The sequence below is a fragment of the Cnephaeus nilssonii genome, assembly GCF_951640355.1.
Source record: "Cnephaeus nilssonii genome assembly, chromosome: 4".
NCBI classification, from domain to species: Eukaryota; Metazoa; Chordata; class Mammalia; order Chiroptera; family Vespertilionidae; genus Cnephaeus; species Cnephaeus nilssonii.
Genome location: NC_137075.1, coordinates 32,321,940 through 32,456,663, shown reverse-complemented (window position 1 = coordinate 32,456,663; position 134,724 = coordinate 32,321,940). Strand labels below are relative to the sequence as shown.

The window sequence follows — 134,724 nt, the reverse complement described above, 5'->3', positions numbered from 1 at the left end:
CAAGTTGAATGCATTCTCCCTTAGGTTACCTTAGTGCTGAAAATTCTTTAGTGAGATTTCTGATTGATTATAATAGTATTTGTAATTAGGAGTTTGATTGGGTTTCTACTCATTCCACCATCTTGTCGGATAATTTTCCTACTGTGTCAGTTCTTTCTAGCCTCTGTTTCAATGGAGTCCAGAAAGTTCCAAAGACCAAAGATGGGATTAGAACCAGAGAACCAAACATTTTCAATAGCAAACTGAAAAATGCCTTTTTGCGTCTTGTTGCAGCTTTTAAGGTTCAGGCTGGGCCTCAGACAGGAGGAGAAAGGATGGAATACCGAAATAAAATCTTATCAGAAACCCCTTAATAACCCTACTTATTAACTGCATTCCTAAAATTTCTGAACTTCCAGGCATCTTGCAAGCAATAAAGGCTACATTGGTTTCCTTAGCTATAAGTGAGGGGGATGCTAAATTATTTCCAAGGTCTTTTCCCAGCTCTGAATTTCTACATTAAATAATCTTTAAACTGCAGGTATGAATTGATGCGACCAGAATGTCCCCACTTCCTGCCACCGCACCTTCAAAATGCATATGTATGCTCTCTCTCTCTCTCTCTCTCTCTCTCTCTCTCTCTCTCCCTCTCTCTCTCCCTCTCTCTCTCCCCTCTCCCTCTCCCTCTCTCCTACTTGATTTCCCCATCTATAAATTTTTGAAATCGACTCTTATTAAACGTAAAATGAACCAGTGAAGGGGAAAAGAGAGCACTGAATAGGAAATGCCTCCCTCCGGGATCAGTGCAGCCTCTACTTCCCAGATATGCTCCAACACGTGAGGTACCTAAGAGGAGACCCCACCGGCAGCCAAGGCTTGGTTGGGACACTATGTCTCAGCTTAGTCTGGACTCTGGGGAGGTTGCGGGGAGGTGTAGAGGGGGCGGTGGGCAGAGGAGGGCTGGGGGGGAGCGGAGGGGGGGAATGTGTTGTGGCCATCTGGTGGACACGCTGTAGAATTGCAGCCTTCTCTGCATGGGAAAATGCACCAGAGCCCATCTGGAATGGCAGCCTCAGATGGTTCCACCAGTGACATGAAACCCTAACCAAGGGCCTGCCTATGAGGGACAGCCTAGGTCTTTGCCTCAGAAGTGGTACCTTGTGTCATTCTGAGGCACATTATCCCTGCAGCTGTTAGATTCGAGGCTCACGAAAACTAGGCTTGATTTCAAACTGGGCAATGTTAAATGGCCTACATCTTTACTAGTATTTTGGGTACTCCTAGCAGGAGAAAAAAAAAAATTGAATTCAAGTGTTTCAGAATAAAGCTATTCAGAATGAAGTTGCCAGATCTGGAGCTTTTGTCTCTCCTTTGAGCTTCAGTTACGCTTGGTTTACACTGTCCAAACGTACGTCTGAAGAAGACATCTGTGGCAACTAGCGGCAGAGGAGTGAGGGATGGAATTGTTCTGACAGGCTGTGAATGGGGGGGTTGTGGCTACTTTAAATTATTGAGCAGCCAATATTTGATGCATATCTCTACATCTATTCATTTATGCAAGCAACAAACATTTATTAGTTCATTCTGTACCAGTCATTGCCTGTTTGCTCTTAGGTCTCTTTCCCAACCTTCTCCTGAGAACCCAGCTTCCTGTTTATCTTTGCCAACTATCTCCCAACTACAGTGGCCAAGGGGAGGCATTAGCAAGATATTGATTTGGGAAGTAAGGAGAAGCCAGATTATTTTCCCCATCCCTCTCTCTCTGTTTTGGGCATCATGTTTCTGTGTGGTTCCAGCTTCCCACTAGACAGCCCCTCCATCCAGCATCATTGGCAGCCCCAGCCATGGGAGAGCCTCAGCCTCTGATTCTTGTGGCACCATCCTTTTCCTGTGTCCTTTGGGCCCTGGTGGTGGCAGGAGCTTCCTGCTGTCACTCCTGTCTGGTTATTTCATCATCCCATTCAGCTTCTCACCTCTTCCCATCTCCTGTGTAATCAATTCCCTGTTTTAAATTCCCTCTTTGAAATGCCCAGGAGGGTTTCGTGTGGTACATGTTGATACGAATATGGCAGTGGACAAGACAAGCTCAGTCCAGGATCCCACAAAGCTCACAGTCTATTGGGAAAAACAAATATTAAATAACCCATCTTTAGTATGATAAGTATTTCAAAGGAAAGTACATAAGAACACAGAGCAGAGAGATCTAACCCTAGAATAAGAATAAATTTTGTTTTTCCACAGGTAACACTAGAAATTCTAAGGAAGTGGGTCTTTACACAGAGACACAGCCCCACAAACGAGGGTTGCAGTTCGGCAAGTTTTCATGCTACCTCTCATCCTCCCTGAGTCCAGCAGGGGAGAAAGGAAAGGACGCTAGAGAAGTTAAGGGTTTCAAGCAGGATTCAATGCCTGGTATGGCAGAGAAGAAGGGGTGGAGTTATTTCGGCAGCCTGCTGGTCCAGTCAGGGGAGAAACCAGAATCATGGAGGAATGTATTATCTCCCTGGCAACCTCTAAAACACAGGTGTCAGGCAATGTGCAGGCCAATCCTGACTCAGAGAAAATGCTTTCCTAAACATGTAAGCTCCAACATTACAGCATTTCCCAGGTCTCTTCCCAGCACAGCACCATATGGGGAGTAAGGAAGAGAGAGACCCTAGGCTACTGTGCTGCTTTGTCCCAACGGGTGTCCATCCTTGTCTTGATGAGCTCAAGGCACCGCACCCTTATCTTCTCTATCTACTCCTCAAAACTGACAAATTTCAGACTTACTCAACACCTTGACTCCTCTTGCCAAATCATAAAATCACTAAATTCATATATCAAATGGGGCAGGCATACTTTCTTCACCTTTGCCATTTGAATCACTGTTTACAAGACCTAGGTTAATATAAGACCTTTGTATGTCTAATAACTTTATAACTCACCATACTACCACCCACAGGGCACTAGTCTCTCCTTTGAACTCTCAAAGTAAACACTGTCAAAGCTCATGATTCAAGAAGTCATTATGGGTCAGTTGTGGCAGGCCGTGAAAAGGAGGGTGCTCAGGTGTTGCTTGAGAGCCATGGACTAGAGTCCAGAGCAGTCCTTCTCAATCTCTAGGTATATACCAACCAGCCTTGGGAAAACTGAGAAAATAGTCACTCAAATAATATTTTGTAGACCTTAATTCTCTCCAGGAACTCCTGTTAAGAAAAACTGGCCTGACCTAGCCGGTTTGGCTCAGTGGATAGAGCAGGGGTCCTCAAACTTTTTAAACAGGGGGCCAGTTCACTGTCCCCCAGACCGTTGGAGGGCCGGACTGTAGTTTTAAAAAAACTATGAACAAATTCCTATGCACACTGCACATATCTTATTTTGAAATAAAAAAACAAAACGGCAAAAACACCCGCATGTGGCCCGCGGGCCGTAGTTTGAGGACACCTGGGATAGAGCATCAGCCTGCGAACTGAAAGGTCCCAGGTTCGATTCCAGTCAAGGTCACATGCCCGGGTTGTGGGCTCGATCCCCAGTGGGGGGCTTGCAGGAGGCAGCCAATCCATGATTCTCTCTCATCATGGATGTTTCTGTCTCTCTCTCCCTCTTCCTTCCTCTCTGAAATCAATAAAAATATATTTTAAAAAAAGAAAAGGAAAAGAAAAACTGGCCCAATAGCAGAAGTAGTTCCAGTAATACTTTTGTCACTCTCTTGAACCTGTTTAGTTCAAAGAATCACACACAAACTATTATACTTACACAAGCATTAGCACAAGGTGGAGGGAAATGTTTATTTCAAGAATATGGGTATAAAGGCAGAGTGAAGAACACGGAAAAGCAACCAGAGGAGTCCCAAGAAGTCTACACCAGGTCTCCTGATGGTCTTTCCTCTTCCTTCTGCATGTCTGAACCTAGCAGATGCTTATCGATTTAACAAGGTACATCAGACCCATTCAACTCACCGACCCCATGCAATTTTAATATAAGATGATCAGAGAAATTAAGCCTATTTTTATCTAAGCGCCATCAGCTTTGCAGGATCCATTTTCTACATATCTTCACATAAAACCCTACTCCCATTCACCCCTACTGAGCCCTAAGGTAAGGCTGCGGACAGAGGGGTGTGAAGAACTGGGACTAAGTCCCATGGAATGAGGATTGGGTGGGGCAAAGGAGGGAAGATTCATTTATCTACCCAGTGCCTCCAGAGTCCTGCCAACTGGGGCAGGATTGAGCCTCACTGTGGGGAGATGTAATGGAAGGGTGGGAAGGAGGTGGGTAGGTAGATAATTTAGCAGTTTTTAGCAGTTGTCTTCTAGGTGTTCCTTTTTCTTTTTAATCTTTATTGTTGAAAGTATTATATATGTCCTTTTTCCCCCCCCCCATTAACCTCTCCCAGCCCACCCCTACCCTCACCCGCTAACTTCTAGGTGTTTCTTGACATGTCTTATCTCCTCAGCTCAGTTGTAAATTCTTTGAGCGCAAAGACTAGGTTTATGTTGTAAATCTTTAATATCCTAGAGTACTTAGCACAGTGCTTCTCCTACAGATGCTTAATCAGCATACTGTTGACTAATTAGAATCTGCTTTAGGGGGGAAATGGTATATCCTTACAACAATTACAGTATAAAGTTTATGTGAAAGTACTATATGAATATAATAAAGTGTAAAATAGTTAATGCTTGTACATTATGAGCCAAAGATCTCCCCACAGCCTAACCCACCATGCTTCACAGGGGCCACTCCACCCCACCCTGTCAGAGAGAGAGAATCCAGAGTGAGGGAGCCTCTTATCATTGCTAGGATTCCCCTGGAGACACCTAACTTTCCAGCAACAACAAAACAGAAACTGGGGACAAAACTGACCCCCTATCTCCCTTTCATCCCTGCTCTGCTCCCTAGAATCAAAGGTTTCTCTTACCCCACCCCCATGGGGACACCCCCTCTATTGCTGAACTCTACAGTCTCACCAACAGTTAAAGCTTGCTACTCCGTCAGGAATCCGCTTGTGCTGCCTACTCCCAGGGTTCCAGCTCAGCCTCAGGATCTTCCCTGGTGTGATCCTGGCACTCCTCTGTGGTTCACAGCATGAGGTCTGACTGCCCATTTCAGGCTGGGCCCCACAGGGTCCTGACCCCTGGTGTGGCCCTCAGACTGCTCAGCCAGAAACCTGGGTGGTCAACATTTCAGAGGGAGCATGGTACTGACTCTCACAACGCAATCTCACAGGAAATTGGTTTAGTCTCATATGCAAATGGATTAAGTTTCATTGTGGAACATTCCCTTCCAGTCACTAGAAAAGATGTCCATGACCCACACCTCCTTCCTGGAGAACAGTCAGGAGGCAGAGGAGTCAATCTGGAATCAGGAAACAGGGAGTTGTCTGTTTCTAAAGAATCCTTCAACCAGACCTTCATGGTGCTGATAAGCACCCACTCCCACACTGCAGCACACCTTCAGGGTGACCAGGATGTCCATGGCTAGCAGAAAGCCTAGCTCTTCCCTGGGACAATAGTAGAGACCTTATAAATTCTTAACTCACAGCCGTCTTCATCCTAAATTTGATGGGCTAAACCTCCTTCCTTTTTTCTTAATCATTCCACCAGATTTTCAACTTTTATTTTTCTTTTCTAAATGTGGAGCCAATCTTACATCATGTCCTGACCAATAAGGATCTTCAACTTACACCTTGATGGCAGGGCCCCCAAGGCCTCCCTAGGAAGATGGGCGTCTTCCCCTCTCCTTGGCACTGCCTTCCAGATTTCATCACCACTGTACTTTGGGAATTGGTGCTCTCTGCCCTCCAGTCATGGCCTCCAGTGGCTTCTGATAGCCAGGCGTGCCCTGGGATCCCCACAGCTTTGACTGACAGAGACCGGCCTGACCTTTGCTAGGTCTCACTGGTCGTTAGTGAGTATGCAGCGTATTATCTTTCTTTAACTGCACTGTCTTTGGGGTTAAATGAAGAACAATTCTGAAGACCTCACTCCCTCCCTCTAAGCCAAGCCTAAGGCCAGAGCTCTGGATGATGACCCTGCCTGTGGGCAGTCATACCCGCTGGCTTTTCAGCAAGGCAAACTTGGTCTTCCTGTTCTGATAGTCTGCAAAAAATTAACAACCACCGTGACCTTTATACCACATTTATCAATCTTGGCAAAAGGAAATCTGGATTCTGAAAGCTATTTGGCAGGCTTGTAAGTTATATAAATGTCTAACCACTATGCTGTACACCTGAACTAATAAAAATACTGAGTGTCAACTGTAGTTGAAAATTTTTTAAAATCTTTTTTTAAAATAGTAACTTCTTGGTGCCCCTCTGAGTTGTGGGGGGCAGGGGTCAGGGAGGGGAGGAGAGAGAAAGAAAGAAAGCTAGCTATTTGTCATGCTTGACTGCCCAAAGAATTTCAAAGAACTGTCTAGCCAATTGTGTCAAAGATGATGGGGTTCTCTAGACCTATGAATACACATTTTTATTCAATATATTTAAGTCACTGTACTAACACTTGGAATCTGATCCGCAGTTCTGATTCTGGGGCATCCAGGAAACAGTCCAGCTCACTGAACTGCACATGGTATATAAGACAGCAGCTTTCAAACTTTTTGGCTCCACAGTAAGAAATGCATGTTAAATGGCACCACAATATACAAACACACACACACCTACATAACTGAAACACATTTCTTGAAACAATATTGGCTTATAGAAAGATGCATGTGAAAATGATTTATTGGGAAATATTTCCAGGGAAAAGAATTAGAGGAGTGAGGAAGCTGGACCAGGAAGGGGCCCAGTAAGGCTGCAATATCAAGCTAAGTCACATAGAGGGTAATTTTGACTCATTCCCACAGAGGGCTTGGGGGCATTGTAGGTCACACCTCAAAATCACCCCAATGAGAGGGAAAAGAGCTGGAGTACGTCTATCCCTGTGCCTAGTAGTCGTTGATTATGGGCTACAGAGGGAGGGGGGGGACACAGATTCCCTGGCCCCTCTGGCTCTCCTGCACTTTCCCACAACATGCTGGTTTTGAGAAAAGAACACACACTGGTGTGACAGAGAAGGTAAAGGGACTCCAGGTGACAAGAGCAGAGCAGGGACATCACGGACTGTGATGTTTTCTATTCTGGTGTTTGTTCACTGTCTTGGATTTGAATCTCAGTGTAGCCACTTACAAGCTGTTACTTAACCTGCTTGACACTTTTCTACATTCCTAAAATGGGAATACCGTATTTTCCGGCGTATAAGACGACTGGGCGTATAGAAGATTTTCCTGGGTTAAAAAGTCGTCTTATACGCCGGAAAATACGGGTAATAATATCAATTTGGCTCATTGTTGTGGAAATCAGAATTGACATAGCAAATAGGAGGTGCTCAACTTGTAGCTATTCTGATTAATAAATGTCTGCTCAAAATGCCTCAAAAGAGTAATACAGTCATTTCTGTTTGCTCTTGACTATATTCAAGACATGACTCCATGCCTTTGCTCTTTATTCCCTTTGGCTAATGTTGCCATCATTCAAGCTTTGTCTTAAATGCCGCTCTTTCCATCAAGTTTTTCCTAACCACCCCAACTAAAAATCTCTCTCCCATCTCTGAATTGCCATGCCATTCTATTTGAAAATATTTTATGGTACTTTTCCACTTTCCTTTTTCCTTTTTGCAGTGTCTATTAAAATCCTGACTTGGGAACAGACAAATCAATGGAATGAAATGGAATCCAGACACAGGTTCAAATACAAGTGGGAATAATAAAGAAATCAAGGCATGGGGGTAACTCAAACAGTGCTGAGATAACTCATTAACCATTTTCGGGGGAAATTAACTTGGAACTCTCTCATTTCCCATATAACAACAAATGTCAAATGGCCCAAAGATTTAAATACACACACACATAAACACAGCATTGAATAACTACACGAAAACATGAATTTTTTATACTCTTGGAGTAGAAAGACCTTTCTAATCATGACATGAAATTTGGAAGCCTTTAAAAATAAGATAAATTTGAATCCATAAAAATTTTAAAGCATTTACATGATATTAAAAAGACATGCATTCAAAAGTCAAACTAAGAAAAAATATTCACAACACATAAGTCAAGTGGTTAATTTCCTTTCATAAAGAATGTATAAGAATAAATAAGAAAAATGTAAACAACCCAATAAGAGTGGACAATGGACATGAAAAAAAAAAGCAGTTTATACAATAAGAAATACAAATACCTGTAAACATTTTAAAAATACACAAGAATCTTAATAAAAAATGTAAATTAAAAAAATTTTTTTCACCCAGATGGCAAAAATTAAAATGTTTGCTGAAACTGAGTGCTATGAGGGTGTGATGAAATGGAAAGTGCTCGAAGACTGGAAAAGGGCACAGCTTTTCTGGAGGGCAGCTGGCAATTTCTATCAAAATGTCAAAGGCACATACCCTTTGCCCCATCACTTCAACTATTTACCTGGGCTTAGTACAAGTTCTCCTAGCTATGTGTACAAAAATTTATTGCAACATCATATGTAGTAGAGAAAAGACATAAACAACTAAAGTTGACTTCAATGGGGGACTGATAAGTGATCATCCATCCAGACAATGAAAGAAGGAATAAGAAAGAAGTAGTTCTGCTCTGTATGGCCTACTAGTCAGAGATCTCCAAGATATACCAACAAGTTAAGGAGCCTGAGGTGTGCGCTCACACACACACACACATACACGCTGACACACACAAATGGGTGCACATAAAAAATGATGAACACTGAATAAGGGCTTTAGTCCAGTTTAGTAGTACTGTACCGATGTCAATGTCCTGGTCTTGATATTGTACTACATATGTCATCACTGGGGGAAGGTGAAGGAAGGGGACATGGGGTCTCTATGTACTACCTTTGAGGCTATAATTACTTCAAAATAAAGGTGTGCTTTTTAAGTTTAGAAAGTGTATATGGTATGGTGCCTTGTTTTTTTATGAAGTATCAATAGGTAAGAACAATCCCTGTATCAATAAATTCAAAACCGCTGAAACCGGTTTGGCTCAGTGGATAGAGCGTCGGCCTGCGGACTCAAGGGTCCCTGGTTCGATTCCGGTCAAGGGCATGTACCTTGGTTGCGGGCACATCCCCAGTAGGGGGTGTGCAAGAGGCAGCTGATCGATGTTTCTCTCTCATCGATGTTTCTGACTCTCTATCCCTCTCTCTTCCTCTCTGTAAAAAAATCAATAAAATATATTTTTTAAAAAAATAATAAATTCAAAACCAAGGGAGCAGAGAACTTATAACCAGGACCAACCCACCCATTCATTCCCTTCACTCCTGAGGGCTTGCTAGAGGCAGAAGGATAATAAATTCTTAAACCACCCCCACTTCCTTTGCAGAGATGAAAACAAATGCAATTCTGCTCGAGAATTTGATCTAGCCTAACAAAGAGAGAGCCCTCCGAAGTATGGCTCTGTCCTTTGGCAAGGCTTGTGATGGGTCTTATTCATTCCATACCACCTGCCTCTTACACTGATCTCAGAGCGGGACCTGAGAGCTGAAACTGCTTTGCATAACAATGTCAAACGTTATCTCGGGAGCGGGCAGGCTGGCACCTCTAGGGAAACGGTTTTCTTTCTTAACGTGGATTTAAATTGCATACTCCCTAAAAATTGATGTTGGTTCTTGGGTGCGTGCGCACAGTTGATCTGGAAATTCCTCACAGGAAAATGGAATGCCTCAGGAGGGGTGAGGGGACTTTTCATCACCTCATACGAGCAGAGAAATCTTGAAGGAAAACACGAGGAGCTACAGAGCCGGCCTTGCACTGTTGTGTGGGCCTTAGACTGCCAATGCCCACCCTGCAATTTTCTACGGTAGCCTCCCCTCCAATAACCCAAACTGTAGCGGCAAGATTCTTGCTTCAGAATGCCCTGAAGCTCTGAATGAGGAGCAAGATTGATCCTCAATCCTCTGGGAGAACACCCCTGTGTGCTGAGGAGGGGGGCGGGGGGGGGGCGGGTCATGCATTGGAAAGATTCTGAAGAAAGGAGACTGTCAGTGAGCCCTCAACAAGGCAGATGCCTGGTTGGAGTTAGGAGTCCAAAGGTTTAGTTAGAGTAACACCCGTGAAAGGAAAAAGGAGCAGGCAGGCCTGAGGAAGAGGAACTGTTACACCACACGATGCAAATCTGACAAACAACTGGAAGCTCCAAAGCAAAGGTGGCCATTAGAGGATCCCCCAGTTAGACAGAAAGGACAAGGTCCTTGTACCACTATCTGCTCAGTCACTGGCTGGGGCCACCATGAGAAGGAGTTAACTGTCAGCTGGAGGCTGACAGCGAATCAGAGTCCCAGCAGCCAGCAAGTCCTTTCTAGAAAGAGGATCTGAGCTGTTATCTGCACCTGCAGTCTGCCACAGGGACTGGCACTGAGGGCGGTAAGGGGGGAAAGCACCGTTTTGAAATCAGGGCTAAGAATTTGGTTGTGCCCAGGAAGGAGTCAATGGGAAGCCTTATTAGGCAGCCTGTCTGGGGGATTTGTCCCTCTATGTGGTATTTCACTCCACCCCAAAATCTTCCGTGAATTTCTTCTGCAATGACATTATGAGGACTTAAAAAGAGCCCAGCCGGCGTGGCTCAATGGTTGAGTGTCGACCTATGAACCAGGAGGTCACGGTTCCATTCCTAGTTAGGGCACATGCCCGGGTTGCTGGCTGGATCCCCAGTAGGGGGTGTGCAGGAGGCAGGTGATCAAGGATTCTTTCTCATCATTGATGTTTCTATCTCTCCCTCTCCCTCTCCCTCTCCCTCTCCCTCTCCCTCTCCCTCTCCCTCTCCCTCTCCCTCTCCCTCTCCCTCTCCCTCTCCCTCTCCCTCTCCCTCTCTGAAATCAATAAAAATATATTAAATTTTTTAAAAAGAATATGGCAGCTGGGAAAGTATGGCCTTTCCCATCTTGTCCCTGAATCTCAGCCTCCATTTGGAGACCACACCAGGATTATAATCCTGGAGTTCCCAGAAGTGACCGGCGGCAGAGAGCCATGAGACCCAAATGGAGCCAACTGCTACTTTAAAACAGACTGAGGGACACCCGCACCCCCACCACCCCTTCCCAAACACAACGGTTGAAAGCAATCCTGGTTCAGGGAGAGAGAAGCCTGTCTCTAAGAACCTTTTGCCTGCTGCTATACCGAGTTCCTGTAAAAGACTTAAACAAACACTGGGTGGGTGATTTCTAAACAGTGTTCACAAACAACTGCCTAAATACAGGGCAATCTGGGGAAGGGTGTTGAAAAACCTGAAATTGAATAAGCTATGCAACAGAATTATGAGATTCTAGATAGAGCAATATTTCACAAAATTAGTAATCCGTTACATTTAAATAGGCAGAGACTGTGTCAGCCTCTGGCACCTACAGATCCATTCACTGGTGTGTGTGTGTGTGTGTGTGTGTGTGTGTGTGTGTGTGTGTGTGTGTGTTTTAAATAAATTATTTGTCAACAGTTAAATATCAAACATCTCATATTAAAATCCAGATTTCTACCTTCTGTTTAAAAATCGCAAGATCTGGCAATGCTGGGCTGGCATTCTCAGTGACAAACGTGAGAACGTGAGAATGAGTATGCCTCGTTCTGTGAGCTGCAGGTCAGTGGGACGCCTTTCCTCATGGCCTCCAGCCACTGAGGCCAGGGTATGTCAACACTTATTCCTGAGTTTACGCCATCAACCAAAGTTGAAACCCTTCTACGTCAATATTTAAGAGGGCAGGGCAGAGTGTAAATTTACTGTAGAAAAACAAATCCATCAGAACCTCTTTTTAAGGTAATTTTACCATAGTCATTCATTTAAAACATTTGGCTCAAGGTACAAACAGATTTGCACCAAACACACAATATGTATACGTCCAAGGTTGTTCATTGTAGCATTGTTTGAAATAGCAAAACACTGGAAGCTACTTAAATGTTCATCAGTAGGAGACTGGCTAAATAAATTATGGAATACCCACACAATGGAATACTGCACAGCTATTTTTAAAGGGAGAGAGAATAGAATAGATCTATTGTGTACCACTCAGAACAGTCTCTACTTTAAGAAACAAAAGAACGAAGGGGGATAGAAAGAAAGAAGAGAAACCAGTGATTTTTTTAAAAAATATATTTTATTGATTTTTTTTTTACAGAGAGGAAGAGAGAGGGATAGACAGCTAGAAACATCGATGAGAGAGAAACATCAATCAGCTGCCTCCTGCACACCCCCCACTGGGGATGTGCCCGCAACCAAGGCACATGCCCTTGACCAGAATCGAACCCGGGACCCCTCAGTCCGCAGGCCGACGCTCTATCCACTGAGCCAAACCGGTTTCGGCAAGAAACCAGTGATTTGAAGGGACCAATAATGTATAGTGTCAGACCATTCATGGGAACATATTTAAGGGGACAATGCACGTAAATGCATAGGAAGTTTCTGGAAGGATACACAAGGCCAAGTGCTACGTGGGTATAGGTAAAAGAAGCATAGGGAAGAGTTACTTTTTCACTTCTCTTTTTAAAATCATGAACATGTGTTACTTATATGATTTTTAAAATATATATTTTAATGATTAAAATAAAAACACATTGATGATGAAAGTAAAATTCCAGTTCAGAGAAAATTAATTTTTAAGAAAACTGTTATTCTCCAACAGTGTCAGGAAAAGCATGTGTAGCTATTTGACACTGACAGAGGGTCAGATTGCCATGAGTCACTATGATTTCACATATGAAAATAAAAACGCCCACCTCACTAGATTGGAAATATTCAATAAAATTTCTAGAAAGCACCAACCTTTGCCGACTCTTAAAAAGTTGCTCTCCCCAGCTCTCCCACGCTGCCCATCCCTGACTTGTGTCAAATGATAGCACATGAGCCAAAAACCAGTCTGGGATGGTTATCGCAAAACCCAAGATTTAAATTCCATTCCAGGTGAATTTCCTTCTGGATCACAGTCGGCCCTTGAAGAAGATGGGAGTATAGTCCTCAATCACAGAGCATTTCTTCAACTCTGCAGATGGTACCATCTCCATACAAGAACAATCCATTGTCTATTAAAGTTCCCATTTCAAAGAGACTCCAACACACCCATGTATTTTCCCCAAAAATGTCCTACCCCCTCTCCAACAACCCAGCGTGATGAGGAGTAGGAGCTAGAGATCCCACACGTCTACCCTTTTCTTTTCAGATCCCCTCCCTAGTGTCCCCTGTGAGCTCCCAAATGGTGCTGGAGGCCAAATATCCACCCTGCCCAGATGAGGAGAAGCCAATGTTCACGGAGCTCCCAGGCCAGAATTCTCTTCCCAGAACCCTTTGCTCTTTGGAGTATGGTCTCCCTCCATCTCCCTCACAACCTCAGCTCCTGGATCTGGCTACCCACCTCTGGGCAGGAGGTGATGAGAGATTAAATTTGCCCTTCAAGCTCGTCCCTTTGAACCGAAAGCCCTGGGAACCCCTACCCCCGTCCTCCTACACCCGCTCTCCCCAGGCCCACATACAGGTGGAGAGCACTGGGAAGCGTTCCCACAGTGCATTAGCTCCGAGCAGGGGAGGGGGAAGAGCGGTGTCACACTATCCAGCCTGTCAATAATTCATGAGTTTCAGACTGAGGGGCACCAGTCAGAGAGTCAGTTTTCCCCGATATGGGGAAAATTGGACGTAAGCTCTCTTATCTCATCGGGATGTGCTGAGGACCAAAACTGAGTACCACAGCTGTAACTTATTGGTTGAGGAATATACTATAAATCCATTGTGTGTTGTTATATTACTTGCTACCCACACACACCCTTTTGACTGCTGAAATCCCCTTTTTAGCTGATCAGCTAACCTATACATACACTAAATGAATCTTTAGCAAGTATAAATTCTATTAAACAGCAATCTCCCAAACTGAATTTCACAGACCAGCATTCTCTCTCCTCCAATTGTAGGGACTGACATAGGGTTCCCAAACTGGTGATTTCACCAACTCACAACATTTTCCTCAACCTACCCATCTGCTTTCATCAGCTTTTCTTAACAAAAAGACTAATACACACACGTACACACACAAAAGCAAAAGCCTATCCCAGAATAAAGGAATATCTGTTAAGTCAAATAAGCTTAGCTTTATGATACTCACTACATTTTCTTTATATTCTCATTTTGCCTTGAACTAGTGAAAACTTTGCCATGGATCAGTACCACTTCTCAGTCTGGCTTTTAGAGACCACTGGATTAAACCAATTCGGGCACTAGCACTTGGGTCTGCCAGGGCCTTTGTACAGTGTACCATAAGCCATCCAGATTTATTAATTCTCCCAGAAACTCTGCAGAGAGATCATTTCAGCCCACTTGGCAGAAGTGGAGGCTGAAGTCTTGGACACAATTTATAGTGGAGAGGACTTTATTCATCATCTACTCCAGCATTCTTAGTTTACAGATGAAGAGTCTGGCCTATGGCAGCAATAATAATTACTTTATGGTGGCAATAATTACTATGTTTAGTAGTTTACAGTTTATAAAGTGCTTTTACATTCAACAAATATTTATTGGAGGCTAGGACCTGGGGACTTGGTGGTTGTGAAGAAGAGAATGCTCCCGAGTTCTCTGTATTCCCACTGGTTGGGGGGCCCTCTAGCCTCCTTGTTACCACTTGGGCCCTGTATAATGGGGAAGTCCCCTTGTGGTAAAGGGTATCAGAGTCCTGTCCAGCCAGGATCTTTATCCCTGCACACTGGTTACCACACTGATCAGAGCCTGCCCTCCAGGCCTGTCAAGATGGAGGTGACCTTGAGCTAGAATGAAGGGCAGTGTCAGGCAGGCAGTGTCAGGCCTGGCCCAGCTGTCTCTCTCCCAGGCGCCTCCATCCTCACCTGAGACCCTCATGTAGTGCACACAGGCCTCATCTCTTTGGGCAATGGCAGAATAATTGTCCCCTTATGGGCTGTCATATATTTAGACCCAAACTTTTTCAGAGAAGGTCCATCCTGAAGTTCTGGGAAGCAAAAGCAACCAACTCAAAGCTGCACCCCCTCGCCCCCCAAAAAATGACGTGGGCAAGCAGATGTGGAAGGAGGGGTGCGAGGGGTTCCAGCAGTGGGGTGGGCTCTTCAGGAAATCTGGACGCACAGCACTGTCTGTCCCACACCCGCCAGAGCAGGGCAGGGGCTGCGGGGCGCGGCGGCCAAGCGCCGGCAGGGGGCGCCCGCAACCACAGCCTGTTCCCCGCGCGAAGTTGCCGGCGCAGAGCGGGAGGAGCGGTCCAGTCCCAGGGCGGGCCGGAGCCGGGAACGCGCGGGGAGGAGGCCCGCCCCTCGCACCGCCCCACCAGGGGGTGCGGGACCTTGCACCGCCGGTCGGCGCCATGCATAAGGCGGGGCTGCTGCTGGGCGGCTGTGTCCGGTCCTGGAAGTCGGTGCGGATGGCCAGCTCCAGGGTGGCGCGCCGGGACCCGCTCGCGAATAAGGTGGCCCTAGTAACGGCCTCCACCGAAGGGTGAGTGCCCGGCCCGGCGTCTTTGAGGCCCCCGTTGTCTGGAAACAGGCGGTAACTCCCGTCCTTTGCCTCCCGGGTCGCGTCCTCAGCCGCACACGCGGCCCAGGAAGTCAGGAACCACGTGGTTGGCCTGCAGCCTCCCCGTCTCCGGCCGCTGCCTCTGCGCCATGGCGCCAGCTCCGTGCTGCCCCCTCCAACCCAGGGCCTCCGTGCTCCGCGCTGCTCCAGTCCGCGGGCCCTGAGTCTAGGAAGACCAGATGCCAGAAGTTCAAGACAGCCCAGATTTTTAAAATACTATAAATAAATTATATATATATATATATATATATATATATATATATATATATATATATATATTTATTTATTTATTTATTTATAGTATTTACTATCCCACTGCCTCCATGGACTATGGAAGTGTTCCAGACACCCCATTTGGGCGCCTCGACAAGCCTCCCAGAACCGCGCCCCTTACCTAGACAGGACACAGACTCACGTATCCAAATTTTTGTTTGGCTGAGTCCATTCTGGCCTCCATTGCACAGCCTATCTCTGCACCCACCACGCTTGTCTATACTGCTTCTCATTACAGGACTTTGCTAGACACCAACTCTGCACGAATCTAAAATACAAATGTACTGGAAACGCCAATAGCTAACAATTGCAAAATGTATAACCCTCACTCCCAGGAGAGTAAAATTTAAAAAAAAAAAAATACATTTTTGACCAGAGACCCACCCTTTCATATGCACCCCAAACATAACTAACGATGGAATTTTGAGATGATGCAGACTAATAAGGTCGGTATTTGGGGGCAGGGCTCTTCCAGTCATGGAAGTGGCTGCTGCTGCCCCCCTAGCTCATTTCTTTCCCCTCAGTTCCTGCAGGGTATGGGGCCCGTACCCCATGGCGGTGGGGCCTGTGGAAAGTGATGTCACTTTCTGGGAACCTAGTCTGAGGCCAAAACCATAAGAAAATTAAGTAAACGAGCGTCCAAAAGGAGAGCTAGAATTCACACCAGGGCAGTCTGACTCCGGAGCCCGTGCTCTCGACCTCTTCCCCGTGCTCGCCTTGACCGTCCATATCTCTCTCTGCCCACAGGATCGGCTTGGCCATCGCCCGGCGGCTGGCCCAGGATGGGGCCCACGTGGTGGTCAGCAGCCGGAAGCAGCAGAACGTGGACCGGGCAGTGGCGGCGCTGCATGGGGAGGGGCTGAGCGTGACGGGCACCGTGTGCCACGTGGGGAAGGCTGAGGACCGGGAGCGGCTGGTGACCACGGTGAGCAGCAAGGATATGGGCACGCAGCCAGGAGGTGGCAGAAGGGAACCAGCCTCAGCCTCCTTCCCAGCTTTCCTGGACCACATGGGTGTGATCCAAGCCAGCACTATTAACTAAAACATAAGAGTGTGTTCTGCATACCCACACCCGTCCACCGGCACACTTTTATTGTGTGCCTTTCTGTTATGTCTCTAAGAATCATCCATCATCCCAGTCAGAGAATCAAAAACCACTCTAATGCTTCAGCCCTGCAGCAGCCCTTGGGGGCACCAAAAAAAAAACAAAAAAAAAAACACACACAAAAACAGCTGGTCCTGGTTCTCCGGTAGTTTGCAATCTAATTGGGCAGATGAGAAGGTTAGATACAATCACAAAATAGATGTTCCCCCCTGTGAGCAAATCAGCCATCAATCCCCAGTTCCTCAGCATAGAGGCAGTCCCTGGAAACCTGCAGGAGGAAGCCCATCATGTTTCAGCCACCTACTGTGTGCCATTCACTTTGTTCAGGGTGTTACACGGGTCATCTCTAAACCTGACAACAACCCAAACAAGGCAAAGACTCTTCTCCTTGTTTACACTCTGCTCAGAAAGGTGGAGCCACATCCCAAGGTCCAACAGCCAGTAAGAAAGGAGCTGAGAGTCATCCAGACCTGCCAAGCTGCCTGCCGACTGCCAGGCATTTCCCCATTGTCGTCAGGTCAGGCCTTTGTGCCCACTTGGACTTTACTCTCAAACGCAGGTCTAAGCCAGTGGCAGAGTTGGTACTTGGCACCAGCCTTCCAGCTACACAGGAAAATACGAACATCTGGCAAAGAGGCTCCCCTTCTCTCGGGCTCAGGGCCCACACTTTATTCCCTGGAGTGGAAGAGAGAATCTACCCAAGAATGGAAAGTGCGGGATTGTACTAACCAAATGACAGAAATAATTTGGGTAATATTAGAAGAGGAAGAAGAGGGGGAGGTTAAACAATGGTCGATGGCATAAGGTTATTCCATTTTGAAAGAACTGTTTGGGAATGCTCAAGTGAGCATTGGAGCCAGGCTTATGTGCCTCGGTTGGTTGAGCATGGTCCCATGCACCAAGAGGTCACCAGTTCCATTCCCAGTCAGGGCACATGCTAGGGTTATGGGTTTGACCCCCAGGAGGGGGCATGCAGGAGGCAGCCAGTCAGTGTTTCATCAATGTTTCTATCCCTCTCCCTTCCTCTCTCTCTAAAAAAACAACAAAAACATATCCTATATAATAAAAGGGTAATATGCAAATTAACCATCACTCCATCACAAAGATGGTGGTGCCCATAGCCACAAGATGGCGGCACCCAGTCCTCTCAGCCCCGCCGGAGTCCCCCAGTCCCGGGGGAGCAGCCGCTGAGAGCGGGCAGTGTGAACGGCCTGGTGGAATGCCTCGTCGCCGCGGCGACAAGGCAAGCATTCTGCGCCCCACTGTGGATGGGCCTCTGGGCCGCAAAGAGCCTCTGGACAGCGGGCACGGAGCGGCCAGGCCCCGCAGAGAGCTACTGGCGCAGGGATTCATGGTCAGGGCTACTAGTTTAAATATATGTACCTGTGTGTTTTTTTTAAACGTGGTTGGAGAAAGCCAAATGTAAGTTGAAGAAAGTGGCCTCGTCTGGCATAGGCTGCTGGACAAAGCCCGAGATTGGGACCTTGATCCTGAGGCTGAAGGGAGCCATCTGGGATGCTGGGCCAATTAGTGACTAGCCGTATGAAAGTATGTAGAAACTTAATGTCAAAATCCTGGAGCCCTGGCCCAGTGGTGAAGCTTGAGAACTAGGTGGGATGGGCATGGAGTAGGACAGGATTCCAGATGACCCTGCAAAATGAGCAGGCGGCCCAGGGGGGACTGAGGGAAGAGGAGAGCACCGTCAGCCCCACAGCAGAGGGCACAGGGTCAGGGGTGCGGTGTCGTGGGCTGGTGGGAAGGAGGGGGCACTGGGGCCTCCACAGCCTCCCAGAGGAGTTTCGACATCCTTGTCCGAAATAAGAGGCCACGTGAGGTTTTGAGCAAGATGAAGATGTTATTAAAGAAAGAGAATCTGGCACTGGTAGGAAGGATGTACTGGAATAGAGGAAACTGAGCCAAGGAGATCAGTGAAGACGCTGTTGCAGTCACTCCGGCCTGGAGCAGTGGTGGTGGGACCAATGGGTATGCCCAAGAGACGCTTAGTGGAACCAGCCAAGACTCTTTTCTAACCCGGTGTCCAGAAATGGGAAACAGAAGAGAGGAGCAGAATGACCCTTCGCGCAATGCCAGGTGGAGAATAATAGGATACTTGTTAGCAACTGGAGATGTGTGCTACCCATTGCCAGCTGTCAGCCTGTGATGAGGAAAGCTGTGCTCTGAGGATAGTGACTACCCAGTAACCTCCTAACCTGCACCTTGAAGCTTCTCAAAGGTGTGGTGAGTGGAAACCAGATCAGCCGCTGCTCCACTTGATTATATTTTTCTAAAAAATATACCTATCACACCCTAGCCGGCATGCTCAGTGGTTAGAGTGTCAGCCTTCACACCAAAGGGTCTCGGGCACATACCTGGGCTACGGGCTTGCTCCCCGCCCCGTGAGGGCTCATGCGAGAGGCAACCAATCAATGTGTCTCTCTTCCATCAATGTCTCTCTCTCTCTCTCCCTCCTCCCTCCTTCCACTCTCTCTGAAAAAGCAATGGAAAAAATATCCTCAGGACACAGAGCAAACAATGCTTAACTACTTTTGTTTAGTGATCGCACAATTTAGAGAAAGACTTAGGAGACACCAGCTGGATAGCCAGAATACCTTTCTCATTAATCTTCTATGGTCCTCTTATCTCTGTTCAATCAAAACCCAGCCTCCTCCCCTGTCCATGCTGATAGGCCTAGAAGGGGAGGGATGCACAGCAGAAGTAGAAAAGCGTTCCAGGTGCAATCCACCACCTTCTCCCCACCCCCAAAGACACATGCACAGGCCGCAGCACACAACACTTGCTAACGTATTCTGCTCTTTGTGAGTCACAAGTCCCTAGGCTAGGCTTACACGGAGCCAAGGCAAATGACCGGGGCTTTGTGCCTGGACACTAAAATTTAGAGAGCGCAAGAAAGTATTGATACCGGTTTTAAAAGATTATGTGGTTTTACATTTTTGTGAAATTTACATGTTGACAGCTCAGGCGTTCAAAACATCTGAGCTTAGCACCTAGTTAGCAAGAATAATTAGTTAAAACGGGAGCTAGCAGATGGTACACATTGTTAATAACACCCCTCCCTGCGCCAAATCGTGAAGCACAGAGTCAACGGAGAGCCCATTTAATGCCGCTTGCCCCAGGCATCAGAATTGCTGGCTCTGGCCCCGACTAGTGTGGCTTGGTTGGACCATCATCCTGTACATCTAAAGGTTACAGGCTCAATTCCTGATCAGGGCACATACCTAAGTTGCGGTTCAATCCCCAGTCGGGGTATGTATGGGAGGCAACAGATCAATGATTCTCTCTCACATCGATGATATTCTCTCTCTCTCTCTCTCTCTCTCTCTCTCTCTCTCTCTCTCCCTCCCTCCCTCCCTCCCTCTCTCTAAAAATCAAAAACAGCCCTAGCCAGTTTTTCTCAGTGGTGAGAGCATCAGCCCTTGGACCAAGGGGCGGAGGGTTTGATTCCCAGTCAAGGGCATGTGCCTTGGTTCCTGGTTCACTCCCCACCCCCAGTCAGGGCACATGCAGGAGGCAACTGGTCCATGTGTCTCTCTCACATTGATGTGTGTCTGTCTGTCTGTCTGTCTGTCTGTCTGTCTGTCTCTCTCTCTCTCCCCTCCTCCCTCCCTTTCACTTTCTGAAAATTAATGGAAAAAATACCCTCATGTGAGGATTTAAAAAGCAACAACAATAAAAGCATATCCTCGGATGAGGATAGCAAAAAATTGCCAGTACTGGGCAAATGCAAAGTCTGATTTCAGGGTGGTATGTTGGCAGATTCTGTTTGGCCAATCATTATTCCAGCACATTCCTGCTACCACATACTTACTACTTAGTAAGGAGGTGAGATGTTACCCTTGGTTTCCCCAGTTTCAATCTCAGCTCTGCCTTGAATCTTCCATGCCTCCAAGCCATTAAAGGGAGGTGGAGGGATGCCATGATCACCAAGTACAGAACTGCTTTAATCCCAGGACCGATTTCAGTTCTGCCACCACTAACTAGCTTTGTGCCCTGAGCAAATCACTCTGCCTCTCCCAAAGACCAAAATGAATAGGCCTCCTGTGCTTAGCTGACCCTAATATGTCATTCCTGACTTAGAGGGTCTTGAGAAATTAACTTACCTGGACCTTAGAGTTATCACCTTCACCATGAGGACATGAGGCTAACCGATCTAAAGGCCCCTCCCAGTGGTAACTTTCTATGAGTCCATTTAAACCAGTTCCTCCATTCAGGGAGGTGTGGAAAGGTTGAGTTTGAGATAATGGTAACTCATATCAAGGAGAACTGGACAGTAAGCACTTGGAGAAATGGGACTGGGATTCCGTGTGAAAAGAAGAGGGTCTAGAAATAGATTTTGAGGTGACAGCGATGCCATGAGAATAAAGGAGCACCCCAAAGAGAAGGTGTAATGAGCAAAGGGTCAGCGATAGCCTTAGAAGAAGTGGGGGCAGGAAGAAAAGGTGTCAAAGAAGTAAGACGACCTTAAGTGTTTAGCAGCAGAGGTGAGGGTAGTTTTAGAGAAAAATGCTTCAAGAAACAGATGTCATTCTGACATCATTTTGTTCCTAACAAGGAATTCTCTGTCACCATTAGTCAACGTGCATCCCCAACTGACCCGAAGCCCTGATTCAGACCTTACTCCCTCCAGGCCGTGAAGCTTCACGGGGGCATCGACATCCTGGTCTCCAACGCTGCCGTCAACCCTTTCTTCGGAAACCTCATGGACGTCACCGAGGAGGTGTGGGACAAGGTAAGAAGGAATAAAGCAGCCAGGGGCGGGCCTCAGAGAACAGCACAAACTCGGTCTGCTCTTACATACATTTGTCAGGTGCCACGTACTAGTACATGTGAGCAATGCTTGGGATTTGCACCTGGGGTGCACCTGGGAAAGGGCTGGTGGGGCGTGGCTTCCTCTCTCCCTGCCCATCTCTTTCACTGCTGCTTCTCCCAGTTTTGTCTTCTTCCATTCGCTCCTTCCTAGCGACCTCCTTCCCTGCGCCCCAGCCTTCACTGTGCCCTTATCCAGGTGTTCTTCCTGGTTTATTTCCAGCAGGCATGGCAGCTAATCTGCCAATAACTGATACATTTAAATTTGCGCACCATCTGTCCCCTTGTTCAGCTGCCAAAAAAAAAGAGTATTTCTTGTGAGTTGGAAAACTTTAATAGCTGCTAGTTCCGTGAAATACCAATTCTGGTGAAATGGCCTGAGTTGCTGCTTTATAACATGCAGCCTTTGGAAAAGACCTGCGCTCTTTTCTTCTTCACTGCAACCAGTAAATTGGAGATCCCGCTGTCCAAATTCAAGTGTGGAATTTTGGGTTTTCTGTGAATGTGTATAATTACACTACATTTATAATATATTTCACTCACCTACATCCTTTAATTGTAAAGCCTCAATTAAAAGACCTGTGTTTATTAAGGTTAATATTCCCACATGATTTGGAAATGCCAGGTTTTTTATAGTTGCCCCTAGTTTTGCTTTTCTTCTGATGTCATCAATATCTCAACACTGAAGTTTAAGAATCCAAAAATATTGTACTTTATCGGTGTTTCACAGACATAGAGACCAAAGTGCCCAATGTTCTTCAGTGAGTCGGTTCCTGATTGATATTCTTTAAAGTAGGAAAACATCTTTCATGAGCAGTCTGAATGGAGACCACAGGAAAATAATTTTACACCAAGTAATTTTTCTTTTCAGTTTGCATTTAAAAGAAATATCACAGAACATCAAATCTAAATGCCAGGGTTGATTCTTGATTAAACCTTGGATTTTTCAAATAAGGACAAATGGGAGCACCGCCAATGTTGCTCAGGGGTTGAGCATCAGCCTATGAACCAGGAGGTCACGGTTCGATTCCGTGGTCAGGGTACATGCCCAGGTTAGGGCCTCTATCCCCAGTAGGGGGCGCGCAGGAGGCAGCCGATTGATGATCTCATCATTGATGTTTCTATCTCTCTCTCCCTCTCCCTTCCTCTCTCTGAAATCAATAAAAACTTTTTTTTTTAAATAAAAGAACATATGGGAGACAATTGGGGAAATTTTATTATGGACAGCACATTAGGTAAAGTCATTATTATCAGTGTTAAATTTCTTGGGTGTGATCATGGATTATAATCTCTTAGAGAATATCCATAAGTATTAGTGTTAGAGCATTATGACACCTGCAACTTAACCTTCAGTGGTTCCGGAAAAAACATAGGGCAAGTGGGACAAAATGTGAACAGTTGATGAATCTAGGTAAAAGATATCCATTGCACTTCTTTTTAAACTTTTCCATACGATTGAAATTTTTCAAAATAAGAGTTTGCCAGGGGCCGTGGGAGGGGACGATCTCAGCGCAGTGGTGATGTGTTTGTTTTAAATTGTGGGCGTGAGGTTTTTATTCCAGCCCATGCCCCAGCTTCCCCAAAATGATCCCACTCCTCCTCATAATCCCACTTTCCAACAAATGTTCAGCCAGACAGTCCATCCTGGAGGGCCAGGAGCATCCCAGTCCCTGAGCTCAGGAGCCAGAGGAGTGTGGGAATGCCCCAGGGGCCAAGGTCAGGCCACATTTTCCCGGGGAAGCACAGCCCACTCCATGGCAGACCCCAGGAGGCCAACCTAATTCCAGGCTCTCCCTGATTAGAAGAAACAGAGAAAATCCAGCTCAAATCCAACATAGCCCTGAGAGTCTAGGTCCATTCGAGGCCAAATCACACTTGGCTAGTTAGGAAACAAGATGAACCAGGCTCCATGCTTTCTCACCCAAGCCTAATGTTCATCCTCTCACTGAATGCGCTGGTGAAAGACACTTCTTTCTCCCTGGACCTTGGTTTCTTCACTTGTAAGGTCCCAGAAATCATCTCTAAGATCTCCACCAGCCCCATCAGGCAGATCTGAGAGAACCTATTATGGCTGCTCATACCCTGCCCTCTCTAGCTCTCCCCTCATGCTGTTCCCCTTCTTCTCTCGGTTTCAGATTCTGGACATTAATGTGAAGGCCACAGCCCTGATGACTAAGGCAGTGGTGCCAGAGATGGAGAAACGAGGGTACAGAGAAGGAGAGGGAGCTGGGGTGTGACGGCCCCACGTGGTCTGAGGGCGGGGGGTCTCTGCTGGGAAGAGGGTCATTCTCTTCTTTTTCCAGAGGCGGCTCAGTGGTGATTGTGGCCTCCATAGCAGCCTACACCCCGTTTCCTGTAAGAGCCCCTTCCTCTGCTACTTCCATCCCTTCCTCCATCTTGCACCTTCCTACCCTCCCGTCACCCTAAGAAGTTTGTGTCCCCTTTTGCAATCACACCATAAAACAGATGCCCGGTCTCCACGAACCCCAGCATTGGGGAGGGTTCACCTCAAGACCATTTTCTAACTGGGACCCTCCATTACAGGAGATGCCCTGTTATCTGCTGCCCTTTATGTCTTCCAATAAGAACCAAGAATGAACCAGGAACAAAGAGACTAACCCATGTTTCCTTTCCCCCAGGGCCTGGGCCCTTACAACGTTAGTAAGACAGCCTTGCTGGGCCTCGGCAAGAACCTGGCCATAGAACTGGCCCAAAGTAACATAAGGGTGAACTGCCTGGCGCCCGGAATCATCAAGACTAACTTCAGCCAAGTGGTGAGGAGGGGCTGTCCTGCATCCTGCTGGGAAAGCTGGCGCCGGGGTCCTGAGCTCCCCATCACTCCTGCTCCCCTCCCCAGCTTTTCTGTCGCCCCCCTCCGTGCCAGCCACCTGGCCAGACCAGACCCGTTCTTCCTTCCTCCGGGTGTTCGGTGGACACTGAGAAGTTCAGACTCTGCTCACGCCGTTCCATATCCCCTTAAGTGGGTGGGAATGGGGAGAGCCAGTGAAATGCCTCACTGGGATCTGAAAAGAATGAAACGGAAGAGGGCAGTGGGGAGAGGCTGGGGGCTAGGCAGAACTAGGAAGTGGAAGAGAGCGTCTCTCCACCCTTCCTCTCCAGCGATGTGCGGGTGGGCAGTTCCCCCCTGCTGGTCCCCCCTTTCTTCTTTCACATAGAGATTCCCCTTTTCCTGCAGCTATGGATGGACAAGGCAAGAGAGGAGAGCTTAAAAGAAGCCCTACGGATAAGAAGGTGAGGTGTCACACAGAGTTAAGAGGGATAAAGATGGGAGATATGGCCCCTCGCACAGCCCACATCTCACGTCTCCTGGTCCCACAGACAACGGGGGCACGCTCTCCTCTGCCTCAAACGCACACACTTCACAAGCTGGTGAACGCTGCGTCACCACAGTGAGGGCGGGAGACAGGCGTCTGCTTCCATTGCCAAAAACAAACACAGATGAGTCCAGGCTTCGGCAGGGAAGAGCTCTGGAAGAGGCCCTGACTCCTCCCTCCAGCTGGCTGCTTGCCTCCACCTCTAGGCATCCCTAGCTGGTAGGGACCAAAACCAAAACACGCTTTTTTAGTTCTCTTTGAATAAAAAGCCATGTGTGTTTTTTAAAGTCATGTTTTCAAAGCTCAGGTTGATGATCCTACAACCCAAATAAAAGGACTGGAGAGCTTTTACTCTGTCCCAAAACTCCCCTTGCCTAAGAAAACTAGCCTGTTCCCCAAGGGGCTGGACGCACTGTTGGAGCACCTTCACCTGGCTCCCTGTCCTCCAAGTTCCCTGCCTCTCTCCAACTTGTGGCTTCTGGGAACTCTGGTCTTCAGCTTCTCCATCTTGTCCCTCAAGGACTACTTGTGCAAACGGGCCTACTTAAGGAAGAAGATCCCCTCCAGTGCTCCCAAAGCCAGCTGATGTCAGGCATGAGCTGCAGGCCTAGTTCACAACTCGCTAATAAGTCAGGGTGTTGTCTTTCTAGAGCCCCAGTGATTCACTGGCCCCACGCTTCTCAATCATGGGTGCCTATTCCATTCAGCTAGGGAGCTTACGAAACTACAGATGGTCAGGCCCCACTCCCAAAGATTTTTTATTATTATTATTGCTTAAAGCGAGAGGGAGAGAGAAACTTCAATTTGTTGTTCCACTTATGTATGCATTCATTGGTTGTTTCTTGTATGTGCCCTGACTGGGGATTGAACCCACAGCCTTGGTGTATTGGGTCGATGCTCTAATCAACTGAGCTACCCAGCCAGGGCCCAAAGATTCTTTCTTATTGGTCCAAGGCAGGTCCTGGGCATCTTTTGGGCGGGGAGGGGGGCGAGAAGGGGGGCGAGGCGGGGGAGGGAGGAGGTGTTAAGCCTTCCTGATGATTACAATGTGCAGCTAGGATGAAGAACCACTAACCTAGGTTTGAGATACGCACTCTGCCCCACCTCTAGAGAAGTCTGGCAGTTATGTTAAAATGTTCCCAACTAAGCAATCACTGATACAAACACTGAGAATTAGCACATTCTCACAAAATGAACCTGACTCTAAGGGACAAAAATAGATTCCTGAAAATGTTATCTGTGAATTAAAGCTGTGCAAATGGAGTCATTTTAAATAAACCATTTACTACCTCACAGACTCCCTGACACTTGACTAGTATACACACATGTGAAACAAATTATTTGAAGTATAAAATAGCTGCTCACAAGTTTATCTATAAAATTTTGAATTTTGGTGTCCTCGGTTCTCTGAAGAACAAAGTATCTCTATTATTTGACTATAACTTGTAGTGGTTTTTTTCAGAGCACAGTATTTATGCTCATACTAAATTATAACAGCTTATCATCATGATAACCCAATTTGATGGACTTGTACACTGGTCCTGAAAAATCAACTGATACTTATTGATTAAGCAAATTTCATTCTCTGTGGGGGCCTGGCCTGTTTGATTTTTACCCCCTTCTTCGTTTTCCCTATACCCCAGGTTAGGCGAGCCAGAAGACTGTGCAGGCATCGTGTCTTTCCTGTGCTCTGAAGATGCCAGCTACATCACTGGGGAAACAGTGACAGTGGCTGGAGGAGCCCCCTCCCGCCTCTGAGTACCTGGAGAGAGTCTACCAGGGCAGAGACTGGGCTTCCACCCCCATCGGGTTCCAGCACTAATCTACCAGCCTTCACCACCTCTGCCTATCATACTGCTCACCTTTCCCCACCCCCAGAAATCACTTACGCCCTGTGACAAGATCCAGCCTTCCCTGCCATCAGGGTTTGGTCTTATGAGGATTCCTGTTGTTGCTGTAGCCTTGGATAAAGACTTCCCCTGAGGACACAGGATAGGCCTGCTGAGTAGGCTGAGTCTACCTTGGCAAAAAAAAAATTAAAAAAATTGCTTTTATTTCCTGGCATGGGGCAATTTGAGGGAGATGGGAGAGAAGGACCTGGAGTTGAAGGAGGAGCTGGGAAGGTTGGAAATTAATTTACAAATCAGGTGCCAATAAAATGCAGATGATCGTGTTGCTTTAACTCAATGTGTTCATTTTTTTAGTGTGGGGTGCACAGGTGTGGTAGCTGAGCAGAGAGCATAAGTCTGAGTGAACTGGATCTCTGGATCCCCTAACCTTCCTCCCTGGCTCCAGGACCTGAGCGTGTTGCCTGGGGTGGAGGTGTCTGCAGAGCTGCCAGCTGGAAGGAGGCGGCATGGGAACTCCCAGAGCGCCACAGGGATCCCCAAGGCTGGGCAGCGGGAGAGGAAGGACGAACTCCCCCCAGATCTGGCCAGGTCCTCTCCTGGCATTGCCGTGGGCCCCGAGTTCCCTCGCAGGTCAGCGAGGACGAGCTGGACCGGCCGCCCGAACGAACGGGAAAAGGAAGGGGCCTTGCCAGGATGATCCGGGGTACCCAGGTCCACAAACAAAAGAAATGGGTTTTGCTCGTGATGCTCGAGGAGTGTGTGGCACGCAAAGCGGGGACGCTGTCCCCGGCTTAGGAGATGGCCCGGGCTCCTGGCAACACGCACCAGGCGTCGCACGCGGGAGCCGGCGGGAGGGGTGGGCGCGAGCGCGCGGGGTCTCACGCAGCTGGGAGGCGCGGCACGCATGCTCAGTCCCGCACTTCCCCGGGCGGGCGGGGGACCCGGCGCCGGGAGGCGGGGGCAGGAGCGCTCACGCAGCCGCCCCGACTGGAGCGGGCTCGCCGGCTGCAGCATCGCTCAGCGCCGGGGCCCTGCCGGAGCCGGGTCTAGCATGTGCCGCGGCTCCCCGGCGGCGGCGGTAGCTCCTCTGCAGCAGCGGCAGCAACAGCAGCCGCCATGGCCAAGTCCAGCACGGAGCTCACCCGCGAGCTGCAAGGTACGAGGCTGCGGTGGTCTCCGGGACGCCAGGTCTGGAAGCGTTCGAGACCCAGTGCGCTCCTCCCCGCGGTGCACCCCAGCCCCGGTGCCTCCCGCCCCCGCCCCCTCCCCATGCATCCCGCTTGCAAGGCAACCCCCTCCCCTGCCCCTGCATCCCAGCTGCGGGCATCTGTCCCCGGAGCATCCTCCGCTGCCCCCCCTCGCCTCACCCTGTCAGGACCTTCTTGTCCCAGAGCCTCCCGTGCAGATCTTTGGTGACAGGTGTAGTCCCCTCGCGGTCCCTAGGGCTGACTCTCAGGCCCACCCCTAAGCGAGGCGGCTCGTCTCCTCTCCGGAGAGTCCCTGTTTCCCCGTCGGGCGGAGCCAGGCCCACCCCGGGCTGCACGATGGGAGCTGCCCCTGGTCCTGACCGCCTCTTGTCTCTACACCCTCCCTCTCCCGGCCCCGCCCCGGAACTGGCCCCGGAGAGCCCCCTACAGCCTAGCAGCGCCCAGACCAGTGGGGCAAAGAAGGGGATCAGGGCAGAGGGCCTGCGTTGGAGCTAAAAGCTAGAGCAAGATCTCTGCAGCTCACCTCCCACAGTGCCCCCCGTCCCAGCCAGCCCCCTCCTCGCTACCTTACACCCACACCTCAAGGCCTCTCCTGTTTGCATGGCCCTCAGACTCGGCTCAAACCAAGGCCTGGCCCCCCAGCACTGCCACAACCCTGACCCCCAGAGGCAGCAGCCCAGGCAGAGATCAGGAGCTCAAGGATACTCAGAGGCATGCGCGCCTTGGCAATTTCCCACACCTACACACACACACACACAAGCACAATCCTGAGATGTGTGTACAAACATCTTTATAGTGCCTGAACCCCCACCTCTCTCTCTCTCTCTTTCTCTCTCTCTCTCTCTCTCTCTCTCTCTCTCTCTCTCTCTCTCTCTCGATGGTCTGCCAGCAGTTGGGTAGGGTCTCATTTAAACACTAAATCCTTTCCACCTGCCACACACACCGGAACCTTCTGGCTCTGTGCCCCTTTCACAACTGCAAGCACAGCATACTCATTCACACTCCCCATCCCCACCAATGGCGTCTTCAGAAGGCACGCACACACGCGTTGTAAAAGGCAGACCCCCTCACACCGGAGACCACCTAGGATATAGTTAAAGGGACCCGCCCACACCCCTACACACTGACTCACTGTGTATGGGCTGACAGTTGCTGGAGTGAACAGGCTGGAAAAAACCCTTCACACCCTCAGAAGTGTAAGACACGCCCTCCCACAGACAGGGTCACTCAGCGGCTGTCCCTTGATTCAGAAACATCGGGAACCAGCGTTTTCTCCACACCCCCTCCCTCTCTAATAGGAAGAGAAACGTCACCCAAGAAGGAAAGCTGTGTGTCCCTGTCCTTCTTTGTCTCTCTTTTTCTCTCTCCTCCCATCTGACTCTGCCCCTGGAGAGCCCTGAGGAGGTGGGTGGCCAGGGTAAGGGGAGCTCTGAGCAGGCCCCTGTCCACCTGCAGACAGCATCCGGAGGTGCCTGAGCCAAGGGGCTGTGCTCCAGCAACATCGTGTGAAGCTGGAGACGAAGCCCAAGAAGTTTGAGGACCGAGTGCTGGTGAGGGCCCTGGGCTTGGGAGCAGAGGGAGGCGCCCAGGGCAGCGGGGCTGCTGAGGACAGAGAGCCTGGGAGGCAGGGAAGACAGCGGTGGGGAAGAGCTGAGGAGACGTGGTCTGGGAGAGGGGTTAGGCTGGACTGGGTCACCGTCCAGGAGATTAGAATGGGCATGAGGGAGAGCGAGGACCCCCAGAACGGAGGGCCGCTGCTGGCCAGGTTGCACACAGGCTGAGGGGGCTAGAGGAGGGCAGGAATCTAAGGCCCAGGGAATGGCCATTTGCTGCTGATTCCTTTTCCTTTCTCTGAAGGCCCTGACCTCCTGGCGCCTCCACCTCTTCCCCCTTAAAGTCCCAGCTAAGGTAAGTCGGGCTGAGGAGCGGAGAGCACCTGGCATGCCCCCTCCTGAGCGTGGCGGCCAGACCCTGACCACGAGCTGAGCATCCTCCCGCCCCCAGGTGGAGAGCTCCTTCAATGTCCTGGAGATCCGGGCCTTCAACACACTCAGTCAGAACCAGGTGAGCACCAGGGCCTGGGCCCCACTACTGGGCCAGCAGGAGGAGGGAGTCAATATGTGAGGCCCTGCTGCTCCCTCGCCCCCAGATCCTAGTGGAGACAGAACGAGGCATGGTGAGCATGCGGCTGCCATCAGCTGAGAGTGTGGACCAAGTGACGCGACACGTGAGCTCAGCCCTCTCCAAGGTCTGCCCTGGCCCTGGGTGAGTGGCACAGGAGGAATCTCTCCAGGGGTTGGACATCAAGGAAACTTCTCCCTCCTTCCCTCCTTCCCTCCTTCCCCTGGACCTGAGCTCCTTGGACAGCAAGGAGAAGAGCAAGCATGTTCCTGCTCCTGTTTTATTCTGGGGATCCAGAAGCCATAAGACATTGAGAGCCGCTTTTCACCTCTCTCTGGGATGGATTTGTTCATCTTCCAGGTGTCTAATCCGGCGTGGAAATGCAGACACTCCGGAAGGGCCCCGAGACACATCCCCCAACTCTGAGACTTCCACGTCTACCACTCACAGTGTGTGTGGTGAGCTGGGGCAGACTTGACGAAAGGGGGACCTAAACCACCCTGCTCCTTGTCCAGAGTCCTTTCTATATGGGGTGTCACCTGCCCCGGGGACCCCACAGCTCCCGGACCTCAGGGGTTCATGGTGTAGCAGGAACCCAGGACACTAGCACATAAAATGACCTTGACCTTTCCTTGACCCCCAAACCTGTTCCTCACTCCCTTGCCCCTCGTGGAGCCAGCCCATATTGTGCCCCACAGGTGGCTTCTCCGAGACCTACGCTGCCCTGTGTGACTACAATGGGCTGCACTGCCGTGAGGAGGTGCAATGGGTGCGTTGGGCAGGGACCCACTATTTGGGCAGCTGGGACCTGGAGGGAGGGGGCAGAGGAGGAGGAGGAGGGGAGCAGGGGTGAGCCAGTTCTACCTCTCCAAGGACGTGGACACCATCTATCATGCCGAGGATAACCGGGAGTTCAATCTTTTAGATTTCAGCCACTTGGAGAGCCGGTAAGCTGTTGGGATAGACTCCCCACCCCCCACCACAGAAGCCCTTCTGATCCCACCCACAGTCCCAGCTCTCTCTCCCCAACCCCCCTCCACTGCCTTCTACCCATCCAGGCTTTCCCCAGCCCAACCACTCTATGCCTAGTCTCTTCTTCCCTGCCCACCTGCTCACCACTTTCCTACCCACTTCAATCTCCCCACAGAGACTTGGCCCTGATGGTGGCAGCCCTGGCCTACAACCAGTGGTTCACCAAACTCTACTGCAAGGACCTGCGGCTGGTAGGGACGAGGAGGGGTGGTGGAAGTGGGAGAGAGAAGTGTCCTCTCTGGTCCCTGATCACAGCGCCCACTCTGTCCTCAGGGCTCTGAAGTGCTGGAACAGGTGCTACATACCCTGAGCAAGTCGGGGAGCCTCGAAGAGCTGGTGCTGGACAATGCGGGACTTAAGACGTGAGCCAGCCTCCTCGTTGGCCAGTGGTGCCCCCGTCATGTAGCCTTAGGGCGACAGAACCTCAGAGCATGATAGGGGCCTCTGAGCTAGCTCATCCTGCTCCTCACTTTACAGAAGAAGATACTGAGGCCCAAAGAGGGCAGAAAACAAGTCACTGGTCACACTGGACTCAGACCTAAGCCCCCTGGCCCCCAGCTCCATGGCCTTCCCCAGCGTGGCCTTTCCCAGCATGCTCCATCAACCACCAGGCGGGTGGGCTTCTCTAACTCGAGGGCCCGAAGCTGGGCTTTGTCTCAGCACAACTTCTCTTGTGCTCCAGAGTGGTGACAAGTTCCATGGCAGACCCTGAGCTGCCCCCCACCGTGGGGGCCTCTGTCCTTTGCAGTCCCAGCCAGGCGGGCAGGTGGAGGAGGAGGGGAAGCCCAGGGGCTGGGACAAACAAATCCTTCCTCCCCTTGCCTGAAGGGACTTTGTCCAGAAGCTGGCCTGCGTGTTTGGGGAGAACGGGAGCTGCGTGCTACATGCCCTCACTCTGTCCCACAATCCCATCGAGGACAAGGGTGAGCCCCAGCCCGGAGTCCTACCCCCACCGCAGTGCAGACCCCTGTCCTAGCCCAGAGCCCAACCCGGGTCTGAACAGCGGCTCTCCAACCGGATACCAGCCCCTGCCCCAACACCTCCATCCTTGACCCCAGGCCTGTACCCCACTCACGCCCCTACCCTGACTGTACCACCTGCTCCCACTGCCCAGCCTCTCACGGGGTGCATTTCTCTCCCCGCTCCCCAGGTTTCCTCAGTCTGAGCCAGCAGCTCCTCTGCTTCCCCACTGGCCTCACCAAACTGTGCCTGGCCAAGACTGCCATTTCCCCTCGAGGTATTTGCACTGGGAACCCTGACGTCTGACCATTAACCTCCCCAGAGCTGCCTAGGCTGTGGAGCCCCGTCCGGAGGCATATCCACACACTCACCCAGCCTCCCAGGGATCAGGGGAAGGGAAGGAGCCACATTGTGGGAGTGGGGAAGCCTTGTACACCGGGAGAAGAGGGGGAGACGGGGGCCAACCCAGCCCAGTGCCCGCTGTGCTCAGGGCTCCAGGCGCTGGGCCAGACCTTCGGGGCCAACCCGGCCTTTGCCAGCTCCCTTCGGTACCTGGACCTGAGCAAGAACCCTGGGCTGCTTGCCACAGATGAGTCCAACGTGAGTCCACGGAACACAGCCCAAGCCCCTGCCGAAGCGCGCTCAGGCCGCAGGGCCCGGGTCTCTATCACCCCTTCCCCCTGCAACCCCGCTGCCCCCCTTCCCAGGCCCTCTACAGCTTCCTGGCCCAGCCCAACGCTCTGGTGCACCTGGACCTGGCGGGGACTGACTGCGCCGTTGACTTGGTGAGGGGTTGGTTGTGATGGTGGACCAGCCTGAGGTGATCTGGGGAGGCCAGGGTGGTCTGTGCCTCGCCAGCTTCCTTGAGTAGGAAGGTGGGCAGAGCTGGCAGGGTGGCCTCAGGTTCAGCTGAATGTAAAGCGGCACCCGCGGCTGCCACCTGTGCCGCACTTCATCTCGGTCCCGGCCAAGGCTGTGCTGGCTCCGTGAAAGCCAGCCCTCGCCCACCCCCTGGCCCGAGGCTGCGTCCACCAGGAGGCCATGTGAGCAAGGCACCTTGTGAGCCTGTGGTGACCCTGGCTTTGTGCATCCATTGTCTGTGAGCCTCTCTACCACCCCTGGGGACCCACTTTCCACAGAGGGGAAACCGAGGCAATATGAGGGGAAGTGAGAATCCATAGCTGGGCTCACATAGACTGACCACGGGGTGCGGGGGTAAGAGCAGGACTTTGATGGGGAGGGGATACCCCTCCCAGTACCCCTCCCAGCCCCTGTGAGACCCACCACGTCTCTCCCCACAGCTTCTGGGTGCCCTGCTCCATGGCTGCTGCTCCCACCTAACCTACCTCAACCTGGCGCGTAACAGCTGCTCTCACAGGTGGGAGCATGAGGGGTGCAGGAAGGGAGGGGGCAAGTGGTGGGTGTCCCGCTCCCTTGCTGACCCCAGGGGTCTCTGCAGGAAGGGCCGGGAGGCCCCACCAGCCTTCAAGCAGTTCTTCAGCAGCGCCTACACACTGAGCCACGTCAACCTGTCTGCCACAAAGCTGCCCCTGGAGGCCCTCAGGTCGGGTGGGTGCAGGGTTGGGGGAGCGTCCAAGGGGGAGCCATCAGAGAAGCGGCGAGAGGTAACAGTGGGCCTGCTGGCCTTCCTCCCACAGGGCGCTGCTCCAGGGCCTCTCCCTCAACAGCCACCTCAGCGACCTGCACCTGGACCTCAGCGGCTGTGAGGTGAGCCCTCAGTCCCCCGATCCCACTGTTTGCCCCCCACCCACTGTTCATTTCTCTGACCTCAGTCAAACCCCGGCAATATCTTGCCTCTGCACTACTCCTCTGTGACCCCCCCCCCCAACCTGATCACACCTCCACTTTCCCGTCTCAGTCTGTGGTCTGCGTCCCTCTTTCCAGAGGTCATTTTCAGTCTCCAGTATCTCCCCCCTTAAAGCTTTGCGGACGGAGATACCAGGCTTTCCCACCAGAGGGCAGGAGCGAGCTATCTCCGGTGCAGCGGCCTGGAGACTTTTCTGACTGAAAGGGAGAGAGCCCTGGGGAAGAATCTGGTGTGGAGAAGGGGCCTCCTGATTTTACACCCCAGACCTGATATGACCTTGAGTCCTGGCGTAACTACTTTGGTCTCTGAACATTAAAGGTGCCCTCCCCCCGCCCTTACCCTGCCTCCCTGCCCCACCCCTACCCTGTTCCTGCAGCTCCGCTCAGCAGGAGCCCAGGCTTTGCAAGAGCAATTGGGGGCTGTCACCTGTGTGGGCAGCCTGGATCTGTCAGACAATGGTGAGTGGAGGCGTTTGCTTCCTGGGAGCCAGGTGGGGACAGGGCCGGGAGCGTGGGGGAGAAGCGTTAAGGAGACTCCTGTGAGCCTCGGCCTCAAGGCCAGGCCTCTCCCATCTACTGGCCAGGGTTTGACTCGGACCTCCTGACACTGGTGCCCGCACTTGGCAAGAACAAGTCCCTCAAGCACCTGTTCCTGGGCAAGAACTTCAATGTCAAGGCCAAGTAAGGCCCCTCCCCATACCACAGACCCTCACTCTGTCAGCCCCCTCCCCTTTTGGCTCACTGTATTGCCTCTGATCCCTCCCTACTCCCCCAAGAGCATGACCCCGGCCCTCTCCCCTCAGGACCCTGGAGGAGATCCTCCACAAGCTGGTGCAGATGATCCAGGAGGAGGACTGTGTGAGTGGCTGGGCCGGGGCGGGGGGGGGGGGTTCCTGCTGTGGCGGGAGCCTTGGAAACTGGGCCCAACCCCTACTTGCCCACACAGTCCCTGCAGTCACTGTCTGTGGCAGACTCCCGGCTGAAGCTGCGCACCAGCATCCTCATCAATGCCCTGGGCAGCAACACCTGCCTGGCCAAGGTGGATCTGAGCGGCAATGGCATGGAGGACATTGGGGCCAAGATGCTGTCTAAGGCCCTGCAGATAAACTCCTCCCTCAGGTGGGTCCCCACTTGAACCCTCTGACCCCCTGCACACACACACACACACACACACACACACACACACACACTCGCCCTTCCTGCTTGCCTTGCTCTGCCCCAGCTTCCAGGAAACCCTCAGTCCCAAACCATCTCTGAGTCTGCCTCATTACCCAGGAAAGGAGGGGGCTGTGGCCTGCCCCTTAACAGGGACTCAGAGGGAAGGTAACAAGCTGTGCTCAACCTCTCCCCAGAACTATCCTATGGGACCGGAACAATACATCTGCCCTGGGCTTTCTGGACATTGCGAGGGCCCTGGAGAGGTGAGTGGACCAGCCCCTTCCCTGACCCAGGCCCCCAGCTTCCTGGGCCTGGACCAAGCCTGAACTAACTCAGCCTCACACCAGCCCTCTTGACCTCTTTGCCCAGAAATGTTAGAAAGGGCCATGGACGAGGGAAGAGGTCAGCAAGAGGTGGGTCTAGCCGAAACCGGTTTGGCTCAGTGGATAGAGCGTCTGTCTGCGGACTGAGGGGTCCGGGGTTCGGTTCTGGTCGGGGGCGTGTGCCTTGGTTGCGGGCACGTCCCCGGTGGGGGGGGGGGGTGCAGGAGGCGGCTGGTCGATGTTTCTCTCTCATCGATGTTTCTGGCTCTCTATCCCTCTCCCTTCCTCTCTGTAGAAAATCAATAAAATAGATAAATAAAAAAATAAAAAAGAGGTGGGTCTGGGGGAGCAGGGGCCTCTCCTCACCTCCTCCTCTGTGCTCCTATGTCCACAGCAACCACACGCTGCGCTTCATGTCCTTCCCCGTGAGCGACATCTCCCAAGCCTACCGCAGCGCCCCCGAGCGCACTGAGGACGTCTGGCAGAAGGTGGTGGCCTGGGCAGGGTGGAACAGAGAGGGCAGGGGACAGCCCACATCCCCAGGCCCTGACACGCTCACCCCGTCGTCTCCAGATCCAGTGGTGCTTGGTGAGGAACAACCACTCCCAGACGTGTCCCCAGGAGCAGGCCTTCCGGCTGCAGCAGGGCCTGGTGACCAGCAGCGCCGAGCAAGTAAACGTTTCCCTCTGGGACACATGGGGCATGCATGGGGCATGCAAGGCACAGGTGTGATGTGACGGGGGGCGGGGAGCATGAAGGAGGCATCACATGATGCCCATAACTGGGCTCAAGTATGGGGAAGAATAGGGGCCCCAAAAATGAGAGAACATTTTGTGGGCAAACAGTGGGGGCCCCAGACAAGGGGTGCAAGGACTGTGGGAGCTCCACTGGGCATTCAAGAAGGGCTTCCCCAGAAGAAGTAAGAGCAGACCATCCCTGACCCCAGTAGTGCTGACACCAATACATTGCCCAAGGAGACATAGAAACGGGGTGCCTGGGGTCCTACCTGGGAGGGTGTTGTGCGAGGTCCCCCTAACACTCCGGCTGTGCTGCAGATGCTGCAGCGGCTGTGTGGACGCGTGCAGGAGGAGGTCCGGGCCCTGAGGTTGTGCCCCCTGGAACCCGTGCAGGATGAGCTGCTCTACGCTCGGGACCTCATCAAGGACGCCAAGAACTCCCGGGCGGTGAGCCCTGCACAGCACCCCACACACTCTCCCCGGCAATCCAGAACCCAGGAAGGCCAGCCATGCTCTCCCAGAAGTGCCTGGGCCCTGCCTGTGCATCCGCCCTCCAGGCACAAAGGCCTGCTTCTGGCCTGACCGTAACCCCTTCCTTACACAGCTGTTTCCCAGCCTCTATGAGCTGGGGCACGTGCTGGCCAACGACGGGCCTGTGCGGCAGAGGCTGGAGTCGGTAGCCAGTGAGGTGTCCAAGGCTGTGGACAAGGAGCTGCAGGCAAGTCCCGGGGAAAGAGTCTAGTGTTGACCCAGGCTCTAAGCCGAGGGCTCGGTCTGCCCGGTCTGCCCGGGGAGATTACTGGGGCAAGAAGGAAATGCGGAGCTGAGACCACCCACATTCCCGCTGTGCAAAGACATTACTAGAAAACGGGGCTGCATTGTTCCTGCTAGCTTCAGTCTTGGCCCCTGGCCTCTTACCTCTCTCTCCCCCTGGACTGACTTCCCTGTCCATATGGTAGGGTGGACGCCTGAGGGGCTGGAATAGACAGGCTATTGTCTCTCAGCTGGGAAACCACACCTGACCCTGCCCCCCTTTGGGCTCTGGCCTCCCTTCCCCCATACTAGGTGATCCTGGAGTCCATGGTCAGCCTAACGCAAGAGTTATGTCCCGTGGCCATGCGGGTAGCTGAGGGGCACAACAAGATGCTGAGCAATGTGGCCGAGCGCGTCACTGTGCCCCGAAACTTCATCCGCGGGGCGCTGCTGGAGCAGGCCGGGCAGGACATTCAGAACAAGCTGGAGTGAGAGGCAGACGGGTTGGGCAGGGCTGGATTGGGCCCAGAACACTTAGGGACTTGGGGCCCAGCTCTCAACCATGAATAATGAATGGCACAATCTCCATTACCAGGGATAAATCTTTAACCAACTGCAACCTTGCCATTCAGGGTCGGACTGGTCTTTGCCCTAGAAATCTAAGTGCTGAGCTGGGGTTCAGGAGCCGGGCAGTGCACACACAGAGGTGCGCACACACACAGGCACACACGCACACCGGAGTCACCTCCTGCAGAGGCGTGGCCAAAGAGAACTGATGTGATTGGAGAGTGTGGGCTACACGCTGTCCCTCCCAGGTCTCACCCTGGGTCTGGGTCTGGGTGCCACCACTCTCCAAAGCAAAGGAAAAGAAACATTATTACAAGGAGAACTGGTTCCTGCTCTTACAGCGGAGACCAGAAGAGCTCTCTCGGCACCCCACTCACCCAGCTCTGTTCCACTGAGCTCCAGGGCCTCAGTCCTCTTTGCCCACCCTCCTAACCCACACACCCCTGGGCGGGAGGTCGGTGGGTGGGACTGAGGATGCCGTTATGGAGATTTGAGTGTGGCCCTCGGGAGCCTCCTACAGCATGTTAGGGCCTCCTTGGGTGGCCGGGCTAGCCGGCCCTCCCCCTCGGGCACCTGGGGAGGGCAGGGCTGAGGCCCAGGCCCGGGGAGCGGTGGCTGAGCAGCCCCACCTGTGCCCACAGTGAAGTGAAGCTCTCCGTCGTCACCTACTTAACCAACTCCATAGTGGATGAAATCCTGCAGGAGCTGTACCACTCACACAAGAGCCTGGTAAGCCGTTCAGACACGCCCTGTACGTGGGCATCATACTACCGCCCCAGCCCCCTCCCCTCAAGGCTCTGGGAGGTAGACCACTTCCTCAGGATCCTGTCCTTCCCCAGGCCCGGCACCTGGCCCAGCTAAGGACACTATCAGATCCATCAGGGGGGCCAGGCCAAGGGCAGGATCTGTCCTCCCGGGGCCGGGGCCGGGGCCGTAACCATGACCACGAGGAGACCACAGATGATGAACTTGGGACTAACATCGTGAGCACCCCACCCCCACGCCCCTCCCTAACCTAGGTCCTGCCCCTGAACCTGCAAAACACTGTCCCCTTCCACTTCTCTGGACTCCACTCCCCCCTATGGAGCTGGTCTCACCAGCCCAACCAGCCCAGCCTCTTCCCTAATCCCCATGCCCAGACCCCTGAGGAGAGGGAGGCAGGAGGGACTCTAAAAAGAAGGTTTCATGAGGAACGGAGGCTCCAGATGAGGTCCTGCCATGTGCCCCACTCTTCACCTCCATCTCTGCAGGACACCATGGCCATCAAAAAGCAAAAACGCTGCCGCAAGATCCGGCCAGTGTCCGCCTTCATCAGTGAGTCCCCAGCTTCGATTCCAATGGCCCTGTTTCCCCTTCTTTTTCCTCTGTCTCCCCAGCCTGCTTTCTCCCTGTCCCTCCTGCTAGTCCCTCTAACGCCGCTGTCCCCACAGGTGGGAGCCCTCAGGACATGGAAAGCCAGCTGGGGAGTCTGGGGATCCCTCCTGGTTGGTTCTCAGGACTCGGGAACAGCCAGCCCACTGCTAGTGGCTCCTGGGAAGGTCTATCCGAGCTTCCCACTCACGGCTATAAACTAAGGCATCAAACACAAGGCAGGCCCCGACCCCCCAGGACCACCCCTCCAGGACCTGGTCGGCCCAGTGTGAGTCCCTAAGGCCTCTCAAGAGGATCGACTTCACAGGCCAGGCGCAGAGCACCAGCCTTGGGGGATGTGGCAGGGGCCCCGGCAGGCCACCACAAGAGGGACTATCCAGTTTGGATGGGAGCTAGACCTTGTCACAGAGAGGAAATCTGTCTGCCAGACAGTAGCAGTCATTGTGGTGAGAGCTGCCAAGCTTAGTATATTTCCAGGTGGACTGAAGTCTACACTTCCATGGGGCCAGGAGAAGCCAGTCCACGTCCGAAGGGGGCGGCCCTGAGTGGATGGGAGGGCCCTCCTGGCCCCGATGAGATTCCCTACAGGACTTTCCTCCCAGCAGGTGCCCGTGCCTGGGACGCGTCAGGAGAACGGGATGGCCACCCGCTTGGATGAGGGGCTGGAGGACTTCTTCAGCCGAAGGGTCATGGATGAGAGTCCCAGGTGTGGCACCTAGACACACTCCCATTTCACCAGCCCTGAGGCCGGGAAGGACTCATGCCTGCCCAGCTCCCACGGAGACAGAGCCCTGGGGCAGAGCCGGTCTCTCTGGGACGTTTCCTCATTCTCGTCCTTCCACACCTAGCCCTTGTCTCCCATGTTTTCTTAATCTCAGGACAGCTAGCTAGAAAGGATGGGCCAGAGGGGTGGTGGGGATGGGCCTGGGGCAGGTTGGGGCTGGCTGCAGGCCCTGGGGGGTATGACCATTAGGGTAAGAGGCCTGAGGGCCTGTTCTCAGTCACTGTCCTGCCCTGAGGAACTGGGTCGCTTGCAGAGACAGAGGGGAGGGCAGGAGGCGTGCCTGGGAGAAGAGTTGATCTGATCTGCTAGAGGATTATGACAGGGAAGGTGAGGACACCGTCTCCCCTGAGATAAGTGGTAAGGGCTGCAGAGCAGCAGCAGAACTAGAGGAGAGGAAACTGGGAGGTTTGTGAGACCTGAGATAGACTACCAGCACCACCCTGAGCTACCTCTGCACCTGGCATTTACATCTGCCCACGCCCTGCCGTTAACTCCCCCTGACCCTGCTCAGCTGCCCTCGGACCCTGCGGCCCCTGCGGCCAGGCCTCCCAGACCCTCCGCTGCCTCCGCTGCAGAAGAAGAGGCGCCGAGGCCTGTTCCACTTTCGTCGGCCCCGGAGCTTCAAGGGGGACAGGGGACCAGGGTCCCCCACCACCGGACTCCTCCTCCCTCCGCCCCCACCCCCACCCCCAACTCAGGAGAGCCCCCCCAGCCCAGACCCGCCCAGCCTCGGCAACAACTCTTCCCCCTGCTGGAGCCCAGAGGAGGAGAGCGGCCTGCTCCCTGGACTGGGGGGGAACCGGGGGCCTTCCTTCCGCAGGAAGATGGTAAGTGAGGCAGGAGGTCCTGGGTCCTCCCCGTCTGCTGTCCCACACGCAGCCCACCTGCCCACCCCACCCAGACAATTACGGGGAGGATGCCAGGGACTCTGGGGAACTTTGGTCATCCCAACTCCCTGCTCCTTGAGAGAGGGCTAGGCCTGTGGGCTAGCATGCTGGGCGTGCTGCGTGCATGTTTGGGCAGTGGAAAGACTTCCAAGGGTGTGGGCAGGGCTCCCCTGGGCTGGGGGCTCCGAGGGGCAGGGGCCCTCCCCACTCCCTTGCTGCCTGTGGAACTGCTTGTAAACCTGAGAACTTGTTTCAGGGTTCTGAGGGGTCAGAGCCAGCGGAGGGGGGCCAGGCCCCTGGGACAGCACAACAGCCAAGAGTCCAGGGTGTCGCCCTTCCTGGGTTGGGAAGAACCAAAGGTTGGAGCTTCGATGGGAAACAAGAGGTGAGGGGAGCCCACGCGGTGAAGTGAGGGTCCTGTGGGTCCCTGTCTACCACCCTCTCCTTCCTGCTCCCCTCTCCCTGGTGGGTCAGTGGGAAAACCATGCATTGGCGGTAGAGGTGTTCGCTGCAGCTCTGCCCATACCAGACACCTGCCGTGGAACCCTGGGCAGCTCCCCTGCCCGCTGGAGCCTCTGCTTCCTTGTAAAACGGGCGGCCACAGAAATACTTACCTCCAGGGCTGGTTCCCCAACTGTGGTGACCTGATTACCACTTTAGGACGGATTTTTATCTTCTCCACATTCCACCTGTGTTATTATTTACATATTGTTTTCATTTAAATCAACTCGCCTTTTTTAACTTCATCTGGACCTGTGCATTATTATCTTTAAAACCAAAGTCATGTTTTCTTTTACTGCACATAAAATAAACATGTAAATATTAACATAGCGGTCTTTTCATTCATGCGAGCCATTTCATATACCCCTAGGGTGGTCTGGGTGCCACTCTTCGGGTCTAGGGACTGATGACATAAGTTGCTAGAGCGGAAGCCCCTTGCTAACTGCAGTCCCCGCCTGGAGAGGGCGTTTCTCACACACACACACACACACACACACACACTCTCTCTCACACACACTCTCACACACACACACACACTCACACACACACACACACTCACACACACTCTCACACACACACTCACACACACTCTCTCTCACACACACACACACTCACACACACACACACTCACACACACTCGCACACACACACTCACACACACACTCACACACTCATATACACACTCTCACACACACTCACACACACTCACACACACACACACTCACACACACTCACACACACACTCACACACTCACACACACACACTCACTCACACACACACTCACACACACTCACACACACTCACACACACACTCACACACACACTCTCACACACACACTCACACACACTCTCACACACTCACACACACTCACACACACACACTCACACACACACTCACACACACACTCACACACACACACACTCACACACACACTCACACACACACACTCACACACACACACACTCACACATACACTCACACACACACACACACACACACACACACACACACACTCGGCTCTCCTTTCAGGGCACAAGCCCAGACCTGGAGGGCGGTGTCCAGGCGTGGCAGAAACGGCGCTCTTCGGATGATGCAGGTGAGCACGGTCGCCCTCCCTTCCTTCTTTTGACCCCTCTCTCAGGGACCCCTCCTAATTTGCCTTTCCCGGTCCCCTTTTCCATCCCCCCTCCGCCCCAGGGCCTGGAGCCTGGAAGCCGCCACCACCCCCTCAGAGCACCAAGCCGAGCTTCAGCGCCATGCGCCGTGCAGAGGCCACCTGGCACATAGGTACGGACCCCTCCCTCAGGCAGCAGCCCTGAGGCCCAGGCCGCGCCCTGCATCCGGGAGTCCAAGGTGGGGCGGTGAAGAGTCCACACGGGGGAAATGTCTAAGGCTATTTACAAAGCGAAGGCCCAAAGGGACAGCCCAACCCAAAGAAAGGCCCGGCAGACAGAAGTGGCTTTGCCGGGCCGGGCAGACGAGAACACAGGTTGTGGGAGATTCCAGGTAGTTCTCCAGGCAGGGCCACCTGTGGTCCCTGTCGGCAGAGCGGCACCCTCGACAGACAGGTCCTCTCTCTGACCCTCAGCTGGGAAGAGTGGGCAAGTACTCGTCATGCCAGGCCCCCCTCAGACATGCCAGGCTCCTCCAAGAACAGCTGCCAAGCCAGCCCCGGCTCATGCAGCAGGTGCCACAGGGCAGGGGCCAGAGCCCGTCCTGCCCCGGAGGTCAGAAACCCTGGTTGTTAGGCCCAGCTCAGCCACCGCCAGCTGGGTTGACCTTATACAAGCTATTTACCTTCTGGCTTTGGAACTCTGAAGGCTTAAAAAGGAGGGGTTCGTGGTATGACATTCGCGTCTGCTGGGTTCCGAGCACCTTGCACCCACGGAACCTCCGAAGGAAAGCTGGTCAGCTCAGCGTCAACCTACGTTCCCACGGGCCTGGCATCTGACCCTTCAGCAGCACTGACAGGGACACATCTCACTGTACACACAGACACTCCATCGCCCTCCTCCTCTCCACCAGACGCCAGGGCACCAGGCATGTGCAGAGCCAGGCTGGCCCTTGACTTGGGAATGCCTCCCCTGCCCGTCCTCCAAGGCCCAGCCAGTTCTGGGGGCATCTCTGCTGGTTTCCCATCCCCCCCCCCAACACACACACACAACGTGGTTAAATAGGCAAAGTGGGGCTCCACCCTTCATTTAGACCACGGGAGTTGGATGCACACCCGCCCCAGCACCCTTCAGGCTTCTCTTACCCCTCCCCCCCCCCCCCCCCCCCCCACACACACACACGGACAACACCTTCCAGGTGGGGTACCCTCAGGCTCAATTTGCATAAAGCCACAGAGGCAGGAGGTGGGAGTGCCAGGGGGCCCCTCCTTGAGGCTCTCGCCATCTAAGTCAGACTGGAGACAAAGTCCTGGGAGAGCCAGGCTGCAGCCTTGGCAGGACCCGGGCACTGCAGCCCTGGCTGAGCAGCCCCGCCTGTGGGCCAGACGGCCCCAGGCTCTGGCTCTATGCCAGCAGGGGAGAGCTCAGGCCCTGCTCTTCACGAGGGGCAGCCTGAGCCCACTCCCGAGGTGACGGGCTCAGGACCATGCTGGGGGCCAAGGTCTAAGGAAATGTGAGAGCAGAAGGGAACATTAAGGCAGAGGCACAGGAGCAAATGGGGAAGTCCAGGCCCCCAGGGCTTCGTAGGGGAGGGAGGGCTATGCAAGAATGCCTGTTCCTGCAGTTTCTCTTCTCTCCCCATCCCCTAGCTGAGGAGCGTGCCCCCAACCACAGCTGCCAGAGCCCCAGCCCCTCCTCCCAGGATGGGGAGGAGGAGAAGGAGGGGGCCCTGTTCCCGGAGAGGACGGTTCCCGCTAGGAATGCCAAGGTGAGGGCTGGCCAGGCGAGTGGGGGAGGCAGTTTGATGAGGCAAAGGGCGAACTAATGACCCAGCATCTTCCTTCTTCTGTCAGCTGCAGGACCCCCCTTTAGCTCCACGGCCCCCCAAGCCAGTGGCTGTGCCCAGGGGCCGCCGTCCCCCCCAGGAGCCAGGGGGCAGGGAAGAGGCTGAGGCTGGGGGTGCAGCCCCAGGAATGAACAAACCCCGGCTGAGGCTGGGCTCACAGCAGGACCAAGAGGAGTCCGAGGCCCAAGGTCTGCCACCTGGCTGGAGGGGCCTCGGGATGCCTCTAGGACCCTGCTGCCCACACCGGGTCCCCATCCCAAGCACCAGCTCTGAGCCCCACTTGGATGCCGGACCTGCCTTGACTATCATTTCAGGGCTCCTGGATCCAGGCCGCCGGTCTGCCCCCCTGAAGCCCAAGAGGACACGGCGGGCACAGTCCTGTGACAAGCTGGAGCCTGATAGAAGACGGCCCCCTGACTCCACAGGTGCCGGTGGGTGGGCCACAGGGCAGTCCCCCTTCCCACCCTCCTGTCCAACATGGCGCGCCCAACACGGGCGGCTGGCTCTCCCTGCCCAGGAAACAGGGCTCCCTGGATTTGTCCCCAGCAGGAACCAGTGAGCCAGGAACAGACTGACAGCCGCTGCTGCACCCTCCCCAGCCCTCCTCTCGACATGTGCCTCACAAGGACTGACCCCCCCCCCCGGCCCCCTCCCCTGCACCTCCAGGTCCCTCTGCCAGCCCATCTCACAGGGGCTGGATGGCAGGATGAGGTGTGGGGGACAGGAGGGGGGATAGGAGGGGAGGGAGCAACCTGGAAAGAGGGAGACTCTGAATGCCTGCTCCCTCAGCAGAGTCGGGGTGGGGGGCTTCTCCCTCCCTGGAGGGCAGATCTATCCCTCTACCCGCAGGGGCTCTCTCCCCACTTGTATAGAATAAATAAAAAAAAATCACTGCCTGCCTTGAGTCTTTGCTGCCTTCCCCATTCACCGCCCCACACCCCACCATCTGTTCCCCTTCAGTGCTTGTTCTCAGTGGGGAAGAGTGAGGAACACCTCACAGGGTTGGGGCTGGGGCTCTGAGCAGGGAGGGAAAGGCCAGAGAAGTGATGGACAGGTTGAACAGGACTGAGGTCCCCAAGCCCCAGTAAGTGTCACGTGTAGGATCTGGGCTGAGCTGGCTGGAGAAGAGACCAAAATGATAGAAACCAGCACCAGTGTGTGTCCCGCTTTGGGGCGTGTGGTGGGATTGGAAGACCCCAGTGTGCCAGGAGGAGACTTGGGAGCAGGGTGCTGTGTGTGTGTGTGTGTGTGTGTGTGTATGTGTGTATGTGTGTGTGTGTGTGTGTGTGTGTGTGTGTGTGTGTGTGTGTTACACCCAGGCAGGCTCACTAATGGTGGAATTAGATGGTGTGCCATCCTACGGGCACCGTCAATAGTCAGAAATCTCAGCAGTAAAGCGGCCTGAAGGTGAACAGAAGCGTCTATGGTGTGAGAAGATTGATGATTAAATTAATTTTTCCCATTGGTGTGCTGCCAAATACCGGCTTAGCATTCAAGACTCCAGCTCAAGAGCCTCGCCCTCTGTGAAGCCCTTCCCGCTGCCCTCCCCCGACTCATCCCGTGGAACCCTCCCTCTTTGCGGCCCACTGCATCCTGGCCAGATCCATACCTTTGCACCTGACACACTTAATGGCACTTGTGCATTGGCTTATCATCTCTGTCTGTGAGGTTGTCTGTTCTACACACACACCGCCCCCAGGGCCAGGAGCTGTGTCCCAGTCGCCTTACAGCCCAGCCCCTGGCACAGTGCCGGGCACCCACGAGCTGTCAGTGAATGGCTGCCCGCTTAGGGGCTGAAGGTGAAGGTGTTCGGGGGAACCTCCTTGCCCACTCATCCCAGATCACCATCACCATGGACCCAGATGTCTTCACGTGGGGCAGGCAGCTCCCAGGCAACTGCTCACTTCCCCTGGTCTCACTGGGGAATGACTAATCTCTCCTCAAGATCTGTGCATGGTTTGGCCCCTCCCACGAGGAATCTCGGGTTGGGGGACTGTGAATGGTGGGCACTGGGAAGATGCCTTTGGCATCAGCCCTTCAGCACATCCCACTGGCAGCCCCGTCTTCAGGGGGTTGGTTGTGTGACCAGAATGTGAGACTGCGTGCCCTTAAGCAATTGTGTCCATGACCTTGTGCCTCCCTGTTAAAGGTGGCCGGGACACTGAATCCCATGCTCAGAGCTCCGAGGTTCAGAGTGGTTTTTAAGGAGCCCGTGAAGATCTCCATTCTGCTGTATTCGGGCTGGTATGAGTGAGTGTGTGTGAGTGACGAGGATAGCCAGCGTTCTTTCATATGCGCAAATATCCTTAACGAGTATGATGTGGAGAGTGTCGTGAGACTGGGTGTGTTTCCCTGTGTGTGTCTGTGGGGCTATAACTGTCGTGGTGTCACAGAGAGTTTACGTGCTGGCGTCTGTGCGTGTCAAGATATGTGTGAGCCTGTGGGTTGTGGGTGCGTGTCTCCATCACTTCCCGGTGTGAATGTGTGAGCATCTCTGTGATGCTGGGTGTGGGCGTGGTGTGAAGGAGAAGATGTGTGTCATTGTGTCTGTGGAGGTCCTGCCTCTGAGCCACCTCCAGCCCACCCTCTCCTCCCCGAGATCTGTGGCTCCTTCCCAGGCAGTGTCCCTGCCCCTCTCCTCTTCTCCCTCCCAACTGGAGGGAGGGTGAGGGGGGAGCTGGTGCTGCCACCTCCCCTCCCCATCCCGGCCCCATAAATAGCAGCAGAGCCAGAGCCGGAGCTGGCGCCAGCGGCTGGAGAAGAAAAGGAGTCAAGGCCGGGGCCAGAGCCGGAGAGAGGAACCCCCAGCTAGAGCCCAGGTGAGCCTCCCCTTCCTCCCTAGCCTAGCCCAGCCCTGCCCGGCCCTGCCCGGCCCAGTCTCTGTGATAGCATCTCCCCCAGCCCCCAGAGAAGTCTCCGGTTCTGCCGGATCCCCTCACTATCACATGCCCTTGCCCTTCTCAGGGGACCTGCAAGAACCGGGAGACTGGTGGCTAGAAGGCAGAGACCCCTGCAATCCAGACCCTCCCTCACAGATCCGGAAAGCACAGGCTGTGGGGAGGGGGTACCCAGCCAGAGAAGGGTCCCGTTCTGAGGGAGGTGCCTGCAGGAACTGTCACACCCTCCTGGAGACAGACACAGGACCAGGGGACAGACACACACGGTGGGAGCATTCAGACACACCAATGCACACTCGCTGGCAGAACCACGACATGAGATCAGACAGCCTCACCCTGAGACGTGGACAGATACAGATAGATGAACTGACCGGCCATGAACTTGGGCCAGCGTACCCCTGCCTGCTGCTGCCCGAGGCTTGGTACCACTGCTAGGGGAAGGTGGCGTGCGTGCATCCCACGGGCAGCATGGAGGGGGCCGCAGCTCCCCAAAAACCGCGTCGCTAAGAGACACTGCGGGCGCTGCCAAGAAGTGTGAGAACAGGGGAGGGGGGAGGAAAGTGAGAGTTGTCATAGTGGGAGCCCCTGCCAGGAGCCTGGAGGCGCTCTCAGCCGGCTCAGGGCTCTGCCTCTAGCTCCCAAGCCCACCACCCTCCCTTCCCACCAGCCAACTACGAAGTGAGTGGGGGGAGATAAATAGGGACAGCCCAGGGCACCTTTCACCCTGCCCCCGCCCGCCCACTGCAGCTCCATTCCTGAGGCCCATCCTCTTCAGACTTCCAGGGGCCCATCCACCCCTTCCCCGCCCCCCTTGCCCCAGTTTATCTCCCTGGGGCCAAGACTGAGTGCTGCGCTGGCTCAGACATCAGTTGGGAAACAGCAGAAGGTGCTGAGGCAGCAAAAAGTGTGGATCAATCGATGGCCTAGGAACCAAGACTGCCAGGAACCCCCCCAACCTTTAGCCCTGTCCAGCCCCTTCCGTACGTACCAGGCCAGAAGGGGTGACAGAAGCACAGGGCTGTGCAGGTGTGGGAGGCTCAGGTACCCCGCCCTCCTCTGCTCAGAGCTCCAAGGGAAGCCGAGCCCAGAGAAGGCAGGGCAAACAGGAGGTCCAGAGGGTCCAGGGGGTCCCGGGCCTCGGGAAACAGGGCAAGGGCTCCCAGAAGATAGACCCCCTCCCATGGCAGGTGTTCCCTTTCCAGGATCCAGGCCATCGGCTCTGTCCCCACAGTGACATGTCGGACCCTGAGATGGGATGGGTGCCTGAGCCCCCAGCCATGACACTGGGGGCCTCGCGGGTGGAGCTTCGGGTGTCCTGCCATGGCCTCTTGGACCGAGACACGCTCACCAAGCCGCACCCCTGCGTGCTGCTCAAGCTGTACTCCGACGAGCAGTGGGTGGAGGTGAGAGCAACTCAGGCCTGGAAGGAGGGAGGCTGGGTGGAGGCCACAAAGGCCTCACAGGGGAAAGTGAAGACCCTGAGGGGCCTCTTCCAGGCTGGGTGGGTCACCTTGGTGAAGGGTGTGCCGTCGTTACAAACACAAATCACTTATAGTTTCTGAAGCCCAGAGTTACAGAGGGGCCCGAGATGGCCCCATGGGCAGTGGAAGGCCTTAGGAGAGCCCCAGAGGGCTGAAGGTCTAGTGAGCTGGCAGCACCCTGAGCTGGGGCGGGGGGGGGGGGGGGGGGGGGGGGCGGGGTCAACCTAGGGAGGGAAGAGCTAGTCGCTGGGGGGGTGCCAGCCCAAGGAAGGCTGGCAGGGTGGGTGGCCCAGGGGAAGTACCTGGGTTCCCAGAGGGCCCGCACCCCTCCTGCCGCAGGTGGAGCGCACAGAGGTGCTGCGCTCCTGCTCCAGCCCCGTCTTCTCCCGGGTGCTGGCCCTTGAGTACTTTTTTGAAGAAAAGCAGCCCCTGCAGTTCCACGTGTTTGATGCCGAGGACGGAGCCACCGGCCCCAGCAATGACACCTTCCTCGGCTCTACAGAGTGCACCTTGGGCCAGGTCTGCATTCCCACCCCACCCCCACCAGCTTCCGCCTTCCTCTCTGAAATCCAAATTAACAGAGAGCATGAGCTCTAGGGCTAGTTCATTCCAGGCTTGGACCTCCATCTCCGCCATTCACTGGCTGTGCAGCCTTGGGCAAGATACTTAACCTCTCTGAGCCTTAGTTTCCTCATCTAAACAATGGGGGTCACAGTCCAACCTTAGCCCAACTTATTACCCCTGTGCCTTATACCCTGGCCAAGGCAGGTGGGGCCTCACAGCCGGGTCTCCCTCCGCCTCCATCTCCAGATTGTGTCACAAACCAAGGTCACTAAGCCATTGCTGCTGAAGAATGGGAAGACTGCGGGCAAGTCCACCATCACGGTAGGCAAGGTCACCCATACTCACCCTTGGACAGGGCATTCAATGCCCCTGCATGGATGTCCATGATGACATCATGCCCAGGACTGGCCCCCACTTAAAGGAAAGGGCACAGGGTGGCCCTTGTGGGAGGGGGCTGGGGGGAGTCCGGCCACTTGTGTTCCCCTTGCAGATTGTCGCTGAGGAGGTGTCTGGCACCAACGACTATGTGCAGCTCACCTTCAGAGCCCACAAGCTGGACAACAAGGTTAAAATCCCAGAGTCCCGGCACTGTTCCCTTCTCTGTGTTAGCCGCTTCCCCCTGCACCCCTCACCAGGCTCATGGGCCTTTTCCCCTGTGTCCCCAGGATCTGTTCAGCAAATCTGACCCTTTCATAGAGATCTATAAGACCAACGAGGACCAGAGTGAACAGCTGGTCTGGAGGACCGAGGTGGGTGCCTGGGGCTGTGGGGCAGGAGGGAGGAGGAGCAGAGTAGGGAGACCTAGATAGGAGGTGACCGGCGCTCTGGTGCCTCTCCAAGGTGGTGAAGAACAACCTGAACCCCAGCTGGGAGCCGTTCCGCCTGTCCCTGCACTCCCTGTGCAGCTGTGACGTCCACCGGCCTCTCAAGGTGAAGCCCCCACCGAGCAAGGGCAGCTACTGAGGCATCCAGTCTCTGCCCGAGACCTCCCCCCTGCGTGTAGCAAGCTCCCTTCCTCTCCCCACTGTGGGGTACAGAGCCTGTCACAGCTCCGTGTGCCTACATGTGTGCCTACATGTGTGCCTACATGTGTGCCTTTTATCAGAAGCCAAAGGCCCTGCCAGACTGAGCCACAGAATGAAGTTCTCAGCAAATGGCCTCTCTGGGCAGGTTGAGTTCGTCTTTTTGGCCCTAGAGACTGTTAGACCCCTGCCTCCCTGAGTCCCTCCCCCTGGCCCCAGGAACCACTGCAAAGCATCCCTGACGCTGACCCCCCTGCCTTCTCAGTTCCTGGTGTATGACTATGACTCAAGTGGGAAACATGACTTCATTGGAGAGTTCACCAGCACCTTCCAGGAGATGCAGGAAGGAACAGCAAATCCTGGACAAGAGGTGTCACAAAGACCCCTCCCCTAGGACCCCCCCCCCCTCAATACCTCTGGGAAAATCCTGAGGGTGACGGTGAAGAGGCCACCGTGCATCTTCAGCATCATCCTAGGGACTGAGCCATGGAGATCTTGCTCTGGGAGGCTTTGCTGGAAGGGGTCGGGGGCGGGGGGGGGGGGTCACCTGATGGAACTGTGACCTGGGCTTTTGGGGAATGTGGGGTCTAGATGCAGTGGGACTGCATCAACCCCAAGTATCGGGACAAGAAGAAGAACTACAAGAGCTCGGGGACTGTAGTTCTGGCCCAGTGCACGGTAAATCCCAGTGCCAGCCTCAAGCCCTGCCCCAGCCCTGAGCCCCACTGCAACCTCACATTCAACTCTTCCTTCGCCTCTGGGAACTGAAAGCCCTTGCCCCATACCACTGCCAACTTCCATCTCAAACGCTCTGGGTCCTCCACTTCCCCCACAGAAGCCCCACCCGGCTCCCTCCCCAAAGGACTACCCCTCCACCTTACCTCCCCTGCCTCCGCCAGGTGGAAAAGGTACACACATTTCTGGATTACATCATGGGCGGCTGCCAGATCAGCTTCACGGTAAATGCCCAGGGGATGGGGACACGGATAAGAGGGACGGGCTAAGCCTACAGTGAACAGAAAGAACCCAGAATGCCCTCTGCCCTACTTAGGCCTCTCCTGAGCCTAGCATTGTCATCTTGTTCCCCTCACCCCGCTCTATGATGATGCTACCTGTGGGCTCCCCCAGATTCACCTCAGTCCTCCCTACAGACACTAGCACTGGCCTAGCCTCTCTGTTGGCTCTCAAGGTTGTAGCAAGTCCCTTTCCGCACCTCCACCAGGTGGCCATTGACTTCACAGCCTCCAATGGGGACCCGAGGAGCACCCAGTCCCTACACTGCCTCAGCCCTCGCCAGCCCAACCACTACCTGCAGGCCCTGCGTGCAGTGGGAGGCATCTGCCAAGACTATGACAGGTAAAAGAGGTGGGGGTAGGGCCGGAGACAGGCAGGGAGGCTCTGCCCGATGGGCCCTACAGCCTTTTCTTCTCCCCAGTGATAAGCGGTTCCCAGCGTTTGGCTTTGGGGCTCGGATCCCTCCCAACTTCGAGGTAGGCTGGGTGCCAAGAGACGGGAGGAGCTGGTGGGAGAGTGAGACAGGAAGGAATGATGCCCTTGCTGTTCTCATAGGTGTCCCATGACTTTGCTATCAACTTTGACCCGGAAAATCCTGAATGTGAAGGTAAGAGGGGATGCTCCCACCAGCCCCCCCCCCCCCGCCCCCGAATACAGCTTGCTGCACACTCCTGTACACCCCACGACAAAGCACAGACTGCATTCCCATGGGCCCAGCTCCCTGACCCTTTACCCATTCATTGCCTGGGTTCATTTGGTAAGACGTCCAGACCCTGGCCCAGCATCTACCCACCCAACTGCCCCAGTACCTGGACCATCCAACTCGCCTTCTTACTGAGAAACTGGGAGGGGCGGGGAACAGGACACCTCCTTGCTTTAAGGGGTGTCAGGAAGGGCTCCCTGCTAATCTCTGAAAGCCTCACCTCTGCCCACAGAGATCTCGGGGGTCATCACCGCCTACCGCCGCTGCCTGCCCCAGATCCAGCTCTATGGCCCCACCAACGTGGCCCCCATCATCAACCGCGTGGCTGAGCCAGCCCAGCGGGAGCAGAGCACCGGCCAAGCCACGGTGAGGAGAGGAAGCAGGCAACCAGACTCTGCCCGGGTGCTCTGGGGTGGGGCGGGGGCAGGGACTGGGCTTGGGGCATGTGCCAGTGCCGCTGCATACAGAGGCTACCTCCCTCCCCTCCACCGCAGAAGTACTCGGTGCTGCTGGTGCTCACAGACGGTGTGGTAAGCGACATGGCTGAGACCCGCGCCGCCATCGTGCGCGCTTCCCGCCTGCCCATGTCCATCATCATCGTGGGCGTGGGCAATGCTGACTTCTCTGACATGCGGCTGCTGGATGGCGACGAGGGTCCCTTGCGCTGCCCTCGAGGGGTGCCCGCGGCCCGCGACATCGTCCAATTCGTTCCCTTCCGGGACTTCAAGGATGTGAGTGTCCGATGCTCCCTCCCAGCAGGGCTCCACAGCTCCTCACAAACCCAAATCTGGCCTGGCTGTCCCACCAGGCGGATGTCCTGAGAAGGATGCTAGAGCCCAGCTGGTCACTCCGAAGCCCTGCCCACACCTGCCCCCGCCCCTTAGGCTTGGGTTCCTAACAACCACTGCCATGACCCCCACCCGCAGGCCGCACCTTCTGCGCTGGCTAAGTGTGTCCTGGCTGAGGTGCCTCGGCAGGTGGTGGAGTACTACGCCAGCCAGGGCATCAGCCCGGGGCCGCCCAGGCCCTGCACGCCTGCCACGACTCCCAGCCCTAGCCCGTGATTGCCTCCCACCGGACGGACACTCCCTCAGCCTCTCAGTGAGTCCTGGGGGCCCGAAGGAGTGGACTCTAACTAGGGGGTGCAGAGTGGGGCTCGGTGGAGCCCATCTCGGCCAGGTATGGTGTAGAGGAGGGTGCTTATGACGATCCCACTCTCTCTCAGGTGCCTGTCCTGACCCTTGTGACTCGAGTGACCAGTGCCTCTCCCTCTTGGATCAGCTGTGCCCCCGGGGTCCTGGAAGTGAGTGGAGAGCCCTGCCCCCTCTCTCCAGGCCCCATAGTCTTGTGGCCCCTCACTGACGCTCTTCAGTGATCCTGACTTTCTGGCCGTTAATAAAGGGAACCGGTATTAGCACCTCAGCCTCTACCCATCATGTCTCAGATGCCCACTGGGCAGTCTGTAGCACCCACAAATACCATTAAGAACCAGCACCTTTCAAAAACTGGGCCAGAGTTCACCAGGCAGTCACATGTCTCTACACTCTCACCCCAACTATGTACCAAGGAGATCTGAGGAGCCCCTATCCTCACCTCCCAATCCCGGGCGGGGGGCCGGGGGAGGCCAGGCACCATGGGGGTTAATTGTTGGAGATGGGGAAGGTAATAAGGGGCTGTCAAGGGGGCAGGCTAATGCCTTTTTACAGCTGTCTCCAGAGAATCCCAGCTGAGCCCAAGGGGTGGAACTCCAGCCCCCTCACAGCTGTGGGGTGAGGCCCAGAAGGGGTGTGTGGGGAATGAAGGAGGGCAGGAGGTCTGCCAGTGAACTAAGAATACAGAAGGTCTGTGCTGCCTGGTTTTCCTAGTTGTTCGAATGCATGTGTGTGCTCATGACTGCACATCCCTGATTTTTCCATGAGCGTGGCCTTAATGGTTCAGGTAGTCCAGCTGTGTACTCTTAATAACATTCACAATAGCAGGACACATTATTGTTTAGCCAAAGAAGAACCAGGAGCCCTTAAACTTGAGCCCAGGCCTATCTGACTAAAGTGCACATACTACCAACCACTAGTGTGCAATTTCTGTGTGGAATATATCTGAGTGACCCTCATGTGGTGACCCAGAGACACTTGTGGATGGGCGTCTCTGCCCGTGTGTGTGCCTCAGCCAGTAAAGTGTGCAAGAACAGTATTAGGTCTGGACTGCAGCTTCAGAGAGCAGGTAAGACATGTGTGAGATCCAGAATTAAGGAAGAATAGCTGGGCTCCTCTTCCTTCAATGATGTGTGTGGAAGGGGGTGAAGTAGGAGAGGCTAAAGGTGCCATGAGCCAGCCATTGCCAGTAGCCAATAGCCAGTCGTGGGAAAAGAAGAGGAGAAAAGAAAGAAATCCTGGGGGAGATGAAAGAGAGGCCTCCATTGCAGGCTCCTGAGTGGAGGAGGGACAAGCTGGGCTAGAGGAGGGGGGGGGGGGGGGGGGCGGTAACAAGAACTGGGATGGGAAGAGACAGCTGGGGAAGGGATGGTTAGAGGGGGCAGAAAGGAAGAGAGACATATGACAGTTTCTTCCTCGATGCCTGACTGCTTCTCCACATTTATTATGTCACTTAGAGGACCTATGACAGTAGCTGGTGAGGTTGCTGCTCCTAGTTCAATGCCTCTGACCTGCCCCTATCCCCCACCCACTCTCACCATAGGCTGCTGAAGCAGAGGGCTGGATTACCATAGCAACTGTGAGACCTCAGGCTAGTCACTGACGCTCCTGAGCGTCTGTGCAGTAGTGGTGGGAGCGGGAGGCTCCATCTGGCCCAGTCCCCACGCCTCCACCCAATTTTTATTGGGCCTCCAGAACTGAAAAGCGCCACTCAGCCCAGGTGGGGGCTTCCCAGTCTCTGTCTCTCTCTCTCTCCTCTCTCTCTCTCTCTCTCTCTCTCTCTCTCTCTCTCTCACACACACACACACACACACACACACACACACACAGTCTGGAGCAAGGATAAAGAATGAACACTTCTAAATTACAAGAACATTAGCCAATAGCATAGAGTTCTGTCTGGACTTCAAGTTTAATTCACAAAAGCTGCACTCTCAGCTCCTTGTCATGCTGGGGCAAGTCTCACCTCAGCCCTCAGAAAGCAGGGTCATCTTGTGTAGATCTGGAGGTCAAGGCAGCTTGCAGGGAGCAGCAGAGGACCAGTGCATGGGCTCCTCCACTGTGTAGGCTGCAGCCAGGCAGATGGAGCAGGACAGGAAGTCCCTTTGGTGAGGTTGTCTTGGGGAGACCCCTGGCCTCCCACACTAAGGGTGCCGGAACTGGAAAGGTGACAGAAGTCATCCAACCCGAATGAGGGTTAGATGAGGTAACCAAGACCCAGGGAGCAAATGATTTGCTCAAGATTACGGTGGTATCCTTGGCAGAGCTGGAGCACCCGGGTCTCCAGACTCCTGCCCAGGGTTCTCTCCCAGCCCCCAATAACCACCCCCAGAGCGCCTCAGGCCTTTGCAGCTCTGGGCCCTGGAAGCCACTGGGTTGGGTAGGAGGAAAGCCTCTTGGATAATATTCCTAGTCTGTCTTGCTATTGGAAATTAAAATCTTGAAAATGCAATAATCCTAAATGGGGAGGTTACAAGCCCCAGAATGAAAATACAGCCTTGTTGCTAATTACTGCCTAATGCACTATAGATTGAAAACCTTTAATTAAAATATACACCACTCCCTCACCTCCCATGCACTGTCACTCAGCCATCATCCACCCCCTTGCCCTCCCCCCACCCACTCCACCTCCCACACACACTCACACACAGTGCCTGGTACTGGTTCCTGCTGATCTCAGTATCCTGGTCGTGTGGATTTGGGCAAAAGGTAGAGGGTTTCTGTGCATGGCCCGCTTGAAGGGAGGGGACCCCTCTCCCAGAAAATGACCATCATCTAACCTCAGCACATGCCTTAAGGGTCCAGGAAATTTGGGGATATTGCTGTGGTCATACAAAGGAGTGTCTGGCGCCAGAAGGCGCTCAATAACCACCTAGTGAATGGGACAGCTGCCTCCTGGGTGGTGAGCCCACCCCAACCTATTCCACCACTCCGTGGCCCCAAGAGGCTCAGGGGAAGAAGTGAGAGTGGTCCCCGGGCCCGGGGCCGCTGGAGGACAGCCGGTCACAACGAGCCTTGTAGAGGTCGCGCTCCCGGGCCAGGCGGGCCACCTCGGTCCGCAGCGCCTCCAGCTGGGCGGCCAGACGGGCGCGCTCCGCCTCCAGCCCTCGCCGCTGCTGCAGCCTCTTGGAGCGACAGGCCTGCGCATACCCGCGGTTCTTCAGCGTGCGGCGTCTCTGCTTCAGCCGCAGCGCCTCCTCGCGCCCGCAGCCCCGCAGCTGTCGGTTTAACTCCCGCACAGACATCGACACCAGCGCCGCGTCAGAAAAGCGCTCGGCCAGCTGCAGAGGGAGGAGGTAGAGACCTGGTCCGACCGGGACACTCAGTTCCCAACGCCAGGCTGGCCCCGCCTGGCTCTGGACTTGACCTGAATGCTCGCCCTTCCTCTGATTCCACCTCCCGTTCCAGACCCCGCCCCGGGTCCCAACACTTCCGGGCTCCCAGAGGTCCTCGCCCAGGGACTCGAGCCCCGTTAGACCCGCCCGGGGCTGCGGGCCCCGCCCGCCTCCCACTGTCAAGCAAGCCCACCATGCACCTGAGACCAGGACGATCCCTGTTTGGTCCGTAGCATCGGACTCCAGGCCCACGTGTCTCCAGTGGACCCATGCCCAGATAGACCCCACCTTTCCAACGCACCTGGCTCTCCTCTCCTGGAGGCCATAACCCTGTGACCCTCAACGGATTTGGATTACACCTTAATGCCCTCAACACCCCCATCTGTGTCTATAATTAATAGGATGAGTCCCGATCCTTTCTGAGAAGGTTGGGGCTGGGGTAGCACGAAGACTTGAAAAGGCCAACTTCATTCTCGTTCCCATAGTCTTGACTCCACACCCTTCCCTGTTTTCCACGCATGGTTTTTACCTCCCCTTTTTACCTGCCCTAATCGCCTGCTCCTCGACGCCCTTTAATTCTCAACTCTGCCTTTTCTGTCCTCTTCTAACCTTACCTTCTCCCTTTTCCTCCTGGATCAGCCTGTTCATTTCTCTCCATTTGGAAAAAAGGGAGGGGGCGGAACGCTGTTTTCTCTATCTGATTTCTTCAAGGGCCCTTCTTCCCTTCTTCTGCCCTCTGTCTCTTTCCCAGTCCAGGAACTCCTCCTCTTACCCTGCCCCCCCCCCCCTCAAAACAGCTCACTGATCACTCACCTGGGCATGCTGGGCTCCTGTCTCCTCTGAGCTCCCCGGGTAATAGCCATGGGGTCCCTCAACAGGGACTGGGTTCTGACCCTGCAGCAGCTCCACAGCCTCCTCAGGACTCAGCCCCAGTACCTCCCCAGCCCCCAGCTGCTGCTGCAAAGTGGCCAGCCAATACAGCTCTTCCAGGCCTGGCCGGGGGCCCTCAGTGGCCCCCAGCATGCTTGCCTCACTGAAAGTGGGCGAAGGAGGCACTGAGCTGTAAGGTGTAGAGCCCAGTGAGGCTGTGAGGGTGCCAGATCGCCCCTCGGAAGGTTCCCGTTTTACTTCAAACTTCATCAAGTCAAAGTCATTGACATATTCCATGGCCAGGGGGCTGGGAGGCAGTGCCATTCTGGGGCTGGATTGGGGGGGCACACCTGCAAAACAGAGGAGACATCTGGAGCACCTGGAGGCTGCCTGTCAGTCTCCTTCACCAAAACCTGCTCCCCCAAAGCCCAAGTGCCCTGGAGCCTGAATTCTGGAAAGCCAGGGTGATGGTGCAGCCCTGTTCCCTGCACAGTCACCTCTGGGCGGGGGGCCAGTTTTTCAGGTGGCAGGTTCCTGACCAGGGACCAGCAGCTTACATGAGGAAGAGGACAGCACAGCTCTGGCCCCACTGGTGCCTCTGGGATTTATGAAAAACAAGAAGAATATGGCAGTGCTCCAACCCTACTGCTGGAACATGCGGAGATGCTCTGTCATCTCAAGGGGCATCATTCCATTTCCAAGCAATTAAAAATGTTGCTTAATTAACTGTGAGAGTAGGTATATATTTTAAGACAAAGGGAAACATGTACGCTGTGAATTTCAATGCATGAATAAGGATAAAATGCTATTATTATACCTCGCTATCTCTCAGAGCACCCAAGCCAATGCCTTGCATATAGAAGACCCTTACTGCACATCTGTTCTATGAGTTAATCAACCCCTTTTATAGGGGTGAGAGACTTTCCAAGGGGAAAAAAAATTCTAGAATCAGTTTTAGAAAGATCAGGACTGGGTGGCAACCATCTTTCCCCAAGGCCACTCTCTCCCAGGGGAACCAAGCAAGACTGGTTTTCCTTCTTCCATTCAGAACCCCCTGTGTTGTGTGAACTTGAGCAGATCATCTTCCCCATTCTGACCCCAGTTTCCCCCTAGCTCAGGTCCCTATTTCAGCAGCCACAACCACAGTTCCAGAAGGGGCAAAGCAGGGAGTGCTCACCCACAAGGCTTAGAGTTTGGCTTAATTTTGATGCCCCAAACCTAGGAATCCCTCTTTCCAACCACATCTCAGACCCTAGGCTCTGCCCAAAGAGGTGGGAGGAAGGACAAGGCCTCTCTTCCTATCCCAGGGAAGGGCTGTTTCCCTATCTATTGAGCTCCTCACCCTTGAGAGGACAGAGAAGACAGGAACAAAAACACAGATTGAAGGAACTGGTTCTGGGCAGGGAGAAGGTGGTGAGACACTGAGAGAAGCGTCCAGAGAGAATCAGGTGAAAGAATAAGTGAGAAGACTTGTTTATGTTTCTGATGTGATAGCAGTGAGGGATACAGAGCCAGTTAGGGTAGGAGTGAGGCAGGGGACAGAAATGTGAAGATTCCTGAAAATAGACAACGGAGAGCAGACAGCAGGTATCAGAGGAGGGGGCTCTAGGCTCTAGGTTAGAGGCCCAGCACCCAGGAAGGCCCAGGGCATACTCACTTAAGGGATGGCAGAGGTGATGTGATCAGTGTCAGAGCCAGGCAAGCACAGCTTCCCCAGAGACTGGAGGCACCATTGAGCAAGGCCCGGTGCCTCTATGCTCAGAACAAGGGGCTGTGGGCACAGAGCCCACAGGGCACTCTTAAAGGGATAGCTCTCTGAGGTCATTTGTGGTCCTTAGGTCTGTAGCCAATGAGGTAAGGGGATCATTTGACTATCTCATTGGCCTTGGGGGTGGGGGGGACAAGAGGAGAGAACAAGTATGCCTGTTTTCAAGGAAGGAAAGAGGGCATCTTCCCCAACAAAGCTCCTCACTGACTTACATGTTCTCAGCTCCCTGGCACAGACCACCACCCTCATGTGAACACAACCCTCAGCCCTCGGTGACTGAAAGTATGGGATTAGAAAAGACAGCTCCCAGTGCCCTCGCCCTCCAAGGCTCTGCAGCCCCTGGTCATTGTTTTGGGGGAGTTCAAGCTCTCTGGAACCCACTCTCACCTGGACTGTTGGGTGCTCCTATTTTCAGGAAACCTCACATTTCTGCCCCCTGCCTCATTCCCACTATGTCTAGCCTCATGACCCTCATAGGTATCAAATCAGAAAGAGAAGCCATCTTCTTCATGATGAATCTCCAGGACTTGACCATCCAATCCTCAGTCTTTCTCACTCTTGCTGACCCAGCCCCAGGACAGGCAGTCCATCTTCAGAGAAGAAACAGGAGAAGGAAAAATGGGAAATTCTGCTCCTTCCTTCCAGGCCAATGTTGGACACTGAAATCTAATCACCACCAATCCATCTGAGACTTTTGTGACTGCCCTCATATGCCCTCTGCTTCTCCTCATCTTTTCTCTGTGTGTATTCTGTCCCTCTCTTTTCCTCTCTCACTCATTCTGGTTCCCAGATGGTTGGTGGGTGACCTACATTTTCAGCCTAATCCCCTAACACCTCTTAGAGCTATCATCCCTGAGTAGAAGTTGGAACAGGGATACTAGGAATTAGCCAAGGAGATGTTAAACCTGTCTGAAGCTGTTTAAATAGGGTCTGTACTGGAATAGAACTCCATGAGTTAAAGGCTATTCCCTACCTTCTGAGGACACCTAAACCCTCCCATAGGGTTAACAGATCCTATTTCCCAACCCAAAGAGAGATGTGGGTGTCCATCAGCCCCAATGATCATAATTTATAAAAATTTATCTAGTCCCAGCCTTAGGTGTTGGTTGAAAAGTTGGGAGATTCATATGATTTAAGACAGTGGTTCTCAAAGTGTGGTCCCCAGATCAGCAGCATCACCTGGGAACTTGTTAAAATGCAAATTATCTGGCCTTACTTCAAATCTACTGAATCAGAAACTCTGGGGATGGAGCCAAAAATATCTATGTTTTAATAAGCTCTCTGGGCAATTTTGATGAACACTAAAGTTTGAGAACTACTGGTCTACAGAATGCCTACAGGGAATTCAGCTTCCCTTTGTGTGTTTTTGTGTGTGGTCTTTCCTGCCATGTTCTCCACACACATATAAGAACACCTAGATCAGATGACATCTCTCTTCACACACCTAGCCTCTATTTTGTGGAGCAGAGACCATTACCATTATTCAAGGAGAAAGGCTTCTCAGTGTGATTGCCTGGATCTAGTGCTATTTTGTCAAAGAACCAAAAAGCTCAAGGCCTGGAAACAAAGCCACAAAATGAGAATGGGGACCACAGAGACAGGGAATCCCTCACCTATGCCCATAGTATGTGGCTCTAAAACAGATAGCCAAGAAAGAGACCCCAGAACTTCCCTGGTTGAAGAAGGAAATGGAAATGTTGCATGCAGCCCCCTTTTTTTATGCCTGGTCTGGCCTGGCCAGACACTTGGCCCCTCTCCCCTCAGCAGCTGTCAGGTCTGCACTGATCCTCTTGTTTACTGGAGGGCTCAAAGGAGAGGTGGGAGGGCTAAGCTGCTAACGGGCTAAAGGAGTCAGACTAAACAAGCTCAGGCAGGTTGAGCTGCTAGGGATTCAGACCAGGCGACACTGAGCAGGAAAAGGAGTCTGAGGGCTGGGCCAGAGGAAAGGACCAAGGACATGGAAAGGAGAGACTGTGGCCCAGGAGGTAGTTAATGGGTCTTCTGTCAGGAGGGGAGGGGACAGGGGATGAATGCTGACACTGATTGGCTCAAGGACATCTGGGGAGGGAAAATGGGGATGAAAAAGATGAAGCCAGGTGGACTCTAGGAATGACAGAACAGAGGAAGAGAGGCAGGAAGACTTAGCTAAGGGGGCAGTGGGTATAGACCTGGGACAGAGAGCAGAAAAAGTCAAGGGCTCCCCAGGGATCTAGACTCGAGGAGACAGAGGGACGTAGGCACATGGAAAGTTGGGCAAAGGGCCATGGAAAGCTTCTGGGAGGAGGTCAAGAAGGGAGTGAGAGTAACAAGAAAGATGATAAGAGCAAATGACTAGAAGAGCAAAAGTGATAGAAGAAAGAAACAAAGGAGCCCTAGCTGGTTTGGCTTAGTGGATAGAGCGTTGGCCTGCAGATTAAGAGGTCCCAGGTTCAATTCGGGTCAAGGGCACGTGCCCTGGTTGTGGGCTCGATCCCCAGTGAGGGGCATGCAGGAGGCAGCTGATCAATGATCTCTCATCATTGATGTTTCTATCTATCCCTATCCCTATCCCTTCCTCTCTGAAATCAATAAAAAAAATATTTATTTTTTAAATATTTATTTTTCTTTAAAATAAAATAAATAAATGGAAAAATGTAGATTAAGAAAAAGAAACAAACAAACAAAGGAAAGGAAAGTTGAGAACCAAGAACTAAAACAAATACAGAGAAGCAGACAGAGAGATGGTCAGGTCACAAAGAAAGAGTAGTTGCCAAAGAACGAAAAAGTAGAAAGATATGGACTGAAGGATGCTGGACCATGTGGAAAGAGGGCCAAGCAGGCAAAGAGCCTAGAGAAGTGGAGTAGGAAACAAGAGAAAGGAGAGGTGAAGAGACAGAGTCAGTAATCCAGGATGCTGTCACTATATCCATTTTTGGAGCTCTGTAAGATTTGTTCTCATTCCTAGTTCTGACTTTTGGTATCTAGATCTTCAGTAATAAATACAAATTCTTAAACCTTTTCCTGGTCTACCTCTTACATTCACTTGACAAATATTCACTTGACACCTACCCCACCCCAGGCACTGTGCTATGCATTAGGTATACCTCAGCAAATCAGACTGACACCAGCCCTGCCTCTGGGGAGCTTACAGATGAAACAGAAACATCATTGTATTGGTGACCCCTGCCCTGGGCGCTGTGCTTTGGAAGGCTCCACTCTGGTGCTCTTCCAGCGATGTGCCATGGAGTGAGGAAGCCAGGCCTCCTCTGTGCACACCCAGTCCCCTTCTGGGCCACACTCCAGAATTCCCTGCCCAAAGGACCCAAAGCCCACTTCTAGGGCCCACATGGACCTCTTCCCTGGGTTGCCCACCCAAGGGTAGACCAAACTACCCGTTCACACATCCCTACACCTAACAGGTGGCCAAGGGGTGGCTGTTTGCAGGAGGCTATGGACAGAATTAGGATGTAGACAGAGAGGTCCACATACATGCACATGAGGCCCCTTGCAGTACGGGACGGTGTCAGGGGTGGGAAAAAAGCTGGACCTGAGGGCCAGTAGCTGGCTCTCCCCACACCACCACATTCTACTGGGGAATCCTGAGGATTCCAAATAAAATCCAAATTTGAATCCATGTTAGGGATGGGCCTACCTAAAAACAAACCATTGTAACGGAGATGAGTGTTATGGAGAAGGGCAGGGTAGGAAAGAGGTGGACATGTTCAGCAAACTGAAAAAGACGAATGGGGCCAGAGAGTGGAACCTAGGAAAGGTAGGAAGAATGGTGGTAGATGAGGGTGGAGAAGCCCACAGGTGCCAGATCACGCAGAGTCTTGGAGGCCAAGTTTAGAATGTGGGCTTTATTCTAAGAGCAGTGAGAAGCTGGGAGCTTGCTCCCCAGCATATGTCGTCAGTATGGCTCAAATAAACTCTTATGAAAATTATCTAAAAATAAACAAATAAATATGAGCAGTGAGAAGCTATTGAAGGGCTTTCAGTGGAGACCTAACATAATCAGATTATTTTTAAAAGATCACTTTGGATCTAGTGTGGAAGAGGGGAAAAACGGAATCAGAGTCAGATAAGGAAGTTAATGGAGCATCCAAGTTGTTTGGGGAAAATCTTAAGCTGGACACAAACTCTGAGATGAAAACTTGTGTACAGGTGGCTTATTAGGGAAGACTTTCAAAGGGAGTGAGAGAAGCAGGACTGGGCAGGGAAAAAGTTGAAATGCATTACAGTTGCAACAGAATAGACTTCAGCTGATTCTATAGGATCTCTGGAGCTGGGATGAACTTTCAGAATTGTTTCAATTTGAGGCCAGGGGACCAGGCCTTTGAACCCGTACATTAACCAGTCATTGGTGACATGTTATCCCAGGAAAGGGGCATTGCATTTGATAAGACAGTTTCCTTCAGTCACAGGTAGTTCTCAGGGAAACATTCAGCTGTGAACCATCAGGAGCCAACACTCAGTGGCTGGGACAATGAGCACCATGATCCTGAAGAGTGATCTAGGCAGCACACCACAACATCCACTACAGGGTGTCTGTGAGCCATCCGATACCCACCCCCCCACCACTCCTGTCCACAGTGCCCTGGGAAGAAGAAAATGCAGACCAGAGTAAGGTTGGTCACACGCTGCCCCCTGGTGGTGCGCCATGGACAGGACACTGGTCAGCTGGTGGGCCAGGCTGCCAGGAGGGCCAGGAAACAAAGTGTGGGCAGACAAGGGGAATCAGCAGTGCAAGGAAATCCTCTGAGGAGCCCCTTGCACAATCTGCCTAAAATTAAGGAAGGAAGAAAAAGGAGGGGAGGATTCAGAAACATGGGTGGGACTTGTTCATTCTTTCATTCAACCAACATTAAGTGCCTATCATAGGCCAGATTCTGTAAGGAGCTAGGATAAAAACAAGACCAATTTTTAAATTATTATTATTTTTAATATACTTTTTATTGTTGATGTATTACAGGTCTCTCCCCTTCTCCCCCCACCCTGGCCCCTTTACCTTTACCTTCTTCCTCCCAGCCCTTTACCTCCTACCCCCCGCCATGTCTTCACTACCTTATTGCCCGTGTCCATGGGCCATGCCTATAAGTATATAAGTTCCTTGGTTTACCTCTTCTCATCCCCCCAACCTCAAATCGAGGTATGTCAGTCTGTTCCATGCCTCCATGCTTCAGGTCTTATTTTGTTGGTCAATTCATTCCATTCATTAGATTCCACAAATAAGTGAGATCATGTTATATTTGTCTTTCTCAGACTGGCTTATTTCACTTAGCATAATACTTGCCAGGTCTATCCATGCTGTCCCAAAGGGTAAGAGATCCATCCTTTTTACAGTTGCATAGTATTCCATTGTGTAAATGTCCCACAGCTTTTTTAATTCATTCATCTACTGATGAGCATTTGGAGGGTAGCTTAATGGGGGGCAGGTAGCATTTGGAGGAGTAGGAGGCCAAGAAGTGGCGTGAAAGCCATCACCTGAAACCAGGTGAGAGATGAGCCCTGAACTAAAACGGTGGCTATGGGGACAGACACAGATTTGAGAGATAATTGTGAAGTATAAACCCAGAGGTCCTGGTGTCTGATTGGCTATAGAGGATAAAAAAGGAGTTGTCTAAACAGACTCAGGTTCTTCTGGGGCAACTGGCTAGATGGTGGAGCCATTTGCTGAGATATGGAACCATGAGAGCAGGTGAGGGTTATGGGAGAAATGATGACCTTTGGTAGGTTGACCAGCCCACCAGTGTGCACACCTTTAGGCCCAAGGGGCGAACAGGCAGCTTTCTGCAGTGGGGAAGGTGTGGACAGAGTTTAAATGTTGGAACTGGAGGGAAGAGTCCCAAATACATACACATGAGGTTGAGTGCATGATGGAGCCCGGGTGGAAGAGAGGAAGACCAGTAGCAAGCCCAAGGCTACAGACCAGCTCTCCTTGTTCCACTATGTTCCAGCACAGAACTCTGAGAAATCTGAGAATCTAGATGGTTTCTGTTGCAAATGACAGAAATGCACTTAAAGTTAGCTTGAACAGCCCTGGACAGTGTGACTCGGTTGGAGCATCGCCCTGTTACACCAAAAGGTGGTAGATTCAATTCCTGGTCAAGGCACATCCCCAGGTTGCAGGTTCTATCCCCAACTGGGGTGCATACAGAAGGCAGCTAATCAATGTTTCTCTCTTACATCAATGTCTCTCTCCCTCCCTCCCCCCCCCCCTCTCAAATCTCCCCTCCCTCTCCGTTCCTCTCTCTTAAGAAAATTAGCTTGAGCAAGAGGAAAAAATTGATTCCTATAACCTAAATCACAAATTTGATTCTCTCCACTCCTCTGCTCTGCTTCCTCTAGGCTGGCTTCCACCTCGGCAGGTTCCTGCTTTGCAGTGCTAAGCTAACACCCAGAAGCTCCAGGCTTATAGTCTACTAGCTCAGCAACCTCAGCAGGACAGGAGCTTATTTTGAAAGTTTACAGAAAAAGCCAAAGAGAGGGACCTCGTGCCCATCCTTGAACTTTTCCAATTGCTGAAGTCAGAGTGAGGAACACAAATTGGCCAAGCTGAGAACCTACCCCCAGGAGACCACATGACCACACAGACTGAAAAGGAGCATCAAGATGCCATTATCAGAAAGGGGGCGTGGATGCTGAGCAGATGCCACCCACGGACATGTTGAATTTGAGGTGCTGTGGAATTTGGGGTGATACCCAGTGGTCTCAAATTGAAGAGAAATGGCTGGATGTAGATATAACTTGAGAAATTACCTGAGGACTTTTATGATGGTGGTTGGGTGGGGCAGATGCTTTCTCCAGGGGAATGTGGAAAGAATGATCATGGCAGAGGCCCAAAAAAGACTGGCGTGAAGACTGTTTCATGGTAAGGCAGCAGGGAGACCTCATCTGGAGGAGAAGAAACAAGGATTTGGGAGTTGGGGATTGAAGAGACCTTAGAATTGAGACCCTGCAAATCAGAAGAGCCTGGGGCTCAGAGTACCCAGTCCCTAGGAAGAATGTAATGCCCAACACCCGCTAATAGACTTCCAGGCCCCGTGGACTCCAGCCCCTGGCTTGTTTGCCACCCAGTGTCTCCAGTCACTATCTACCGGGAGCAAGAGTCCTCAAAGTTACATCATGTGCCGTGGGCAGGGCGGGGCGGAGCCTCGAGGAGAGCAGCCAGTCCCCCAACGGGAGAGATGGGTTTGAGGGCTAGGATGCGGGGGTGGGGTGCAGCTGGGCGGGCCTAGGACTGGGTGCCCCGGACGGACCGAGCGCCGGCCGGCTGGCGTGGCGGAGAGGGTCGCGCTGGCCCGGCTAGGTCCCGCCCCTGCATCCGCCCGCCCGCCCGCTTTTTAAGCGCCTCCCGCCCAGTCTCCGCTCCCTGTCGCTCCGCCGCGCACTCTCTTTCCGCCTTCCATCTCTCCCAGGCTCCGCTACGTTCTCGTGCCACCCCACAGCCCCCGCCCAGGTGCCATGGCCGCTGTGTACCGCCCGGGCCTGCGGTGAGTGACCCCCAGCCCGGGGCCGACCCGCACCTTCCAAGGAGCTCACCCCCGTGGGGCTGCCAGCTGCGCTCTCCTGCTGGTCAGCCTCGTCCTGGCTTCCCATCCAAGGGGGCAGCGGGCAGGGGGCGAGTGTTTCTCGATCCCAAGCTTCTCTGGCCGGACGTCTCGCCTGAGATCAGGGGCTGCCTCAGCAGCTCCGGTCTATCCGTTTCCGCCCCTCCTACCCGCCCTGCTCTGCTGGTCTCTGCCCCGCGGTCTCTATATGACACTCAGAACTTCCTTCCACCTCCTCGCTCGGCCCCGCGAAGCCCCTTTCTCAGTCTGTCCCCTTTCCTTTACAGATGTAACTCTTGTGCTCACGTTGCCACGAAGAGCTGAAAGGCCCTGGGGTCAAGGGTGCATGAGCCCAGGGATCGGGCGCACAGCTCCCTAATGTAAACATCCATTGCCCGGCCTCCACCACTGGGACCTGGCGGGAAGCCGAGGGACCTGGGGCGAGGGAAAGAAGGGAGGAGGAAGGATCCAAGTTGCCTTCAGTTCGTATATGGCTGGCTTTACCCCCAGTTCAGGACAGGGGCCCTTAGGCCCTGCTTGTCTGCCTTCTCCTTTTCACAGCTTCCTGTCTTGCCTCTGTAGCCTCCCTTCTCCCCAGGTTTTGTTCCAGAATTTGAGCTGACCCCATATCTCTCCCCACAGCTGGTTCAGTTGGCCAGCCCACATAGGTGGTCTCTGGAGCAGAGAAAAAGGAGGAAGTCCTAGTTAGAGGACTGGGGGGAGTGGCGGAGCCTCACCAGACTTCCTTGCAGAGGCTCTCTCCAGACTGTGTCCCTTTAAAATTCGTGCTCCAGGGAAACTTCCCTCTGAGGCAAGAACAGACCCAGGTCCCAGGCACCCTCCTCCTTTGCCCCTGGGACCACACTGGGTTTCCATCTCACTCTGCCCAGTGGAAGCCACCCCAGTTCTCACTCCAGCCAGGCTCCAACTCCCACATCTATGGTTTGAGGCTTCTCCCTCCCCCAGGCTTACACCCTCTGAATTTGAGCTTCCTGCAGTCTGCTCTTGCACCCTACCACCAATACCCAAAGCTCTCTAGGCATATGTCCTCTAGGAAAGAGAGCCAGGGGAGGGATAGGATCATGTGCTCCTAGGTGTGTGGGGCATAGGAGGGCAACTTCCCTTTCTTGGCCTTTGGTCTCTCTGGCTCACTCCACTCGGGGTCCAGGCCAATCAGAGCAGACCTTGCTTCTCCCTCTCCCAGGAATGTGAAGGGAGAGACAACAGGGACCCTACACTCCTGGGAATCAGGGCATGCTTAGCCAGTGACATTTCCCAATAGTCAGCCTTTCACATGGTTCAAAAGTAACTACCCAATGGCAGTATTTTTGCAATCCTTTTGGACCAGGTGGGCGGCAGCAGATCTGATGCCTGAAACCCCAACATCTGATCACCTACTCACTGTGCAAGAGTCCTAATCTAGAAACCTGGGACTGTACCATCTCAAAGAACAGGTTCTTTGCATGAGGTTTTTACAGTCTTACAGCATGCACACCAGAAGAAATAAATAAAAATAGCTGGCCCTAACTGGTTTGGCTCAGTGGATAGAGTGTCAGCCTTTCGACTGAAGGGTCCCAGATTCAATTCCAATCAAGGGCATGTACCTTGGTTGCAGGCACACATCCCCAGTAGGGGGTGTGCAGGAGGCAGCTGATCGATGTTTCTCTCTCATCAATGTTTCTAACTCTCTATTCCTCTCTGTAAAAAATCAATAAAATATATTTTAAAAATAAAAATAGCTGCCTTTTTAACTTTTAAAAAAGTAGACTTGAGAATGGAAAGAACAGGGATGAGAGCGTCCATTACCAAACATGAAGCTGTCACCTAGGCACAGTTTCCATACTTGGGCCTTCGGCACCTGTTCATTTCTAAACATTGACCAGATCTAGTTTAACATGGGTATAGACTAAGCCTGCAATAACATTAGCATGACTATACATGTACTTCTACACAGCACAGCCTTTATGGTCATTTGGCAATACCTACCCATTGCTGACCAGGAGACACCCTGACTAAGCCTCATAAAGGCCACAAGATACACATCGCCTGAACCCATCCCACACACCTACTCCAACCTGCTCTTCATGAGACCTGCACCCAGACTTGCTTTAGCATGCTCCCTAGCAGCCCCAGCTTCCTATCCTCTTGACTTGCCTATCCTGGCTCATTACCTGTTTTTTTCTCTCACAGGCTTAGCTGGCATAGGCTGAGCCCCTGTGGCTGGTCATCACAGCGCAGCATCCAGACCCTGCGAGTACTCAATGGAGATCTGGGCCAGCTGCCTACTGGGGTTCGAGACTTTGTGGAGCGTAGTGCACGTCTGTGCCAACCAGAGGGCATCCACATCTGTGATGGGACTGAGGCAGAGAACTCTGCCACACTGACCCTGCTGGAGCAGCAGGGACTCATCCGAAAGCTCCCCAAGTACAATAACTGGTAAGCCCTGAGCCCAGCAATCCAAAAGATGGGGGCAGCTGCTTGGACTGAGGCCACTCACTTTGTCTTTACCAAGACAAAACCATTTAACTAGACCATCTCACTGGAGTGAGCAAGAATAGTAGGAGCTTTAGAGGAAACAAAGTCAGGATTTACTGGGAGTGGTCTGTATTTTTATGTTAAATAAGGAAGCAGATATAAATAAAAGCTTTTTCTTTTCTTTTTCTCACAAGTTCAGGGAGTTTTTGCCAGGAAAAGGGGCCTTTAGAGGGCTGGGGGCCCCGAGAACTACATAATTAAATATGGGCTTGGGCTAAGCCTGCAATAACATCAGCACCTGGCTCCCCTTCATTTGTCCCCTTAAATGGGACACAACCTGGAGGAAGATTGAGGTGCAAATGGATGGGGAAAACAGAAGACCTGGAATCAAAGTTGGACTTGAAAGAGGGTCTGGGGATGAGGGAGACCTGCTGGCCACCATCTTCCTGATAATCCTCTCTCCCCCAGCTGGCTGGCCCGCACAGACCCCAAGGATGTGGCACGAGTAGAGAGCAAGACTGTGATTGTAACTCCTTCTCAACGAGACACGGTGCCCATCCCGACTGGTGGGGCCCGTGGGCAGCTGGGCAACTGGATGTCCCCAGCTGAGTTCCAGCAAGCTGTGGATGAGAGGTTTCCAGGCTGCATGCAGGGTAATCAGGGCAGGGACACAGAGGCTAGGGCACTGGTGGTATTAATAGGTTGGAACCCTTCACCCAGGTGACATTTTCCCCCACAGGCCGAACCATGTATGTGCTTCCATTCAGCATGGGTCCTGTGGGTTCCCCACTGTCCCGCATCGGAGTGCAGCTCACTGACTCGGCCTACGTGGTGGCAAGCATGCGTATTATGACCCGGCTGGGGACGCCTGTGCTTCAGGCCCTCGGAGATGGTGACTTTGTCAAGTGTCTGCACTCTGTGGGCCGGCCCCTCACTGGGCAAGGTGAGCTCCTGCTCTGTCCATGGGAGGACACAAAGGGCTGTTTACACTCAGAGGGAACCCCAAATCCTTCCCATCCTAATTAATGAGACACCTAATTCCCTAGATCAGTCCAGCGGGTCTGGGTTGGGGGTGAGGCTGTCTGTAGAGCAGTTAGCACAAGGTTGAGAAAGTCTCTAAGAATAGAGAGCTGATGGATATTATGAGGTGGGGGACTTCAGCCATCCATTGGCACCGCCATTGCTCTCAAGTGTCTATCCTGCCAACCCCTGATCCCTCTAACCCCAGTTTCTGATGCTCCTGCTAGCAGCCCAATGACCCCATTGTCCCCAGGGGAGCCGGGGAGCCAATGGCCATGCAACCCAGAGAAAACCCTGATTGGCCACGTGCCTGACCAGCGGGAAATCGTCTCCTTCGGCAGCGGCTATGGTGGCAACTCCCTGCTGGGCAAGAAGTGCTTTGCCCTTCGCATCGCCTCTCGGCTGGCCAGGGATGAGGGCTGGCTAGCGGAGCACATGCTGGTGAGGGCCTGGTGAGGACTGGGCAGCTGTGGGGGGCAAGGCAGTGGTGGGGCCTGACCAGTCTTCCTCAGCCTTGCCTCCCCACTGCCAGGTGCCAGACTGGTGGGCAGGGACTCTGCCCAAAGCCCAAAGCTTTGAACCCAAGCTGCTAAATGTTGGGGGGCTTCCCCTTGCTGCCAACCCTGGCCCAGTGGCAAGGCAGTGCACCTGTTAAGTGAATAAACATCAGTCCTCCCTGTTAATCTGTGGCTGCCCTTCCTGTGCAAACCATTCCCTGGCCTTTGGTGACCTCCCCCTTGTTCCCTTTCTCCCCAACATGCAGATCCTGGGTATCACCAGCCCTGCGGGAAAGAAGCGCTATGTGGCAGCCGCCTTTCCCAGTGCCTGTGGCAAAACGAACCTGGCCATGATGCGGCCAGCACTGCCAGGCTGGAAAGTGGAGTGTGTGGGGGATGACATCGCCTGGATGAGGTTTGACAGTGATGGTGAGTGATCCTGGATCATACTCTTGATTCTGGCTCTTACCAGAGCATAGAGGTCTCCCCTCCACTGCTCATGGTGAGCTTTGTCAGTAAGAAACTTTTCCTGAATAGTTGACCTTCCCCTGAAAATCCTGGCAGAGACACAAACCGTTCCTTGTCAGATCTAGGGTCCAGCTTAAGGCAGAGAGGAACAAAGCAGGACCTTCCCTGGCCCACCCTCAGTTTTTCCTGGTTGGTCTTTCCTTTTTTCACTTCTCTTAACAGGTCGACTCCGGGCCATCAACCCTGAGAATGGCTTCTTTGGGGTGGCCCCTGGCACCTCTGCCACCACCAATCCCAATGCCATGGCCACAATCCAGAGTAACACTCTTTTCACCAACGTGGCTGAGACCAGCGATGGTGGCGTGTACTGGGAGGGCATTGACCAGCCTCTTCCACCTGGCGTCACTGTTACCTCCTGGCTGGGCAAGGCCTGGAAACCTGGTATGTGGGGCGAGGAAGTCATGACACGGCTCCCAGGGCTCAGCACTTGGATGATATAAAATCCTTTACAACCCACAGGCATCTTCCAGGACCTCCAGGAGGCACAGGAAGTTATGAATGTTTGAAGTTTCTAACCCCAGGCAAGGTCTCAGTTCATATCCCAGCTCCATCACATACTGGCTTTGTGATTTGGTTAAACTGCCGAACTTCCTGAGTGTCAGTTTCCCCATCAGTTGAATGGGGATAGCACCTATCACAAAGTTGTTGAAGGATTAAATGCATACAAAGGGTTTAGCACAGTACCAAACACATAGTAAATCCACCATAAATATAAACTGGGTATTTTTTAAAAAGGAAAAAGAAGGACTGTTTTGAAAATTATTATAGAAGGAATAGGGTTCACAACATAACTCATAAAGTTTGACCTATTAGTAAGGGAGGAAGCCTTCCCTCCGCCTGCCACTTGGTTCTCACCATCCCCCTATATAATAACCACTGTCTAAAGGTCAGTATTGTTGTCCTAGCCTGTTTGGCTCAGTGGATAGAGCATCAGCCTGCGGACCAAAAGATCCCGGTTTTGATTCTGGTCGAGGGCATGTACCTGGTCAGGATTGTGCAGGAGGCAACTAATCGATGTGTTTCTCTCACTTCGAGGTTTTTCTGTCTTTCCCTCTCTCTTCCACTCACCCTAAAAATCAATGGAAAAATTCCTCAGGTGAGGATTACCAAAATAAATTAAATAAATAAATACAGGTCAGTATTGTAATCCTTACCCTTTCCCTATCCCTCCAACACATACACTCAAATTCTTCTTCCAAATTGAATCAGACTAGTTCTTTAGCCTCTCCTAGAAGTGAGTTTCTCAACCCTGTCAATTCTCCCCATGCCTTGCAACCCTGCACTCTGGCCTTCAGTTTTCTGTGGCCTTCAGCAGTCAGAGAACCCAGAGATCTAGGGATGGGAGCAAAGAAGAGCATGGTGGGGGAAGGTGGCCCTGTGGTCACTGAAGCCTATATTCAAGTTTTCCATGCTGGCCTAGCAGTCACCCTCCTCATCTAATCACCCTTTATTTTCCTCAACATCATCATTAAGCCCTCCTCAGTCTTCCTACCCAACTGAGAAATCCAAGAAAATTTCATATTTCTCTACAGGCTGATTCCCCAACCCTTTCATCATTTCTGGATTCAGGGCTATAACTAGAGCATGTTGTTCCCAGCTTCAGTTCCCAGAATAACACCCTGTGCTAGGGACCTGAATTAGGGGCTGATGAAAATGTAAGAGAGAGGGTAAAAGATAGCTCTTATCCTAGAGTGGAGGCAGGAGCTGGTGGGTGGAATAAGGGCAGGGATAACCAGCTGTTTGACTTCTTTGCCCCCTAGGTCTGACCAGCAACCTCCAGCAGAGAAGGCACCATGTCCATTTGGGGTCCCCATGATAGTGCCCTACATACTAGTATACATTTGCCCCTGATTTGGTCCCAGAGCATCTCTAGGGCACCTGAAGGGGCCAAATACCTGGGCTCCTCGGGTTATGCCTGCCCAGGTTATATCCTTGTCCTGAGTTCTTCAAGCCTTATCACTCCATCAGGGACTGGGCAGTCTCAGGGAAGTCACCAAAATTCTATTAGCTTTAAAATCAATTCCTATTTGCATTTTGATAGCTCAGGGGTGTTGATGAAAAGTCAATTGTCTGAAATACTCACCAGATAGATTCAGTTTTTGCTTTATGTTTGAGTGTTTATTTAAATAATATCCCATAAAGAAAGAAATATTTTTTTGTGGCGGGGTGGGGGGGATTATGCCAACATCTAACTCCATTTCTTTGAACACTGGTCCATGCAACATGGCCATAGTTTGGCATAAACATTAGTGTCCTGCTGAACCCCAATTCCTCTCTCACTCTTTTCTCACACAGCTCAGCTGTCAGTACTATTATGGATAAATAACCTGATCTTTTATGGGAAATGTCCTAACTCCCTACTCACTATCACATGAGGTTGTAGGGAGCTGATGAGGCAAAAAGAAATTGTGCAAGAGTGCATGCATGTGTGTGCTGGGGGTGGATGTGCCCTTGGAAGTGATAGTATTTGTATTTCCTCTGCCAGGTGACAAGGAGCCCTGTGCACATCCCAACTCTCGCTTTTGTGCCCCGGCTCGCCAGTGTCCCATCATGGATCCAGCCTGGGAGGCCCCGGAGGGTGTCCCCATTGATGCCATCATCTTTGGAGGCCGCAGACCCAAAGGTAAACATTGTGTGGGTGCCATGCCGTGTCGGTAAAGGATCTGAGTCTACATCAGGGCCGACCTCCCTCTTGTACTTAAAGCTCAGGTTGCCAACTGTAGTTGTCTGTCTCCAGAGCTCTCCCCTGGAGAATGCAAAATTGGGGGTGGGGGGAAGCATGAGGTTTGAAAATGGGACATTTCCAACCTCTCCTGAGTTCTAGGAGAGAGATTAGGAATCAGAACCACCAGAAAGGATGGCGTGAGTCCAATAAAAAGAGTTGCCTGTGACCCTGTTCATGGTGTTCTAGGGGTGCCCCTGGTATACGAGGCCTTCAACTGGCGCCACGGAGTGTTTGTGGGCAGTGCTATGCGCTCTGAGTCCACTGCTGCAGCTGAACACAAAGGTGAGAACCTTCCATTGCCCCTCTCCCATATGCCCACATTGCCTCTTCTCTCCCTGCCTGAGCCAGACCTTCCTCCTGCCAAGCCCTTTCCCCATCCCTTTTCACCCTGCCCTGAGGAGATTCCAGAACCATGAACATTTTACAACTTCCTCCAGCGGGACGCTGGGTGCCCTTCTCTTTTCCAGTAAGCAGGAAGATTCCTTACCCATCCTTTCCCCTCCCCAGGGAAGGTGATCATGCATGACCCATTTGCCATGCGGCCCTTTTTTGGCTACAACTTTGGGCGCTATCTAGAACACTGGCTGAGCATGGAGGGGCGCAAGGGGGCCCGGCTGCCCCGCATCTTCCATGTCAACTGGTTCCGGCGTGATGAGGCTGGACGCTTCTTGTGGCCAGGCTTCGGAGAGAATGCTCGAGTTCTTGACTGGATCTGCCGGCGGCTAGAGGGGGAGGACAGTGCCCGAGAGACACCCATCGGGCTGGTGCCAAAGGAAGGTGCCTTGAATCTCAGTGGCCTGGGAGCCATAGATACTGCCCAGCTGTTCTCGCTCCCTAAGGACTTCTGGGAACAGGAGGTTCGTGAAATTAGGAGCTACCTGACAGAGCAGGTCAACCAGGATCTGCCCAAGGAGGTATCGACTGAGCTGGAGGCCCTGGAGAAACGTGTGCGCAGAATGTGACCTGAGGCTCCAGTCTAGCCAGAGAGCACAGCATCCCCCTACTCCCCACTGCCATCTAGGACTAGGAGAGCAACTAAGCTTGCAGAAAACATGAGCAATTTGCTATAACAACTTCTGGGTGACTTGAGACCAGGCCAGAGGCCTTTCCCCACATGCTATCCAATAAGAGATGCTCATTTATTTTACACAACACTTGTGTTTTCATTTCCCACTTATCTTCACAGCTTCCCTCTAACACCAATTTCACAATCTTCTTTCAACTCCTCTAAGCAGCTGATGCACCATAGACAGCTCTATCTTCGGGCCATCTAAGTAGGAATTCCTGGGAGTAGGCGCTATCTACTCTGTGTCCTGAGGTCTTAAAAAGGTGGAGTCCTCTGCCAGCTGCTCAGTACAGCCTCCAGGCCTAAAATTCCTGAACTTCCACTCAGACTAGCAGAAGCCTCGATAAGCCCATTCTCCAGTGAAGTGGTTCATTGTCAATTCTCAAAACTGTTCTTCCTCCTGCCTGACCTGAAATTGGGACTCACAAAGTATTCATGAAAGCTTATTCAATATTAGGACAACTAACACTTCTATAGCCTTTTCTGTGTGCCAGGCACTGTCCTAAACACATACAAAACAACCCTTTGAGGCAGGTTACTGATGAAGAAACAAAGGCACAGAGAGGTTAAGTAATTACTCAAGGTCACACAGTAAGCAGTAGAGCCAAAGGTAAATAACTGCAGAGCCATGTCTCTCACAACAGCATAGACTGTAGAACCGTAAGGATCTTAGAAGTCACCTATTTCATGCTTCTCAAACTTAAAAGTGCATATGAATCACCTGGGGATCTTACTAAAATGCAGATTCTCTTTCAGCAAGTCTGGGATGGTCTGGAGATTCTGATTTTCTTACAAGCTCCTGGGTAATGCTGATGCTGCTGGTCCAGGGACCATAGTTTGAGTAGCAAGACCTTGGCCTAAACTCTGAAATCAAATGGAGGGAAACTACAAAGAGAGAGAGAGATGATCCTACATAAATCAGGGGCATCAGCTGAGGATAACTTCATCTGTGATCTGGATCAGGCTGAGTCAGTGTATAAACTGAGGTGGGTAAGATAGAAGTCTGTAAGAACAGAAAAGACTCTAAAGGTCAGAGTGGATCACATGCTAAAATACAGTAAGCAATGGAGTCCATTGCACTTAAAAATATACAGACAAATCCTCAGCTTCATAAATAGCATGTGATGACTAAAACAATATGATCAGAAGCAGCATAACAGATGTTAGGCACATAGTAGACTCAAGCCAGTTTCTTTATCTGTAGAATGCAGATATGCCCACACTTTACAGTATTGTTAAGATTACTAGTAAGAGTCAGTGGTGCCAGACACTCAAAACTATACTTGGCATGGAGTAACCTTTGAATATATGTTAGCTGTCCTGACCTTTCCACTCTATGTTGATTAAATTAGGCTATGTAAGCCTATTATATACTAGAGGCCCGGTGCAGTAAATTCGTGCATGGGGGAGTGTGTCCCTCGGCCCAGCCTGCACCCTCTCTAATCGGGGACCCCTCGAGGGATGTCCAACTGCCCTTTTAGGCCCGATCCTACCATGGGCAGTCAGACATCCCTCTCACAATCCAGGACTGCTGGCTCCAAACTGCTCTCCTGCCTGCCTTCCTGATTGCCCCTAACCGCTTCTGCCTGCCAGCCTGATCACCCCCTAACCACTCCCCTGCTAGCCTGATTGATGCCTAACGGCTCCCCTGCCAGCCCGATTGCCCCTAACTGCCCTCCCCTGCCGATCTGGTCACCCCCAACTGCCCTCCCCTACAGGCCTGGTCCCTCCAACTGCCCTCTCCTGCAGGCCTTGATCTCCCCAAACTGCCCTCCCCTGCAGGCCTGGTCACCCCTAACTGCCCTGTCCTGCAGGCCTGGTCCCCCCCAACTGCTCTCCCCTGCAGGCCTGAGTTCCCCCTCAACTGCCCTTCCCTGCAGGCTTGATCGCCCCCAACTGCCCTCCCTTGCAGGCCTGGTCCCTCCCAACTGCCCTCCCCTGCTGGCCTGATCACCCACAACTGCCCTCCCTTGCAGGCCTGGTCCCTCCCAACTGCCCTCCCCTGCTGGCCACCTTGTGGCAGTCATCTTGTGTCCACATGGGGGCAGCCATCTTTGACCACATGGGGGCAGCCATCTTGTGTGCTGGAGTGACAGTCAATTTGCATATTACTCTTTTATTAGATAGGCTTACTAACTCTGCAGTTTAAGAGTAAAATCAGCAATGTAAATAAAACTTAGAGGAGAAAGAAAATCAGTTTGGAAGTAAGTTCCTTCAGGAAAGAGGCAGGGAATTGGGGTTCCAGGCACCTTTCTGGTATCTAAATGCACAGTGATGTGACTATGTTAGCCTTAAAAATGACTGTGTCAATTAAAATAAAATGGGGTTGTAAGCCTATAGCTCCAGGTGAATGATAAAAGATAAATAACACATATTTATTAACCTTTTAATTTTAAAAGATATATAAAAACAAAGCAAAGGTATAACTTAATAAACTAAAGTGAATACTCTTGAAACTATCACCTAGAAGAAAAAAAAGAGAGAACTTTGCCAGACACCAAAAGTAACCCCCCATTACCACCACCACACACACCTCCTCACCATGTTCATCATCTCCATCACAGTCCCTCCTTCCTGGCATAAATGAATACTATGGTGCACCATAATCACTTCCTTGCTTTATTTGTTTGTCTTCTGTAGTTTTATTACCCAAATGTGAATCCCTAATCATTATAGTTTAGACTTGCTCGTTTTCCAAAAATTTCATAGACTTTTTAAGTCTCTTTCAAACTATAGGTTCCTCCTCCATTTCCTTCTTTTACCTCAATTTAACCATTGAAGAATCCAGGCCTAGATGTTCAATGTTTAGACTCATTAATTTATTAGGGATTTCAAAGCAGCCATATCTAAGCTCGGTAGTTGGAATACTTTTACAAAGGAACACTCCCTTTATCTTTTGCCCATTACACTGGGGTACAGTTTATATATGAACAGCAATATAACTGCTTCTTTTTCTTTATTTACCATCTTCATAATAATGATTTGTTTTCTTATCCTTCAAAAAGATGACCAATTAGCCCAGCCGGCGTGGCTCAGTGGTTGAGCATCGACCTATGAACCAGTTTAATTCCTGGTCAGGGCACATGCCTGGATTGTGGGATCCCCGGTAGGGGACATGCAGGAGGCAGCCAATCAATGATTCTCTCATCATTGATGTTTCTATCTCTCCTTCTCCCTTCCTCTCAGAAATAAATAAAAATATATATATTTTTAAAAAGCAAGATGACCAATTAGTTATACACACACAAACCCCATTATGAACTCATGGTTTAAATGTAATGTTTATTTTTCTAAAAATTTTTTTGTTGATTTTAGAGAAAAAGAGAGGAAGGGGGAGGGGATTGATTTGTTGTTCCACTTATTTATGCATTCATTGGTTGACTCTATGTGTCCTGACTGGGGATAAGCATGCAACCTTGGCTTATCAGGAGGACACTCTAACCAGCTGAGCTGAACTACCCAGCCAGGGCCCCTAAACATAATGTTTATTAAATTATCCTTATTAATGCTCAAACTGTTCCATCTTTGACCCTGAGGACTAGGCTCCTGAGTCCTTCTGGCATTACCCTTAGCTGGCTTCTTTGCTAAGTTATTCCATGATCATCTTGTACACTTCCTGCCCTAAACCTAGAATCAGCCATTTCTCCAAGCTGTGGTTTCTTTCTGTGGGTAATGGTATTTTAAGATATAAGTGGCAGAACAACAACAAAAAGATATAGGTGGCAGGAGTATTCATTGATACTGAATTAATCATTGTTTCTAGACCTTTACAGTGAATAGGGATCGAAAAATAAAACACCTCATACTGATAGTTCCTACTCAAACTCAGGGCTCAAGGGTTTTTAACGTCTTCTGTATCACATGTGTACCTCCTATCTGCCACACAAAAAATTCTGGTTCTCAAGGACACAGGACATGAAAGTATTAGAAAATCCATAATTACGCAATCTATATAATAAAGCGGAAATATGCAAATTGACCGTCACTCTGCCACAAAGATGGTGGCGCCCACAGCGGATGTGGGGGGGTTTTCTGTAACACAAGATGGCTGCGCCCACAGCGGAGGCGGGGTTTCCGTAACACAAGATGGCTGCACCCACAGTGGAGGCTGAGTTCCCTTAACGAGCCTTAACGAGCAATCAGCAGGGACCTGAGGTTGCGCCCCACCACCCCCTGCCCCGTGGGGCTTGACAGGGGACCTCAGGCTGTGCCCCCCACCCTGGCACCAGGCTGGAGGACCTCAGGCCGCGCTTCCCACTCCGGCACTGCACCAGGGGACCTCAGACTGCACCCCCGCCCCAGCACCAGGCCAGGGGACCTCAGGCCATACCCCCCGCCCAGAGTGGCTTGATGGGGAACCTGAGGCTGCGCCCCCCCCCGCCAGTGGGGCTTGACGGAGGGGCCTCAGGCCACTCCCCCCACCCAGCGGGGCCTGGTGTGGGACCTCAAGGCACGCCCCCCGCTCCGGCCTGGGCTGGGGACCTCAGGCTGCGCCCCCCGCCGTGACACTGGGCCAGAGAACCTGAGGCTGAGCCCTCCACCCAGCGGGGCTTGACAAGAATGGGACTGGCCGGTTCTGGATCTAGCCCAATGGGGGGCAGCCGGCCGAGTCTGAGTCTCGTGTGATTTTTGAGGCACATGTGGGTGGGTGGGAAGTTGACTCTGGGTCCTGTGGTGCACCCCAGACTCTGACAGGAGGAAGATTTTCATATACATTTTACTAATTTTCTTTCATCTCTGACACTTCTATTATAGAGAAAGAGCAGATAGCAATATTAAAATATTTCCTCTAATTAATCCCCTTTTAATGTGCACGAATTTCATGCACTGGACCACTAGTTGCTTTATAATCAACATATTTTAAGTCCTGGGTAAATTACCATACTTCCTCCTTTCCTCTATAAAGAGAATGCTGCAAGAAGATAATGTATAAACACATCATCAGTCACTTCAGAATTTTCCCTTGTGTTGCCTGGAGCTGTACAGGTGTCCCAGGAGCTCTGTGCAATCACCAGCTAGGAGCTGGGATGGGGAGAGGGAGGATAGTGCCATCCAGAGAAAGGAAATTTTGCTTTTCTCTCTCCTCTTTAGCCCAGCCTGCCCTCTAGTGGAGATGCTAATGAGCAGGAAACCCCAAGGCAGGTCATGACATTTATTTAGCAATTACCAGAATTGGTTCTAAAATGGGTGCTAAAGGTAGAAAACCTCTCAGTGACTTTAAGTGTAGCCAGGAGAATAGAGCCATCCAAATGAAAAGCACTATAAACTGTCACCAAGAAACACACCAAATTTCAAAATCATGAGAGGAAAGGCCAATAGAGTTTATCAAAACGACTTAATTATAATTATTTTAAAAGAAATGCCATTTTCACAATGGGATAAAGACAGTCTATTCAATAAATGGTGTTGGGAAAGTTGGGCAAATACATGCAAAAAAAAAAAAAAGAAAGAAAGAAAGAAACTGCATCACCTTCTTGCACCATATACAAGAATAAACTAAAAATGGATTAAAGACTGCCCTTGGCCCTACCTGGTTTGGCTCAGTGGATAGAGCGTTAGCCTGCAGACTGAAGGGTCCCAGGTTCGATTCCAGCCAAGGGCACATGCCTGGGTTGCAGGCTTGATCCCCAGTGTGGGGCATGCAGGAGGCAAACAATCAATGATTCTCTCTCATCATTGATGTTTCTATCTCTCCCTCCCCCTTCCTCTCTGAAACTGATGAAGAAATATATTTTTTTTAAAAAAAGAAAACCAAATCATTAAAAAAAAAAAAAGACTGCCCTTGCAGGTGTGGTTCAGTGGTAGAGCATCAGCCAGAGTATTGAAGGGTCACCGGTTCAGTTCCCAGTCAAGGGTTGCAGGTTCCAGGTTCATTCCCAGCCTGGTTGGGGCATCTTGGCATGTTCAGGAGGCAACCAATCAATGTCTCTCTCTCACATGGATGTCTATGTCTCTCTTTCCCATTCCCCTTCACTCTCTTTCAAAATCAATGGGGGGAAAATCAATGGAAAAAACATCCTCAGATGAGAATTAACAAAAAAGAAAAAATGTTAAGCTGTGGTACATATATACAATGGAAGAAAATGTTTCTATCTCTCTCCCCCCCCTCTTCCTCTCTGAAATCCATTAAAAATTCAAAAAAAAGAAAGTACAAATTGGTAGTTACAAAATAGTCACAGGGATATAAAATACAGCATAGGGAATATAGTGAGTAATCCTATCTAATAAAAGAGTAATATTCAAATTGACTGTCACTCCAACACACAAGATGGCCACCCCCATGTGGTCAAAGATGGTCGCCAAAAGATAGACGGCAGGGGAGGGCAGTTGTGGGCAATCAGGCCAGCAGGGGAGGGCAGTTGGGAGGGACCAGGCCTGCAGGGAAGGGCATTTGGGGGCGATCAGGCCTGCAGGGGAGGGCAGTTAGGGGTGACCGGGCTGGCAGAGGAGGGCAGTTGGGGGGGACCAGGCCTGCAGGGGAGGGCAGTTGGGGGCAACCAGGTCAGCAGGGGAGGGCAGTTGCAGGGGACCAGGCCTGCAGGGGAGGGCAGCTGGGGGCAACCAGGCCAGCAGGGGAGGGCAGTTGCGGGGGACCAAGCCTGCAGGGGGGGACAGTTGGGGGGAACCAGGCCAGCAGTGGAGAGCAGTTAGGGAAGACCAGGACTGCAGGGGAGGGCAGTTGGGGGTGACCAGGCCGGCAGGGGAGGGCAGTTGTGGGGGACCAGGCCAGCAGGGGAGAGCAGTTAGGGGCAACCAGGCTGGCAGGGGAGTGGTTAGGGGGTGATCAGGCTGGTAGGCAGAAGTGGTTAGGGGCAATCAGGCAGGCAGGCAGGTGAGCGGTTGGGAGCCCACAGTCCTGGATTGTAAGAGGAATGTCTGACTGCCCGTTAAGGCCTGATCCCACCAGGCCTAAACGGGCAGTCGGACATCCCTCAATGGGTCCCCGATTAGAGAGGGTGCAGGCTGGGCTGAGGGACACACACACACACACACACACACACACACACCGTGCACGAATTGCATGCACCAGGCCTCTAGTATTATAATAACTATATACTAGTATGCTGTCAGATGGATACTAGACTTATCAGGCAGATTACTTCATAAATTATATAAATATTTAACCACTATGCTGTACACCTGAAACTAATCCTATCTAATAAAAGAGTAATATGCAAATTAACCACCACTCCATCACAAAGATGGCGGCGCCCAGTCCCCTCAGCCCCGCCGCTGGAGTGTTTGGGCCTGTCAGCCTGGCCAGGGGTCGCGGGGACCAAGCGGGGAGGGCAGTTGGGGGGGAACCAGGCCTGCAGGGGAGGGCAGTTGGGGGGGAACCAGGCTTGCAAGGGAGGGCAGTTGGGGGGGGAACCAGGCCAGCAGGGGAGGGCAGTTGTGGGGGCGGACCAGGCCTGCAGGCGAGGGCAGTTGGGGGGACCAGGCCTATAGGGGAGGGCAGTTGGGGGGGACCAGGCCTGCAGGGGTAGGGCAGTTGGGGGGGACCAGGCCTGCAGGGCAGGGCAGTTTGAGGGAACCAGGACAGCAGGGGAGGGCAGTTAGGGGTGACCAGGCCTGCAGGGGAGGGCAGTTGAGGGTGACCAGGCCAGCAGGGAGGGCAGTTAGGAGCGACCAGGTTGGCAGGGGAGGGCAGTTAGGGGTTACCAGGCTGGCAGGGGAGGGCAGTTAGGGGCAATCGGGCTGGCAGAGGAGCAATTAGGCGCCGATCAGTCTGGCAGGGGAGTGGTTAGGGGGTGATCAGGCTGGCATGCAGAAGTGGTTAGGGGCAATCAGGCAGGCAGGCAGGCGAGTGGTTGGGAGCCAGCAGTCCTGGATTGTGAGAGGGATCCCTGATTGGAGAGGGTGCAGGCTGGGCTGAGGGACACCCCCTCCCCCCCACCCCCTGTGCACGAATTTTGTGCACTGGGCCTCTAGTACAAAATAATATTGTATGCAAAGTGTGATAATAAAAAAAGAAATGCTGCCCAGCCGTGGTGGCTCAGTGGTTGAGCGTCGACCTATGAACCAGGAGATAGTGGTTCGATTCCCGGTCAGGGCACATGCCTGGGTATCAGGCTCAATCCTCAGTAGGGGGTGTGGAGAAGGTAGCCAATCAATGATTCTCTCTCATCATTGATGTTTTTATCCCTCACTCTGTCTCCCTTCCTCTCTGAAATCAATAAAAAGATACTGAAAAAGAAATGTGATTTTCTTTCAATGGAATACATAGTATACCCTAAGATAAACTGCATATACATTTTTTAAATATTATAAGTCACAAGTGACATAATCATGTTCATAGGCTTAAAAATCTTACAATACAAAAATCAATTAGTGGGTTCGGAGACTCATTTTGCCCTGGCCGATGTGGCTCAGTTGGTTGTGTTGTCCCTTGCAGCAAAAGGTCACTGGTTTGATTGCTGTGAATGGGCAGGTTGCAGGCTCAATCCCCAGTAAGGAGTGTACAGGAGGCAGCGATTGATGTTTCTCTCTCCCTCTCCCTTCCTCTCTCTAAAATCAACAAAAACGTATTTTTTTAAAAAGAAAGGACTGCCCTAGCCGGTTTGGCTAAGTGGATAGAGCGTAGCCTTCGACTGAAGGGTCCCGGATTTGACTCTGGTCAAGGGTGTATCTTGAAACCAATCGATGTGTTTTTCTCACATCAATGTTTCTCTCTGTCTTTTCCTCTCTTTCCCCTATCTCTAAAAATCAATGGAAAAATATTTTCAGGTGAGGATTTAAAAAAGAAAGAAAAGACTCATTTTGGTCATACAACCTCAGATTTTTTTACATTTCCATGACTTTTATATGTTTATTCAATAATGTACAAGTTCCAAAAAATAAAAAATAATAATATACAAGTTTCATATTTCAAAGGCTTGAATTTGGATTTCATTCCGTTTTAAACTGGATTTGTAAGTGCTAAGTAGAAGGGGCCAAGAAGTGGAAAGGGGCCAAAAATGCATTATTGAGTTGAACAGTTATTTGTGTGTTTTTTGTGGACCTCGGTGCTCCAGGTGTATTAATCATAATGTAATGGTCATGATATGCCTTTGTCACTAATTCATGCATTTTGTTACTTGTTTAATGGTATAATGAGCCTGGGCATTTTCATACTTTTTTATGCAAAATTGAAACCATATTGTTTTTGTATCCACCATAATATGCCACCAGGAGAACTAATGCTGTTTTTAAAACCTAACAATGAACAGTTTTCCATAGCATAAAAGTAGAAGACTACAACACCATTTTAATGTCTGTCTGGTATTTCTGTGTCCTATCACATGGACCATAATTTTAACCAATCCGGTCCCATACTGGGGTATATTTGTTTACAGTGCATTGCTATCAGTAGTAAAACAAGTGTGGGTTCGATTGTACAGGTGAAACGCCCTGAAAGCCGGCCCTGGTGACCAGAGATAAACACGGGTCTAGCAGTCTAGAGACCGGGAGCCTGACTCAAAGGACTGACCACACCCTCGCCCTCCCAGGGAGAGTGAGGCCCAGCAGGAAAGGCCGGGGGAATTACTAGCCCTCGCTCCCCCCGCCCCGCCCCGCCATCTTCAGGGAACTCTAAACCCGGGACAGCTCGAAGCACTTTTTTTTTTTGTCTAAAGTTTTACCTATGTGCCCCTTTTCCCTGCTTGACACCGCCCCCGCAACTCGAAGCACTTCTGACGGAGTGTGGGCCGGGGATGCTGAGTGCAGCTTGAACGCCGGACCTTTGCGCCCGGCACAGCCAAGTCACTCGAGCCAGGTCACCCGCCCCCCAGGCTGGGCGACGATCCCGAGACCTGGCAAGTCCGGGCCTCGGACTCAAACGCGTTACTGATAAACCCGGGGGAGAGGGTAGGAGGCGGAGTACTTGCACACCCTAGCCAGGTGGTCGGGGACGGAGAGGCAAGGCAAGGGCAGGTCTAGGGAAAGTTTGCAGATCCTGGAGGGCCAAGGGGGTGTCTAAGGGGAACTGACGGAACCTGACAGCCCGCAGAGAGCTCCCGGTGTGTTAGGGAGCGTCTACCAAGAGCGCGGGGGGAAGCCAGGGCTCATCTAAACAGTTCTCAGAGCGGCTAAGGGGAGGTCTAGACAGGGCGCTCCCCACCAGAACAAGGCTTCCGGAAGCTAACCCCAGAAAGGAGGTATGGAGGCCTGGGTCCCCCACCAGAGATCTAAACACACCCTATAGGGCCCACACCCCTTAGTAGGGCCAACTGAAGCTTCAACCTACGACAAGAGGAAGGCTGGAGCCGGGAGGGGTGAGGGGGCGGGGGAGGGGGAAGAGAGAGGAGGCCCTCAGAGATCATCTGAAAAGTGCGAAGCCACATGAATTTTAGGGACCGACATCAAGTTGTATTCCTTGCTAAGACACCTCTGGGTAGCGAACCACCAACGCCTTTTGTAAGCTCCACCCCTCACCTATTAATTGTGGTTCCGTTGTCTCTGATACAGGAAACAACCGGTTCCCCACTTTACTCCTCCCAACCAGTAGCGAACGCCCTTCCTCCGTCGCGCGCAGTCTCCTCCCCCTCACTCCCCACGCACTTTCTCCCACCCTCCTGTCAATCACCGCGCTCAGCTGTCCAGTTAGCGGGCCAAGGAGGCGGGGCCGTCAGGGGCGTCGCGTGACGTCAACAGTCCGCGGACCGGGAAGCCGGGAGATGAGTGACGAAGGGGGCGCGTGACGGAGGAGCCGTTGGCCAACGCTGTGGCGGCAGTCGGGGTAAACAAGACCTCGAGCCCTGCGGCTCCTGCGACCGCTCCAGGCTGGTGGGTGGTCTCGCGCGAGGCGGTAACCGCCGGCTCCAGTGGGAGGGGCTTCCCAGCCTCTTCCCTGCCTCCTCTCCTCGGCGTACACACCCCCACTCCCACCACCACCACCCCCCGCCCCGCACACACGTGGGCGTGAGACTGGGGAGGGGGGGGTGTTAGGCTGAATTCTAACGTCATTGGTTGTCGCTGCTGCCGACTTTCACAAGGAAGCACTCTGATTGGTCGGTAAGGGGGGCGTCGGGGGTCTCTGAGTCCATAGGCTTCTGATTGGCTAGGTGAGATAAGCTAATGAGGCGCGTTCTTCCGCAAGGGGTTGTGATTGGTCTGCCAGAGAGGTTACCTGGGAATCCACCCCCTCCTGGGACTTTGATAGGTGAGTTTGAGGTAGAAAACTGAGAAATTCCTCTTCACAAGGATTCTCATTGGTGAGCCAGGGGAGTGCCCTAGGCTTCTCTCTTCTTTTTTTGGCTTCACAAGATTGGGGAAGCTTTGCGTTCCTGAAGCGTGGGGAGTTGTCACAGGCTAAAGAAAAAGGGATCTCCTGGGTCCCTAAGAACTGTCGCCCTCCTAGAGATAGCTACCCCTCTCTCAGGAGACCCTAGCATTTCTAGAGCAGGCTTTGCTTTCACCAAACCTAAGGAGGTGACAGGAGGAGTCCCTGCACCGGACTTAAGGATGCTGTGACCGGAAGATGGGATCACGGAACAGCAGCAGCGCAGGATCTGGGTCTGGAGACTCCTCCGAGGGCTTGCCCCGAAGAGGGGCTGGTCTGCGTCGGAGTGAGGAAGAGGAAGAGGAGGATGAAGATGTGGATCTGGCCCAGGTACTGGCCTATCTCCTTCGCAGGTAACTTGCCCTCTGGTGTGTCCCCACCAGGCGCCATCACAGTCCCTTGGTCCCAACTCCAGACAGAGGATAGGGAATGGGATTAGCCCAGTACAGCTGTTCTGTTTGAGCAGAACAGCCTTTTCTGCTGGACACTGAGCACTGAGCTTCATACCCAGGAAGAGTGGTTCTTGCCTCGGGAGGGTCACCAAAAGACCACTCTTGTGTTTTCGGGAATTGTTCAAGGGAGCCTCTCTAGCTATGACTACACTAATGTAATCTATTTTCCAAGTAAATTTTAAAAAATAAAATAAAAGGCCCTGGTGGAAAAGGAGTGATGTGAGGGGTTGAAGAGTTGGGGAGGTGGGTGTTGATTTAGTGAAGTTAATTGCATGTGATATGAGACCATGTGGATTTTCTTGAAAAACAATTTTAAATTAGCCTAGTATAACCCTGCTTTTGAAGAAAGAATGCTTTGAGGGAAGCGGCCACCAGGAATTGACTGGAAAGGGAGTGAAACTGACTTTGTTTCTTAGCTGTGGCTTCTTGAGGAGAAGACATGTTTGGGGATCCCTTCAGAATACTGTGTTCTATACTGGACTACGTGGGCAGAGGCTCAGAAGGAAATGCTCTCAGAATTTTTAACTCTCTGGGAAGTTAACTTAGTAGGTCTGTCAATCTCCATGTAATGTTGGGGTTCTTTACTCCTGCTGAAAGCGTGAGAATTATAGGAGACTGAAAATAACAGCCAAGATCTAGTCAACCTCAGATCTCAAAATGGGGACAGTACAAGGGTTTGAGTACCAGGTAGTCTAAGCACTGGATAGCCCTTGACTGAATTTGGTTGGTTTGGGAAAGGAATCCTTTCCCTTTATCATGGGGGGTGGGATATCTCCACAGGGGCCAAGTGAGGTTGGTGCAGGGAGGAGGTGCAGCAAATTTACAACTCATCCAGGCCCTCTCGGACTCCGAGGAAGAGCATGACAGTGCCTGGGATGGGCGTCTTGGAGACAGATACAACCCACCTGGTAAGAGGAAAGGCAGACTGAGACCCTAACATCAGAAGACTTCCATTAGAAAATCTTTTTCCTTCTTTCTTTCTTTCTTTTTTTTAGAAGTAAGTCTCTCCTTATCAGTACTTTATTTATTTTCATTTTATTTATTTATTTATTTACTTTGGTTAATCCTCAGCTGAGGATATTTTTCCATTGATTTTTAGAAAGAGTGGAAAGGAGAGGGAGAGATGTGAGAGAGACACATTGGTTGCCTCCTGCACACACACCCCGACCAGGGTCAGGGAACCTACAACCGAGGTACGTGCCCTTGACTTGAATTGAACCCAGGACCCTTCAGTCCATGGGCCGATGCTCTATCCACTGAGCCAAACCGGCCGGGGCAGAAAATCTTTTTTCTTTTTAATTTTGACAAAGAATAATAGGTTAAGTCAAAAGAAGATGAGATAATTCAGGGCATGAGGGAGTCCTTTAAGACTCAGTATATGCAGCCACATTGAATGGGCTTGAGTACAGTTCTGCTAACTGTCCTCTGAGGCTGAAAGACCTAGGATGAAATTTCTCCCTGGTCTTCACAGTGGACGCAACCCCTGACACCCGGGAGCTGGAATGCAATGAGATCAAGACGCAAGTGGAATTGGCCACAGGGCGGCTGGGGCTTAGGCGGGCAGCCCGGGAGCACAGTTTCCCTCAAATGCTGTACCAGGTAGGCCTCTCCACCCACCGCCAGCCTAGCAGCAGGCCTATCAAGGTAGCCAGAAGCGCTGCCATCCCCAGAGAAGAGGGAATTAAACTTTCCAAAGAAGCCTCAAGTGCTGGAGCTGGAGAGTTCTTAGCCAGCCTGCTCCAGAGTTTGGTGGGACATCCTGTATGTGGTGTCCTTTTCTGAAACAAGAGCAACAACTTTGGAGGAGGGGGCCTGGTGTGGCCGAAGTGGCCCTGTGTTTCTGCTAGCAATATTCCCAATCCCTTCCTTTAGAGAGAACGGGGCCTCTGCCACCGGGGAAGCTTCTCCCTTGGAGAACAGTCTCGAGTGATGTCTCAGTGAGTATGGGGCTTGGTGGCGACACTCTAAGGGCCAGATAGGTCTTATCTCCTAAATTTTGAAGGTATAAGTGTTAAAGGATCCTCAGGGATATTAAGGTTAGGTTAAGTGGGGTTAATGCTTTGAGAGTAAACAAAGTGGAAAAGTATGGAAATGAGAGAATGATAGAATAAATGAAAGGGGATTTTACCCACGGCCAAAAGGGAAGAATGCCCTTGTATTCACGTCCAGCTCTGTTAGGATTCTGCTAACCGGGATGCTTCTCATCCCGAGCTCCCCTTAACCCTCACTTTCCCTCTGCTTCCCCAGCTTCTTGCCCAATGATCTGGGCTTCACTGATACCTACTCTCAGAAGGCTTTCTGTGGCATCTACAGCAAAGATGGTCAAATCTTCATGTCTGCTTGCCAAGGTACCAGACCCTGCTCCCATGAACGGTCCTAGAACAAGGAGTGCTCCCTACGGCTGAGGCTAGAAAGGCCCAGACCCTGACTTAGGGATGCTTAGTCAGAGCACATTTCTCAGATATGCTGATAGAGGTCTGATAGGAGGATTTGAGGAGGTTGTTCCCTAATTCTGCCTGGTCTCCACTTACACAGACCAGACAATCAGACTGTATGACTGCCGGTATGGCCGCTTTCATAAATTCAAGAGCATCAAGGCCCGGGATGTAGGCTGGAGTGTCCTGGATGTGGCCTTCACCCCTGATGGGAACCATTTCCTATACTCCAGCTGGTCTGATTACAGTGAGTATGCCCCAGACTTCTGTTGTCTCTCCAGCCTGGGACCTGAGATCTCCAAATGCCCACCTCCTCTGTGCCAGGACTCTGCACCTTCTCCTGGAAAGATCACTTCCAGGGTCTGACATCCTGGTCCTTTGTTCCATCTCCTCTCTAGTTTCACTTCTACCTGTCTTCCCCCAGCCCTGAAAGACTCTTGTTTCTCTTCTCTTAGTTCATATCTGCAACATCTACGGGGAGGGAGACACACACACTGCCCTGGACCTAAGGTACTGGCTTCCCTTCCTGGTCAGACTCATCAGAAACTTCTCAAGGAAGGCTCTCCAGGAGCAAATCTCTTGAACTGGAACTCCTGCTTAGAGGGAAAAGTACACTGGTTGCGAGTTTCTCTGTGTGGATTCCTGGGAGGGACCCACCCATCCTGTCAGCAGAGGACCAGGGTAAAATAGATAGTTGCAGGATTATTTCGGGGTTCTCCCTGAGGTGATCCACATTCTGGCTTGTGTTGGCAGGACTTCTTTTCCCCTGAGAAGTGTGCCTTACAACCCCCATCAGATTCTCTGTGGATTAACAAAGGCTGAGGGGAAGTGCACTTAATCAGCTCCTCCTCTGCTCTTTTCAGGCCAGATGAACGTCGCTTTGCTGTCTTCTCCATTGCTGTCTCCTCAGATGGACGAGAAGTGCTAGGAGGGTGAGTATGGGGGATGTTGCCGTCAGTTAATGAGACAGAGTCCTCCCTGAGACCAGCTCTGCTATTACAGAGACTATACTGGATACCCCTACTCAGGCATCTATGGAGAACAACCAGCCCTTCTCCAAGGTCAAGGTTTACGACTCGCTTTACCTCTTGCTCACCATTCACCCAGAATGAGATGGGAGGTCTCAAACCTCCTTGCACACACAGCTAGCACTCCTACCTCCTATATAAGAAGAGACAAGGGTTTTCCCTTTAGCAGGACTTCACAACAGGGACTCTCGGTCCTGTCTCCAGGACCCTCTTTATCCCCTCCTTTTCAGGGCCAATGACGGCTGCCTGTATGTCTTCGATCGAGAACAGAACCGCCGCACCCTTCAGGTACTGCTTCTGAGACTTAGAGTCTCTGCTTCCTCGTCCTTGACTATTAGAAGACGCAGAAAGAAGTCCTAGATTTCCTGTTTTCTTTCTCCCCTAGATTGAGTCCCATGAGGATGATGTGAATGCAGTGGCCTTTGCTGACATAAGCTCCCAAATCCTGTTCTCCGGGGGTGACGATGCTATCTGCAAAGTGTGGGATCGACGCACCATGCGGGAGGATGACCCCAAGCCCGTGGGTGCACTGGCCGGACATCAAGATGGCATCACTTTCATTGACAGCAAGGTAGGCAGGGAGGCAGCACTGTGAAGCCAGGCCCCGCCCTCTCGCAGGGACCACATCTCTCCCTGCTAAGCCCTCAGCCGCCTTCTGAGCTTCCTGGAGAGGCGAGATGCGGGAGGGCGGCTTGCGGTGGGGGTGCGATGTGCTGGGTAGCCGGAAGGGGGCGCCCTCCCAAACTGGGCTCCTACTAAGGTTCCAGGTGTCCAGGAGAGGATGTCAAAGTAGACTGGTGTGGAAACTCGCCCACGGTCCTTATTAGCCAAGTTTGTAAGAGCTGGACTTTAGGGAAGGGGCTTAAGCCAGGAAACATGAGATCCATTGGTACTCAACACTGATGGGCACCAATGGAGCAGGCAGGGCTTTCTGTACAAGAAAAGTAGAAGACAGTTAGTCAAGGATAGAATAGGAGACCCAGCCAGTGCCTCAGTCAGAGAAGCTGAAGCCTAACCAGGGGGTGGGATCTGAGGGAGAAAACTGATGTGAGCCCTCACCTGTTGCTCAGTGGTTAGAGCATCTGCCCGTGGACTGAAGGGCCTCGGGTGCAATTCTAGTCAAGGGCACGTACCTGGGTTGCAGGCTCTATCCCCAGCCCCAGGCAGGACCCATGCAGGAGGCAACCAATTGATGTGTCTCTCTCACATCGATGTTTCTCTCTCTCTGTCTCTCCCTCTCCCTCCTACTCTCTCTAAAAATCAATGGAAAAATATCCTTGGGTGAGGATTAACAACAATAAAAAAGATGTGAGCCCACTTGGATGAGGAAAGAGGCAAGCAAAATCAGAGGACTGGCGTTTTTACTCCTCAACTGGAGAGGGGAGCTGGACTGACAGCACCAACATTTGCAAGATCTGACACTTCATCATCTATTTGGGATTCACAGGGTGATGCCCGCTATCTCATCTCCAACTCCAAAGACCAGACCATCAAGCTCTGGGACATCCGGCGCTTTTCCAGCCGGGAAGGCATGGAAGCCTCACGCCAGGCTGCCACACAGCAAAACTGGGACTACCGCTGGCAGCAGGTGCCCAAAAAAGGTGAGAGGGCCCACTGGTGCCGCTCAGTGGTTGAACGTTGACCCATGAACCAGGAGGTCAAGGTTCAATTTCAGTCAGGGCACATTGCCCGGGTTGTGGGCTTGATCCCCAGTAGGGGGCGTGCAGGAAGCTGATTGATGATTCTCTCATTATTGATGTTTCTCTCTCTCTCTCCCTGTCCCTTTCTCTCTCTGAAATCAGTGAAAACATTTTAAAAATTTTTTAATAAATAAAATATTATTTTTTTTAAAAAAAGGTGAGAGTGGGAGGTAGAGCCTGAGATATGGAGAGTGAAGGGACAGGAGTAGTAGTTAAAATATTTAACCCCTGGAGAGGCCTGTCATGGGCACAGTGAATATGCTCTGGCCTGGAGCATTAACTCTTTGTTTGCTGAACCATGGGGAGAGCCAGGGGTTCCCAGGGTTGGAGGGTGGGGATCACTCAGAACTAACCAATCTGAAAGTATTTCAGTATCTTAACAATCAGCAGGAAGCCCAGCTGACTGTTGGTGAATACCAGTTGACTGTTAGGTGGGGAAAGAGCCACCAGTTGGGGGTTGGAAAAATGATTGTGAGCATCGATCTTTGCTAAGGATTGGTGATTTGGGAGAATCCAGACTCCTAACCTAGGGCTCTCCCTGCACCCCTACCCAGCCTGGCGAAAGCTGAAGCTCCCAGGGGACAGCTCCTTGATGACCTACCGGGGCCATGGGGTGCTGCATACCCTCATCCGATGCCGATTCTCCCCCACCCATAGCACCGGCCAGCAGTTCATCTATAGTGGCTGCTCCACTGGCAAAGTGGTTGGTAAGGATGTGTCAGAACAGGGAGTCTTGGGAAGGGCAGTGATGTTTCTTAGGTTATAACTACAAGTGGAAGTGAATTTAGCTTGGAGCCAGGGAGGCTTAAACAGAAACAGAAAACATTCTATTCATCAGGATTTTAAATTAAGACAAGGAACATAGAATTCTAGTCAGTAAATATAACATTACCAAAAATATACACGGTTGTTTTGTAGCCAGTCAAGAAGAGAGATTGCAGATGAAAGGTAGGAGGGAACAGAGGTAAAAGGAATGACACAAAGACATTCAGCCCCTAGAGCAGGAGAAATGCACAAACACAGCTACAGCTATAAGGAGCCTGAAACCGTGCACTCAGGTGGAGACCCACCAGAATGAGAGAAAGGTGCGCCCCATCCAGACAAGGAACAACAGGTTCTCGTACCTGTGGAGACATTTATTATTAGATCTGGTGCCTTCCAGATCTTGTGGGCTTTTTAGAAAATGGCTGCTGAAAGCTTTAAAGCCACATTGCATTTTAAGTGTAGACCTTGTGAAATGTAGCTGAGGGCCAGAGATATCTAAGCTCTGCTAGACCATACCCTCAATCTGAGGTAGGGAAAAGGGGAAAGAAATTGAGAAACAGCCCCTTCCTCTGCTGGGGGTTTTGTTACTCTATGCAAGTGGGAAGTTGCTGGGAGGTAGGTAAGTGGTGTTGCTCAGAGAGAGATGGGGGGCCAGAAGGTCCTGTGGCAGCCGCTCCACTCTGGCCTTTGTGAACAGTGTATGACCTCCTCAGTGGGCACATCGTGAAGAAGCTGACCAACCACAAGGCCTGTGTGCGTGACGTCAGTTGGCACCCCTTTGAGGAGAAGATTGTCAGCAGTTCGGTGAGGTTGCAAGAGTTAGCGGGGGCTTTGCATGTCTGGGACTTGGACCTGGGAGTGAGCAGCACCCCCTGACTTCTTGCCACCTTCTGCCCTGCAGTGGGACGGGAACCTGCGTTTGTGGCAGTACCGCCAGGCTGAGTACTTCCAGGATGACATGCCAGAGTCTGAGGAACACCCCAGTGCTCCTGCCTCGGTGCCCCACCCCTCTTCGGCCTTTTCCTCGCCCCAGTAGATCTGACCTCCAGCCCTTCGTGGCTGAGCCTCTTGATAAGCTCTCTTCCCTTCCTCCCTTCTGAGGGATCTTTGGGGCGTCATTGGCATTGGATGGGGAGAAACAGAAGCCCAGGCTGTCGGGGCCCCTGAGCCCTGGAAAATCCTCCCCGTGAGTCTCCTCACAATCTCACCCCTCATTCAGCTTGGGTCTCTGTCTTTGGCTAAGGTCTGGCAGGACTGCCTTTATTTTGGGTGTGGCCTTTGTCAGCAAGAGAACTGTCCTGAGTGTTTTTAATCATGTTTGGATGTTAGGTGTTAGCTCCTAGAGTAGATGCCTGGGGCCAGGTCTGACCTGAGCAGTCCGGCAGGCCCATTGCCTGGCCTTCACCTTGAGGATTAGTCTGGCCAATCAGAGGGCCAGGCATCCTGGCCTTTCTCCCAGAGGTCCTGATGGCTAGAGCTGCAGCCCTTTGGGGGAGGGTGGGATGGGTAAGGCATGTCCTCAGCACCCTCCTAGGGTGGGAATTATGTCGTTTCTTTCCTGTGTCCGGGTCTTTGGGGTATGCCGGGTTGTGGTAGGAGAGGCTCCATGTGGCCTCCTCACACAGGGCAGGCCCTCCCTCCCAGAATGGTCCATCTTGCAGAGGCCAGCAGCTTCAAGGAGGGATGTTGAATAGGACTCCGTCCTCTCACTGGCTTTGGCTCCCTCAATAAACTCTCTGTGGGAACCTGGCTCGGTGTCTCTGTCTCTCTTTTTTCTGTCTGAGGCCTTTTATACTCTCACATCAAGAAAATAGCTTCAACGAAGCCTTCAGGTTTGCTTCTCTATGGGAAAAAAACATCTCTTTGATGCCCAAGATGTAAGGAAATACCAAAATAATTTAATTGAGCCTTTCAGTAGGCAGCCCCTCACCAACTTAGAAACTCCCCAGCAAGTAGAAATCAAGAGAGCAGGAAATAAGCACATCTTAGGTCAGCACACTTGCATGAACTGGTCTAGTCTACAAGAAAAAATCGCCCAGAGTCAGAGAACCTGGTGGTCACTGATGCCAGCCCCCATCTGGGCACTTCACCCCCAGAGCCCCCCTTGCACAGTTGAGGAAGTGGAGGCGTGCAGCATGCCCCAGAGCAGCCAATGGTGCAGCCACTGGGAACTAGGGTTCGAATCCAATTCTGATCCATCTTTCCCCACATTTCAAGGCAGTTTTTAAGATTATGTCCTTTATAACTATTTACAATTACAACGAAAACTTCTTTGTCAACTTTATTTTTTTAATATATTTTTATTGATTTCTGAGAGGAAGAGAGAGAAACATTGATGTTTGGCTGCTTCCTGCATGCTCCCCCATTGGGGATTGAGCCCGAAACCTGGGCATGTGCCCTGACTGGGAATTGAACTGTGACCTCCTTGTTTATGGGGAACACTCAACCATTGAGCCACACTGGCTGGGCTGATTAATCCATCTTGATCAGTTTGCAGGTGAGGGTGCTGAGGACCAAGGAGGGTTAGTTGTTTTCCCAAAGTCATACAGTTGGGGCCAGAACCCAGGTGTCCTTGTTTGCTCGTTCATTCCTTTCACTACTTTGCTGGTCTCTACTGTGCTTTGAAGTCCCACCACCAGTTTTGAGGAATGAGGAAGGAAGACAAAAAGGGTCTCAAAACAGTTACTGAATAACAATGATTTTGTTTAGGTAGTTGCTCCCTGCTCTATGGCTCCAGCCTCAGTGGTCAGGTTGGGAAGCTAAGTCTCTTTTTTATTTTTTAATTCTCATCCAAGGATATGTTTTTATTGATTTTTAAAGAGAGAGGGAGTAAGGGAGGGAGAGAGAGAGAAACATTGATGTGAGAGAGAAACATTGATCAGTTGCCTCCCATACTGGTCAAACCTGCAACCTAAGTATGTGCCCTGACTAGGAATCGAACCCACAACCTTTTTGGTGTGTGAGACGACACTCCAGCCAACAGCCACCCAGCCAGGGCGGGAGGCCAAATCTTATGTGTGGCTGAGACCCAGAGTAATTGGTTAGAGGACACAACCTAAGGTTTTGATGGCTGGGGATTTTCCTTCTAGGACTCCTCCCCTCCTTCCCCATCACCTGGGAGTGAACCTGATCTTTGGGTCTTTGAGAGTCCAATCTGGGCCGTCACCATCTCATACAGTATGCCTCTTTCAGGTCACTTGAATTTCATCTGTCGGCCATCATAATAAACATACCAAAGAAGGGTCCCCTTTAGATCTAATGTCTTGTGCATTCACACAGCAGCCCTGGGACCAAACTAGCCCCTCAGAGCCCCTCAGACCAGATGAGCTGGGGCTGAGCCAAGCCCCTGGGGTCATAGTCTCCTAAAGCCGCCTGATTGGACACAGTGCATAGCCACCTGGCTGCATGCTCAGTGGCGGGCTCCTGTGCTCAGACCTGAGGGGAGGGGCTGGACCACACTGATGATGAGGGAGACACAGATTTTTTTTTTAAATATATTTTATTGATTTTTTACAGAGAGGAAGGGAGAGGGATAGAGAGTCAGAAACATCGATGAGAGAGAAACATCGATCAGCTGCCTCCTGCACACTCCCCGCTGGGGATATGCCCGCAACCAAGGTACATGCCCTTGACCGGAATCGAACCTGGGACACTTCGCCCACAGGTCGACGCTCTCTCCACTGAGCCAAACCAGCCAGAGCGAGACACAGATTTTTTAATAAATCCCAAGGTTTGGTTAGTTTTATCTTTCTGACCCCTAATTTCCCTGTGGATCAAACACATAGTAAAGTTGGGATGAAGTGGGGATGACTGGCTGATCAAACAGTAATAGGCAGATCCAAGCAGACTGTGGTCAAAGACAACCCTAAACAGCAGGCCTGGCCCTAAGGCATGAACTAGAACATAGAGCTGGGGACAGACCTAGAGGACCAGGGGGACACGGCCTTAATAGAAAGGACACAGGCTGCAATCCAGACACACCCGAGGCTGGGACCCTGCTGACGTGGCAGCCCTCTGCCCTGGCCCCTTACTGCCCCCCGCCCCTCTCCCCCGCCTGCCAGCTGCCAACAGGGCTCAGGGCTCTGCTCTGTGTCTGCCGCACCTGTCACTGCCTGTCCTTGCCCAGGGGGGGGCCCCATCAGCCCCTCCTCAGCTGCCCAGCAGAGCAAGCAGTTAGTGGGGAGGGGAGGGAACATGGAGCGGGGGCCGGTGGTGGGGGCAGGGCTGGGGGCCAGGGCCCGAATCCGGGCATTGCTGGGCTGCCTGGTCAAGGTGCTGCTCTGGGTGGCCTCTGCCTTGCTATATTTTGGAAGTGAACAGGCTGCCCGCCTCCTGGGCAGCCCCTGCTTACGGCGCCTGTACCATGCCTGGTTGGCAGCAGTGGTCATCTTTGGGCCCCTTCTTCAGTTCCACGTCAACCCTCGGACTATCTTCGCCAGCCACGGAAACTTCTTCAACATGTGAGTCCACTCGAGGCTAGGGGCGCCGGCTCCCTGCACTCTGGGATCCTAGCTCCCTCCAGGCTTCTGTCCTCCTGCCAGGCCAAACACTAAAAATAGGCTAGGAGGTTGAAGAGAAAGTCAGAGAAGGGGGAGGGGGACAGCACGGTGGGGGTACAGGGCAAGTGGGGAGCAGGACTGAAGAGGAAATATGGACCCTCGGAGGCTGAATGGGCCTATAAGTGGGTGGGGTGGGAGGTATAAGACACGGGAAATAGACAGCCAGTGATGAAATGCAGGACTGGGGACAGCCGTGGAGAACACAGACCAGAGTGGGGAGATGGGGCAGAGGGGTTTCAGTAATCTCCCCTCTTGTCTGCCCACAGAAAGTTTGTGAATTCCGCGTGGGGCTGGACATGCACCTTCCTGGGGGGCTTCGTGCTGCTGGTGGTGTTCCTGGCTACACGGCGTGTGGCAGTGACTGCCCGGCACCTGAGCCGGCTGGTGGTGGGGGCAGCCGTGTGGCGGGGGGCTGGCCGGGCCTTCCTGCTCATCGAGGACCTGACCGGCTCCTGCTTCGAGCCTCTGCCCCAGGGCCTGCTGCTCCATGAGCTGCCTGACCGCCGCAGCTGCCTGGCAGCCGGCCACCAGTGGCGGGGCTACACCGTCTCCTCCCACACCTTCCTGCTCACCTTCTGCTGCCTGCTCATGGCTGAGGAAGCGGCAGTGTTTGCCAAGTACCTGGCCCATGGGCTGCCCGCCGGTGCGCCCCTGCGCCTTGTCTTCCTGCTCAACGTGCTGTTACTGGGCCTCTGGAACTTCTTGCTGCTCTGTACTGTCATCTATTTCCACCAGTATACTCACAAGGTGGTGGGCGCTGCAGTGGGCACCTTTGCCTGGTACCTCACCTACGGCAGCTGGTATCATCAGCCCTGGTCTCCAGGGAGCCCTGGTCATGGGCTCTTCCCTCGCCCCCACTCCAGCCGCAAGCGTAACTGAAAGAAATAAAGGCACGTCAGGCCTGGCTCTGGCCCCTCTCATCATTTGGTTGGGGGGACCTGGAAAGGGTGGGAAGGGCAAAAAGAGAGGCTGGAAAATAAATAAATATTTGAAATAAATAAAAGAGAGGCTGGTGGTCACTGAAGTTCCTCAGCCATTCCTTGCTGTTATCAACTTTGAATGTCCTCCCTTATGCTCGATGGCCATTTCTCCTGCTGTCCTTTTATTCTCCTAGTCCTTACAGACTTTGAGCTATTTGAGGCTCTAAGTCAGGGAGTGGCACTGCTAGGGCAGGTAACGGTGCCCTTGGGTATGGGCAGCATTCCTGCTGAGCAGGTGCTCCATCTCCAGCCTGGTTGATTTATTTTTCCTGCCTCTCCCACTGAATCCTACCCCTGCTTTCCGCAGGGGCCTGCCTGTCCAGAGACCCTTTCTACCCTGTCTTCCTCATAGGGGTCAATGTGTGCTCATTTATTTAACGGATGTTTATTGAACCAAGCATAGTTCCATGCCAGGTGAATAAGAAAGACTAGTGTTGTAGTGTAACCCCCATCTTACAAAGGACGCCTCAAAAAGTCAAATTATAGAGTCATTTATTAAAAGCCAGCGGCATACGAGGGGCTAAAAGCTCCAAATCTCGAAGCCCCAAACAGCTTGCCACATCTGGCTTATATTGGCAGAATATCACAAAGGTATTGATTACATCTTTGAGTCTGGAATAAGGAACTTGTTTCGTGAGCAAATTAGTTATCTAAAGTATCTATGAATCACTGAATCAACAGAAACACATTATCTGGGACCACTGGGGCAATTTAGAATAATTGTGCTGTCCAGATTCTGGGACCACTGAGTCAACAGGAATGCACTATCTGTAGCTACTGAGGCAATTTAGGATAATTTGTGCTCTTCTGATTCCAGGACCACTGAGTCAACCGCAACTCAGTTATCTGTAGGTACTGAGACAATTTAGGATAATTGAACTGTCCTGTGTCCCAGAAGAATGTGCTTCGATGACCAGTGAGATCACAATCAATGGGATATTCAAACCATCATCAGTGGAGTATTGGGATAGAATCAAAATAATTTTCTATTGTTTTAACAAACAAATAAGTACAGAACCCAAACAGCAGTTTCTACCTGAGATGATTGCTACCATATTCACTAGGTTTTTGCTGCTTGGGGACTAATGGGTTGGTTACTGGGGAAGGCAGATGATAAGCTCACAAATAACAATAGCTAACACTTGTATTGTGCTTACTCTGTGCCAGGCACCATTCTAAGTGTCTGTAAGTTCTTCATATAAATTAACACATTTAGCCCTGGTGGTGTTCCTGGCTACACGGCATGTGTGTCCATTGTACAGTTGGGAAAACTGAAGCACAGGGTAAGTAACTTGTTCACAGCTAGTAAACATGAGAATCAGGATTATAAATCCAGGCACTATGGGTCTATTATCTGTCTCTAAACCAGGTATAAGCAAATTACAGCCCTCCTGTGGCCACTTTTTGTATTGTCTGATTGCTAAGAAAGGTTCTTAACATTTTTTTAATGGTTGAAAAAAAATTAAGAGTATTTCATGATATGTGAAAATTATGTGAAGTTCAAATTCCAGTGTCCATAAATAAAGTTTTATTGGAACCTAGCCACACTAATTCATTTAAGTATAGCTACTTGCCTGCTACAATGGCAAAGTTGAGTACTGTAGTTGCTATAGACACTATATGGCCCAAAAAGCCTAAAATATTTACTATCTGGCCTTTTACAGAAAATGTTTGTTTGCCAAATCCTCGTCTAAACCACACAAGCCTCAAAAAATAAACTGACTGATATCCTATCTAATAATAGACAAATATGCAAATTGACCATACTTCCGACACACCCACAAGCCACACACCATCCAATCAGAGTGAGTATGCAAAGTAACCCAAACCAAGATGGCTACAGCCACAGAGAGCAAGGTTTCCTAGGTAACAGAGGAAGCCAAGCTTTCCACCTGCCCTTGCCAGGCCTAAGCCTCCACTCAAGCTACAAAGTTTCAATTATAGAAAGTAAACAAATTCAAACAAATGGCGGCAGGATGAGCTTGAGAGAGCAGGCCAGGGTTGCCGCCGGCAACAGGGGAAGCAAAGCTTTCCCCACACCCTGGCCGGGCCCACCCACTTAAGGCAACAAAGTTTCAATTATAACCCCAACACAAATGGCTGCCGGCCTCGGAGGGAGCCCCAGGCTTGGCTCCGCTCCAGGCTACAAAGTTTCAATTGTAGAAGGAAAATAAATTCCAGATACCAGGGCCTCCGCTTGGGTTGCCAGGGGGTGTGGCCGGCCTGCAAACCACCACAGGCCCCTGGCTCAGGCCGCCCCACACCCCAAGGGAACCCCACCCTGATCCGGGACGCCCTTCAGGGCAAACCAGCTGGCCCCCACCCCTGTACCAGGCCTCTATCCTATCTAATAAAAGAGTAATATACAGATTGATTATCACTGCAACACACAATATAGCTGCCCCCATGTGGTCAAAGATCCTGCCCCCATGTGGACACAAGATGGCCACCACAGATGGCCAGCAGGAGAGGGCAGTTGGGAGGCACCCGGCCTGCAAGGGAGGGCAGTTGAAAAGGACCAGGCCTGCAAGGGAGGGCAGTTGAGAGGGACCAGGTCTGCAAGGGAGGGCAGTTGGAGGTGATCAACCCTGCAGGAGAGGGCAATTAGGAGTGACCAGGCTGGCAGAGGAGGGAAGTTGGGGGCAAACAGGCTGGCAGTGGAGTGGTTAGGGGGTGATCAGGCTGGCAGGCAGAAGCGGTTAGGGGCAATCAGGAAGGCAGGCAGGCAAGCAGTTGGGAGCCAGCAGTCCTGGATTGTGAGAGGGATGTCCGACTGCCCTCGAGGGGTCCCAGATTGGAGAGGGTACAGGCTGGGCTGAGGGACAACCCCCCTCCGTGCACGAATTTCATGCACCGGGCCTCTAGTCAGAGATAAGTGCTATGATGGTACTTAAGCAGGATGCTTTGTAAGAGACTTGGCACCCTTGCTGGTTTGGCTCAGTGGATAGAGCGTGGCCCTGCAGATTGAAGGATTTGGGGTTCAGTGCCAGTCAAGGGCACATACCCGGGTTGCAGGCGATGGGTGATTCTCTCTCATCATTGATGTTCCCCTCTCTCCCTTCCTCTCTGAAATCAGTAAAAAAAAATTATATATATATATATATATATATATATATATATATATATAATTTTTTTTTTAATCCAAAGAATTCTAAGCAAGAAAGAGCCAGATCCTGCTGCTGTGTGGAGAGCAGGTTATAGAGGAATGGAGTCCACAACAAGGGTCAGGAGAGAGCTGACTGGAGTCCGGTTTGGGGTCTGAATGTCACTGCATTGGCCAGAGGATGCTCTGGGGGGAATCAGGGACCCAGGCTGGCAGGGCTGGAGGGGAAAAGCCAGGCTTGTTCCACAGCTGAGGAAAGATGGTAGAGCACCAGGTAAGGCTTATCCCTGTCCCAGGGCCAGCAGATGAAAAAGAGAGCCAGTGGGAAGTCAGGAGGCGGGGGGCGGGGGAGGAGGGAGTCCAAAGGCGGGCACTGGCCGGGTAGAGGGAGCACACGGCTCGTGAAGCCGAGAGGCGAGAACCCGAGCGCAGAGCGCACAGGCGTGGAAAGCAGACCGGGGAGGGAGGAGGAGGAGGGAGGAGGAGGAAGGAGGAGGCGGGGCGTCGAGAACAGGGAGGCGGGGCGGGGGGCGGGCGGAGGAGGTCAGTGGAAACGCTCCCCTCGGGCTCTAGGGGGAGCCCGGCCCGAGCCGCCCGGCTGCGCACGCCTCACCCCCCCGCACCCCCATCCCCACCCGGCCCCTCTCTCGGGCTGTCCCCGCCTCCTCCAGCGCCTCCACTCCCCGCTACTCAGGAAGGCCGGCCGGCCGCGCGCGCTGCTTTCGCTTTCCCTTCCCCGAGCCCAGTCCTCGCTCCTCGTGCGGCGCTGGGACCCCCGCCCGCCCCGGCCATGGCCACGCTCAGGGTCCAGCCTGAAGCCCAAGCCAAGGTGAGCGCTACGGGTTCGAGGAAGGACCCACCAGGGAGGCGTGGCGCCGAAAGGCTGAGGGCGTAGGTGACCCGGCCCCCTCTCCCCCGACACTTGGGGTCAGTCTTCGAGCCCTCGTGAGCCTCCAAGCCCGGAGCACCTGAGCCCCGAGGAGCCCCGCGGTGTTCGGCCGCCGGCAGAGGGGAGGCGGGGTGCAGCGGGGTGAGGTGAAGCGGAGAGCTAGCGTGGAGGGGAAGTCCGCTGGCCCAGCGCCGGGCCCACACACAGGCGTGGTGCGGGGCCTGTCTGGCCACCACCTTGCCTTTTCCACGGGGAGGGCCCGGGGCCCACCCCACAGGGCACTCCGCCCCTGCCCCGGCGCAGAAGGCTCTTACCCCTCTCCTTACACAGCCCAGGACACCCGAGGGACCTGTTCTCACTTGAACCACTCACCCTTCGCCGCCCGGAAGGTTCTCATCCCCCAAATCCAGCCCCAAGGGCATCCACTGCACCCTTCCCCAGGCCAGGCCCTACACAACCCTAAGGGAACAGTACTCAGATGAACTGGCCATAAAGCCAGGTGTCTGAAAGGCTGCCCGTGTCCCGCAGGTAGATGTGTTCCGTGAAGACCTGTGTACTAAGGTAAGACCTGCCCCATCAGCGCCCCATCCCTACTCAGTTCCCACTGCTTAGCCCTTCCTTGCTGGGCAGTGTCAGCCCTGCTTTGCTGCCTAGGAAGGACATTTGATTCTGACACCCCCCTCCCCCCAACTTCTCCCCCCTCCACCGCATTCACAGACAGAGAACCTGCTTGGGAGCTATTTCCCCAAGAAGATTTCTGAGTTGGATGCATTTTTAAAGGTACTGAGGCTGAGCAGGGAGCTAAAGAGTAGGGGCTAAGGGGCCACGAGGATGCCCTTGCCTCCAGCCTTCCTCCTACCCTGTGCCAGGAGCCAGATCTCAATGAAGCCAACCTGAGCAATCTGAAGGCCCCATTGGACATTCCTGTGCCTGACCCAGTGAAGGAGAAAGAGAAGGAGGAGCGGAAGAAACAGCAGGAGGCAAGCCAGGAAGAGCTGGGAGGAGGGACCCAACAATGGGGAAAATTAGCCTTACACCTGACTCCCAAGAGCCATTCTTTCCCTGCAGAAGGAAGACAAGGATGAAAAGAAGAAAGAAGATGAAGACAAAGGTACCACTATGGTGGGAAGGATAGTCTTCTCTCCCAGGAGCTCCTCCTACAGGATTCCTCTTCCCCACCCCTCACTCAGTCCCAGCCGTGTGACTGACCTATTGCCCACTCTCCAGGTCCTCCCTGTGGCCCAGTGAGCTGCAACGAGAAGATCGTGATCCTCCTGCAGCGCCTAAAGCCTGAGATCAAGGATGTCATTGAGCAGCTTAACCTGGTGAGCCCTCCTACTTCACTTCCACCTCCAGGTTTTAGGCCAAACCCTTTGTCTTCCTTGGCCCCTGCCATTGAGGGCATGGCACCTGCCAGGTCTTAGCAGGAGAGGGCAATGCCACAAAGTCAGAAGCTTAGGCCCTGGGGCTCAGGATGGTCTTGGCATAGCTCCACCCAAAGTGGGCAGGAAGCAAGGAAGGACAGGAACTCGGGAATTGGGTTGAGGGGTTGATGTGGCTTTGATGCTATTCCCTCCTCCCAGGTCACCACCTGGTTGCAGCTGCAGATACCTCGGATTGAGGATGGAAACAATTTTGGAGTGGCTGTCCAGGTTAGAGCGCTGCCTCATTCCTCTGCCCTCCTTACCTCTCTAGTCCATGCTGTCTTCCACTTTCCCCCTTGAATTCTGTCCCCAGGAGAAGGTGTTTGAGCTGATGACCGCCCTTCACACCAAGCTGGAAGGATTCCACACTCAAATCGCCAAGTGAGTGTCTGCCCGGTTGCACCCATTACACATTCTGCCTTTGGCTTGGATAGAGGCCTCGTCCCTCTCCTTCTCCCACTCCATACCCTTCTGTTTCCCACAGGTATTTCTCTGAACGGGGTGATGCTGTGACCAAAGCAGCCAAGCAGCCCCACGTGGTAGGTGAGACCCAGGTTGGGGTGTATGAAGGGAAGGACACATTTGAAGTCGGCCCTGACCCCGGTCTCCCACAGGGTGACTATAGGCAGCTGGTGCATGAGCTGGATGAAGCAGAGTACCGGGACATCCGGCTCATGGTCATGGAGATCCGAAACGCTTATGTGAGGAGGAGAGGGTGGGGCGGGGGCGGGCAGAGGCAGCTTTCCCAGGCCACCCATCCCCGGACTCTGCAAACTGGGGGGTGAAGGGTGACAAAGCTCCGTGTCTCTACCAGGTTAGAAATGAGGCACAGAGCCACTGGGGCCTTATGGCTGATTCCCACTCCTCCTTGGTCCTATAGGCTGTGTTATATGATATCATCCTGAAGAACTTTGAGAAGCTCAAGAAGCCCAGGGGAGAGACAAAGGGAATGATCTATTGAGAGCTTCCTCTTACACTGTAGTGGGTCCAGCAGAGACCTTCCTGTCTTTGACAGGGAACTTCAGACTTTGTGCCACCTTCTGCCATTTGAGGTTTCTCCCTCACTTGCCTCTTAGGCACAATAAATATAGTCAGAATGGTATCCACTAGCTCAAGTCTCTTTATTGGATCCTGGCGCGCACACACCCCTCTGGCCCTGGCTCAGGCATTTCCATTGGTGGGACCAACCCACTGCGTGATTTTGGTGTTGAGCTGCTGGTTGGTCCAGTCCTGCCGGATGTCATCAAGGTGGCAGTCAAAGTCCACAAGGTGCTGCTGGGCCCGGCTCTCCAGCAGTGCTCCCACCATCTGTCGTGACTCTTCCCAGTCCCTCCACATCACTCTGAAATAATAACCCTCATGGAGGTCAAACTCAGCAGGCAGTGGGGCCAGACATAACAGAGATTAAGTCTAGAGCAGTGGTCACCAACCTTTCGGACCTCACGGACCACCAGTTGGCAACCACTGGTCTAGAGAATGACCCTTGGGACAGGACCAAGGACAGAGGCCCCGGCACTGGATTTCCAAGGAGAGGGAGAGGGAGTGGGGCACTCACAAGTTCTTGTCCTTGGGGACCCAGCAGAGACCTTGGTTCTCCAGAACGATGACTGGGGGCACATGAGGCTGAGACACCAGTTTCTGATTATCCAACTGTGTAGATAAGGAAGGGCGGGTGAGAGCTTCAAGGATCCGCCTTCCCCTACTTTCTTTCCAACCCCCTTCTCCAAACCCAAGCCTCACCATAATAAGTACTGCATCAGGGAAGAATTCTGCAATCCGCCCAGCGATTTTCAAGGCTAGGGGCCCAGGGCTGTGTAGAGGGAAGATCAGAGGAGTGAGGAGCCGACTGGAGAGACCCCGTCCATCTGAGCTGTGCTTCCCAGATTTCGGACATGGATGCAGTGATTGCCTTTCCCTGTAGTTAACCTGGGGGGTTCAGGTCTGCTTGATGCTTCCCGCAGGGCTGCGTGATGCTTGAGTGCTGTGGGAAACAGGTGCTCAGGCACTGCTGGTGAGAGTGGAAATCAAAGGTGGTCTGGGGGGGGGGGGGTAAGCTGGCATAACCATCCAAATGTAAACTGTATGCTATACATATGCTGACCCAGATATTCCACTTCTAAAGAAATTACTGTAATAATAGTAGGGCACTATAATAAAAAATTGGAACAACCTCAATATTCAGTATAGGCATTAAATAAATTAGGGTACATCCTTATTCATAGTACATAGCCTCAGCTTAGGTAGATCCTGGTGTAGAGATGGAAAGATGTCAGATAGTCACTAAATGAGAGAAAAGTACATTACAAAAGCATGTATACTTTGATCCAGATATATAATTAATATGTAAGTAGATACTTTTTTCTACTTCTAGAAAAGAAATGTTGTGGTTTTTATTTAAGTCGCTTGCTGGGCTTCCGGTGTTCTTTTAGCAGTTGGGGGAGGGGCGCCTCGGTTAAAACAAGCGTCAGCCTTTTCTTACACACAGTTATCCTGCCCACCGCCGCCGCAGCTCCTCCAGAGCGTCTCTACATTTCCACTTCCTCCCTCCAGGACCCAACCTCATGCCTGGTGCACAGTCCCTGCTCCTAAGCGTTTGATTAAGGAAAGATGGAAGGAATGACCAAGAGGCATTCTCTTGACACCACCCGCACCCGTACCCCCACCCCCACCCCATAACCCTTAGCCTTCCGCCTCTGGCTACCCGACTCACCTTTGGTCCCCGAGAGCTGCATTGGCATGGTAGTACCCAGCCAGTACCAGACCGGCCTGCGCGCCCCACACATCTACCTGCCATGGGAAAGGGGCCATCAGCAGCCGCCCTGTGGGTGTTCACTGCTGCTGGAGGCCGGGGATGGGCTTGGGCAAGGGGTGTTAGGGGGTTTCACGGTGGTTGGTGGGCGTCCAGCAGCCGCACCTGGTTGAGGGCGACCTCCAGCATGACGGACAGGGCCAGGTGGCTGTGGAACAGCGGCACGCAGTCGGTGAGGCACAGGCATTCCCCCGATTGCGGCGCCGGCGCCAACAACAACCCGTTGACCGCGGCGTGCGGGTACCGGGCGGCGTGCAGGCACATCTTCACGTAGGCCCGGGCCGAGATCTCCACCTCCCCCATGGCAAACCCGGCCCCAGCTCGCGTCTGCGAAGCTTCCTCCAGCGCCCCGACACTCTCCCTGGTCCTTCCTGAGCCCCCCCAACTTAGGTTCGGTGGTAACCCTGATTTGGCTCGAAGGTGCCTCGGCTCTGGAGCCTGGCTCCAACCGAGCCGGGACCGTAGGCGGCCCGATTGCACGCCGCCGTGCCGAGCCCGCGTCCGCCCGCCCCCAGGGGGCGGCCGCAGACCCAGAGCCGCCCGCTCCCAGCCAGACCAGCTTCTAGACCGCCTACATGGTGCTCTTTGATAGGCTTAGAGGTCTCGTTTTGTCCAATCACCGGCCTCATCCAAAACCTGCCCCACCTTTGTCTCCGGCGGAGTGGAAAGAACCCACCACCGTAGAGAGAACGGCCTGCACGCTGACTGGCTAGGCTACCCAACTTCCACTCGTGATTGCAGGACGGCTTCTTCGGTTGCCTGTGCCGCCGGCCAAGGGGCCCGCAGAGGCAGCCCCCGTTAGGTGTCCCGCAGCAGATCTTTGAACTTGGGCGTGTAGCGAATTACCTTGCTCCTACTATCGAATGCGTGGGTTTGTACTCTAGACCGGCTCTTGCATTTAATAATGAGCCAACTACAGGTTATCTGGCCTTTGGTTTCCTTGATGTAATATCTGCAGAAACAAAGACAGCAATTGGCTGAAGGAGGGTAAAAAAAAAAACACAAAAAAAAAACTATACAGACCCATCCTTCCCATAATGTCCTGTGCTGAATTTGCTTTAGCATAATGTCTTGGGAGGTTTTTTTTCCCTCCCAGCCTTTGAGGAGTTCAACCATTAACCTGTAATTCTTCCAGTGAAACTTCATTCTTTCTCCAGGCTTGCTCTGAGCTGATGAAGTGATAAAAGGCTTTTCCTTTCTTCATTCCCTGACCTCAGCCAAAGAGCTTTCCTCTTGTCTGTCCAAACCTTGATTCTTCCTATAAGGGCTCTGCCCAAATGCCACCTCTTCCAAGAAGCACTCATGAAACTCCCAGATGGAAATAATCTTGTGCAAATCCCAAATACAAGTTATCTTCATAGCCTTCGTGGCATGTAACAGTTCCCACCCTGTTCTTTAGGATGACTTCTTAAGAACAGAATGGGCATGTAATTCATCTTAGTCTTCCTGGAACCCCCTACCTTTCCCACCACCACATTCACATTCAGTGTCTGGACAAAGGTGGCACTCGGTAAATGCTTTCTGAATGAATGACACACACCAGAGGTAATCCACACAAAGTATTGGTAATTTATTTCCCTTTTAGCCCTGGGGTCAGTACATAGATGGCTTCTCTTCACCCTTTGGGTTGACAATTTTCTCCAGGTTGCTGCTAATGATATGATAAAGCTCAGCCTGAAAGAAGGCCAGAAGGACAGCAGTCAGGTTCTTGGCTCTCCCTCTGTACCCCCTCATCCAAATCCCTTGGGGGCTTACTCCATACTCACATAGAAGGCCCTTAGGTCCAGCACCATGGCCCTGAGCTCCCTATAGGCTGCCTCATCTCGCTCGTGCACCAAGGCCCGGTAATCCATCTGGGATGTGGAAGGCAAAGCTGAGTCAGGAGGTTGAGACATAGTCTGGTTTCCTCATACAGGGAATAGGTAACTTGAGGATGAGCCCTTAGCACAAGAAACGGGATTCCCACAGTGCCAAACAAAAAAAAGGGGTCAATATTTTTGAAACCCAAATCCGTTTCCTACGCAATGTTTTTACCTTAATATTCCCCATACTGGGAAGGTCACAAACAAGACAAAGAGGACTTCTATCTCCCTTTCCTCACCCTCCCAGCTGCCAGCCTCAGCTGAAAGGCTAGTAGACAATATACTCACTACATGGGTCTCCTTAGAGGCCTTGGCCACAGCATCCCCACGTTCTGAGAAGTACCTGCCAGAAGCAAGGGGAGTAACCATAAGAATGGGCATTCAGAGAGATATATTCCCTCAGACCCTCCCCAAAGCCCCCCATCATCCTAATGGGACTGCCTAGCTTTGGGAGTCCCAAAAATGTCCCCATAGCCGCTCCCCTACTCCCCATCCCCCATGGTGGCCTTCTTGCTGCCCTCACTTGGAAATGGTTGTCTGGAAGGCTTCTACTTTGGTCTTGACTGCATTCACCCTCTCCAGCACCTTCTCCTGTGGTGACAAAAGAGATGGGAGGCAAAGAAAACACTTCATCTCCTCCCGTCTTCACTCATCATCTTCCTCCTCCTCTCAGTTATGTCTAGCTCCTATCCCTTACTCTCCAAGTCTCTCCCAGGTCTTAATGTCTTCATACACCCTTTTCTTACCTGGATTGCTACCCCAAAGTCATTTCCATCCTCAATCTTGGGGATCAGGTGCTGGATCCACGTGATCACCTGCATGAAGAGGTATCATGTCGGAATCATTCAACAAACTTACTGGGTTCTTCCTATTTCTGCTATTTCATAATAATGACTATATTTAATTGAGTATTTATTATGTGCTAAGCACTGTGTTATGTATTATACATCTCATTTAATCTTTCAAGTTATATATTCTTTTTTTAAAAAACTGCTTTATTTATTTATTTATTTATTTATTTATTTTTAATCCTCACCCAAGGATATTTTTCCATTGGTATTTAGAGAGAGTGGAAGAAAGAGGGAAAGACAGAGAGAAATATCGATGTGAGAGAAACACATCGATTGGTTGCCTCCTAAACACACAGTGACCAGGGCTCAGGCCAGGGAGAAGCCTGCAACTGAGGTACGGGCCCTTGACCGGAATCGAACCCAGGACCCTTTGGTCCGCAGTCTGATGCTCTATTCACTGAGCCAAACCGTCGAGGGCTCAAGTTATATATTCTTATTATACCCACTTAACAGATGAAAAAATGGAACCATAGAACATCTAAATGACTTACTTAAGATAACCAGCTAGGTAAGTGATAGAGTCATGATTTGAATCCAGGCAGTTTTCCTCTAGGGCCCAAACTCTTAAATCAACTCACTATATTATAGCATCTGCACTATCCACCTGGTATAGCAGTGAGCTCTGAGGTTATGGAGGTGAATATAGCACGGTCTTTGATTTCAGGGATACCACTGTGATATGAGAGGTCTAGCAGAACAAAAGGTATCTAAACCCATGTCACAGAAGGAAGTTTCCTATTTCAGGAATAGGTTCCTGAAGGAAGGACTTGCATTTCTGAAGGACACCAGGGCCTGGCCTGGCTTGTCTTCTCTATTTCTCTCAGTTCCCAGGCTTACCAGAATACATTTTTCTTTGAGAGTCCAGACTTCTGGCTTAACCAGGGCAAGCAGGGCCAGGAGCTTCTCATTCCCAGGGAGAAAGCCGCACTTAGGGACTGTGAAAAAGAAGGGATTTAGGCCCCTTTTTATCCAGCAGTATTGTGCCATTTCCCTTTCCCTAGCTACCCGTTCTTCTCTTACCTTCTTTCTTCTCCTGCTTATCTGTTTCCATCTAAAGTAGAAAGGGTGAAAGTAGCTTCAGAAAAGTCATGGAGATTAGAGAGCCATCATCTGCACATAGTCTAAACCCTACACCCTGAGTGCCTCACCTCATCATCTTTGGGTGGAGGGTCTGGAATAGGGATGTCCAGTGAGGCTCGGAGAGAGGTCAGGTCAGCCACATTGAGGGAGTCCTCCTGCACAAAGCTTACTGTCAGGGGCTGCCCGACCTTCCCTCCACACATCCCACCTGCCCTCTCCCTCCCAACCTAGGCTCAGGCCTCACACCATCCTAAAGTTCCCAGTCCACCACTCACAACTGTTCTCTACATGCTGAGCCCAGGTTTTAGTTAGAGAGGGTGGGTGGAGAGGGCAGAGGTCATGGGATGGAGCCAAAGGGGTCCATACTACTCACTTGCAAGAGCTGACTCAGGTGTATGATCTTCTGTGGCAAGAATCTGTAGAGGAATTCCTCAGCCTGTGGATTATATTGCAAGGGTGGGGAATCACAGAAAACACTCAATGAGATGTCTGAGAAGTGGGACTGAATCCAAGACCTACAAATGAGGAAACTGAAGTCCTGAAAAGTGAAGGGACTTGCCCAACTGGGAAGTGGCAGATCCAAGGTTAGGGCTGTGGTATTCCAGATCCAAGGTTAGGGCTGTGGTATTCACAGCATCTCCCTCCACACCAAAAGAGGAGAGAGAAGTGGCAGAAATGGGGACAATATTAAAAGACATCAAATTAGAGGTAGAGATCAATTAGGAGCTTATCTTGGGTGAAGGCTCGATAAGGGAAGTAGGGCCCACGTCTAGGGTGGGTTTGGGGGTCACTCTGAAAGGTTGTGATCCTTAAGCATCGACCTAAGATTCTGGGTCAAATAGCTTGAATCCAGAAGACTTACCTCCTGGAAAAGATTTTGCCTGAAGACATCCACCTGCATAGAGAGCAGTACCCGAATGTTGGTTAAGGGTCTCAATTATCAACAGTAAGATCCCATCCCCAATTAAATGCCCTCCAACGTGGCTCTGGCCTTTCCCACCACAAGCCAGATTTCCTTGGAAGTCCTTGCTCAGTGCAGAGACCGGCCAGAGGGCAGGAATCTGGGAATCCCCGGGCAGAAGTGAAAGCACTAAAGAGAGAGGTTGGGGTGGTTCTCCGGCACGGCCTTGGTCCCCTGGAACACCCAGCTTCGCCTCTATCCAGGAGGGCTCCCCGGCCCCCTCCTAGCTTCCCGGTCCACATTACCTGTTTGCGGGCTTCCCCGCTCAGGCGCACCCCACAAGGCTTGGCCATGCTGCTCCAGTTGCTAAATCTCTGGTCTCTGGGCTCGACTCCTGGGCTTTCGCTTTCACTCCCCACGTCCAGGCCCGCCCCCCTTAACCCCACCCCCTTCCTTTTTTCCCCCCTCCCCCTGGCAGGCCGCCAACCGTAGGGAGCCCCTGAGCCATACTCAGCCAGTTGAGACTAGGAGAGGCGGTGCTGACTCGGTTACGAGGCCAGGGGAGGTCCGAGGGAGGAGCTAGGGCGAGCGGAACCGCGAACACCGAACCGGGGCGGTCCCTCCCGAGAAGGGGCGGGGCTTACAGGAAGTCAGTGTTGGAATGACAGGTGGGAAGCGGGTGTTCAGAGGTGCGGCTGCCCCTAGAAGGCGCGACTGTGAGAAGAGACCGGACCGGCATCAGAGCTTTGGAAGAAGTAGGAGGGAGGGCCCGGACCTGGGGCACGCTAGCAGGCTATGAAGGGGAGCAGGCGTGGGGCTCCCTGCCTTCAGCACCGACTGGAGGAGACTCGCTGGAGCCCGGCCCAGGCGCAGAGCGGGACTTCCCCCGTGGAGACCGGAGCCAGGCCTCCTGGTCCGGATAGGGAGGAAGGCTTTGAGGGAAATGAGGTACCCCCGCCCCTTTGGCTGTCCGGAAAGGGGCGGGCCAGCCTGGAGGAAGGCGGGGAATAACGCCAGCGCGGGGTTAAAAGTAGAGACGCCCTAGGGGAGGAGCCAGGGACCATTTACCCTCCTCATTGGCTAGGAGCAAGTCTCCCTTGTTGGCCACGCCCCATCACTTCATGACCCCGCCCTTTCCTAACCTTAACCACCGCCTCTTCCTCTGACACTGGTGACAGTCCCGCCCTCTATTCTAGTGCTTCCTGTTCCCGACTAATCCTGGCTGGGGGCCGGGGGCCCTAGAGTGACCGTGGCCTGAGTGACCCGGGAAGGCTGCGCGGACATCAGGCCGGAGGGGCGGCGCTCGGGCCACGCGCAGCCCGTGCGGGTCCCGGCGGGCCGCGGGGCTGGGACTGACTGCTGTCTCGGGATGCCAGGCGAGGAGGAGGAGCGGGCCTTCCTGGCTGCCCGCGAGGAGCTGGCTAGCGCCTTAAGGAAGGATTCCGGGCAGGCGTTTTCCGTGGAGCAGCTCTGGCCGCTACTGGTCACCTCTCTGCCGCCATCCGCCCGCTACCAGCAGCTGGACGCCGCACGCCTGGTCCGCTGCAATGCTCACGGAGAGGTGAGGCCGGGCACCGCTGGGGCGGGGGACAGAGAATCTGAGCCCGAGCTAGCCGCTCACAGCTCTCTGCTCTATGACTGCTCTCAGCCCCAAACCTACCTCAGCACCCTTTCCACGGCCCTGAACATCCTAGAGAAATATGGCCGCAACCTCCTCAGCCCTCAGAGACCACGGTACTGGCGCGGGGTCAAGTTTAATAACCCGGTCTTTCGAAGTACGGTGGATGCTGTGCAGGTGAAGCCCCTGGAGTCCCTTATAGGAGAAGGGAATTTGGCTTGGGTTCGGGGGGTGGGTGGCTAGAAAGGGCCTGAGCAGAATGGGAAGGGGTGCAGCCCTATTGGGAAGAGGGCCTGCTGGGTGTTGACTGATGGTGAATGTGTGGCAGGGGGGCCGGGATGTTCTGCGATTGTATGGCTACACAAAGGAGCAGCCGGATGGGTTGAGCTTCCCTGAGGGGCAAGAAGATCCAGATGAGCACCAAGTTGCTACCGTCACACTGGAAGTACTGTTACTTCGGACTGAGCTCAGTCTGCTGTTACAGGTGAGGTGTCTCTGGTCTTGAGGGTTTAAGCACCAGGGCGGGGAGGATCTGCCGAACTCCAAAGCCAGCCTAGGGATTCCCAGGCTACTAAGCCCTGGGCATAGTCTCCTCAGCAACGTGGGAGCTCCCCTTACTGTTCTTGGTGTGAATGTTGGGGGACCAGGTCTCAGAGGGAGGGCCTTGTTCTAGGGCTGTAGGTGGGAACTCTTCTTCTCTTGTTTGCAGAATACTCATCCAAGACAGCACGCACTGGAGCAGCTGCTGAACGACCAGGCTGAAGATGATGCAAGGAAGGCAGGAATGGGGCTCTGGGGCCTGGTGAACCAAGTGGACAGGGGTTGGGGACTCTCCAAACCCTTGCCCACTCCCTGCCCTTTTTCCTCAGATGCTACAGCTCTCAGAGTTTGCCCCCCTACTGAGAGAGATTGCTCCTGGCCCCCTCATCACACCCTCTGCCCCAGGTATTATTGGTCCTATCTTGGGAGGGGCAGGGGTAGTAGACCGTATTGATGGAAATTTGGAGCCCTTCAATGTCTACCTTCTTGGTTATCTTTCTTTTTTTAAAAAAGAGATTAAAATGGTTTCCTTAAGTCCAGATATGTTGAAAAGTAGTCTGTGACTGGTCCCCCCTCCAAAGCACATTCAGATGTAACCTGGCCTTTTTCAGAAAGATGTTCTATGCTTTCTCTCCTGTTTTCCAGGCTCCACTCCTGGTCCTTGCTTCCTCTGTGGTTCTGCCCCAGGCACACTGCACTGCTCAGCCTGTAAACAGGCCTTGTGCCCAGCTTGTGATCGCCTGTTCCATGGGCACCCATCCCGTGCCCATCACCTCCGCCAGACCTGGGCCCCGCACGCTGCCCACTTGACCCCTAGGTGAGAGGCCTTCTCTGCCGAGAGGGAGTGAAATTGAGAGAACTTACAATTATTTGAGGATTTCCTACGTACCATATTCTGTGCTAAAGACTGTTTAATAGAGGGCAAGTAGCTAGTAATTGCCCTCCGGGAGATCACAGACATACATATTAAGCAAGTAGCAGTCACAACAAGATAGATTATCATGGTGTGCAAATAAGAAATAGGAGGGTGCAACCCAGTCTGAAGATCAGCTCCATCAGCTGACAGTATTTTAAGCACCTAGAATGGGTCATGCCCTGTGTTAGGGATCTCTATCAGCAAGATGTAAACTTTAAGCTGTCAGTTAAATGTTTAATAGGCTCTGGGTATGGGAGTGTTCCAGATCGAACAAAATGTGCAAAGGCGAGAGCCATGTATCATCATGCAGGGAATAAGGGATGCCCAGGGTGGGGGACCCAAGCACCAGGGGACCCCCCTCCTCAGCAGGCCGTGTCTGCTTTTTCCATTGCAGCTTACCTGCCTCAGTTCCACCACTGCCCCAGCTAACCTCCTTGCTGGCCCTCGGAGACAACTCTCTTTCGTCCCCTGATCCTGCAAGTGCCCGTCTGTCCTGGCACTGTGCCACCTGTTCCATGCTAAATAAACCTTGGGCCGTGCTCTGTGAGGCCTGTGATCGGCCCAGAGGCTGTAAGGGGTTGGGGCTGGAGATCGAAGGTCCCCAAGGAGCTGGAGGCCTAGAACCTGAACTTGCACGGGGTCACTGGGCCTGTCAGAGCTGCACCTTTGAGAATGAGGCGGCGGCTGTGCTGTGTGCCATGTGTGAACGACCTCGGCTGGCTCAGCCTCCTAGCTTGGTGGTGGAGTCTCAGGATGGTGGCATTTGCCTGAAGCCCCTTCAGGTAACCTGTTCCTGGCTTTCCAAGCTCTTCATTTGCACCTGTTACCATAAGCCGTTCTCTACCCCTTCATCCCCGGTTTTCCATCAGTTTCCCCATGTCTTCCAACCCGCTCCCTACATTTCCATCTTGAGCCTCAGCCAACTTTCAATGGGATAATTCTTTCTGCCTTCCCAGCAAAGAGACACTTTGCTCTCCTCTGCCCAGACTGCAACCTGGTACTGTACTCACTGCACCTTCTGCAATTCGGGCCCCGGCTGGGTGTGTGCTATGTGTCACCGGACCAGCAGCCCCATCCCAGCAAAGCACGCCTCCCAGCCCAATGCCAGCTCTTTGGAAGAGCAGCTCCCCAATCCAGAGCCTCTACGCCGCCTCAGTGCCCCTCTGCCCAGTTCCTGTGGGGACCCTGAGAAGCAGCGCCAAGACAGGATGCGGGAGGAAGGTCGTCAGCTGGTGATCAAGATCCGGGTGAGGATTTGGGCCTGGGATGAGGTGGGGCTGAGCTAGTGGGGGAAGGAGAGGCTGCAGTCATATAATATGAATTCTTATAAATCTGGTGATTGTTAGCCACAGCTACTTGTTATTGAACACTTCCCATATGACAGGTGTCATGCTTAGCTCCGCTCACATGATCATAGTCTGAGCTCAACCACTGTCCGCGCTTTGGTGCTGTCTGAGGGTGGATGGAGGGCACCTTCCTGATGGCCCTCTGTCTGGGTGGACTGTGCCTCAGGAAGGAGAAGCCGCAGGCGCCTGTCCAGAGGAGGTCTTCTCAGCTCTGCAGTACTCTGGCACCGAGGTGCCCTTGCAGTGGCTGCGCTCAGAGCTGCCCTACGTGCTGGAGATGGTGGCCGAACTGGCTGGACAACAGGACCCTGGGCTAGGTGCCTTTTCCTGTCAGGAGGCCCAGAAAGCCTGGCTGGATCGTCATGGCAACCTTGATGAAGCTGTGGAAGAGTGTGTGAGAGTCCGGCGCAGGAAGGTACCAGCTGTGCTGGAAGTGGGATAGGGTTGAAGGTTGTGGGTCAGAGCCTCTCATATTCTCTCCTTTGCTTGCTTTTTCCCTCTTTATTCCTCCTCTCCACTCCCAACTCTCAGGTGCAGGAGCTCCGATCCCTGGGCTTTGGGCCTGAGGAGGGGTCTCTTCAAGCATTGTTCCAACACGGGGGTGATGTGACTCGGGCCCTGACTGAGCTACAGCGTCAACGCTTAGAGCCCTTCCATCAGCGCCTCTGGGACAGTGGCCCGGAGCCCACCCCTTCATGGGACAGTTCAGATAAGCAGGTGCTGGGAGGAGGTGAAGAGACACATGGAGGGGGAGAGGGAAGGCTGAAGGATAGGAGCCTTGGGTCTGACGGCCACTTCTTCCCTCTCCACCTGAATCATATTGCAGAGCCTGGTCAGACGACTTTTGGCAGTCTACACACTCCCCAGCTGGGGCCGGGCCGAGCTGGCGCTGGCGCTGCTGCAGGAGACACCCAGGAACTATGAATTAGGGGACGTGGTAGAAGCTGTGAGGCAGAGCCAAGATCGGGCCTTTCTGCGTCGCTTGCTTGCCCAAGAATGTGCTGTGTGTGGTTGGACCCTGCCCCGCAACCGGGTAAGCCTGTCACACTGAACCTGGCCTCAGAATGACTCTTATTCCCTTTAGACCCCCCGCTCTACTCCAGCCTGTCTCTGACCGTCTTTTGCTCTGCAGTTGCCCATGAGCCCCTGAAAGCTTCTGGGAAGGGGAGGGCAAAAATAGGCTGCCTCTCCCAACCCCCGTTTTTTAATGTCCTGTTATGGAAAATTTCAAACATACAATGGTAGAGAAAATTGTATCACAGATTTACTTCTCTCTCTCTTTTTTTTTTTTTTTATAGATTTTTTTAAATGTATTTTATTGATTTTTTACAGAGAGGAAGGGAGAGAGATAGAGTTAGAAACATCGATGAGAGAGAAACATCGATCAGCTGCCTCCTGCACCCCCCCCACTGGGGATGTGCCCGCAACCAAGGTACATGCCCTTGACCGGAATCGAACCCGGGACCTTTCAGTCCGCAGGCCGACGCTCTATCCACTGAGCCAAACCAGTTTCGGCGTATCACAGATTTTCTTCTCCACTCTCCACCATATATATTCATCACTAGGCTTCAGCAATTATAAATGTATAGCCAATGTTTATTTCACCTCCACACACAGAGGATTATTTTGAAGCAAATCTCAGGCATCATATGGTTTATCTGCTAATATTTCAGTATGTATCTCTAAAATATAAAATGCTTTGAAAACATAGCCACAAATACCATGTCACATCCAAAAAGTTTACAGTAATTCTTTGATATCATCATCAAATATCCATTTTGGCCCTGGCCTGTTTTTCTCGGTGGTTAGAGCAGGCGTCCTCAAACTACGGCCCGCAGGCCACATGCGGGTGTTTTTGCCGTTTTGTTTTTTTACTTCAAAATAAGATATGTGCAGTGTGCATAGGAATTTGTTCATAGTTTTTTTTAAACTATAGTCCAGCCCTCCAACGGTCTGAGGGACAGTGAACTGGCCCCCTGTTTAAAAAGTTTGAGAACCCCTGGGTTAGAGCATCGGCCTACAAACCTAGGGGTCACAGGTTTGATTCCCAGTCAGGTCAAGGGCACATACCAGTCAAAGGCACATACCAGTCAAAGGCACAGACCTTGTACCTTGTACCTCAGTTACAGGTTCCATACTGGAGGCATTTGTGGGAGACAACCAATCAATGTGTCCCTCACGTTGATGTTCCTCTCCCCCCCCCCCCCCCTCTCTCCTTCTTTTTCCCTCTCCCTCTCCCTCTGTCCCTCCGTCTTTTCTCCCTTCCACTCTCTCTAGAAATCAATGGAAAAAATATCCTTGGGTGAGGATTAAAAAAACAATTATATATATAAAAGGCTAACATGCTAAGTGTCCATCCGGTAATGACGTCATGTAGCAATGCCCGGCTTCTCCCTAGGGACTGCTTCCTCTCCCTAGCGATGACTAGCCTCCTTGCAGTTTCTTCAGCCCAGGAATACGACTTGCTTTAAGCCAGGTGGACACATTTCTCACTGTAACCAAATGTCTGTGAAGTGTTTTCCCATGCCTCATCTCATTTGATCCTCACAGAAGTCCTGGAGTAGGTAGATAGGAGACTTGGTGGAATCCTATTTTCTTTTCATTAGCCAGAAAACGGAGATTTAGAAAGTTTAGAAACTTGACCGGACTGGAAAGTAAGAAATGGTGGACCTTGGAAATGACTTCAGGTTGTCTCACTGTGCAGAATATAGTCAAACACTGCTGCAGTTAAATATTTTACCCTTTGTTCTCCCTGCGTGATCTACAATAATAATCTGCTTTGTGTTGATATTTACTGCTGTGTTGCTGACAATTACCTGAAAGAGAAGTTAGGGTGCTTCACTGGACTGGAAAAAGTTTAACTAAATCAGAAAGCAGGTCTAATTAAGCAAATTTATTCTATATCTATAAAAGGCTAAGTTGACTTGCACATGCATAATACATATAAAGCTCTCACTGGTGCCAATCGCACGCGTGTGTTTTGATCTGTCATTGTTGATCGTGAATTTGTTTGACACTTCTATTATAGAGAAAGGGCAAATAGTGATATTAAAATATTTCTTCTAATTAATTTCCTTTCAATGTGCACAAATCCGTACACCAGGCCACTAGTAATAAAATAAATTAACAGGAGTAACTTTTAAAAAAAATCCATTTTGTAGAAAAAGGCCCCTTCTCGTCTCCTGAGCCCCCACTTATTTTAGGTGAAAACTGGCAGTTCTTTAGCTAAATACAGTCCAATTTAGTTAGGTTCACTCGGTATATTTGTTGTTTTGTTTTTACTCTATTTTAAAATAACAGTGTATATATAAAATAATTGTAGATTCACAGGAAGTTATAAACATAGTACAGAGTCCTCTGTGCTCTTCACTCACCTTACCCCCATGATGACTTCTGGTGTAATTATAGTACAAGATGAAGTCCAAGAAATAGACATGTATACATTGTTAGCTAGACTGCAGACCTAGTTAGTGTTTTCCATGGATGTGTGTTTGTATGTGGTTCTGTGCTATTTTCACCCATGTCGAGATTCATGTAACCACCACCACCACCACAATTCCAGGTACAGGCTGTTCCATCACCACAAAGAAACTCCCTCATGCTGCCCTTGGGTAGTTGTATGTATACAACTTCTTCCCTTTCTCCTGTTACCTGGCAATCACTGGTCTGTTCTCCATCTCAGTCATTTTGTCATTTCAAGATTATTTGTGTGTTAGCTTTTTTAAAAATGTTTTTGTTAATTATCACCCGAGGATATTTTTCCCTTTGAATTTTTAGGGAGAATGGAAGGGAGGGGGAGAGACAGAGAGAAACATTGACGTGAGAGAGAGACATCTATTGGTTGCCTCCTGCAGCACCCTGACCCAGGGCTGGGGACCAAGCCTGCAACTGAGGTAAATGCCCTTACTGGAATCAAAACGGGGGCCTTTCAGTCCGTGGGCCGACACTCTATCCACTGAGACAAACCAGCTAGGACTAGGGCTTTTTAATGTTTTTATTGACTTAGAGGAAAAGGAAAGGAGAGGGAGAGAGAAATAGAAACATCGATGAGAGAGAAACATCGATCGACTGCCTCCTGCATGCCCACACTGGGAATTAGACTCCAAACCGGGCATATGCCCTGACCTGGAATTGAACCAGCAACCTCTTTGTGCATGGGACGATGCTCAACCAACTTGAGTCACACTGGCTGGGCATATGTGTCAGCTTTTAATTGATGTGACTGCCTTTAGAAGACGTTGGTTAATTTACCTTAGGTTTACCATTGTCTGTTTTCCTCCACCTGACAGTCTTCAGACATTTAGGTTGCCTGCCTGGCACTTGTTGGCATATGAGGTTGCTACCCCTGCTCAGTTGTTAACTAGTGGTTTCTCAGTGAACACCTGGCTACTTCCCCTTCCCCAGGCTGGCAGCTGTGGCTTCTGACCCCTTTCTCTCCCCGCTCACCCTCTAGATGCAGGCTCTGACTTCCTGTGAATGCACCATCTGTCCTGACTGCTTCCGTCAGCACTTCACCATCGCCTTGAAGGAGAAGCACATCACCGACATGGTGTGCCCTGCCTGTGGCCGCCCGGACCTTTCCGATGACACACAGTTGCTCAGCTACTTCTCTACTCTTGACATCCAGGTACTGCAGATTCTGGGACTCAGGGTGCCCTGGGCTCTGAATAGGAACCCTGCCCACCCACCACTTCTGCATTCTGTCCCCAGCTTCGAGAGAGCCTGGAGCCGGATGCCTATGCCCTGTTCCATAAGAAGCTGACGGAGGCTGTGCTCATGCGGGACCCCAAGTTCTTGTGGTGTGCCCAGGCAAGTGGCCTGCCCAGCAGAGCTGACTGGAGGGTCAGGGGTGGTGCCAAGCCAGGCCTCGGATAGCTTTATGCTCTTGCACCCACAGTGCTCCTTTGGCTTCATATACGAGCGTGAGCAGCTGGAGGCAACATGTCCCCAGTGTCGCCAGACCTTCTGTGTACGCTGTAAGCGCCAGGTGAGGCACATCCATCCTTCCAGAAATACTTGCTGAACTGCTGGAGGTACTCTGTTAGGCTCGGGGGATCCTGGAGAACAGAACAGACATGAGCTCTGGGCTCAGAGTGCTTACAGACTAGGAAGGAGGAAGAGTGAGAGAAGGAAGGATGAGGGAGATAGAAGAAGCAGCCTGAGGGGGGAAGAAGGATGAAAGGGGAGGAAAGATGAAGGAGGGAGGAGGGGTGAAAGGTAAGGTAAAGGAGGAAGGGTGGCAATGAGGGAGGGAAGGAAAGAAAATGAAGGAACCCCCTGGCAATGGGCAAGGAGACACCTGATTGGTGGTGTTGCTCTTATATCAATCAGGGGCAAAGCAGATGTACAGTCCTTAGTTCATCCTAGCTTGATGCCTGTGTCGGTGGCCAGAGCTGTTTCATGCCTGAGGCACATAAAAAAAAAAAGAAAGAAAATGAAGGAGGGAGAAAGAGCATAATTATACAAGGGCATAAGTTCTCTGAAGAAAACAAACAGGAATCTGAGATTAGGAATAATGGAATGGACCTACTTAGGATAGAGAGGCCAAGTCTACTCTAAAATGGTGTAATTTAAGCTCAGGCCTGAAAATGAAGAGGAAGTCAACTATGCAAAGATTATTTGAGACAGAAAGAACAACACATGGGAAGGCCAATGTCAGAAGAAAGTGTGTGGTTGGAGCCTCAAGAGCAGGGGTGAGAGTGGCAGGCAGTCGGAGAGGAGCTAGCTGCCAGGTCAGGAGAGGCCTGGGGCCAAGTGAGGAAGGTATTTGCTTTTCATCCTAAGGCCAAGCAAGGGGTGATACGAGTTCATTTACCTTTTAAAAACTAATATTTGATACCAAAAAATTGCATCGATATTATGAGACACAATAAAATAAACCCCTGAGCTCTGACTGCATAGCTCGGTTGGTTGGTTGGAGTGTTATCCTGATACGCCAAGGTTGTGGGTTCGATCCCTGGTCAGGGCACATGCAAGAGTCAGCCAATGAGTGCATAAATAAGTAGAATAACAAATCAGTGTTTCTCTCTCTAAAATCAATAATTTAAAACAAAACAAAAAACCTTGAGATCCTACCATCAAACCTCAAAACTAGGACACTCCTAATTCTGTTGAAGCTGCCTGACTTACACTGTCTTTTTTTTGGTCTTTTTTCTTTTCGAAGAGTTTAGAGACAGTCTTTAGAATATTTTGTTGATTTCTCTTTTTTCAGTGTATTTTTATTGATTTCAGAGAGGGAGAGAGAGAGAGAAACATCAATGATGAGAGGGGGAAAAAAATCATTGATAGGCTGCCCCCTGCATGCCCCTCACTGGGGATCAAGCCCGCAACCCAGGCATGTGCCCTTAACCTGAATTGAACCCGGGACCCTTCAGTTCACAAGCTAAGGCTCTATCCACTGAGCCAAACCAGCTAGAGCTGCCTGACTTAGACTTTCAAAGGCATTTTGACTGCAAGGTTGAAGATGAACCATAGGGAAGTCTTGAGTGGAGGCAGAGAAACTAGTAACCGAGGCAAGTAATTGAAGCAAGACCGGACCTGGCCCAGAGGAAGATGGTCACAGTAGGGATGAAGAGAAAGGTCAGGGTTGTGAATAGACATGGTTGCAATGTTAGCTCGGCTTGGGTGTTGGAAACAAGATTGCTGGTGAATCTGGTGATATGAGGACATGAAAGCACCAAGGCTGGCCTCTCAGTTTAGGATTAGAGCAAATGGTGAATGGCAGTGCCATAAACTAAGCCCGGACACGATATGAGTAGAAGGGCCAGCAAGAAGGGCCTAGGAGCTCCCAAGTGACTCTTGGTTTCCTTCTCGCAGTGGGAGGAGCAGCACCGGGGCCGGAGCTGTGAGGATTTCCAGAACTGGAAACGCAACAATGACCCGGAATACCAGGCCCAGGGCCTGGCGATGTACCTTCAGGAAAATGGCATTGGTAAGGCTGCCCCACTAGCCCTCTGTGCCCAGTAATTATCGTTGCCAGTGGCTCTCTTCCTGGAAGCCTTGAGGAGCAGTGGCAGCCCTAGCCCTGACCTGCTGTCCCTTGCAGACTGCCCCAAGTGCAAGTTCTCGTACGCACTGGCCCGAGGAGGCTGCATGCACTTTCACTGCACCCAATGCCGCCATCAGTTCTGCAGTGGATGCTACAATACCTTTTACGCCAAGAATGTGAGCCTAGAGAATGGGGGTGGAAGGGATAAAAGGGTAGGGGGCTGCCAATGGGTATGAGGCATAGAGGCCACTGAGGAGCAGCCCAGGGGAAGAGAAGAGGAGGCTGGTGGGTGTAAATTACCTCTCTCTGTCCCCTTTCCCCTCTGCTTGCTCCAGACCCTCCAGTGTCTCCATCTACCCCCACCCCTACACCCCTCATGCAGGGGTTCCTGAGAGGCCAGGACCCCAAACAGTCTCCAACTTCCCCTCTCCTATCTGGGTTTCCACCAGAAATGTCCAGACCCTAACTGCAGAGTGAAAAAGTCCCTGCACGGACACCATCCCCGAGACTGCCTCTTCTACCTGCGGGACTGGAGTGCTCTCCGGCTCCAGAAGCTGCTACAGGTGAGGGGTGGCCAACCGGGCAGGGTTTGCAGGTTGCCCAGGAGAGGGGGCAGGGCCTAGGATCCAGTGGGCTGGCATCAAGCATAACCTAACACCCTCCATCTGTTCCTTCTCAGGACAATAAGGTCATGTTCAACACAGAGCCCCCAGCGGGGGCCCGGGCAGTCCCTGGAGGTGAGTGTCGGGACAAGCCTTGCAGAGGGGGAGGGGGTGGCTGGGCGCACACTGGGCAGTGCGTAAAGGGGAAACTTCAGCTTCTGAGCTGAAGACTCACCCTGTGCTGACTTCGTGCCCATTGGCGAGTTAACCTCCCTGAGCCTTGATTCTTCCTCTGTAAAACGGGGGTGATATTCACTTTCCAGCTCGGCTATTTTACATGAGGCCACATTAAAGCACCTTGATACTAACTTTCTTCTCCCATTCCCAAAGGTTAATGATTCATTAGTTCAATGGGTACTTACTGGGACTTGCTGGTTGCACTGTCTTAGGTTCCATGAGGGCATCAGAAAGATGTTACATGTGGTTCTGATATATCCTACTTCTTACCATCTACACAGAGGAAGACCTTCACAGAATAAGTTAACTACGCAAGAGCTAAATCACAAAAGAACTGTCTCAGGGAGTATGTGATTATAGGCTAAAAGGCAGCTTGGATAAAAGCAGGGCAAGGTCCCTGCTTCTGTATCAGAGCTGGTCTGCCGTGATGGCATCTCTAAGTACCCCCCCCCCCCCCCACCGCTGTTTGAGCAGGGGCTCCTGTCCCCCCAGCCCCTCCCTGGAGGCTGCCTCCCTTGCTTCCATCCCAGTTCTCCTAAGGCTTGGTTGTCAGTGGCCTTTTCCCAACAAAGGGTCTTTTTCTGCCCTTACCCATAGGTGGCTGCCGAGTGATGGAGCAGAAGGAGGTTCCTAATGGGCTCCGGGACGAAGCTTGTGGCAAGGAGACGCCAGCTGGCTATGCGGGCCTCTGCCAGTAAGTGCCAGGCTGGGAGCATGATGTTGGGGAGCACTGAGGGTGTGCCCAGGCAATGAAGTGGGTCTCTGGGAGCAATAGGTCCTGCAAGGAGTAAGAGGGAGGGGCTCTCTGGACAAGGGCCTGGATAGGTAGCAGCAAGCAATGTGCTCAGGTTGGCATGCATACACAGGTGAAGGTTGTCAGTCTTATTCATCCAAGTATGCCAGTGTCCCATAAGGTGCTGGGCACACACAGTTAACATTAGCCAAACAAGAACAAATATTCCACCCTCTAATCTCCTCAGGGCACACTACAAAGAGTATCTTGTAAGCCTCATCAATGCCCACTCACTGGACCCAGCCACTCTGTATGAGGTGGAGGAGCTGGAGACAGCTGTCGAGCGCTACCTGCATGTGCGCCCACAGCCACTGGCTGGGGAGGATGCCCCTGCCTACCACGCCCGCTTGTTACAGGTGAAGCTTCCCCCACAGCCTCACCTCTGACCCTATGCTCTGAAAGTCCCCTGTCCAGTCTGTGTCAGCTCCAGGCCTCCCTGATTATCATCATCATCATCATCATCTTCTGTCTCTCTCTGCAGAAGCTGATGGAAGAGATACCCTTGGGACAGAGTATACCCCGCAGGAGGAAGTAGCTGAGGGCGAGGGTCCTGATGAGGGTCCCACGCCCTCAGGAACAGCTCCAGCACCAATAAAGAGGCATCTCCTTGCCCAGGCTTCTTGGTGGTCCTTCTTCCTGACCCCACTATCTGGGGGCACCCGGGAAAAAGGGGGGTGAACAGAGCTTTGCTGAAAGGGCCCCTACAGCCCACCGCTTGATCTTCCCTGGACCCAGGACCAGAAAGGAATTGATACCATGGCTGATTTCTGTAGAAAGACCAAAGGTCCCTATCCTCAGAGGTCCTTCCTGTCCAGCCACTTGGCCTGGGCTGATTGCCTCCATCCCTGCTTCTCTTCCTTTCATTAAATTCAGCTGATACTTGAGATCACCTAATAGGTACTAAGCAGGCACCGTCAGGGAACATAGATGCTTAGGTGGTACAGAGCTATCTAGACGCCCTGGGGACATCCGCCCTGGGAACAGACCAGCACACCGCGACCTCCCTGGGGAAGCAGCGTGTCACAGAAATGGACACAAGCGAGGAGTAGCTGAGGGAGGAAGGAGAATGAGCCTGCGCTCTGATGGCTCTTCCTGCATCCGAGATTTTTAGATGCTGCTCCCCCTGGTGGCCACTCATTGCCCTGCAACTCAGGCCACGTGATTTCAGGGAAACGGACCTCCCAGGAGGAGAACTGAAACTTAGGGAGGGGACTGTAGAAACAGGGCGGAGTTATCAGGAAGCTTCCTAGCCTGGAGCTGAGCTGAGGTCAGTTGAGCCCTGGGACAGCCTGCACAGCCGCTCAGGTAAGATCAACCAAGAATTGGTGGTAGCCTGGGTATACAGCTGGAAGGCCCAGCCACATTAGAGGAGGGTGGGGTCCCCCTCTGCTAGACTGAGGGGTAGACTAAAGGCCTGAGAGCTTAGTCTACCCCTAGTCTTCCTGTGAGCCAGGAAGCAGGAGGTTGGCCTGAGTGAGAGACTGACCTGATCAGGGTCTGTGTCCCAAGCTCTACAGGCGAAGGCCCAGAGGACCTGCTGCTGGGTTCAGGGAAGGAGGCTGTTGGTCCAGGGCACTTGGCTCCGTTTGTTTTCTTGCCTCTGGCCCTGCCTACTTGTGCTCTGGCTCCGCCCCCTGCCCCCTGCTCCCTGCCCCACCGGGCAAGCAGTGGGGTGGGGTGGGGTCATAGTACAGGTGAGGACGGTGGGTGAAGAGGGTTGGTGAGGTACCTCTGAAGCAGATACTGCCTCTGCAAAGGTTTAGGGATCTAGAATGAGCCTCTCACCAGGAACAGAACACGAAGGAAATTCTCTCTTCCAAACAGTAGATTCCCGAAAAGTGCTTTTTTAAAAATGTATTGATTTTAGAGAAAGAGGAAAAGAGAGAAGCATCGGTTTGTTGTTCAACTTATTTGTGCATTCATTGGTTGATTGTGTTCTGACAAGGATTGAACCTGCAACTTACGTGTATAGTGACTATGCTCTAACCAACTGAGCTACCCAGCCAGGGCAGATTCCTGAAAAGTCTTAAAATTAAGACCAGTACCTAAGGTTTCCTTCCAGATGTCACAGCTTGGGGTGTTAAAAAAAAAAAAAAAAAAGCATAATTTTTGGTAATTGCCAGTAATGGCAGAAACAAAACTATTTGACCTCAGAGTATTTTGAGCTAGAGAAAAAGATGGATGGGCTCTTTGGGGGCCCTTGCCAGAATACAACCCAAATGGCCAAGACTTCAGCCTATGTTTCCTCCCAAACGGTTGGTTGGTTCTACTGATGCTGCTGCTGCTCTTATTCCCAGGATGGCATCAGGCCGGGCACGCTGCACCCGAAAGCTCCGGAACTGGGTGGTGGAGCAAGTGGAGAGTGGACAGTTCCCAGGGGTGTGCTGGGAAGATGAAGCTAAGACTATGTTCCGGATTCCCTGGAAGCATGCTGGCAAGCAGGACTTCCGGGAGGACCAGGATGCTGCCTTCTTCAAGGTGAGTGGGCCTCCAAGTGAGGGATGGAGTGGACACTGATGCCCAAGGGCTGTGCCTGCCTGAGTGTCAGATAGAGGGGAGAGTAGAGGATTGAACCAGCTACGTGACCGTCAGAGCCCAGTGCAAAATGAAAATGCAAAAATTACTAAGGAATTCCAAGTGGCAACAACGGAGCATAAACCGGCACAGGCCTTCCTGTGCAGCTGCTCAGGCCGCACATCCATGACGCTGGCCCTGGTGGCGTGTTAGCTGCAGTCTGTAACATGCTGCCTCTTTGCACTTTGTCTGTTTCCTAGGCCTGGGCAATATTTAAGGGAAAGTACAAGGAGGGAGACACAGAAGGCCCCGCTATCTGGAAGACTCGTCTGCGCTGTGCTCTCAACAAGAGCCCTGAATTTGAGGAGGTTCCTGAGAATAGCCATAGGGATGGGGCTGAGCCCTACAAGGTGTATCGGCTGCTGCCACCGGGAACCCTCCCTGGTGAGTGTCCCCTAGAACAAGCAGAGTAGGGCGGAAGGATGGAGATGAGCTCCTGGGAGCGTGGTGGGACTCCCTCCAGGCCCCTCAGTCCCAGTTCTACCTTGTCCCTATCCTCAGAGAGCTGCCACTCTGGTAACCTGGTTCCCCTGCCCAGTCTTGCCCATCCTTTCACTGCCTCCTAGCTCTCCCCTGCCCTCTGTCCCCACTTAAGGCTCTGACCTCTCTCTCCCCCTCAACAACATTTCACAGCTTCACCAGCACCACAGAAGTCACCCTCAAAGAGACACCACAGCTCGGTGTCCCCTGAGAGGGAGGAGGATGAGGGCACCGCAAAGAACTGTGTACTCAGTCCTGCCTTGCTTCAGGACCCCCTCAAAAACGTAAGAGCTGGGGGAGGGAACTGGGTGGGCCTGAGGGCAGGACAACACCTGGGGGGGACGGGGGCCAACCATAGATGCCATGTTTGCAGGAGAAGGTGGAGGCCAATGGAGCAGCAGGCCATTCAGACTCTGGGTGCAGCAGCAGCAGCAGCAACAGCAACAGTCCTGAGCCTCAGGAAGGTACCACCTCCGTGCCTCTCCTCCTCCCCCATGCCACACCCTCTGGCCCTTGGACTCCAGTCCCACTCTGAAATGAGTGCCTCTTCTCCCTTCCAGGTGCGGACACAAATGAGGCCCCTTTCCAAGGAGATCAGGTGTCTCTGGAGCTTCTGCCCCCTCCAGACTCAGGTACTTAGCACGTCTAACTATCCCTGCTCACTGTCGCCACAGGGCACCTTCCTGTGGCTATACGTGCATTATCTAATGTCAGGCTTGCAGCAACTTGGCCTCACCTTACCCAGACAGAGGCACTGGTTTCTAGGCAGTGTACCTGGCCAGCTACAGACTCCAAAACAGCTTGCTTCTCAGAAATACCCCCTATCCCTGGAAATCCACTTTTTGAGACATGGATTTCTGTGGAAAGACCAAATCTCTGGGACTTTCTTGTAAACTGTAAGGCCCTGAGCATTAAGCCTTGAGGCCCCAGTGGGAATCTGATTATTGGCTACTCTCCCAAGTGATAGGAAGGACTGACAGGAGGCCCCTTGCTGGTGAGGCTAAGGGGCATGAGGATGAGGAGTGACGGTGCCTTCTCTAAACGCAGTGTAGCTGCTGTTCCCACTCCACAGCCTGCCTTGTCCTCCCCAGCCCTTGCCTGGTTTCCTGTCTGGGCCTCACGTTCCTCAGCAGCAAAACGAGGACATTGGGTTTGCAGGAGCCCCTCTGTGTTTCCCCAGAGCCTATGCTGACAGGTGAATGCACCCTTGGGGAGAGGCACTTGGTGCAGCAGGTCGCTCTCTGTCCACAGACTACTCCCTGATGCTCACCTTCATCTACAATGGGCACGTGGTGGGTGAGGCCCAGGTGCAGAGCCTGGACTGCCGCCTCGTGGCTGAGCCCTCCAGCTCCCAGTGCAGCATGGAGCAAGTGGTATTTCCCAAGCCCAGCCCGCAAGGACCCACCCAACGCCTGCTGAGCCAGCTCGAGAGAGGTGTCCTGGTGGCTAGCAACTCCAGAGGCCTCTTTGTTCAGCGCCTTTGCCCCATCCGCATCTCCTACAGCGCGCCCCAGTTCCCACCTGGTCCAGGCCCACATCTGCTGCCCAGCAACAAGTGTGTGGAGCTCTTCAGAACCGCCCACTTCTGCAGAGGTGAGGTTGCTGCAGCCCAGCTCCTGACCTCCTCCCATTAGTCCTCCCCCTTGCACTTCCTCCAGCAGATCCACCATCACAGTCCATGGGTGGCCCCCTGCACTTGCTGGGTGCACATCCTGTGAGGCCCCGTGCTCAGCCGGGCCAGCTGCCTGGCAGCCTTCCTTCCTTCCTTCCGTCGTCCATGCTGCGGGAGATGAGGCTCGGGCGGAGCCCAGCACAAGAGCATCACAGCTCAGAGAGCACCGTCACATGACGTACACAGTAATTGTGAGAAGGTACGCCGCGCGGCCCTCTCCTACACACACACCGGCACACACACCCACACGTTCAGGAAAGCTGACACGTGTCACTACCACACTCCAGGCATCCCCTCAAATTGCCCCTTTCCCATCCACACTTGGAATTCCATTTCCTGCCTCCATTCAACTCTAAATCTGGCCTTGGAAGTGGGGCCAGGAGTACAGGGACACAGAGAATGAGTGTTTCCTGGGCCATGGGTGCCCTGGCACAGGCAAGCTAGTATGAGCAGACAACCAAGGTGTGTGAGCAGCCAGGGCTGCTGCTGAGAGGACGCTAAGCTCTCAGCAGCGAACATGTCAGGTTGTGCAGAGTCAGCTACCGCTAAGCACTTCCTACTGGAGGAAGGAGTACTTTTTCCTATCTGCGCATGGGTGAGTACCACTTAGTTCCTAGCATTTCTCCTGTAGCTCCTGTTCTGGCCTCATCTCCAAGTGGCCCCCCTGCCACCTCTCTTTCTCCATTATGGTTCCTCCCTGTTCCCTCCCTCCCTGCCTATGGCCCTCTCCCTTCTCTTTTTATTCTTCCAACTCTTGGCCTTCTCTCTTTCAGACTTGGAGATGTACTTACGGGGTCTGGGCCCCCTACCCAAGTTCCAGGTGACACTGAATTTCTTGGAGGAGGACCCTGACCCCAGCCACACCCCACAGAGTCTTATCTCAGTTCAGGTGAGTCCAGGGCAGGGTGAGAATAGCTGCCTGTGTAGGCGAGGAGGTCCAGGAGAAGGGCCCTGGCGTGGGCAGGGGTAGTGGCCGCTCTGCTGTGTTCATGATGCCCTCTTCCCACCTCTTCCGGCACAGATGGAGCAGGCCTTTGCTCGGCATTTACTGGCAGAGCGTCCAGAGGACCAGACAGCCGCTCTGAGCCTGGTGCAGAGCCTGGAAGACCTACCTTCCTCCCCTCTGCTCTGTTCTTCCTCCTATTTTCTCTGAAAGAGACTCATTCTGCACACTGTGGACCTGCCTCCCTCGGTGATAATTCTTAGTGGTTGTCTGTGATGGTTCCGTCCTTCAGCTACTCATGGTGCCTGGCTGGTTTTTAGCCGTTTTTTGTTTGTTTGTTTTAATTTTTGAGATATACCCTCTTTTATCTCTGAGGAACTGAACTGGGAAAGTCTAAATGGTGTGAATTCAGGGAGACCATTTCCTCTTCCCCCAACCCTAAAGCCAAGCACTTTATATTTTCTTTTTAAATCTTCACTAAGGATTTAAAATAAAGTTTTATTGAAAAAGGAATCCCGATCTGATTTGTTTGGAGGATAAGGTCGCAGGGGTCACGGAGATGACCGAGATGTAACTTGCGAGGAGGGCACTTGGGTTTTCTTCCCGCCGACATCCCTGGGCCCCTTTCCTCCCCTCCACCCACAGGTTGTCAGGGAAGCAGTCTGAGCACTGCGGGTTTGCGGCCCAGCTCTGTACCTTCTACCCAGGATTAGGGTCAGGGTCAGCCCCCCAAAGGGACACTGAGCTTACAGCCACTATAGCCAGCAGCTTTACACGAGAAGATCCTGGGCTCCATAGTTCTTCACTAAAGCCGTCTGATTTGGGCCTTACAACAGGCCTAGAGTTGGACTCTAGACTGGAGGTCTGAATGAACAGGAGAACTTGAAGTTGACCTGACACTATGGCCTGAGGCCTTGGGGCCTGCTGGGAGGGGAAATCAGGGAGGAGTTGCTGAACCTTCTGTGCGTAGGGCAGACCAGGCCCTGGTGCCTCTTCTCCCAGCACAGGATGCACTGTCACCCCACTACTGAAGGTACTCCCAAACTGGCTTCCTCACTCCACCTGAGTCCACAAAAGGCAGTCTGGCCAAGACTGCTGTGTCACCAACACTGTTCACAGTTTTGAGGGGTCCAAATAAGCTGACAATCCTTTCCCTCACCCCATGTTTATTTGCCATCAAACTGGACATTTTTTTCTTCACAAGGTCACTTGTCATCCTTCTTCCCTGTGTATAATCAATTCCAGCAGAATAGTTCAGACCTAAATCACCACTTACTGATGGCCATGGCCTCCAGCTTCCCCCTTCCGCACCCGACACTAGATTAGAAGAGAAGGGGCCAGCAGACCAGATTCCTTCCTGTCATGTCACTCATAAGCCTTCAGGGCTCATGTAGCGCCTATGTCAGTGGTCGGCAAACTGCGGCTCTTGAGCCACATGCGGCTCGCGAGCCGCGGTTTGCTGCTCTGTTGACTAATGAGTTTGCCGACCACTGCCTTAGGGAAAAACACTTAAAAAACATTTTAATAATGTACTAATGTCTTTAACTTGAAGTCAAAACTTCTGGGTAAGGGTAATGCCTTACGCAGTGGTCGGCAAACTCATTAGTCAACAGAGCGGCAAACCGCGGCTCGCGAGCCGCATGTGGCTCGAGAGCCGCAGTTTGCCGACCACTGGCCTGTGTGATCAAATCTAGAACCTTGAGGATCTTGCTGGCTCACTTGACAAACTTGAGTGCTGCTTTTGAGTTTTTCTACCTCCTCAGGCCTTCCTTCTCTCCAGTCTTTTCCATCCTCCTCCAGGCATTGAAGAAATCAGGTACTGAGTGCACAGGTGCACAAGCCCTGTTGTGCCCTCAATTTGCTGAATTCCCTCCTGGACCTTTGTACCTGCTACCTCCTTGATTTCCATTTTCTCTCGTACCCCACATCCAACCCATCAGCAAGCCCTGACATGATCCCTTCAAAAGCTGCCCAACTGCTGCTCTTTGCTTTCACCACCAGCACTTGGGAACAAGTCACCATTATCTCATACACTTCTTCCGGTTTCCTTCCACAGCTTCTTTCCTGCTTTTACTCTTGTCCACCCTCAGCCTGTTCTCAACACAAAAGTCTGGTTATGTTACTCCTCTGTTCAAAACCCTCCATCGGCTCTCAACTCAGGTTAAAAGCCCAAACCCTTACCATGGCCTCCACAGTCCTTGTGATGTGGCCGCTCTCCTCTCTAACCTCACCCCTCGCCATTCTCCGCCTCAGTCACTTTGCTCCAGGTTCCCTGAACCCACCAAACACACTTCTGCCCCTGGACCTTTACACTTGCTGGTTCTTTTGTCTAAAATACTCTTCCTTCAGGTAGGCACATGACTTGCCTCCTCTCTTCCCTGAGCACCCACCTAAATAGCACTCTATATTCTCATATGCTGTCTCATTTTTCTTCATAGTACTGACCACTTCACATATTTCTATATGTCAGCTTGCCTAGCTTCTCTCCTTCCTTACTCTTTGAGAACAGGGACTTGTTCTGTTCATTGCTATATTCCCAGTGCCTAAAGGAGCACCTGGCACATTGTAGGCACTTGTTGTGCCCAGCCGGCATGGCTCAGAGGTTGAGCATCAACCTATGAACCAGGAGGAAGTCATGATTCAATTTTCAGTCAGGGCACATGCCTGGGTTGTGTGCTCAGTCCCCAGTGGGGTCATGCAGGAGGCAACCAATCAATGATGCTCTCTCATCATTGATGTTTCTATCTCTCTCCCTCTCCCTTCCTCTCTGGTCAATAAAAATATCCTATCTAATAAAGAGGGAATATGCTAATTGAGCCTCACACCGGCGCAAAGATGGCGGCACTCACAGCCAATAAGGGATATGCTAATTGCCCTGCTCTCAAGGATGGTGGCGCCCACAGCCAATAAGGAGGAAATATACTAATTGACTTCCCCGCCCTCAAAGATGGTGGCGCCCATAGCCAATAAGAGAATATGCTAATTGACTGTCACTCCCTCAAATATGGTGGTGCCAACAGCCACAAGATGGCGGCGCCCAGTCCCCTCAGCCCCACTGGAGCAGCAGGTGCACAGCAAGGGGGCGGGCCTGGCCGCACCATGTGCCTGCCTCTGGAGTCCCCCAGTCTCCTTAGCCCCCCAGCCACCCAGAGCCAGCCCGAGGCACAGGCAAGCCTCAGATGTCAGCTGCCCAGGGCCAGCCCGAGGAGCATGCAAGCCTCGGATGGCAGCTGCCCAGCCGCCCAGGGCCGCCCGAGCCTCAGGTAACCAGGACTGGCCGAGGCTTGCGCTGCCAGCAGTGGTAGCAGCAGAGGTGTGATGGGGCATCATCTCCAACCCCTGAGGGCTCCCAGACTGTGAGAGGGGACGGGGGGCAGGCCGGGTTGAGGGACGCCCCCTCCCCCCAGTGCATGAATTTTCATGCACCAGGCCTCTAGTAAAAAAATAAAATACGGCATAAATACTTGTGGAATGAATGAATGAATGGATGAACAAATTATCTCCTAAACTAGGCTCTAAGCACCTTAAGGGAAGGCATCCCTGTTTTATCATCTTTGTGTCCCAATGTGAACACTTGTGAACAATGACAGCTTATGTAAATGACTGAAACAATTGTAAGTAACTACACTAATAAAAGAAAGATGCAAATTGACCGTACCTTCGGGACACCCACCAGCCAATCAGGAGTGAGTATGCAAATTAACCAAACAAATATGGTGGGTTAATTTGCATACACAGGCACCAAGCAGCTGGGGGCGGGGCGGGATGCCTGCATCGTCGCCATGGGGACGATACAGGTGCCCCAGCCATTCCGGGCCTCTGGGCAGCGTGGGAAGATGGAAAGGCGGCTCTGAGCTGGAGCAAAAGCAGAAAGGCGACTCCAGTCCAGAGCAAAGGCAGTGCTGGCAGCCAGGGGAAGGAAGGCCCATTCTTGCACAAATCTTCGTGCATTGGGCCTCTAGTCTTGTATAAGCCAACTTAGCTGGACACAGTTAAATAGGGATTGGGAACACTGAAAGAGAGCAAAGTCCCTAACCAGGCTGTGACCAAGGAGTGTGTGGTCTGGAGAAAGTCTGTATTGGCCTCCATTGTCTCATTTGTAAAGACAAGGTTTGGCTTAGATTTTGAAAACCCTTTTAGCCTTGACATTCTGTGGTTGTAAGTTTAGGGTAACTGCACAGTCATTTGGCAAATATTTACTGAACTAGGTTCTGGGCACTAATTGAAAACACAAGACCCCAATCTCAGAGCTCCCAGATTGAAAGAGCAAAATAAAATAGGGTCAGCTGGGCTGCAGTAGGAGCTGAGTCATAAAGAGGCCTCGAGTGGAGGCTGGGAAGGGCATCTATCTAAGAAATGGATGTGCAAAGGCAGGAGGCATGGAGACAAGGGATATTTGTAACTAGAACATAACAATTTTACACGAATTGAGACAAATGGCTTTTGGGCGCTGAGAGTGTATCCTGCATCCAACAGAGCTAAAGGTCAGTTCCAGCCAGGAGAACATTTACAACTGGAAAACAGCCAGATCAGGCATGCCCACAAGTTAAACTGTTCAAGTTTAGGAAATGGCACAGCAAGTCCTGTCATTACTTCCTGTGAGATCTGAGTTTTCCTCCCCGTCAACCTGTGGTGACTCCCAGGTCACCTCACACCGTTTCTACCTGCCAGCTCCTCACGATTGGCACAAAGACGGACCAATCAATTGCTGCCTGGTGGGATGTTTGGGGTGGGGGAGGGGGCAAGGTCTAACCGCAGGTCAGCCTCGGAACACAGCCAAGGCTGTAGCCCCAGGCAGCACCTTTCTGGTGGAAATACCCTTGTTACCAGGCTGGATGCAGGAGAGGCTGAGATTTGCTCTCCCCTCATTGGTCGGCCGAAAAGCACCCCGGGGAACCCTTGTTACTAGAGAAGAGAACGAGAGCCCATTGGTCAGGACACCTCACAATGGTCGGGCAGCTCGCAGGTTCTGCCAATTGGTTCGTTTCTGCCCGGGGGGTGGGGGAGGAGGAGGGAGGGCTGTCGCCTCGACCGCAGCCGGCAGCTTGGCGCCCTGGAAGGGGCTCAGCCACGCCGACCCGTTCCCATTGGCTGCTCCGGGGACCACCCTCTTCTGGTGCCGGGAGGTGGGCGGAGCGTCCGAGCGCGTGCGGCTGCGGCGCGACCGAGGCCCGCGGAGGGCGACC

The 134,724-nt window shown here is 52.3% G+C and overlaps 12 protein-coding genes across 29 annotated transcripts; 9 read left to right on the top strand and 3 right to left on the bottom strand.

Annotated features, from left to right (window-relative positions):
• The first annotated feature begins 15,231 nt into the window (after nt 1–15,231).
• On the top strand, nt 15,232–27,229 carry LOC307098201 (dehydrogenase/reductase SDR family member 4). Of its 2 annotated transcripts, XM_079768850.1 has the most exons (8): nt 15,236–15,432; nt 16,531–16,708; nt 21,534–21,635; nt 23,848–23,918; nt 24,016–24,067; nt 24,352–24,486; nt 24,909–24,964; nt 26,691–27,229. In XM_079768850.1, exons 1-8 carry the CDS (start codon nt 15,302–15,304, stop codon nt 26,803–26,805), a joined length of 840 nt encoding a protein of 279 aa, XP_079624976.1. In that variant the 5' UTR covers nt 15,236–15,301; the 3' UTR covers nt 26,806–27,229. The 2 variants fall into 2 exon arrangements, with proteins under 2 accessions (XP_079624977.1, XP_079624976.1); XM_079768851.1 differs by lacking the exons at nt 23,848–23,918; nt 24,016–24,067 and having other exon boundaries at nt 15,232–15,432.
• A 784-nt stretch (nt 27,230–28,013) lies between these two features.
• On the top strand, nt 28,014–44,661 carry CARMIL3 (capping protein regulator and myosin 1 linker 3; the record flags this gene model as incomplete). 4 transcript variants are annotated; one of them, XM_079767703.1, is made up of 40 exons in its annotated part: nt 28,014–28,053; nt 29,561–29,655; nt 29,963–30,013; nt 30,110–30,169; nt 30,255–30,370; nt 30,587–30,684; nt 30,925–30,995; nt 31,100–31,173; nt 31,374–31,449; nt 31,532–31,620; nt 32,087–32,181; nt 32,409–32,495; nt 32,709–32,818; nt 32,926–33,003; nt 33,520–33,596; nt 33,678–33,782; nt 33,877–33,946; nt 34,423–34,504; nt 34,630–34,726; nt 34,849–34,903; nt 34,992–35,164; nt 35,398–35,466; nt 35,921–36,014; nt 36,100–36,198; nt 36,582–36,710; nt 36,868–36,981; nt 37,329–37,504; nt 38,225–38,312; nt 38,423–38,566; nt 38,834–38,897; nt 39,014–39,222; nt 39,560–39,660; nt 40,250–40,565; nt 40,882–41,010; nt 42,158–42,224; nt 42,326–42,415; nt 43,890–44,008; nt 44,100–44,274; nt 44,401–44,517; nt 44,633–44,661. In XM_079767703.1, the coding sequence occupies 40 exons, from the start codon at nt 28,014–28,016 to the stop codon at nt 44,659–44,661; spliced, it is 4,128 nt and encodes a 1,375-aa protein (XP_079623829.1). The 4 variants fall into 4 exon arrangements, with proteins under 4 accessions (XP_079623829.1, XP_079623827.1, XP_079623826.1 ...); XM_079767701.1 differs by having other exon boundaries at nt 44,094–44,274; nt 44,401–44,511; nt 44,636–44,661; XM_079767700.1 differs by having other exon boundaries at nt 44,094–44,274.
• Nucleotides 44,662–46,795: 2,134 nt separating this feature from the next.
• CPNE6 (copine 6) lies at nt 46,796–52,831 on the top strand (the record flags this gene model as incomplete). 2 transcript variants are annotated; one of them, XM_079768008.1, is made up of 16 exons in its annotated part: nt 46,796–46,905; nt 48,215–48,386; nt 48,804–48,983; nt 49,275–49,349; nt 49,519–49,593; nt 49,694–49,777; nt 49,869–49,958; nt 50,316–50,420; nt 50,642–50,728; nt 50,950–51,009; nt 51,273–51,406; nt 51,486–51,540; nt 51,620–51,671; nt 52,000–52,133; nt 52,262–52,498; nt 52,694–52,831. In XM_079768008.1, the coding sequence occupies 15 exons, from the start codon at nt 48,219–48,221 to the stop codon at nt 52,829–52,831; spliced, it is 1,674 nt and encodes a 557-aa protein (XP_079624134.1). The 2 variants fall into 2 exon arrangements, with proteins under 2 accessions (XP_079624134.1, XP_079624133.1); XM_079768007.1 differs by lacking the exon at nt 46,796–46,905 and having other exon boundaries at nt 48,219–48,386; nt 52,265–52,498.
• Nucleotides 52,832–55,625: 2,794 nt separating this feature from the next.
• On the bottom strand, nt 55,626–66,935 carry NRL (neural retina leucine zipper). Of its 2 annotated transcripts, XM_079768530.1 has the most exons (3): nt 66,413–66,935; nt 65,630–65,764; nt 55,626–56,199 (listed from the first exon to the last, which is right to left on the bottom strand). In XM_079768530.1, the coding sequence occupies exons 1-3, from the start codon at nt 66,467–66,469 to the stop codon at nt 55,867–55,869; spliced, it is 525 nt and encodes a 174-aa protein (XP_079624656.1). In that variant the 5' UTR covers nt 66,470–66,935; the 3' UTR covers nt 55,626–55,866. The 2 variants fall into 2 exon arrangements, with proteins under 2 accessions (XP_079624656.1, XP_079624655.1); XM_079768529.1 differs by lacking the exons at nt 65,630–65,764; nt 66,413–66,935 and adding an exon at nt 57,067–57,574.
• Nucleotides 66,125–80,926, top strand: PCK2 (phosphoenolpyruvate carboxykinase 2, mitochondrial). Its single transcript, XM_079768528.1, has 10 exons — nt 66,125–66,363; nt 68,611–68,856; nt 69,364–69,548; nt 69,635–69,838; nt 70,169–70,356; nt 70,679–70,841; nt 71,103–71,321; nt 73,426–73,563; nt 73,852–73,947; nt 74,173–80,926. The coding sequence occupies exons 1-10, from the start codon at nt 66,335–66,337 to the stop codon at nt 74,625–74,627; spliced, it is 1,923 nt and encodes a 640-aa protein (XP_079624654.1). The 5' UTR covers nt 66,125–66,334; the 3' UTR covers nt 74,628–80,926.
• A 4,383-nt stretch (nt 80,927–85,309) lies between these two features.
• Nucleotides 85,310–93,868, top strand: DCAF11 (DDB1 and CUL4 associated factor 11). 6 transcript variants are annotated; one of them, XM_079769661.1, is made up of 15 exons: nt 85,310–85,448; nt 86,138–86,344; nt 87,224–87,351; nt 87,915–88,042; nt 88,316–88,380; nt 88,691–88,791; nt 88,979–89,125; nt 89,334–89,388; nt 89,742–89,810; nt 90,137–90,194; nt 90,292–90,477; nt 91,354–91,507; nt 92,161–92,313; nt 93,069–93,175; nt 93,273–93,867. In XM_079769661.1, exons 2-15 carry the CDS (start codon nt 86,190–86,192, stop codon nt 93,405–93,407), a joined length of 1,641 nt encoding a protein of 546 aa, XP_079625787.1. In that variant the 5' UTR covers nt 85,310–85,448; nt 86,138–86,189; the 3' UTR covers nt 93,408–93,867. The 6 variants fall into 6 exon arrangements, with proteins under 6 accessions (XP_079625787.1, XP_079625788.1, XP_079625786.1 ...); XM_079769662.1 differs by having other exon boundaries at nt 85,342–85,723; XM_079769660.1 differs by having other exon boundaries at nt 85,349–85,495.
• Nucleotides 93,869–94,239: 371 nt separating this feature from the next.
• On the top strand, nt 94,240–97,814 carry FITM1 (fat storage inducing transmembrane protein 1). The gene is made up of 2 exons (XM_079769666.1): nt 94,240–96,831; nt 97,197–97,814. The coding sequence occupies exons 1-2, from the start codon at nt 96,566–96,568 to the stop codon at nt 97,807–97,809; spliced, it is 879 nt and encodes a 292-aa protein (XP_079625792.1). The 5' UTR covers nt 94,240–96,565; the 3' UTR covers nt 97,810–97,814.
• Nucleotides 97,815–101,630: 3,816 nt separating this feature from the next.
• Nucleotides 101,631–104,429, top strand: PSME1 (proteasome activator subunit 1). Of its 2 annotated transcripts, XM_079769980.1 has the most exons (11): nt 101,635–101,842; nt 102,431–102,463; nt 102,620–102,682; nt 102,772–102,882; nt 102,971–103,013; nt 103,130–103,227; nt 103,486–103,554; nt 103,640–103,707; nt 103,811–103,865; nt 103,941–104,027; nt 104,207–104,429. In XM_079769980.1, exons 1-11 carry the CDS (start codon nt 101,804–101,806, stop codon nt 104,285–104,287), a joined length of 747 nt encoding a protein of 248 aa, XP_079626106.1. In that variant the 5' UTR covers nt 101,635–101,803; the 3' UTR covers nt 104,288–104,429. The 2 variants fall into 2 exon arrangements, with proteins under 2 accessions (XP_079626105.1, XP_079626106.1); XM_079769979.1 differs by lacking the exon at nt 104,207–104,429 and having other exon boundaries at nt 101,631–101,842; nt 103,941–104,126.
• Nucleotide 104,430: 1 nt separating this feature from the next.
• On the bottom strand, nt 104,431–106,633 carry EMC9 (ER membrane protein complex subunit 9). The gene is made up of 5 exons (XM_079769981.1): nt 106,241–106,633; nt 106,037–106,113; nt 105,067–105,136; nt 104,882–104,976; nt 104,431–104,668 (listed from the first exon to the last, which is right to left on the bottom strand). Exons 1-5 carry the CDS (start codon nt 106,436–106,438, stop codon nt 104,488–104,490), a joined length of 621 nt encoding a protein of 206 aa, XP_079626107.1. The 5' UTR covers nt 106,439–106,633; the 3' UTR covers nt 104,431–104,487.
• A 1,051-nt stretch (nt 106,634–107,684) lies between these two features.
• PSME2 (proteasome activator subunit 2) lies at nt 107,685–111,568 on the bottom strand (the record flags this gene model as incomplete). 3 transcript variants are annotated; one of them, XM_079768818.1, is made up of 11 exons in its annotated part: nt 107,685–107,809; nt 107,902–107,988; nt 108,286–108,340; nt 108,521–108,588; nt 108,744–108,812; nt 109,686–109,783; nt 109,869–109,899; nt 109,997–110,083; nt 110,302–110,443; nt 110,791–110,823; nt 111,474–111,568. In XM_079768818.1, the coding sequence occupies 11 exons, from the start codon at nt 111,566–111,568 to the stop codon at nt 107,729–107,731; spliced, it is 846 nt and encodes a 281-aa protein (XP_079624944.1). In that variant the 3' UTR covers nt 107,685–107,728. The 3 variants fall into 3 exon arrangements, with proteins under 3 accessions (XP_079624944.1, XP_079624945.1, XP_079624946.1); XM_079768819.1 differs by lacking the exon at nt 111,474–111,568 and adding an exon at nt 111,135–111,265; XM_079768820.1 differs by lacking the exon at nt 111,474–111,568 and adding an exon at nt 111,135–111,259 and having other exon boundaries at nt 110,302–110,364.
• A 71-nt stretch (nt 111,569–111,639) lies between these two features.
• Nucleotides 111,640–124,541, top strand: RNF31 (ring finger protein 31). 3 transcript variants are annotated; one of them, XM_079768797.1, is made up of 22 exons: nt 111,640–111,777; nt 112,026–112,390; nt 112,478–112,624; nt 112,776–112,931; nt 113,157–113,225; nt 113,317–113,392; nt 113,633–113,804; nt 114,298–114,685; nt 114,890–115,150; nt 115,416–115,664; nt 115,781–115,966; nt 116,076–116,282; nt 119,703–119,876; nt 119,960–120,058; nt 120,147–120,236; nt 122,066–122,180; nt 122,295–122,413; nt 122,687–122,800; nt 122,917–122,974; nt 123,674–123,770; nt 124,057–124,225; nt 124,351–124,541. In XM_079768797.1, the coding sequence occupies exons 2-22, from the start codon at nt 112,199–112,201 to the stop codon at nt 124,402–124,404; spliced, it is 3,192 nt and encodes a 1,063-aa protein (XP_079624923.1). In that variant the 5' UTR covers nt 111,640–111,777; nt 112,026–112,198; the 3' UTR covers nt 124,405–124,541. The 3 variants fall into 3 exon arrangements, with proteins under 3 accessions (XP_079624923.1, XP_079624921.1, XP_079624922.1); XM_079768795.1 differs by having other exon boundaries at nt 114,860–115,150; XM_079768796.1 differs by lacking the exon at nt 111,640–111,777 and having other exon boundaries at nt 111,787–112,390; nt 114,860–115,150.
• A 31-nt stretch (nt 124,542–124,572) lies between these two features.
• Nucleotides 124,573–130,051, top strand: IRF9 (interferon regulatory factor 9). Of its 2 annotated transcripts, XM_079768817.1 has the most exons (9): nt 124,573–125,174; nt 126,167–126,347; nt 126,644–126,827; nt 127,077–127,207; nt 127,297–127,387; nt 127,484–127,555; nt 128,175–128,516; nt 129,369–129,484; nt 129,617–130,051. In XM_079768817.1, exons 2-9 carry the CDS (start codon nt 126,168–126,170, stop codon nt 129,746–129,748), a joined length of 1,248 nt encoding a protein of 415 aa, XP_079624943.1. In that variant the 5' UTR covers nt 124,573–125,174; nt 126,167; the 3' UTR covers nt 129,749–130,051. The 2 variants fall into 2 exon arrangements, with proteins under 2 accessions (XP_079624943.1, XP_079624942.1); XM_079768816.1 differs by having other exon boundaries at nt 124,573–126,347.
• The last annotated feature ends 4,673 nt before the right edge of the window (nt 130,052–134,724 follow it).

Bases quoted from the DNA above. Each gene is read 5' to 3' on its own strand.
- PCK2 (XM_079768528.1), top strand. From the start codon at position 66,335: ATGGCCGCTGTGTACCGCCCGGGCCTGCG. The intron at 70,357-70,678 runs GTGAGGGCCTGG...CCCAACATGCAG, and splicing joins GGCTAGCGGAGCACATGCTG to ATCCTGGGTATCACCAGCCC. The intron at 71,322-73,425 runs GTATGTGGGGCG...TTCCTCTGCCAG, and splicing joins GGGCAAGGCCTGGAAACCTG to GTGACAAGGAGCCCTGTGCA.
- LOC307098201 (XM_079768850.1), top strand. From the start codon at position 15,302: ATGCATAAGGCGGGGCTGCTGCTGGGCGGCTGTGTCCGGTCCTGGAAG. The intron at 15,433-16,530 runs GTGAGTGCCCGG...CTCTGCCCACAG, and splicing joins GTAACGGCCTCCACCGAAGG to GATCGGCTTGGCCATCGCCC. The intron at 21,636-23,847 runs GTAAGAAGGAAT...TCTCGGTTTCAG, and splicing joins CCGAGGAGGTGTGGGACAAG to ATTCTGGACATTAATGTGAA.
- PSME1 (XM_079769979.1), top strand. From the start codon at position 101,804: ATGGCCACGCTCAGGGTCCAGCCTGAAGCCCAAGCCAAG. The intron at 102,883-102,970 runs GCAAGCCAGGAA...CTTTCCCTGCAG, and splicing joins AGCGGAAGAAACAGCAGGAG to AAGGAAGACAAGGATGAAAA. The intron at 103,708-103,810 runs GTGAGTGTCTGC...TGTTTCCCACAG, and splicing joins TTCCACACTCAAATCGCCAA to GTATTTCTCTGAACGGGGTG.
- NRL (XM_079768529.1), bottom strand. From the start codon at position 57,447: ATGGCACTGCCTCCCAGCCCCCTGGCCATGGAATATGTCAATGACTTT. The intron at 56,200-57,066 runs GTGAGTGATCAG...CTCCCTCTGCAG, and splicing joins CAGGAGCCCAGCATGCCCAG to CTGGCCGAGCGCTTTTCTGA.
- DCAF11 (XM_079769661.1), top strand. From the start codon at position 86,190: ATGGGATCACGGAACAGCAGCAGCGCAGGATCTGGGTCTGGAGACTCC. The intron at 86,345-87,223 runs GTAACTTGCCCT...ATATCTCCACAG, and splicing joins CTGGCCTATCTCCTTCGCAG to GGGCCAAGTGAGGTTGGTGC. The intron at 88,043-88,315 runs GTAGGCCTCTCC...CCCTTCCTTTAG, and splicing joins TCCCTCAAATGCTGTACCAG to AGAGAACGGGGCCTCTGCCA.
- IRF9 (XM_079768816.1), top strand. From the start codon at position 126,051: ATGGGCTCTTTGGGGGCCCTTGCCAGAATACAACCCAAATGGCCAAGA. The intron at 128,517-129,368 runs GTGAGGTTGCTG...TCTCTCTTTCAG, and splicing joins AACCGCCCACTTCTGCAGAG to ACTTGGAGATGTACTTACGG. The intron at 129,485-129,616 runs GTGAGTCCAGGG...CTTCCGGCACAG, and splicing joins AGAGTCTTATCTCAGTTCAG to ATGGAGCAGGCCTTTGCTCG.
- EMC9 (XM_079769981.1), bottom strand. From the start codon at position 106,438: ATGGGGGAGGTGGAGATCTCGGCCCGGGCCTACGTGAAGATGTGCCTG. The intron at 106,114-106,240 runs GTGCGGCTGCTG...TTCCCATGGCAG, and splicing joins TGGAGGTCGCCCTCAACCAG to GTAGATGTGTGGGGCGCGCA. The intron at 105,137-106,036 runs GTGAGTCGGGTA...CCCTCTACACAG, and splicing joins GCAGCTCTCGGGGACCAAAG to CCCTGGGCCCCTAGCCTTGA.
- RNF31 (XM_079768795.1), top strand. From the start codon at position 112,199: ATGCCAGGCGAGGAGGAGGAGCGGGCCTTCCTGGCTGCCCGCGAGGAG. The intron at 115,967-116,075 runs GTGCTGGGAGGA...ATCATATTGCAG, and splicing joins GGGACAGTTCAGATAAGCAG to AGCCTGGTCAGACGACTTTT. The intron at 122,181-122,294 runs GTAAGGCTGCCC...TGTCCCTTGCAG, and splicing joins CCTTCAGGAAAATGGCATTG to ACTGCCCCAAGTGCAAGTTC.
- FITM1 (XM_079769666.1), top strand. From the start codon at position 96,566: ATGGAGCGGGGGCCGGTGGTGGGGGCAGGGCTGGGGGCCAGGGCCCGA. The intron at 96,832-97,196 runs GTGAGTCCACTC...GTCTGCCCACAG, and splicing joins CACGGAAACTTCTTCAACAT to AAAGTTTGTGAATTCCGCGT.